A 106,148-nucleotide genomic window follows, 5' to 3' on the forward strand; every position below is an offset into this window, starting at 1 on the left:
AAAAAAAAAAAAAAAAAAAAAAAAAGAAGAAGAAGAAGAAGAAGAAGAAATTTATTATCAACAGAATTTTCAGCTGGGGGGCTATAGCTCAGTTGGTAGAGTACTTACTTACCCATCATGAACCAAGCCCTAGGCTTCATCTTTAGCACTGAATAAAGCAGGATGTGATGGAGCACATCATAATCCACAACTTGGGAAGCTGATGTTCAAGGGTAACTACTGGTTATTTAGTGAACTGGAAGCCAGACTAGACTACGTTAGGATCAAAAAGGGGGAGGGAGTCTGGATGGTAGTGGCGGTGAACGCCTTTATTCCTAACACTCAGGAGATAGAGGCAGGTGGATCTCTGTGAGTTCAAGTCCAGTCTAGTGTACAGAGCAAGTTCCAGGACAGCCAGAGCCACACAAAGAAACCTGTTTTGAAAACAAAACAAAACAAAACAAAACAGGTGTGATGGTGGCTCAGTGGTTAAGAACACTTACTACTCTCGAAGAGGACCAGGTTCAGTTCCTGGCACTCACAACTACCTATACTCCAGTTTCAGGGCATCCAATGCCCTCTTATAGTTCCCCTGGGCACCAGGCATACCTATGATGCATACACATAAATGAAGGCAAAATACCACTCACACACATAAAATAATTTCCAAAAATTTCCCTCAAGGACTCAGACTAGGATCAAAACATACAGACATTAACTAACCTAAGACCCTACTTAAAATTAGTCTCAAAGGTCCTTCATTTTCTTTTAACCTTATATAAATTTTTTCTCTCCAGTAAATATCTCCAAAAAAAATTATCTTTTTCAAGGAATTCTATGCTAATCAGAACTGAAAACACATATATTCTAAAAGTGCTAAATATGGAGAGACTGTCCATATTTCACTGTCCTGATAACCATTAACTGTACTAACAGTTGATAATATTCATTCATTTCCACACTGGCTTACTACACCTACCTAATGTTCACCATCACACATACACACTGCCTTGAAAATCCTAATTTTTGCTGGGCCAGTGGCACATGCTTTTAATTGCAACACTCAGGAGGCTGAGGCAGGTAGATCTGTGTTTGAGGCCAACCTGGTCTATATTAGTGAGTTTCAGAACAGCCAGGGCTACATATCAAGACCTTATCACAAGCAAAACAATCAAAAATTTTCCAAAAGACAACGGCTATATTTATAGTCTTTTACATGAGATAATAGGAAAAATTAGGTACCTAATATTACTATCACATGAAAAAATTAATCTTGCTTGAACTAATTTATAGGAATTAGGTTAGAGCTCTTTATAATATGTTCACAAAACAGTCTGCATTGCCTATAGCTGTAATTACATTATGGTTTTATCAATATCCATCTACTTACTAGACTGTAAATTTCCTTATGGCAGACATCTTTTCCTCTAGAATATCCTGGGGTCTACCATATGCCTGGTATACAACAGGCATGCAATAAAAATTTGTTGAATAATAAACAGTAGATGTCAAATCTGGGAGTGGTGGTGACGTATATATACAATAAATAAAGAGGTGAAAGTTAAGTTGTGACTGTTGCTAAATTCAAAGATATATAAAAGACTGAAAAGGCACAGAGAAAAATCATACTAATTAACATAGAAGTGAAATCACGTCAAATATCTGCTTGACAGACTTCTCTGACTTTCATGGAGGCTTATCATGAAAGGAGGCATCACTACCTCCCCCCACCAACTACGCAAGATCGACAAAGAGCGCAGTGGGGAGGGAGATACGTACTGGGTGAATGTCTGCTGAGCTCCAGCTCTGGTCTCTCCAAGCTGCTCTGAAAGTCAGGAGGCAGCAGGGAAGCCACTCCCTCAGGATGGATCATCTCGTCCTCCGACTCAGCTGAAGCTTCTGCAAAGTACACAGTGGGTCGGGGCAGGGAGGAGTGAAGGGCTCAGCAGGTAGGATATGTAGGAGTGAAGGACGGCAGGCAAAGTTATAGATACAGACACATATACCAAAAAAGAGCACTCAACAAAAAAACAAAAACAAATAAACCACCTCCCTAGCACTATGCTTTACCTCCTCTAAATGGCAGCATGACTTATTTCTAACTCCTCTTCTCCTCAAACTAAGCCTCTCTTTCCTTGACAAAGTCAAACTGTAACTCATCTGGCTTCACAAAACACTGAAAGCAAATGAGCAGCAGCCTCACTTGACTTATTCCTGGAATTAGTTAGATCCAGCTACTTGGTGTCAGAGATCAAAGCAAAAACCTTGTTAGCAGTGGCAAGGAGGGCTTACCTTCAAGTTCTGCAGCCTCTCGAGCTTCACGTTCTAGCCGCTGCCTCAGGAGCTCCTGCTGCTTCTCCAGATACTGCTTTATGAAACTGTTCTGGCTCATTTCCTCCCCAATCTGCGTAGAGGAAACAGGATAACAAAGTCTAAGGGAGGGCAGCTATTAGGTGATTAGGAAGATCTAAACGCAGGCAATGAACACCTGAGTCACAAAATTAGATGCAAAGCTAGCTGTTTTCCTAGTTTTAACCCCGCCACAGACTTTGTTTTATTTTGTTTTTGTCATGGATAAGTACACTAAAAATATATTTAGACAGTCAAAACATAAAAACCAACGTGAAGCTCCATAGCTTCCATGGTTATTCTACTGTTGAGAACTTTGGATCTGGTTAATTTAGCTACATAATGTTTTTATTTGGAAGCTTTTTATAATGAATTTTGATTTAATTAATAAAAGCTTTTTAAGTCTATTTTATGTGTATGGGTGTTTTTGCTGTTTGTGTATCTGTGCAGCACATGTGTGAAGTGGCCAAGGAGTTCAAAGGAGAGCATGAGGTGCCCTGGGACTGGATACAAACATTTAACTGAGCTGCCACATGAATACTGAGGATCAAACCTGGGTCATCTGGAAGAGCAGCCAGAACTCTCAGTGAACCACTGCTCTAGCCCACCTCCCCACGCCCCTTAAAAAAAAAAAAAAAGAATGATTTAAAAAATGCCTATCACAAATTTAAGCTTGATATGTTAAAATGTTTTAAAAATAATTATGGGTTGCTGGGCGTTGGTGGCACATGCCTTTAATCCCAGCACCTGGGAGGCAGAGGCAGGCGGATCTCTGTGAGTTCGAGGGCAGTCTGGTCTCCAGAGTGAGTACTAGGATAGACTCCAAAACTACACAGAGGAACCCTGTCTCGAAAAACCAAAAAATAGTAGTAGTAGTAGTAATAATAATAATAACAACAACAACAATAACAATAATAATAATAGGGGTTGGAGAGATGACTCAGTGGTGAGCACTGGCTGCTCTTCCAGAGGATTTGGGTTCAATTCCCAGCATCCACACGACAGCTCACAACTGTCTGTAACTTCAGTTCCAGGGGATCTGACACTCTCAAAAGGACACACATTCAGACAAAACACCAATGCAAGTAAAATAAAAATAAATTACTAAAAAATTTACTCATTAAAAAAATTAAAAATAAAGCCAGTCAGTGGTGGTGCATGTCTTTAATCCCAGCACTTGGGAGGCTCAGGCAGATGGATCTCTGTAAATTCAAGACCAGCCTGGTCTACAGAGGGCAGCCAAAGCTACTCATAGAAATCCTGTCTCAAAAAACAATAAGCAAACAAATAAATAAAATTTAAAAAATAATTATGAAATGTTTTACTAAAAGCAACAAAGGCAAACTACCTTCTAAAGAAACATGAATTAAAAAAAAGAAACATGAATTTAAATAATTTCTATAAACAACAAAATGTGAGTTTCTAAACATGTAAGACTTTTCTCTTCTAGTTAAAGATTAAAAAAAAAGATAACAGTCAAAGAAAGTATACCAGGGAAATGCCAAGACATGCTACAGAGCAAGTCTACTTCATGTATCTGCATCCAAGAAACACAAATCTTGGAAGGCTCTCCCTTTCTTTCTTTCTTTCTTTCTTTCTTTCTTTCTTTCTTTTTAGTTTTTTTGAGACAGGATGTCTCTGCGTAGCCCCGGCTGTCCTGTAACTCACTCCGTAGACCAGGCTGACTTCAAACTCAGATCCACCTGCCTCTACCTCCTGAGTGCTGGGAACAAGGGTAGAAGCCACCACTGCCCGGTTTGAAGGCTTTTTCTAAGCTGTTCTATATTAAAGATCAGAATAAACATTATGACAAGAAGAGGAACTACATTAATATTTTATTTATTTAAAATAATCAGTCCTAAGAGTGGTGTTTCTGCATAAATAAGTTAAAAAGAAGTAAAAATTCTAGGGACTATACTTCTTTTGGAAACAAGGTCTCACTACATAGTCCTGGCTGGCTTCAAACTTGAAATCCTTAGGCATAAGCACCCTCAGTTTGAGTAGTATAGGTGTGCTACCATAATGGATCCTGTTGTTGGCCTCTCCCAACTCCCACCCCGTGTGCGTGCGTGCGTGCGTGCGTGCCTGTGTGCTCGAGAATCACACTTAGTGTTCTACCAGTAAGTTATACCCTCAGCCTGAATTATGTCTTTTCACCTAAATTTTTATAAACTACACTTTAGACTAGGGGCTGATACCCGGAATTTACAAAGAAATGCAGAAATTAAACACCAAGGAAATAAAACTGCCCATCAACAAATGGCCAAATGGAATGAAAAACAAAACAGTTTTGTTTTGTTTTGTTTTGTTTTTCGAGACAGGGTTTCTCTGTGGCTTTGGAGGCTGTCCTGGAACTAGCTCTTGTAGACCAGGCTGGTCTCGAACTCACAGAGATCCACCTGCCTCTGCCTCCCGAGTGCTGGGATTAAAGGCGTGTGCCATCAATGCCCGGCTAACAAAACAGTTTTTAAAAGAAGAAATACAAATGGCTAATAACCATTTTAAAAGATGACAACAAATGTTGGAGAGAAACTCATTCACTGGTGGGGATGAAAATTAATTGTGGAAGTCAGTTTGGTGATTTTGATGCATATTTTTAATCCTACCACTACAGAGGCAAAGCAGGCCAATCTCTGTGAGTCCTAGGCCAGTCTGGTCTACACAGTGAGTTCCTGTCTCAAAATTTTGAGATAAATGCCAGGCTGGAGAGGTGGCTCAGCAGTTAGAAGCCAACTGTTGCCCTTTCAGAGGACCCAGGTTTGGTTCCTAGCAACAACACTGCAGCTCACAACCATTTGTAATTCCACTCCAGACCTGACCCTTCTCTTCTGACCTTTACAGGTACCAGGCATGGACATAGTGCACATGCATACATGCAGGCAAAACACTCATATAAACAAAATAAATATTCTTTTTTTGAGACAGGTCTCTCTGTGTAGCTTTGTAGACCAGGCTGGCCTTGAACTCACAGAGATCCTCCTGCCTCTGCCTCCTGAGTGCTGGGATTAAAGATGTGTGCCGCCACCACCTGGCCAAAATAAAAAAAAATTTCTAGAGTGAGTTCCAGGACAGTCAGGGCTGTTACACAGAGAAACCCTGTCTTGAAAAACCAATAAACAAACAAACAAACAAGCACACACACAAATAAATAAATCTCAAAACAAAATTTTAAAAGTAAATCTGAGAAGAAAAAAGTCTTAGTTTCTCCAAAAGATAAATCTCCACCAATCCAGGAGAACATTTTGTCATACAGCTCATAAGTTCAAATGCAGGACTAGAGAGATGGCTCAGCAGTTAAAAGCACTGGCTGCTCTTGCAGAGGACCTGGGTTCAAATCCTAGTACTTGGTGGCTCATAACCATCTGTTAACTACAGTTCCAAGTCTGTAACATCCTCTTCTGACCCCCAACCCCCTTAGAGCACCAGGCCTGGACATGGTATATACACACAAATGCATAACATACAAAATAAACACAAAAAAATTATAGTATTTAAATGAATAAAATTAAGAAACTAAGGAAAGGAATATACATTCAACACTTGAGACACTTGTAACTCCACTTCCATTAAAAGATAAACAAAACAGCTGGGTAGTAGTATCGAATGCCGTTAATCCCAGCACACAGGAGGCAAAGGCAGGAAGAACTCTGTGAGTTCGAAGACAGCCTGGTCTATAGAGCGAGTTCCAGGACAGCTAGGGCTGTTATACAGAGAAACCCTGTCTTGAACCCCCTCAATAAAAAATTAAATAAATAAAAATAAAAAGCAAACAAAAAAGATAAAATAACCCACAGAAAGGGAAATGCATATGGCTATATCTGCAGTCATACCACGATAGAGCTGAGGCTGGAGAACTGCCATAGCTTGAGGGCAGCCTAGGCTATAGTCTCGGCCTCAAAAACTCCAACCCAACCAAGAGTTTTTTTTGTTTTTGTTTTTTTTTTTTTTTTTTTTTGAGTAAAAAGAAGCCTTTAGCATGCCAAGCACTGTGGCCCATGCCTTTAATCCCAGCACTAGGGAGGCAGAGGCAGAGGCAAAGGCAAAGGAATTCTTTGCGAATTCCAGAGTAGCTAGGGCTATGTAGAGAGATCCTCCTGTTTCAAAACAAAACAAAATAATAATAATAAAAAGCAAGCCATCCTAGGGTTAATCCTTCCCCCTTTCTCTAACATTCCCACATCATTCTTTCTGTGCTTCAGTTTTCTCTTCATAAGTCCTCAAGTCCTTCTTACATGTCTATAGACCCCCACAAAAGCAAATCAATCCAATACTTCCCTATGTTTTCTTTTTTGGTTTTTCAAGACAGGGTTTTTCTCTGTGGCTTTGGAGGCTGTCCTGGAACTAGCTCTTGTAGACCAGGCTGGTCTCGAACTCAGAGATCCACCTGCCTCTGCCTCCCGAGTGCTGGGATTAAAGGCGTGCGCCACCAACGCCCGACTAAAATTTTTTTTTTTAAAGATTTATTCTTATTTATTTTATATGTATGACTGTTTTAACTGCATGGATATATGTGCATCATGTGTGTGCTTGGTGTTCAAAGCCAGAAGAGGATATGGGATGCCCTGGAACTGGAGTTAGGATGGCCATGAGGCACCATGTGGGTGCTGGGAACTGAACCTGGGTCCTCTAAAGAGCAATAGGTACTTTTAAGTACTGAGCCATTTCTTCAGCTTTCATAATGTGTGTATGTACATATACCTTTAAGTGTGTGTGTGTTTGTCTGCTCAGCCATGTCCTTGGAGACCAGAAGAGGGCATTGGATCCCTTGCAACTGGAGTTACAGATGTTTGGGAGGCATCCAATATAGTATGTGCTGGGATCTGAACTCCAGTTTGAATCACTGAGTGACAAGCACTCTTGACTACTGAGCTATCTCTCCAGCCCCTTAGGTAGTTTTTTATGCTTGTTATCCTCAGAAAGCTGACTAGATTATGGGATTTACAGGTTAATGAGGTATTAACAAGGGAACAGAAAGATTTTCCATAGTATCCTGGGACCTCATCTAGTCCTGGGCCAAGACACCGTTACATTTTTCTTTATGTGTATAACACACTAAATGAAGAGATTTTTAAAAGCTGAAAAACAACCTTAAAGACAATATGGTCTAGAAATTTATATCTTATTTTTAACTATAGAATAATATCTTCAAAATAAAACACATGTAGAAAGCTGGGGACAGGAGCACAAGCCTGTTACCCCAGCACTAAAAAAGCTGGCAGGAGTACTGCCCTGAGTCTAAAGACAGCATAGGTTACACTGTGAGCTCCAAGCCATCACAGCTATAAGGATTCTGTCTCAACCCTCAAAAACAAAACAACAAATAAGCCAAAACAAAACAATAACAACAAAGTGTTTTCTCCCAGCTATCCCAACAGAACAGGTATATAACGACTAGCTAAGTCCAACTACTTTTCTTATTACAGGTGAGACAACCAAGGCCTCCAAATATTAAGTTCCTTGTCCTAAATAACAAAAGTTTTAGGGATGTCTAACAGTAACTGTAAATAGTTAAGCAGCTAGCACTAATAAATTAAATTCTTTTAGAAAACTGTCAATAAAAGAGTTGTTGATAAAGAAGTATTTTATTCCACATTTACATTCAATGACTTTTCCCCAAACCAATGGCAAATAAGTGACTTCAAAGTCTTTGTGGTACACTTAATCAGAGCCATACCTTTTGGCACTCTCCACTGATATGGTTTTTTTACTCCAGGTTTTTATGCAAAATTAGTCTTGATGAGAATTCAACTGTCAGAGCTGGAAAAATAGCTAAGCAGTTAAGAGGACTGGCTGCTCTTGTAGAGGACCCAGGTTCAAGTCAGCACCCATATGGTAGCTCACAGCTGTCTATAACTCCAGTTCCGGAGGATTCAATATCCTCTTCAGGCCTCGTGGGCACCAGGCATGTACATGTACACACACACACACACACACACACACACACACACACACACACACTCACACACGCGCGCGCATGCACGATGCACAGATACATATGCAGCCAAATCAGCCATACACATAAAATAAAAATAATCTTTTAAAAAAAAAAGCAGCAACTGTCTAATATGAGAACACTTGCAGTAAAAGTAATTTAAGAAAATGCTGCTTTTGATAAGCATGGAAGACACAACACCAAGTCCTTCCATTTACCGTTTTCTTCAAATAGCACATTCTATCTAAACAAATCTTTTTTTCTTACCTGTGAATTTGGCTGGAATGCAGCATGGGGTGTTGAGTGTTTCTGTAAATTTTCTAGCATTAGAGCCTGGTATAAAGAAGAGCAAAAATCAGAAACCAGGAGGGGGGGGGACAAAAAGCAACCCAGATCTCTACCTTTCCAACAGCCTTTTCATTAAATTAAATTATTTAAATATACATTTACATCATACTCCTTTCATGGAGTATAAAAGCCCTTTACTAATACTGTTCTCATTCATCTTCATGAGACCCTTAATGGTAGCCATGGTTACTGCTCCCAAATATGTGAAATACAGGCACACAAAGAATCAGTGACCTGGCTGTGTCATAAAAATCAGCAAAAGTGACAGAATTGGTACCAGAATCCCTATTATTGTCAGCAATTTTGACTAGGAGTCACTCTCAAATCTGTTAATGGGGATGGGGGGTGGGGCACCACTTCAAACACTCAAACAAGCTTTAAATTACACGAAACCGTGAGGCTGCTGATTAGGATCTGACTATTGGTTAGTTATTCAGAACTGAAACTTAAGTGAACTGGCATAATTCTCAGCAGAGTGACATCCAGACTAATCAAATTATTAAAATTTCAAAGAGAAAACTGACCACGGACCTTGTAATCTATGGTTTGACTTAATCCGCACCCACCCACAAACTGTCAGCGTCGGGATAAGCAACGGTCTTGTCAGCTCAAACCCTGAACTAACCTAGTCCCCAATCCGCACTATCAGCCACGTACCCTAATGAACTCTAATTACACTGGTCCATCTCTCCTTCCCTCCATTTACATCAAACCGATACACAATATGTATACCTCAGGGCAGGCCCGTCCTCATCTACTCAAATTGACACGAAATCCCCAGCCTAAAGTGATCTGTCTCACCTCTCGCACTATAATATTCACCAAATTCTTATCCAGACTGCTTCTCGATTCCCTACAAATTAGACACCCGTCTTTCACCAAGTCCTTCTACAAGGTTCCCCTTCATCTAATCAAGCGGACATTTTTACCCTACCCCAAATGTATTATTGCAGAAAGAGGCACCAACCCTATCCGCCCAACTGTACCCCTAACTCGGACCCTGCCCTACTCGCCCCCTTAAGGCCAGCCACACCGGTGGTTGTAGAGGGATTTAACTCCTTCTGCAGCGCATGCGCCGAAAACACAGACACAAACAAGGAGGGGGTGGGGGAAGAAGGAAGGAGCTTAAGACACTCCGGGAGAGTAGCGCGCACCCTCCCATTTTGGGCTCGCGCCGCTGCCGTTAAGGCGGGAACCGGCGTTATCTCTGTTCCAGCGCAAGCCACTCCAACTACCGTGCGCGTGGATCTACAGGCTCGCGCTGGCGGCCTGAGAGCTCGCGCCGAGCCCGGACACTGCGCCTGCGCCGCGGCGGAGACTCGTCTCTACCGGGTCCGCTCCCCTCCGACACCTCGGCAACGCTGACTTCTCACCCCTTTGAGCCGCTTGACCAGAGCACTCTTCTGCCCGCTCTTGGCTAGGCCTCGCTGCTCCAGTGCGGCCTTCAGGTCGGTCACCCGCAGAGCCTGAAGAGGCTTCCCGTCCAGAGTCACCTCCTCCAGCTCCGCCATCTTGCGTGAGGTACTCGGGTCCGTCCCGACGGCTTCGGGCATCTTCGGTAATTTCCGCTAACGCCCTTCGAACGTACCGAATTGGCCCCGCCCACTGCCATAGTCTACCCCTCTCTTACTGCTCAGAATTCCCCGGGTTCCTCCGGAACTGTTCGGCCGTTTCCGTCTCCACATCGGTACCAATCAGCTCTTTCTATTTGCCCAGCCTCCGCCCCCCACTCCCTGTTTGCGTTCAGGATCGTTTGTTTTCGTCTTGCCGAGGCTTTGAATCGAATCTATTCGGAAGCCCTCGAATCGCGCATAACCATAATCGGAGATATTCGGGTATCTTCGGACCTGGGGCTGAGGCGCTGGGGCACTTGGGTGTTTGGGGCTGGTTTGAGACCGGAAGTGCGTGGGTTACTGGGTTGGCTCTGCCTAGGGTTTTCAGGAAACATGGAAGAGACTAAGGGAGTTGGAGCTGGAGCTGAAGGACTATTGTGATCTCTGGGCGCTCTTTGGGAGGACAGGGGAGGTAACAGGTAAAGAAGACCTTCCTTGGCCAGGTTTCCTTTTGGGGAGCCCCCCCTGCTTCCGTGGCGAAATCTCTGTGGTCCCCCATCCTCTACATCTGGCCGCTCGGGCTAAGGAGTACTTGGGGGCTTCAGACTCTTGCGGCTTCCAAACGTGGGAAAAAGTTGCTTTGTGTCTTTGATCCCAGGCAATAAATTTATTAAGTTTACGGTTGAGGCCATGTGGCAAGACCATGGCGGTGGTGAAAAATCCCTTTCCCTGAAAAAGAGAACTTTTAGGGAGGAACTTCTCCCTGGAAGGTCACTTTGAAAATGTCAGTCACCCTAAACCGGGGTTTGAACTGATCTTTAGGGATTCCTTTCTTTGTCGATACACATCTTCTTCCAACTTGGAGCAGAAGGAACAGAAGTAGAAATTTAGGTCATAGAGGGTTGAAGGTTTTCATTGTTAGAGGTACAAACTGTAGGACCCAAACACAAAAGTTGGCTGACACTTGATGCATGATGCAAAATCGATGGCACTTATAGGTATAAGCCAGTAAGGAAAACTGTTCAGAGACACACGTGCATCGTATCCCTTTTTAGGCTGCCTAAGTCAAGAAAGCAAAGGGACTGTTTTCAGAACCTTAAAAGTGTGACTTTGAGGCAAGGCCTTTACGTAGCCTACTCTGAAGTTTATTGGTGCTGTACAGAAAGAGGGTGCATAAAATAAAATTCTTAACAAATCTCAGAGGCTGTGTATATGATGCATAGAAGGCACTTGGTTTGGCCGGGCATTGGTGGCGCATGCCTTTAATCCCAACACTCGGGAGGCAGAGGCAGGTGGATCTCTGTGAGTTCGAGACCAGCCTGGTCTACAGGAGCTAGTTCCAGGACAGCCTCCAAAGCCACAGAGAAACCCTGTCTCCAAAAACAAAAAAGAAGGCACTTGGTTCATTTATGCTTCCCCCACACTATTGATAGCTTTGGAACAATTAACATTAGGCTGGTATCAGTTGCTTGTACCAACGTTTATAGAACTATACAGTTTGATTTTAGAGAGGATAAACATGGACCTAACCTGAAACAGAAGTAGGAGAGATAGAACAAGCATTTTTGTTTGTTTGTTTGGTTGGTTTTGTTTTGTTTTTTCAAAACAGGGTTTTTCTGTGTAGCCCTGGCTATCCTGGAAGTCACTCTGTAGACCAGGCTGGCCTGGAATTTGACCTGCCTGTGCCTCCCAAATACTGGGATTAAGGCTTGCTCCACCACTGCCCAGCTTTCTTTTATTATGATTTTTCTTTTAGATTTTATTATTTATTATGTATGCAGTAATCTGCCTGCAGGCCAGCAGAAGGCACCAGATCTCATTAAAGGTGGTTGTGAGCCACCATGTGGTTTCTGGGAATTGAACTCAGGACCTCTGGAAGAGCAGTCAGTGCTCTTAACTGCTGAACCATCTCTCTAGCTCCTGCCTTTATTATTTTTAACTCTGTATCTGTGTGTCTGTCTGTGGGTATGTGCATGCCCACATACCCAATGGACACTATAGGTAGTGCTCTGGAGAGCACTACATTTAAATGCTGAGCAGTCGTCTCTCCAGCCCCTCAATTGGTTGTTTTCAGATTATTTATATGGGTGACAGGGATGTAGCTCAACTGGTTGAATGCTCTTTTAGCATGACAGAAGCCCTGGATTCTATCCCTAGCACCACAGACACGGTGTGGTGGCACATCACAGTTCAAGGCCATCCTTAGCTGCATGTTCAGCTACATGAAAATTAGCTGGAATGTGATTTGAGGCCAGCAAGATTTATTCTAAGACTTGAGGTAACCCGTGGGAATGATTTCTCTCGACCCAGAAACCTCTGCCTCTAAATCATTCAAACCAAGAGGTTCCGGTGTTGTGTCTGAAATTGCCCTGGTCATCAAGGCTTTATGTACCTGAAGAGCCACCAAGCATCTGAAATTTGTCCCTTTAAAGAAACAGTATAGCAGTAGAGTTGACAAGTATGCTGAGGACAAACAGTAGGGCTAAATACGTGATTGGAGGTCCTGGAAGAGTGCTGAAGTTTTGCTACACATGCTTGAAAATGCTGGACTTAAAGTTCAGAAGTGAATTCTGTGGTTCTTGATAATATCCAGAGCAATGTACCCAAAGTATAGTCAGATGAACCCACATGTGAGCTTACCAGTCACACTGAAAAGATCCTCACTGGAAAGGAACTGTTCCTAAGCCATAAAAGGAGGTTACAAAGAATAAAAACATCTACAAGTAAGAGACAGTGGTTGGATAAGTTGTATGTGTGTTTTTTATTGTTTGTTTGTTTGATCCAGAGTCTCATGTAGTTTAGGCCGTCCTGGAACTTCCATGATCTTCCTGCCTCCTGCTGCTGTGCCTGGCATGTGCTTTTGTTCTTGTTGTTTTGAGATAGGGCCTCTGTTGGTTAAACTGGCCTGTAACTTACTATGTACCTATGTAGTCCACGCTGGCTTTTAATTCTTGGCATTCCCCGTCTCAGCTTTCTAAGTGCTGGTATTATAGGTGTGAGCCACCACACCTGGCTTTGGTCAATGGCATTGAAAAGGAAAGAAGGCTGGCAAATACCAAGTGAAGTTATTCTTGGGTGACTTTTTCTAAGATAATTGTATAAACATAAAAAATAAATGTTCTTGTTGCATGTGGTATGGCTATGTGCATTTGTAATCTCAGTATTCAAGATGCTGAGGCAGGAAGGATCAAATTTGTGGCCAGTCTGGGGCTATACATGTATAGTGAAGTCCTACCATAAGAAAGGGTCCTGTTGTTCGTTTTCCTCTAGATTGAATTGGTGGATATGGATTGGGTACAGTAGGGTTTGTTGCTTAGGAGGTTATGTTTAGGTTGCTCTCTGCCAAAGAGTGTATTAACAGAGTTTTGTTTGTTTCAGGATGCCACTGGAATCGTCTTCCTCATCAATGCCACCATCCTTCCCTTCTGTGTTGCCTTCAGTGCCAGACGATATTGCCAGTTCTTCCCCTCCTCCAATGTCTTACATCACTTCTCAGGAGATGAAGTGTATTCTTCACTGGTTTGCCAGTTGGTCGGGTCCCCAGCGGGAACGTTTTCTACAAGACCTGGTAGCTAAGGCAGTGCCTGGAAAGCTACAGCCACTGCTGGATGGTCTGGAGCAGCTCAGTGTGTCTGGGGCAAGCCGGCCACCTTGTATCTTCGAGTGTCAGCTACGTCTTTGGGATCAGTGGTTTCGAGGTTGGGCTGAGCAGGAGCGCAATGAATTTGTCAGACAGCTGGAGGTCAGTGAGCCAGATTTTGTGGCAAAGTTTTACCAAGCAGTGGCCGCCACTGCTGGTAAAGACTGATAGGCCTTCAGATCAAGAAGATAACTATGTGTGATCAAGCCAAAGACCATGACTCTAGTGAAGATTCAGTGCTAGTGTGTCATTTAAGATTGCCTGAACTGCAGGGGTAGTGGTGCATCTTTCTCCCCAGCACCAGGAGGCAGAGGCAGCCTGGTCTACATATCAAGTTCCAGGCCAGACAGTGCTACAGAGTGAGACCCCGCGTTAAAAAAAATTGCTTGAACTTGATGATGAGTGCCAGCACTGTTTTTATCTTAGCAGTATGCCATATGTCACTGGACTCTGTAAATGTGATCCACTTAAACAAATTGATTTTATCAGACACCTGCTTTATTTACAGGAGAAGTATAGTAACTTCTCATCTTGCCAGTGAATTTGTGTTAGTGGCCACACCCCTTTGGGCGTGGCTTCAGGTGTGTATGTGACCATAAGGTGGACAAGTGCAGGGTCTCTTTCTCTTGGTTGGCAGATTGCATCACAAGGGCAGAGACTGCTTCTTCTGGAACAGGAACATTGTAGCAGTTCTTTACTATTATCTGTGTAAGTAGTTCCCCAATAAAACACCCATTTATCATTATCTTGGGTCTAGTGAACTCATTATTACCCTGCCTTCTATTGGCGCCCTATGTGGGGTGCCATTTTGTTGCTGGTGTTTTTCTTTCCAGTCAGGTCCCACAACTGCTTCAGCCCCAAATGAACACACAAGCGATGCATATTTATTATTAAACTGTTGGCTGATAGCTAGGGCTTCTTATTGGCTAGCTCTGTCTTAATTATTAACCCATAACTTCTAATCTGTGTATTTCTACATGGCTTTATATTACCAGAGAACACCTGGCACATCCCATCCTCCCGATCTCTACATGGCATCTCCTCATGGTCTATCTCTGCCTACCTTTCCCAGAATTCTCCTTGTCGCCTAGTTCTGCCTATCTGCCTGCCTCTATTGGCCAAACAGTGTTTTATTCATCAACCAATAAGAGAGACATACATACAGAAGGACATCCCACCATCAGACACCTGCTTTATTTACAGGAGATGTCTAAATCTCAAGAATTTAATGACTTCTGCTGTAACTAAAAAGAACCAGTGTCTTATAAATCAAGGCTACTGCTAGTCCAGATGGCTGGTTTTACCACATTTCCCAAATCTAGCATAAAAGTGATGTCCCAACCATTGGACTTCCCAATGATGATTTAATAAATTAAGGAAAATCAAGAGAAGGAAATAATTGCTTAATCCTGAGCGCTGTTTGACTTCAAAGAGAAACGAAACTTAGATAAGTATCAAATAGCAAAATAGCAGTGACCTTTTTTAAAACGCGATACCCTTGGGGCTGGTAGTCAATGTTCCTATTTTGCCACTGGTCTACAACAGTCTGAAAATAAGTGATGCTTCACAAATTAATCTGTTGATTTGGCAGGGGGTGGGGGTGGTGGGGTACTAAAATAAAGAATAGTTCTTCACTATAAGACTCCACATTTTGTATATGGCAAAACTATTGAAAAGTTGATATCCTGGCAAAGAGGCATTCTAAAAGAAATAGAACAGAATTTACAATAAGTAGATTTTTCCCATCCAGTGGTCTTTATTTACTGATTTTATGTGTATGTGTGAGGGCCTGCGTGTATGTGTATGTACCATGTGCATGCCAGTGCCCACTGAGGTCAGAGCAGGGTGTTGGATGTCCTGGAACTAGAGTTACAGAAGGATGAGGGTGCTTTGATTTGAGCCTTGGTCTTCTACAAGAGCAATGAGTATTCTTGCTTAGTTTTTTGTTTTTGTTTTTGTTTATTTGAGACAGGGTTTCCCTGTGGCTTTGGAGGCTGTCCTGGAACTAGCTCTTGTAGACAAGACTAGTCTACAGGGTGAGTTCCAGGATACCTAGGGTCACACAGAGAAACCCTGTCTTGAAAAACCAAAAAGAAAAGGGGGAGGGGGAACTATACTAAGCAGTCAACCACATGGTGGCTCATAACCATCTATAATGGGATCTGATACCCTCTTCTAGCATGGAGGCATACATACAGATCGAGCACTCATACACATAAAACAAATAATTTTTTAAAAAATTAAGTAATTCTGGATGTGTATATATATATATATATATATATCTGTATATGGGTACTCATGCGCCACAGTGTACATACAGAAGTATAGGACAACCTGTAGGAGTTGGTTTTCTCTGTCCACTTTGTGGCTCCTTAGAAATCAAACCAGGGTAAATTACTTTACCTATTGAGCCATCTTGCTGGCTGGCGTCACACCTGTCTTATTTTAAACTGATCTCCTGTGCTATACATGTATCTCTCATGATGGTTAAGTAGTAGATGGTCCCACTTGGAGTGTAGCTCGTTTCTGGTAAGCCAAAGTTCCCAATGCACCCACCAGGATTAGCAACAATATGCAGAATCCGGTGGATAGAAGCTGGTCAGTCACAGAGATGCTATGGTCCATGGAAGTCAGCAACCTAGAACATGAAAGGCACTGTTTGTCCTGCAATAGTGCTCAGCCATTATGGAATGGAAACATGTTTGGATCAAGCAGTAGGGCAAACAAACCAGTAAAAGCCAATGTTGAACCCCAAACATGGGGATGAAACCAAGGCCCAAATCTTCAGCAGCTTCAAGTATGGAAAGGAGACCCAAGGTAATGGCAACTAGCTTGTGGGAAGACACAGTTTTGGTAGATAGATCTATAAGCACTGCTTAAGGGGTGTGATGACACACATTTACCATATAGCCCCAGTCTTCTGAGGCAGGAGGATCAGAAGTTCAAGATCATCCTCAGCTATATAGTAAGTTTGAGGCCAGCCTGATGCTAAATGAGACCTTGTCTCAAAAAAAAAAAAAAAAAAAAAAAAGCCAGCCATTGGTAGCGCACACCTTTAACCCCAGTACTCTGGAGGCAGAGGCAGGCGATCTCTGTGAGTTCGAGACCAGCCTGGTCTACAAGAGCTAGTTCCAGGACAGCCTCTAAATCCACAGAGAAACCCTGTCTTGAAAAAATAAAATAAAATAAAATAAAAAAACCCCAAGAAACCAAAAACCAAATAACCCACAAAAACACAAATAAGTAAACCCTACAACTGGAGAAGCAGAAGCAGATGGGTCTGTTGCATTCAAGGCTAGCCTGGTCTACAAAGTAAATTGTAGGCCAGCCAGGGCTACACCCCCTTCCCGTCCTGCTCCCCAAAACAACAAACACAACTGAATTCCCTAAGTTCTAGGGATGGGACCCTATTTTGTTTGTTTTGTTTTTTCCAGACAGGGTTTCTCTGTGTAACAACCCTGGCTGTCCCGGAACTCACTTTGTAGACCAAGCTGGCCTCGAACTCACAGAGATCCACCTCCTCTGCCTACCAAGTGCTGGAATTAAAGGCAGACCACCTGTCAAAATCATATTTGTTAGGCATGCATTTATGTGTACCTTTTTCTATACAAGGTTATGTTAGTGAAAAGGTGCCCAACATTACATTGGGCCCATCAGACAGTAATAGGAAGCGCACACCTTTAATCCCAGCACTTGGGAGGCAGAGGCATGTGGATCTCCGAGTTTGAGGCCAGCCTGGTCTCCAGAGTGAGTTCTGGGACAGCTAGAGCTGTTACACAGAGAAACCTATTTCAAAGAACCAAAAAAAAAAAAAAAAAAAAAAAGATTCTAGGTGCTGGAGAGATGGCTCAGAGGTTAAGAGCACTGTTCAATTCCCAGCAACCATGTGGTAGCTCACAACCAACTATAGTGGGATCTATGCCCTCTTCTGGCATAAAGTTGTACATGCAGATAGAGCACTCATATACAAAAAAAAAAAAAAAAAAAAAACCCAAGAAGACAAAAACAAACGTGATTTCAAATGTCTGACAAGCAGGGTGCAAAGCTTACTACTGGGGATGTGATCTTACTTGCTGTATTCTGTGGTAAAGATGGCTTTTCCATGGTGTACTTGGAGGGGTTTCTCCTGAAAACTCAGAGTCAGGTTCTGGTACAGTGTAGCAACGGAAGGCCCTTGGCAGCCTGGAGACTTCCACATACTCACAGTGAACATCAAATTTGTGGTGATGGATGGACTGTGGAAATAGCACCTGAACAAAAAGTGAGATCTTTTAACGGAGGAGGCGTGCTTGAAAGGGGGAGTCTAAAGAGTAAGTGTAGGTCCCAGGGTGAGATGAGCAGAGGGCACAGGAGAGCCTGAAAGAAAGCACTTGAGCATTCTCTATGGCCCATTGTCTACACAGGTAGAACTGTCCCCTTTACCTGCTAGTGCCACCTCTTGTCACCAGAGCCTGAAGAACTACCTCAGCCAGCTCTTCTCTCTCTTCTTTCCCCAGAGAGTGGCCTGGGGTCCCAGTTAATCCTAAAGACAGCTGGAATAGCAGGTCTTGGGTTGAAAAACTCATTTGTGGAGAAGTGACAGCACTGGTTCCTTTGTTACTCAGACACAGCCGGCCTTGGGGACAGTAGAGAAGACCATAGTATCCGGGTATCTACAAGGAAATAGCAGGATATAAGCTACAGCTTCAATTACTTGTTTAGGGCTGTCTTCTAAGGAAAATGGCACATTCTAGACCACAGTCATGGGCAAAGAAGACATTTAGGGAGGAAAAAAAAAGGTTGGTGAAGGGCTGTGGGCCGAGAGTGAAGCTCAGTGAATGCAATGCCCCAGATTTGATCCCCAGCATGGTAAGTAAATGCGTAAATAAAATAAATATTCAAAATTTCAAAAAACAAGCTGAACATTAGGCTTGGTGGTTCATGTCTGTAATCCTGGTATATGAGAAACTAAGGCAGGAGGACTGTCACAAGTTTGAGGTTAGCCTGGGTTGTATAGCTAGTTCTAGGCCAGCCTGGACTACAGAGTAAGACTTAAGCTGGACAGTAATACCAGTCAAGCATTTCCCAACTTTTCTGCCTGTGTGCTCTGACTACTCTTAAAATTCTCACCTGGGCCAGGTGGTGGTGGTGGGATTTCCAGGATGGAAACCCTGTCTCATAAAAACAAACAAACAAAAAGAAAAAAAAAAAAAACAAAACCTCACCTGAACAGCCTTTCCTGGAAGGCAGGGGATCCACGGTGATCCCTCCACTTGTACCTCGTATACTCCCTTGTGTGTGCATTGATGTAGATAGCAACGGCCTGTGGGACTTGTGGAGGGTTGGCTGACCTTGCCTTTGGAGAGCGCTTGGGAGGTAAGGTTGGCAAGGAAGCACCGGCTGTGAAGATGGTAAATCTCCCCATGGGGGTTCTCTGCTCTGGTGAGGAGTCCATTTTCCTCCTTCCAGCACTCACTCTAAAATGTAGGGGAAATGGTAGAATAATGTGATACTGTAGAGGCTGACCCCTCCTGGGCCTGCTCTTGCTCTTGCTCTTTTGTAGTCCACTCACCCCACTGGCTAAGGGTTTGTATATGCGGCAGCCTTCTAGCACAGGGTCTGAGGAGCAGCTTCCCTTGTCCAGGTGCAGGTAGTGGCAGCCCAGCCCACTGTGTGGCAGGGATAGTAGAGAGATGACACTGGGATCACTGACAGTTGTACAGTCCCCTACCCATTCAACACATACCTGCGGGTGCAGAAGAAGTCTGACGATCCATTCCCACATGTGCTCACCAGGCCAAATTCTGGGCCAGAGCCTGCTTGTGCAATAAGAAGAGAAAGCACTCAAGATGAAACCTCAGGTTGGGCATAGTGGCGTACAACTTTGATCCTAGCACTTGGGAGTAAGGGTCAGGAGGAACTGTGTGAGTTGGAGGCCAGCCTGGTCTACATAGTGAGTTCTGACAGCCAAGGGTACATAGCTAGACCCTGTCTTGGGGGAAAAAAAGATGAAACCCTAGACATCCCTGAGTACTAGCTTTGTTTACAGTTTGAATTACATCTTAGTAGCAAACTCCAAACTGTATCTTCTCACAAAGCTGACTTGGGGTATAAGTGTTGACCCACAGACCTTTCCTATTTCTTACCCTGACCCCACAATAGCTCCTCCGCAGCACTGTAGTTGACTTGATACCAGCCTGAATCTTCAAAGGCAGCCAGAGTTATCCGGTCAAGTCGAGTGTGCTGGGCACCATCAAAGGTAGCGGTCATTATAGAACCCTGGAGTAATCTGGACTCCCAGTGTGAAGACAAAGAGCCCTATTGGGTAAGGTAGCAAATAGTTGGTTGCTATTTGGCTACTCCCTGTTTGAGATGATTTGGCCATCATCCCAAGGTGTTATTCTCACCTCTTCTTCCAAAGGAACACCCAACACAGTCCCTGGTACACCCAAGTGTTTGGCTAAGCTGTGGCTAACGGTCGGAGTGGTGAGAAGCAGTTGTCCCCACTCATCTCGCCTTGTCACATGTTTCCTTGTAGAACAATTCTCTCTAGCTGGCTTTGAAAAGGGAAAACTTAGGAAGGGTGAAATAGAATCGGAAGGTGGTGAACTCCCTCTGGTTGACATAGGGAGCCCACCCCCTCATTTCTTCCATTTACCACTGAGTCCTGAGGGGCAATCCCGCCATTTCATGAAGAGCTGTCCAGAAAAACCCAGGACATGGAGCAGTTCATGTAGAGTAGCCTAAGAACAAACTGCTGCAGAGTAAGGAGCCTGGCTCTGTAGCAGAACTCTAGTCCCTCTGCATACCCAGCTCTCTGTAGAGCATAAGGCATCTCTGTTCCATCCTCGTTAGGTTCTTTCACTTTGTGGGAGACTGCCACTCCCAGCCACATCCCCCACCCATCATGCAGTGGTTACCTACCGTGACAATGTCACCATGGCTGAGGCTGGGACTGGTGAGATGTTGGGCACAGTAGACAATGGTGCCAGCGAGGGGCCTGTCTTCTGAGTCCAGCTGGCAGCAGGCAGCATAAGCTATGACAGAGGGCTGCAAACAGGCCGAGAGAAGGTATTGTAGAAAAGAAGAAAGTGAGGTAATACAGCTAGATGGAGTCTTCCTGAAAATTGAGGAAGCCAGGACTCTGTAGAGCTCTGCTGGGGTGGTGCCTATGGGTAGCCTGGAAGGTTCGTAGCCCTATACAATTCAAGCTTTATCAGCATACTCCATACTGGCCCCCAAAGAAGCCCAACTCAAAAAAACTGCTTCTATTTCCATACCCCTCCTTACAAACCTTCAGATTAAGAGAGACAGCAGGAGAAAGGGATGGGCTTTGAACCTCACCTCTTTGTGACACTTGGAAGTGTGGGCAACCCTCACATACAGGAGAAAATCAGTGTTTTGGACTCCAGGGCCATCTGGTTGGATTAGTTGGGGCAGACCATGCTCTGGCCACAAGGAATAACCACGAAGGTGGGCATCAGGCATCTGTCAGGAATGAAATCTAGTATAAGCCTAGCAGATAGATGCAAACTGGATGCTAGCAGGAAGGAGATATCTTTGGGCTATCTCAGTACCATCCAGGTAGCCAATTGGAATTGGATTCCTAGCTGAGTATGTATAAACCAGAGCAATTCATAGCATGTGTGAGGCCTGGGTTCAAATCGAGTTTTTTTTTTTTTTTTTTTTTTTTTTTTTTTTTTTTTTAAAAAAAAGGCTGGTGTGGGGGCAGTGCACGCCTTTAATCCCAGCACTCGGGAGGCAGAGGCAGGCGGATCTCTGTGAGTTCGAGACCAGCCTGGTCTACAAGAGCTAGTTCCAGGACAGCCTCCAAAGCCGCAGAGAAACCCTGTCTCGACAAAACAAAAAGAGCAGAGTTGTGCCCCTATCCACCCAGATCTCTGCTCTACTGTATTTGAGAAGCATGGGTGGAAAGGGACTAAGGGATGTCTCTTATTAATGAAGAACAAGACGAGAGGACAGTTTCACATAACCGAGACCAGTTCCTTTTATGTGCTGAGGTATTAGGTCTAAGTAGGTTAGAGAATTTCAGATCTCACCTTTGCCCCGAGGCAACTCTCTCCTTGGTACCCTGGGTTCAAGAGGCTACACCTGTTAAAAATACATGTAGAAGTGAGCTGGAGACATTTTCTAGGTGTCTTTGAAGAAGACGTTAACAATGACAAACTCACCTGTGGTAGTTTGGAGTGTCTGGATCTCCCCAGATGGCACGGCAGTATTGTGTAGGGTCTCGACTCAGAAGCAGAGGTCGTTGAGCTGGGATGACTTAAGGGAAGAGGACAATTGGCCTCATCATCTGAGTTCAATTCATTTTCTGTGATGGACTCTTTCTTTCTCTTAGACCTTTCTGCCCTCAGCCCTCTGTAGTAATTCCTGACCCCTCACTTACCTGCTAGGATACCCTGAATTCTTTGAGTGGTCTCTCTCAGTGCAGCCAGGGCTCGAGATGCCCCATCAGGAGCCCAAGCCTCGTTGGATAGAGGATCTCTTGTATAGTAGGTTTGGATTCTAAGGGGTTGAGGATCACGGGAGCTAGAGAGAGGAAGGACCGAGGAGCGAAAGTGTGTGGGCATTTGGGAGAGATGGGGCCTGAGAAGGCGCACAGACTTCTGGGTCTCATCATGCAGACATCTGCTTGTGGCCACCCCAAGGAGGAGTAGCAGCTGCATCTTTACTCTGTGTCTCTACAGCCTGCCCTGGGTCCTGTCCGTTGTGGCCAGTTCACTTATATTTGCCCTTTCTCTCCGTATTCTCTCTCCACACCCTCCACCATTCTTGCTTGTTCTTAGAAGAGTTGAAAGTTGTTAACTAAATCTCCTTTCTTACTAGGAGGTAGGATATGAACCACAAGGGCTGGAGCCACCTCCTCTCGGGGTGCCTGAGGTAGAGTGCTGGGGAGGAGTGTAATGCTGAGCCTTCAGTTTACTTTTCCAGAGAGAGGCTACCCCACATTCCTGTCCCCTACTCTGTCTTTCTCCATTGGAAGCCTTGAAGTCTCCCCTAAAACAACACAAAAAAGGGGGAGGCAATATAACAGATGAGGGGGCAGTAGTTTTTGTTTTTGTTTGGTTTTGTTGTTTTTCATGGATGCGATCCATCTCCTTGGAGGTGAGCAAACAGGTCCCGCACTTTACTGGGGCAGCCTCTAACTAAGCTGTGAGACTTTCAGGAATGCTCTGCACCTGTGTAGTACTATCATCCACAGGCGCACCACAAACACACTTGTGTTGACCGATATCTCCTTGGGGAGGCCCTGGGCTAGGCCTGTGAGACTTCACAGAAGCTACTCACTCATTGGCCCGTGATGGAAAGTCAACTTTGACGATGGACACAACAGAAGTTCAAAGATATTCTTTGGGAACCATGGGAGCCTCTATGTTTTCTCTGCCCCTACTGTGCTTTTCTGAACTGTTTCCCCTCCCTCCTCTGGCGGCTAACTCCCACCTTTCCTGTAGTTACTCTGGGAAGCCTTTCTTAACATCTCCAGCCTAAATTCCACACCCATCAGAGGTGGGAGGGAGCCCTTCCAGGAGGTCCCTGACCTTATAGCTCCCCACAAGACCTGCTTTTCTTGGAGTTAAGTGCAGGCTCAGGCTCTTCCAGCTCTCCCAAACTCCTAGAAGAAGCCTGCTTCCTGTCAGGTCTTCAGTGTAGGAATGAAGACCTAACTCTATTCTAACTTGTGACCCTCTTGCCTCTGCTTCCCAAGTGCTGAGATTATAGCCACGCACTGTCATGTCTGCTCCAGTAATTTACTTTGAAGGCAAGGGATAAAGTCACGTATGTTATAGCAGAATATCTAACTAATGACAGGCAAGGATTAGAGTCTATTCTGATTTTTATTTTGGGGGTGGGGACGGAATCTCACTGTGTAGCTTTGGCTGGCCTGAAACTATGCAAACCAGGTTAGTCTGGAGCTCACAGAGATCTACCTGCTTCTGCCTACTGAGTACTGGGGTACTGGGGTCAAAGGTGTGCACCATCACAGCATACATATACACATACATACATACACACACATGTATCTATGTCTCTCTAAAGAAGTCAGAATTTCCCTTTGTACTCCAGTCTCTGGCCTCCACAGGCCCTCATGTACAAGGAAATACGAGGGGAGCCTGCCGTCAGGATGTAAAATAAATAAATTAATTTTAAAAAGAATATATATTATACAAGCTGGGGGAAGGTCCTGTTTTCACCTTTACCAAAAGAAACACACACACACACTGAATTTAGAATTTAAAACTTTACTGTTATAAATTTTATAAAGGTGTATAAGCTGGATGGGGACTCTTGCTCTAAGACAAATATAGCTTTCTCCAGCGGTCTGAAGACCTTTCCCCCTGAAAAAAACTCCCCATAAGTAGTATTTGTGTGATGATGAGTTCATTGGGCCCCAGTCGCTCTCCAGGGGCCCACTAGGTTTCTCCTGACCCTTCTCGGCAGGCACTCCTATTCTTTGCTGCCCCCATGTGGTCATGCTGAGAGAGCCTGGCCCTGCCGGAGGAGGGGCTGTTCTTAACTTCACACAGGCTGTGGAGGCTGGAACTTGCCCCACGCTAGCAGAAGAAACACAGGGACACCTTATTTTTCCCTCCACTACGTGCCAGGACAGACATAGCCTACCATAGGAAGTGACAGCTAACTGAAGTGTATTTGTGTAGGACCTACTGTCAACCCCGCACAGCAAATGCCTGGAAGAAATACCTTGCCCCCTGCTTTGCTCCAGATCCAAGTTGGGGTTTTCTTTATTCCGCAGAGAGAAGAGAACATTCATTTGTACCTACTGTCTTCCAACAGCAATTCTTTCATCACATCTTTACAAACACTTTTTTTTTTTTTTTTAAGAACTCAGGTTCCTCCCAACCCCTCTATTGAAATTATTGAAATCCAGTGCTCGGGTCACTGAAATGCATTACTATGCCCAATTCTATCTTTTTACTTACTTGGTCTTTATTTTAAGCTCTATTTATTCTATGTGTATAAGTGGTTTGCCTTCATGTGCATATGTGCACCACATGTGTGCCTGGCACCAGATGCCCTAGAATTGAAGTTACAGGCGGCTGGCTGTGAACATCCTGTGAGTGTTAAGACCTGAACTCGGCTCCTCTCGCAAGAGGTGCAAGTGCTCTTAACCACCGAATCTCTCTCCATCGCCCCAGCTCACCTTGACTTTTGTGTGACTGTCCTTCTACCAGACTTCAGACAGAAATAGTCTTCATCTTCTCTTTGAAGATGTGTGAAGAAACTTTGAAGGAATGGTGGAGGTGAGGAAATGAAGATGAGGCCAGAGAAGGAGGTGAGGGGTTACACGAATGGCCATTGTCTTATCAAGCATGTTTCGTGTCCTGAAATTATTCCGAACATCTTGTACTCCTACGAGTCTCCCAGGAACCTTCGGAGAATTAGGAATCATTGTTCTTATCCCAATTTTACAATCGAGGCACAGTAAAACTGGGCAGTAAAATAGTCGTGTAGGATTTCAACCCTCATAGACTCCTCATCACACCGACTGAACGGTTTGGCTTCTCAAATTCACCCAGGGCTTTGGTGGCGCATGCCTTTAATCCCAGCACTCGGAGGCAGAGGTAGGCGGATCTCTGTCTACAGAGCGAGTGCCAGGATAGGCTCCAAAAGACCACGTGGCTAGAAAAAAAGGTAAAGAAGCCTGGTGGTGGCGGCTCACGCCTTTAATCCCAGCACTCGGGAGGCAGAGGCTTGGCAGATCTCGGTGAGTTCGAGGCCAGCCCGTCTACAGAGTGCCAGGACTGTTACGCACAGAAGTTACATTAGTAGGAAAAGAACTGGAGAGATGGAGGGGAAAGGTGGTGACAGAGAGAATGTGGATAAAGACAGGAGTGAGAATTTTTTTTTTTTTTTTTTTTTTTTTTTTTTTTTTTTTTTTTTTTTTGTTTTTCGAGTCAGGGTTTCTCTGTGTAGCTTTGGAGCCTATCCTGGCACTCGCTCTGGAGACCAGGCTGGTCTCGAACTCACAGATATCCGCCTGCCTCTGCCTCCCGAGTGCTGGGATTAAAGGCGGCTAGGAGTGAGAAATTGGAGAAGGGGGAGGGGGCATTACTCTGTGGAGACAAGAAGCTAGAGGATAACGAGAGAAAACAGGGAGGATAGCCTGAAGAGCAGAGTCACCACCAGCAGTGGCGGTAGTGGCGGTGGCGGTGCCGCTGGGATGACGTCACCGGGCGTTGCTCTGTCCAGCAAGCTCTTCTTTCAGATCCTTTGCCCTTTTGCTTCTAACATTCTTGTCCTCCCTTCCACTCAAGTGAGTTGGTCCCAGGGCTGTGCCCAGAGCCTTATCATCACTAGAAACTGAAACATCTATGAAATAACGGAATCCAAAAACCCCTCTCTGATATGATCTCCTTTCCTTATGGTTTGTTGCTAGGTTGGCTCACTGCAGCTGTAGGACAAGCTGGCTGGGGAACTGTGACCCTTCTTTAGTAAAGTCTCCTCTTCCCTGCCTTAGAGTGTAGACTCCACTGAAATTCTTTCCTGAACTTTCTTCAGCTCCCCTTCCCTGTCTATCCTTCCCACCCAACCTCCCCAGTTAAGCACCGACCTCGGATGGATACAGCATTTACCTGTATTTGTGTTTGAGCAGCTGAGGACCAACAGAGGAAATTGATCCTGAAGACACACTATTGTCACCCTAAAACTCTTATCATCAACGTCAACTGTATGCTTCAACTGTATGCTTCAGTTGTATGCTTCAACTGTGTGCTCCCAGAAATCTCAGCAATCAGCTCTCTTCCCTCCCTTAGCAAATGGGATTTTTGTTGTTGTTTATTTTATTTATTTATATATTTATTGAGACAGGTTTCCGTGAGTAGTCCTGGCTGTCCTGGAACTCACTCTGTAGACCAGGCTTCCTGGGTGCTGGGATTAAAGGCATGCCCACCGTTGCCTGAATGTGACTGGGATTTTATGCATTCAATCTGAAGCCTCTCCTGCATCTCAGCTACTTTTAGGAGCCTCTTCTTTCACAATGAAAAATAAAAGCTCCGAGACAGGAACACCCTCTGTCTGCTACAAGCCTTTTTATTATTTTAAGATGGGGTTTTGCTATGTAGCCAAGGCTGACAGGCTGTCCTCAAACTTACTATTGTCCTTTCTTAGCCTACTATGAGTGCTAGGATTGTAAGCCTGCTTTACCATGTCCTTTTTTGTTTGTTTGTTTGTTTGTTTGTTTTTGTTGTTGTTGTTTTTCGAGACAGGGTTTCTCTGTGGCTTTGGAGGCTATCCTGGAACTCACTCTGTAGACTAGGCTGGCCTCGAACTCACAGAGATCTGCCTGCCTCTGCCTCTGCCTCCTAAGTGCTGGGATTAAAGGCATGAGCCACCACCGCCCAGTTCAAACCTATTTTTAAAAATTGACACTATTTTTGGTGCTTTAAGACAGAGTCTCACTATGTATCATCCCTGGCCTTGAACTCACCATGTAGACTAGTCTGGCCTCAAGCTGATAGGATCTTCCTGCCTCTGCCTCTCAAATGCTGGACTTAAAGGTTTGTCACCATGTCCTACCCAACCCTAGTGTTTTAAATTTTTTGCTATAGGTTTTTAAAAAATAACATTTATTTTGGAGAGTTCGCTTAGCAATGAAGAGCACTTGCTGCTCTTTCAGAGGATCCGGGTTCAATTCCCAGCACCCACATGGTGGCTTACAACCATCCAGGACTACAGTCTGGGGAACTGATACTGTCTTCTGACCTCTTTGGGCAGCAGAAATGAATGTGGTGCACGTAAGCAAACATTTGTACATATAAAATACTATAAATACATCTAAAATAAAATTTAAAAAGTATTGTGTGTGTGTGTGTGTGTGTGTGTGTGTGTCCATTCATGCGGTGGTGTATACAGGGGTCTGTTCTCTCCCTTTGCCACTAGGTTCTAGGGGTCAAACTAGTGTCAGCTTTGACAGTAAGCACCTTCACCTACTGACTTCTCTTTTTACCTACTCCCTATTTCTATCTTAATCTGTTTCTACTTTTTCCCTTTCTAAGGGGGGGGGGTCTCTTCTTTTGGAAGGGCAATCTTCTTTCCATTATGCTCTGGATCCCTCCTGAGGGAGCTTGGGCACTCCAGCCCCAGCCCTGCTGGGCCTCATTTCAGGCATCCCTCTCCCTCCCAATCTAGCCTGTCCTATTCCAACCACAGACTGTGCCAGTGAAAGGTAAAGACTTGCTTAGGAACAATTGTCTCTATGTGGGAAACCCTGCTTTTTGCCAGACTTACCTCTTGAATTCTGCTTCTATGTTATTCTCGCAAACAAGCCTTTCCTGGCCCTCACATTTAAAGCAGATACCTTAATTGAAACTCACCACTGGTGCCAGGTGTGGTAGTACACCCTGCAATTCCAGGGCCGGACAGGCTGAGGTAGGAGGATTAAGAGTTCTAGTCCAGTCCAGGTGGTGGTGGGGCACACACCTTTAATCTCAGAATTTGGGAGGCAGAGGCAGGTGGATCTCTGAGTTCAAGGTCAGCTTGGTCAACAGAGTGGGTTCTAGGACAGCCAGGGCTACATAGAGAAACCCTCTCTTAGAAAACAAAAAACCAACATACCAACCAACCAACCAAACAAACAAAAGAGTCCATGCCCAGGCTGGACTACCATGGTGAGACCCTGTCTCACAACCAACAAAAATTATCACAAATCACCTCTATGTTAGCCACACAGCCGTGCCCCCAATCTAGAATCATGTATGTGTGGTACCATGCTTGTCTACCATCCTCATGAACGGTGAACTCTACGAGAGCGAAGACTACTCTCGTTTAGCCTGTGGTTCCTACAGTAAGTAAAGTGCCTGGTCAAGACTAAGTCTTCCATAAGCCTTTCTAGAGAAGATGATGCATGTGGTGAGAAGGGGTGAGGACAAAAGGCAGGAAAGGAAGTTGAGTGTGGTGGATTTTGCCTGAAATCTCAGCACTTAGGAGGCTGAGGCAGGAGAATTGCTTTGCATTCTAGGCTAGTCTGGGCTTCAGTTTAAGACCTTGTCTCAATAAACGAAAACAAAAACCAGAAAGCCAGGCTGCCAGTGGAACACCAAGGTACAGATAGGAGCCTCTGTGCTAGCCTGAGAAGGCTTCCAGACCCTGAGTGGGCTCCTAGGAGCACTTTCTCTTGGGGCCATGATACTTTGGAGGTTTGAAGGCAGGGTGGGTGGGTGGAGCTAGCCTTTATCTTGGAGTGCAGCCTGAGCTAGCCTCAGATGTTGACAGCTGGAGCTAGCAAGGGTTTTGCAAACCTTCCCAGTTGCAGAAGGCCAGCAGTCTGTGGGACAGGTGGGTGGGGCCTGAGCTTATCTCCCAAGTACAGTCCTAACCTCAGATGGTAACAAAAGGGGAGCTAGTGGGAGTTTTGCAAACCGTCCCGATTGCAGCAGTGCTTGGATGGCCTGGCCAGGGTGACCATGCCACTAGGTGTTGGGAGGAAGACAGGTTTTAAGTTTGAGCCTTTGGATGAAACTGAGCTTTCAGGGCACTGGGGTGGAGCCATGCTATATATGGCTTGCCTTGGCCCAAATCATGACCTTGCTTCTTTTTAGGACAAGTGAGAAGCTACAGCTCTGCGGGGGTGGAGGTGGGGGGAGTGGGGGGGTGTCTTTCCCTGCAAGCAAGGCCGTCCTTTGCCAGGTCACAGGATCCTTCCCCTGTTCCATCAAGTCACAGTTGATGGCCATTTTGACAAAGTCAAGTTGCCCCTTTTCCTTTGACACACCCATATTCTCTCCCCATGGAGAGAATTTCTCTCCTGTCATTGGTTTTCTGAGGCTAGACTGGGGAGGATTGTTGAGGTTAGACCACTTTCACTTTGGAGGAGGAGTTGGCCTGCTAGGGACTGTCCCAGGGGAGTACACAGGTCCTTAGCCGTGCTGTCTCATCCCTGTGTACGAGAGTCTTCTCACAGGCTTGGAGTAGGGCAAGGGGTGGAGGTGAAGAGGCCCCTTTCCACCACAACCCCAACGGGGGATCTTGCAACACTGGGATGGGGGCCCTGGGGGCCCGGGAGTGAGGCAATCTCTGAGGGTTGGGAGGTGTGCACCAAAGGGGGCAGCTTTCACAAGCGCTGCTGAGTGACCTTGGCAGACTCACCTTGGGCAGCTTCCTTCCTCGTGGTATCAGTATCTCCCCACAATCTTCCTTCTCACAGGCTTCCCTGTTGCCTGAGATCACGACTCAGTTTAGGACTCTTGTCCTTTACCTAAGTTCTGCTCAAAGAAGGCAAAGTGGCCCGGGATGGATGTGGCTGTGGGGATGGGGGTGGGGCGGGGACTTGATTTGCTGGTTTTTACAGGTTCTCAACCTTTAGTCCTGGAGCCTTTCCAAACTCTGGCAGGGATTGGCCAAGTGCCCCTCCCTCCACTTCTCCCACCATGCCCTTTCCCTATGGACAGCCCTGAGAGGTCATTCTCAGGTCAAAGATAAGCCAGTTAGACTCCCAGCTCAGGCATCAGGGCAGAGGGGGGACGGCAGGGGAGTCATCTGTAATTCCTCTCTGTAGAGGGGGTATTTTCTGGAGTACTAGAGTTGGTCCTTTCAGGTCATCCAACCTGCCTCACACTAGGTATGCATCCATCCATACTTAGCACCTGCCACTTGCATTGCTCTTTCCTTTGCCCATCAGCCTCCTTGAAAGTTTTTAGGTTTCAACTTAAATGTTACTTCCTCCAAGAGGTCTTTGACTTTCCTAGCTGAGACAATCAATATCTGTTTGTTAATTTGATTTCCCCCACAGACACATTCAATGGGATAACAAGAGTAAAAGGACTTCATAAAGGTGTTCCTGGAGAGTCTTGGAAAGCCACAGGGACAGCAGCTACCAGGGCTCAATAGCCTGAGAGTCATTGCCATCCTAGGGCCCTAAGGGCAGGGGAATGCTAAGAGAGGGGCCAGCAGAGAGGTTCTGCCTCCCTGTGCTGCTCTAGACCTCCTTCTTACCCCCATCCCCCTCACTTTTGGGAACCTGCAGATGAAGGAAGGCAGCCTCCTGAGAGCAGAACAGCCTTAGGACAGAGGATGGAAGGGTGGGTGAAAGGACCACAGAGACAGGAGACTTGCTTGTTTATCACCCTTTCCTTCCTATTCCTGGAGCCGAGACATCGTCTGTTTCTCAGCAGAGATGCTTGGCAGTATCCCTTGAATAAATTACTTTGGTTGAAGTCACTTAACATCAGATTGAGAGCCATCTGGAAGGGGCAAGATATTTCAGGATAGAATTGGACAGAAGGGAGTAGGGTGTGTTTGGCTGTTCCTTGTATCTAACTGGGATCTCACTGGGGGATGGCTCTTCTTCAGCTTCAGTGACAATTACAAGGACCCTCTGAGGAGTGACAGGTCACTGGGGGGATATGAGGAAACACAGCTCAGAGCCATGGGAAAGAAGCTCAGACAAAGCAGAGCTGCCAGTTAATGTCTTCAAAAGGAGTCCTGGGGTAGCTGGGGTGGCCTTAAGCCAAGTGGAGGGAACTGTGAGACTGAGCCACCAGCTGCATTCTGTGCAACCCCCCTTATGCATCCCAAGGGCTGAAGGCAAGGTGAGAGGATTTTCCCAGGTGCCATAGAGAGGGCACCTTTACCTCCTACTCAAGCTGCCTCCATCGGTCCCTTCCAGCCAAAGGTTCAAGTCTGATCACCCTGATCTGAGCTTGGCTGAGGACTCAAGGACACAGGGAAAAGAGAGGGTGCTGAGGCAGATGTGGGAAGAGTTTTGGCCACAGTTAGCCTGGTGCACACAGATACCCGGGATGTGTGATAGCTTGTACCACTGAGGTCTGAAGTGGAAAGAGAAACAGACCTGTGATGATCCATATACACCAGCCCCCACCCAAGCCCCCCAAACACACACACTGTAGCTCTTCAAACTAGTTTATTTAAGTTTATTTTATGTGCATTGGTGTGAAGGTATTAGATCTCCTGGAACTGGAGTTATAGACAGTTGTAAGCTGCCATGTGGGTACTGGGAATTGAACCCGGGTCCTCTGGAAGAACAGCCAGTGCTCTTAACCACTGAGCCATCTCTCCAGCCCCCACACTGTAGTTCTTATCCTGCCTAGTCTCTAACATTGTGGGGCAGTTCACTGTTACTTTTTCTTGTTTTTCAGTGCTCAGGATGGAACCCAGGTCTTGTAAATATTAGGCAAGCACGCTGCCAACTCTGCCCCAGCCCCAGCCCCCACAATTCTTTCTTGACTGTGGCACGTGTGGCACATCTGTGCTGTTTTCTCTGAGGGGAGAATGTGAAAGACGTACCCTGTGCTGAGGCAGCAAAGGACTGAGTGAGCTCTTATCCCCTTTGGCCCTCCCTGCTTTATCTACAAGATGTGGCTCACACTATCTTGCTTGTCTGAGGGCAAAGCTCGCACAGATGATCTCTTGAGGTCTCTCCTAGAACCTCTTGAGATCTGTGATTTCACGGAGCTAATTTTGATTCTGCCTTCACATCGTTGTGTGACTCCAGGCAGTCTCTTCCTTTCTCTGGGGCCCCAGGCTCCTCACCTGCAAAAAGAGAAGTTTGGAGGCGATCCGATGTCTTTTTGTCTCTAGCAAAACGGAATCAGAACAGATATGCACGCTCACCACATGTCAAACCCCATTTCTCTATGAAAATAACACACGGGATAGGTACCGAGATTCCTCTTGTGCAGATGGGGAAACCAAGGCACTGAAAGGAGAGGTAACTGGTTCAGGGTCAGACAGGCTACAAGTCAGAGATGCAAACCGAGACTCAATTATTATACAGTTTTGCTTCTTGGGCTGCAGTTCTATGGGAAAGAAAACACGTGGAATGCGGGGTTTTACATCCTAACTGACTTCTCCCCAGGTGTTCATCTTCTCCAGTGTTAGGGAGCCAGGGCCTAGGGGATGAGAAATAAAGATAGGAGTGGAGATGTGGAACAAGAGAAGAGAGACAGAGAGCTGGGTCAAGAGCTAAGGGACCACAAATATGGCAGAGTCATTAGAAAGTCACCTGGGAAAAGAGCTTCCAGGCCTTAAAGCAAGAAAGCGGGCCTAGGGTCAGTGGGCCTGGCACTGGTGCTGTGCAGTGTTGGGATCACCCTGAACCCCAGAATTCTTCAAGACAAGACAGTCTGCAGAGGCTGCTGCAGGCCCTGGCATGAGCAGTGGTGACACCAAGCAAGCTCGGCTGGAGAGAGTTGTGGGCAGCAATTACTAGGTTTATTTACTAGGTGTTCATGTGTACACGGATACAAGAACATGTGAACCTAGCCACATGTATTCCCTGCCCTCGGGGTCTTCCATGCGTGTATATGCACAGCCCTCCCACCAGGCCCAGGCCCGAGACCCAGTGAACAGCTCCAGCATCAAGTCACACTGCAGTTTATTCAGCAACAGAATCTTTATGGTCCCGACCTTCCCAGCTACTGGCTGCCATTGTCCATGATCCCTATTTTAGGCATCGTCTGTTCAGGACTCTGGGGACCGAGGAGGGTAGGAGTCCTTAGGGTCTGGTGTCCATAGTCTGCCAAGCAGGCTCAACTGCAGCCCCCTACACCCTTGATAAGGCTGGCAGCTTCAGGGATCTGGCGGAAGAGGTTGCGAAGGGTGTCTAGCTCCTGGGTGAGCTGCTCCACACGGCTGCGCAGGCGTTCGTTTTCAGCCATGTACTCCAGCACCTTCTGCTGTGTCTCCATAATGCGCCTCTTGGCCTTGTCCCGGCTCTTGCGTACTGCAATGTTGTTGCGTTCGCGTCGCAGCCGGTACTCCAGGCTATCTTTGTTCACTGCCTTCTTGCCCTTGTGTGAGGGCCCAGCTGGGGAAGGTGCCTTGAGTAGGGGGCTGCAGGGAGGGGCAGCAGCAGCCACAGGGGCCTGGAGGGCAAGTCAGAGGGACAGAGAAGTGAGGGTCCATCAGCAGGCAAAATAGGGGCTGAGCAGGAATCCCAGCAGCAAGGGCACACTTGGGGCTTCCAAGGAATAGAGGGCTCCCAGGCCGCTCCCATCTCCCAGTCATTGCCCTTTCTCTGTGAAAGACGGGAACCCAGATGCACTTGGTATTTGGTTTGAGATCAAAGCTGTCTTTCATGCTCTCATTTTCTCTTAGGACACTTTCCTTTGGTTTGTCTGTTTTAAGTCTCCTGTTCTACAATTCTACAATCAGCAGTATTTCCTCTTCCAGAAGCACACAGCCGAGAAGCAAGAGAAGGGGTATATGGACCGCAGATTAGGGCAGAGCAGCTACCACAAGGTCTTCAGGACACAGTGGAGCTCGGAATTCACGGAGTGGGGAAGCGAGGCCGTGGAGTGGGCCGTTTTCACAGAGGAGCACCAAACATAGACTTGTTGGGTAAGCCCCATGTCAGAGTTCCCTCATCCAACCAACCATCTTGCTCCAACCCGGGGAGGAACCAAGGGAGAGCTGTCTTGGTCTTACCTTGAGGACGCGTAGAGGCTGGCCAGGTGCTGCCAGGGTCGGGGGAAGGTGCACTGCTGTCTGCCCACAGTGTGCCACTTGGTACTGCAGGGGATTGTAGCCGCCTCGGCTGGTACCTCGGCTGCCCTCTGGCCCACGGGGCTCCTCCTTCACGGCCACAGCCCTGGGGTCGTAGCTCCCTGGGTTACCGTAAATGCCAGGCCCCAAAGCCTTCCTATCTGGGCCAAACGTATGTGAGGGATAAGCAAATGGCCGAGGGTCAGCCGGCAGGTAGTGGGGGAACGAAGGGGTTCCTGGGCCCTTAAGGTTTCGGGCTTCAGGTGCTGGCTTCATGGCAAAGAGGTCAGAAAGTAGCTGCTCTTCCCCAGACTCGATGTAGGCAGATAGGTCGATGGAGGCCTCATGCTCACACATGTCCCCCAGCTCCCCGGGCCCAGCTCGACCCCCTGAGAACTCGAGTGGCTGCTGGCCACCCCGAGGCTCACACTCATAGTAGGTCCCGTGGGACATAGCCGTCCCGCCCCTTTGGCTCCCCGCCCCTGGGTCCTGTGCTGGGGCACTCCTTGGGATGAACGCTCAGCCTGCCCTCTCTTGATCTCCCCCGGCCCTAGAGTTGCCCTAGGTCTGACCTCTCTGGTCTTTTCTGTCCCCCACTCCTACGTGGCTTCTCTCCTCCTCCTCTGCTTCCTTTTCCTTCTGTAGTCAGAGCCTCTCCTTTCTTCCCTTTTCCCCTCTCTCCTTGGTGTGAGTCAGGGAGGGGCAGGGCACACCCCAGAGGGAGGGGTGCTTAGCAGTTAGGGCGCTCTTTGGTGAGGCCCCAGCCACAGTCCAGAAGTTGCTGTTTGGGAAAATGTCCCCTCTTGTCCTATTAGGTTAAGGGATTCCAACCCCTTGTCCAGGGTAGCTCCTCTGAGTGTCTGTCTTCCTCCAGCTTCCAGAAAGATCTGTGCAGAGTAGGGCACCAAGCCAGAGCCAGTAGAGAAAGCACTCCTCCAGTGCCAACTTGGTCTAAACTCCTCCCTTGAGCCATCTTCCTCCCTGTCCCCCCAAGTCCTGAACTCCACCTCCCCGGGGGGTAAGTCAGTTCCTTGTATAGCCCCACCTCCCACAGCATTCTCCCCAGTGTAGGCATCATTGTTTGAGGGTTTTGGGAAGTAGTAATAGATTCTAGGACCAAGCCTCCCCTGGCCCTAGCACAGGGCACACTCATTTGCTAGTTTTGAGACAGGGTCTCACTATGTAGTTCAGGCTGGCCTTGAACTCGCAGAGGTCTGCCCGCCTTTGCCTCCAGAGTGCAGCTTTATTAAGGGTCTTTGGCTTGGTCTTTGTACAGGGCTTGTTCACATGCTTCCCATCCTGGCTACCTCTAGCAGCCTGCCACAGTTTGCCTGGACATAGCTGAGGTTTCTGGTCAAGACATGGGCCCTGAACCTCACAGGCTGCTGCCCCAGAACAGACAGACAAGATCCATGGAGGCCCCAGTTGCTCCACCTTCACTGAAAGAGGCTCAGGCTGACCCCACCCCACACTGGCTAGAGGCTCTGCCTCCTACTTCCTGTGCTCTGGTGTGCATGCAGGCTCTGGAGCTCACTGTAGCTTCGTTTGCTGTCTTTCCTTCTGCATGACTGTTTTCTGACCTCTAGTGTGTCCACTTCCTCTTGTAAGCTTGAGAAGTCTTCTCTCTTGTCCTCACCTCTTCTTGGGGATGTCTCTGCGACCATAGGAGAAGCCTGTAGTTGCCTGACTGTTCTTCATTGTCCACTAATCCCCAAATTTCACTTTTCTTTTCCTTTTGGGAATGCCCTGCTCCCTAGTCAGAGGTATCTGTTGTGGTTCTGGTTTTCTAGAGCCCTTCAAGCAGGGCTCCAGGTTTAGTGGCAAGAAAACACGTAGAAATGAGAAATGTGTTTCCTTCCTTCCTTTCTCTCTTTTTTTCCTTTCTTTCTCCCCCCCCCTTTTTTTTGAGACAGGGTTTCTCTGTGTAGCCCTGGCTATCCTGGAACTTGCTCTGTAGACCAGGCTGGCCTCAAACTCAGAGATCCACCTGTCTCTGCCTCCCGAGTGCTGGGATTAAAGGTGTGTGCCCCCACTGCCTGACTCCTTTTTATTTGTTTAGGCTGAGGCTCCCTGTTTGCCTAGGCTGGCCTTGAACTCTCAGTCTTCCTGCTTCAGCCTCCCTAGAGCTGAGTTGACAGGTGTGACATCATACCTTCTTGTCTCTTTTATTACTAACATGTTCTGGGGAGAGGGACAGATTCTTTTTTCCTTTTCTTTTTCTTTTCTTTTTTTTCCAAGACAGGGTTTCTCTGTAGGTTTGGAGACTGTCCTGGAAATCACAGGACACATTTCTTTTTTAAATGTCTTTATTTTTTAAATTGTAGGGGTGTGTGTGCACGCACGTGTGTGCGTGTGCATGTGGGTATGTGCACACTTCGAGGTTTCCAGAAGATATCAGAAAGATATCTGGCTTCTCAAGTCAGAGATGTTAGATCTTCTGGCACTAAATTACAGGCTTCTGTGAGGCACCCAATATGGGTGCTTGGAGCCAAACTCAGGTCATCCGGAAGAGCAGTGAGTGCTCTTAACCACTGAGCCACCTCTCCTACCCTAAGAACCGAGTATTTTCTAAGCTGAGTATTCCAAGGGCCAGGTAACTATGAGGGGGTCACAGCAGGGGTAAGCTTGGATAGCATACATATGTCATTGAACACTAAAATAAAACTGCAAATGTAACTTGCCCACAAGTCAGACATTGTATCCTTGATAGAAACCTCCATGACATCTTCTCTAATGCCACAATTTGCCCCACATGTTCTGAGCACAGCCTGAATTATGGCCAAATATGCTTCCTCCAAAAGCCCTGGAGGAGCAGGATGAGAGCCACCCGTATCCTAGAAGCAGAGCACCAGAAGGGGGGGGGGGAGGCAATTTCTGCTTTTCATTCTACAGGTCCCTGACAAATAGATATCAAAGCTAAGAGATTTCAGTTTGGTGACCTGTCGTTATTGGCCACTAGGTGACGGTATTGGTTCCTAAATGAATACGTCCTAAATAGTTCGGCACTGCAATGGTTTGGAACCAGGTGGACAGCAGGGGGCAGCCTTTCTTAACCCTGACGCCAGCCCTGAAAGCTCAGCTCTGGGAAGCACCACGAGGAGGCTTAGGACTGGAGACTCGCAGTCAGGTAGCAATGGGGTGGGGAGGGCTAGGGGATTGGTGCCAGGACCTGACTCAAAGAGAAAATCTGTCCCTCTCCTTGACTGTGGAATAACGATAATGGGTTGGCCTGGTGTCATCTGATAAATTAATGCTTTTTTTCCATCGATGGAGCGTGCACTTTTTCATGCTGACCATTTTGCTGTGAGCCAAGTGGGAGAGGCAAAGCAGTATTTTTATCCTAATTTCATCGACAAGGAAAATAAGGAGAGGCTGAGCTATACACTAGCAGGAGGATGTTTTGTTGATCTCTGAAAGGGCTGCAGGCTTGTTCTTGAAATGGCCCTGGGGACAGAGGGATGGAGTAGGTGTTTATGAGTCAGGGAATCTTCCGCCTAGCTGGCTGCCACCAGTGGCGGGGGGAGGGGCGGCGGGGGGAGCTTCAAGGAAGCGCTGAACTCCCTCCGGGAGGTGTACAGATACAGCCAGCAGGAAATGAGGAGGTCTGCAGCTTGTGTCCCAGTGAAATTAGTGATGCAGGTGTCTGGACTGAAGGAGCTGGCGCTGCCTGCAGGCTGATAGCAGCGTTTCCTAGTAACTGAGGCATAAGTACCAGGGGTCCAGATAGGGTAGCCGGAGAAGGGGGTTGGGAAAGCAGGGAGTGAGGCGGGAAGGCAATGCCACTAAAGACTGGGAGGTCCTTACTGGGGGAAGGGGCGCTTCCAAGCTCAGCGGGATCATTTTCCTGTTGCTACCGCAGTTGCTACCTGTTTGCATTAACTAAAACAATGGGTGTATGTTATCTCAGTGACTCGTGACGGGAGTCTCTCCTGGACTGCCTCCGAGGCTTCCCCATAGGGCTGAGGATAAGCATGACTGTGAAGTCTCAAAGGAAAACCGGCTCAAATCTGGTCTCTGTCACCCACCAGCTCTCTGACCCTAGTCAAGCTACTTAATCGTTCTGTAAAATGGCAGTAGTAATGCCTGCCTCACGAGATTGTTTAAACTTTGAAAGTGATAACGTGTGTAAAGCCACGGACTCGGTGGATGCTGTCTCCTTCCTTTCTCCTGACCTCTCCACTGCTTTTACTCATGTCTCTAGAGCACTCACTCCTGCTGCCTTGGTGGTTACATTGACAAGCATTTTAAAAATCTGGGTTTTAAATAGCAGAAAACCCATGCGGGTGTGGTGGTGCATGCTTCTAATTCTAGCATTTGGAGAGGCAGAAGCAGGTGGATCTCTATGAATTTGAGGCCAGCCTGAAGTGAATTTCAGGTCAGTCCAGGGTACAATAGAGAGAAAACCCGGTCTCGAAAAACCAAAACAACAACAATAACAAAACCAAATAAATTTGTATTTCTTTAAGATTTATTTATTATTATTTTGGGGGAGGGGAGGTTGAGATAGGGGTTTTCTGTGCAGCCTTAGCTGTCTTGGAGTTCACTCTGTAGACCAGGCTAACCTCGAACTTTTTTACTTTTTAGACTTTTAAACTTGATCTCATGTATCTAGGTGTTTAGCCTGCATGTATGTATGTGTACCATGTGTGTGCCTGGTGCCCATGAAAGTCAGAAGAGGGGGGTCTGATCCCTTGGAACTGGAGGTAGGGGTGGTTGAGTAACCACATGGGTGCTGAAAACTGAACCTAGGTTCTCTGCAAGAGCTCTTAACCACCGAGGCACGTCTCTGTCCCACATTCATTTTAGAGGACAACTTGTAGGAGTCAGTTCTCTCCTTCTGCCCATGTGAATTTCAGGGAGTAAATGTCAATTGTCAGGCTTGGTGGTAAGCACCTTTATCATTGGAGTCATTCACTGGCTCTAGTTTTACCTTTTCTTTTTTTTTAAACAGGAACTCATGTAGCCTCGGCTTGCCTCAAGTTCACTATGCCGCTGAAAATGACTTTGAACTCATCGATCCTCCTGCCTCTCTCTTCCAAGTGGGATTACAAGCATGTGCCACCGTGCTTATCACCATCGTGACAACCTTTTTTCTTTTTCAGAGACAGGGTTTCTCTGTGTAGCCCTGGCTGTTCTGAAACTCACTCTGTAGACCAGGCTAGCCACAAACTCGTGGAGATCGACCTGCCTCTGCCTCCCGAGTGCTGGAATTAAAGGTGTGGGCCACCACTGCCCAGCTTTGACAACCTTTTAAATTTTATTTTTCCAAACTGGCATTTTGAGCACAAAAGCACCAGGTAGTGTACAGGCTCTGGAAATAGTTTTGCCAGACCCTGCCTGGGGTATCTCATGGTCCAGACTGGGAGCCCCACAGGGAGGGGGTCTTAATGTGCAGTGGATGGACAGAGAGATGGGTCAGCTACATTGATGTTTGTGTGACACATTCATGCCCACTACTCTCAGAGGCCAGAAGATGCTAGATCTCCTAGAACAGGAACTATAGACAATTTTAAGTTGTCATATGTGAGCTGGGAATTGAACTTTCTTTTTTTAAATGTTTTATTTATTTATTATATATAATACATTTTGCTTCCATGTATATCTGCACACCAGAAGAGGGCACCAGATCTCATAACAGATGGTTGTGAGCCACCATGTGGTTGCTGGAAATTGAACTCAGGACCTCTGGAAAAGCAGTCAGTGCTCTTAACCTCTGAGCCATCTCTCCAGCCCCATGGGAATTGAACTTTCATCTTCTGGAAGAGCAACTGGTGCTTTTAACTGCTGAGCCATTTCTCCAGCCTGGACTTTAAACTTTTGATTCAGTTTCCAAATGCTAGGATTCAGCCACCATGCCTTTCCTTCCTTCCTTCCTTCCTTCCTTCCTTCCTTCCTTCCTTCCATTCTTTCTGTTCTTTTTTTCTTTCCCGTGGTGGTACCTGGGATTGAACCCAGGGCCTCATTCATGCTTGGCAAACATTTTACCAATTGGCCTACATCCCTAGCTCCATTTTGCTCTTTGAGAATAGGCTGAGATACTTTGTTTTAATCCTTTCTATCATGGTGACCATGGTAAATTAAAAAGCTGTGTGAGAGAGAAAGACGCCTCTGAGAACAAGCTTCCAGACTGCCTGGAGTAAGGATAACCACAAGCTGGAGTGTTGATACCACACTAAGTCTTGTCGTGGAGGTGCCTGTGCCTCAGTTTCCCAGATGGTGAAGGGCAGTATCTTGCTGTTCACTCTCCTCCTCCCCACAGGTCCTTGCTCTGCCAGCAGAGCTGGCTCTGGAGTGAAGGTGCCCCAGGAGAGGTCGGAGGGACAGAAGCAAGGACTAGGTACACTCCCATCAACTTTTCAAAACACCAAGAGATCCCCAGCTGTCCTGGAACTTGCTACAGTGATCAGCCAGCCTTTGCCTATTGAGTGCTGGGATTAGAAGCACTTAACTCAAGTTAGATCCCTGAGATCCACATGGTGGAAAGAGAGAACTAACTCCTGCAAGTTGTTTGCGGACCTCCACACATGTACGTACACACACACACACACACACACACACACACACACACACACACACACAGTGTGCGAGCGCATGCGCGTGCACGCGCAAATTCCCAAGTAAGCACATAAGGTGATCTTAACTCCTCCTTTTGCCTAGTCCTGGCCCAGTAGTCATCGTTATCTTTCTCCCAGCAATTATGCTCGATGGTGCTTCTGCTTAGCTGGGTGAAAAATCCTCATCTTCCAACAGGCTCCCTGGACCCTCTGGGGCTCTCTCCACAGTGCACAAAGCTTTTACTGCCCATTTGGGGTATCACCGCCATCTTGCCTGGTGCTGTTCCCTGTACTATATCTCGATGATGGAGAGTGACGACCTCTACTTCCTACTTTGTCTCAGAATTTCAGGATGGTGCACGAGTGGGAACTCAGCAACCTGTCAAGACTCCACAGAGGTAGTTATCAGAGGGTACAGGTTCTGTGTCCCTGGCCCAGCTCAAAGGTATGGCAATCAAGGCTTTTAGGAACTGGAGGAACCTGGCAACCAAAGACTTCTGGATGAAGTAAAAATGTCCACTGACTCTGATTCAGAAGTCATCTGATTTTTTTCTTTTTCCGTTTTCTTTTAAGGATTTATTTATTTTATTATGTATACAGTGTTCTGTCTGCATGTATGTGTGTGCATCAGAAGAGGGCACCAGATTTCATTATAGATGGTTGTGAGTCACCATGCGCTTGTTGGGAATTGAACTCAGAACCTCTGGAAGAACAGCCAGTGCTCTTAACCTCTGAGCCATCTCTCTAGCTCCACCCCCTTTTTTTTCTTTTTTGATACAGGTTTTCTCTGTGTAGTTCTGGCTGTCCTGGAACTCGATCTGTAGACAAGGCTGGCCTGGAACTCAGAGATCCACCTGCTGCTGCCTCCTGAGTGCTGGGACCAAAGGCGTGGGCTAATACCGCCTGGTGGTCAACTGATTATTAACATGATCACTTCATTTCCATTTAAAATTTTATTACTTGAAAAGAAAACACTCCACAGCACAAACCAATAAAACTTAAAACCTAAATGAGCTCAGTGACAGATTATTAAGGTTCTAGCTCTGCCCCCCAAACCTATACATTAAAAAATCCAAAAGAAATAGAAATGCCAGCTTCAAAAATATTTATCCAAAAAGTAAGGCATCACTTTAAAAAAAGATAATAATTCAAGGAGGGGGAGTGAGAGGCTGGCGGAATGAGAAGGAAGGGATTGAGGGGTGGTCCCTGGTCCTGAACTACAGCCTGAACAGTACTCTGAAGGGCCATAATTCAGCCCAAACCCAGTCTCTCACCCGTTAAGAGTTAGGCGAGCTAGGTGAGAAGTTAGGACACGGGCCAGGCAAAGGCCCCGGGGTTTTCCAGTTTGAGTAGATGGAATGGGGGTCGGAGTCCTGCTTTGCGATTAAAGGAAAGGATCCTGTCCTAGCAGAGCAGGTGTGGGGCTGCCAGGACAAGGCAAACACTGTTACTTCCGGGGAGCACGTCAGCAGCTCTCATGGAAGGGGCTTTTCTGAGGTCTCCAAAGGGAGAGCCATTCTGTCACTGTCCTTCCATCTTGTCCCAAATGGGATAGAAGGATGGTGGTGGGATCATTTGAGTTGGGAGATGGGAGAGGAACTAGCCTTCAGACATCCCCCCAACATGGTCTCCCCAGGGTGAGGGTGAGCACCTCTGGGTAGGGGGAAGCACTCTTCCTTCCAGGGAAGGCATTTAATACTAGGACTGTCCTGAAGGGTAGAACTAGAGAGCATTTTTAGGCTCAGTTCTTGGGGGGTGGGGGAGATGACTTAAGGCTGGTTTGACTCTTAATTTCAGGCCTGAAGGGCTTGGCTTCCAGCGTGGTCCTTGAGCCAAGGTCCAGGGGAGAAAAAGGGTGAGGGTGGCCGGCAGTGCTTGTGGGCGGGAAGAGCTGCTGGGATCGTGAGAGAGCCACTGCTCTCTCACACAGGAGGGGAAGTGTAGCTGAGTCGTTTTGCCCTTTAAAGAGAGATAGATGTCTGTTAGACTGAACTTAAGAAGTCTTTCTGGCTTCAGGGAGCTTTGGCACCACAGGGGGACAGGAAGCAGGAGCAGGGCAGGGCTTGGTGTCAGCAGTCTGAGCCTTCCCCTATGTATTCCACAAGCTTGTCTTAGAGCTGGGGATAGGGTGGTCCTCCTTCTTGGTCCTTAGCTCAGTGAGGAGGAGGCATCCTGAAAGGGAAGTTTCTGGGCAGGGGCCTACGCTGGGCAGTGGAGTGGTAGTGGTACAGGGTGGAGAAGTGAACCCTCTGCCTTTTGGATCCCTAGTGAGTGAAGAGGCATTTGAATCTCTCCAGTGAGTGGTGACACTTGTGTTTGATTTGTCTTCTCCAACCAACTCACTGTGGCTGCTACCTCCTTCCCAACCTGGGCTCAGAACTAGGGAGAAGACACAGTAGTGAGCCCATGTTTCTTAGAGGCACCTAAAGAGCATGGGTCCAGGAGGGAGGGTCTTGTAGGGAACCCACGGCACCTTCAGTCTCCTCTAATCCTTGGAGTGTGTGCAGGCCCGGGTACACTGACCTTGACCGTGGGCCTTGGGGCTGGAAGCAGTTCTTTGGGTACTGTGTGTCACCATGGACACCCAGGTCTTGCCCCTGCCTGACAGAAGTCTAGGTGTAGGTGTGTGTGTGTGTGTGTGTGTGTGTGTGTGTGTGTGTGTGTGTGTGTGTGTGTGTGTGTGTTGGGGACCTAGGCAGGGATGCAGGGCAGAAAGGATGAAGGAGGGAGTGGTCAGGTAAAGGGATGGCAGTCCTCAGGGCTACGGCTGTTCCTCAGAGTCCTGGTCCTTGACAGGAGTAGGCTGGAAGATGGGCTTCTGCTGTTCCTCCTCCATGTCATCGATTGCTTCCTCTGCCCCTGAGTCCCCTTCCACCTGGGGATACACGACCACACACATCTTCTGGCTCACTAGGGTTATTGCTTCTGTGGGAGGGACCAATATAGAAACAAGGTCATTGCTTGGTAAGCTGCTGAACCCATAGTCAGATCACCTCTGGCCAGCTCTTTCACCTCAGCTTCTACCTCAGGATAGCCAGTGACTTTTGGAGAATGGCTTGCCCATGTCCTGCATTTTCTGATGGCTACCTCTCATTTACCAAGACTCTAGCCTTCCACTGACTCCCCTGCCCCCATTCCAGGTTCTCTACCGGTCACCAGTAAGCCTGTAGTGGAACTGATAGATGGCTGGTAGGCTGCCCCAGGTCTGTCTGGGGATGCCAGCTGGTCTTTGGAAGACATCTATCATTCCTGGCCCTGAATCAGGAGCCCTGTGGACTCAAGTGAAGGTAAACCTTGACTTTCTGATTCTGGTAGGGCTCTTCTGATTCTGCTGTGTATCTTCCCAAGAGGCCCTCTCTCTAGCCATCACTTACCAATGACGTCATTGAAACACTTGGGTTTGTGTTGCCAGTAGACACCCAGGAAATAGACAGGTACTCCTGTCAGCATGATAGCCAGGCCAATGCCGCACACCACTGGCTCTGACCACAGGCTGAAGATCAGCAGGAAGGCCCAGAACAGCAAGTAGATGATGGGAAACAGCAGACTGATCTGTGGGACAGAGGTACTGTGATACATGTGGCTCCTAGTGTCCCTCAGGATGAGGGTGCCCTCTCTCTTCTTCATTCTCATTCTTGAGGGCAATGGCTGTGCTTCACTCAGCTCTGTGTCCCAGACTTTAGGCTCTTATAGACGCTATATCAGCAGATGTTGATGAAATAGGGCAGCGGGATAGGGAAGTAAGGCTATTTATTGTTCAGGTCCCTCCCAGGTGAGCTCAGATAAGACCTCATGACTCAATATAAGTGTCTGTGGCAGCCAGAGAAGCTCAGGGGATTGAGAAGCTGGTCAGGATGGTAGTGTCCATTTGCAGAGGTCTCCAGGAAGGGGAGAGGCAGGAAGCAAATGACCTGGATCTGCTTTGGCTTTTATCTTCACACCCACTTCCAGACCAGGTCTCATCTGGATTCACCACTGCAATGCTCATCCCCTCACACTAGGATCAGCCTCAATTTATTTCACTCAAGCCATGGGAGAAGAGAAAGCTGCTTAGTCCCAGGAAGCCAACAGGGCACAAGGTAGCCTAGAACCTGGACTGCATTTTGTCCAGAAGGAAACACTGGCTCCACAGGTGCATGTAAGCCGTACCTTTGACGGTCTTCCTGATCTAGGGGCAGCTGCTCAAGCTGCCTACCTCCCTGTGTGCTCCTCTCAGAATGGGGAGATGACTTCATCTACCTCTCCATTCCTCTAGGAGGTTTTCTAGGAGCGGGAGGAAAGTGGCAGTGAAAACATCAGAGAGATCCAGAGACCACCTTCTTTCTCAGACAGAAGAATCTTCTAGAAGTATCCTGTTTTTAGAACAGGATTCTCAAATAGCTCCAGGTTCTATTCAGTTACCAAAGAACTCTGCACTCCAGTATGCCTTGTTTTGAGCAGTCTCAGAACAGACAATATCAGGTTTTTTTTGTTTTTGTTTTTGTTTTTGGTTTGTTTTCAGTAGCAACCACTAAGTTCACTGAGTCTCCTACTGTGTGTGTAGTCTTGGGAGTTTGAAAAGCAAGGACTATAGACATAGACTGGAAAGCTTCAAGAAAGAGGAGGTGCTTGAGAGCTAGTTGGATATCGGTTAGAATTTAAACAAGCAGGCAGAGGAGACTCACTTTGGAACAGACACATAGTGTAGTGAACCCTGATACTGGAGGAAGAGGGCAGGCAAGAGAACCCTAAAAAGCACCCAGAGTGTAAGATTTAAGAGTGGAGAAAGGAAATAGCTGTCCTATTCACACATGACCAAGAGCCGCAATGATTCGAAGCCCTGCATTGCACTAGAGGCAGTGGAAAAGGGAAGGGAGTCCTCTCACCTTGATGGGCCGAGGGATGTCAGGCTTCTTCCAGCGAAGGACTATCTGTCCCGCAACCGTAACCCCGTAGAACAGGTAGTTGATAAAGCCCACGTAGTTGATGAGTGTGTACATGTCACTGGTGACCAGCATCAGCAGTGTGGAGATGCACTGGAGAAAAATGAGAGTGAAGGAAAGAGACTGGGTTAGAGGATGATCTACCCTTCCAGGCCAGGCGTGCTGTTTATAGTGGACATCCCAAGAGGGGGACTTCACAGCCACCTAGAGTAGCCAAGGATGGACTATACCTTTATTGCCAGGAACTTCTCTCTGCCTTTTTTTTTTTTTTTTGAGATAAGGTCTCTCTATGTAGCCCTGGCTGTCCTAGAACTTGCTATGTAAACCAGGCTGGCCTCAAATTCAGAGATCTGCTTGCCTCTGCCTCCTGGGTGCTGGGATTGCAGTCCATCACTTCTGACTAAGAACGTCTTTCTTATTACAGGGATAAAATCAAAGTATGTAACCACTGTTATGGAGTGGGGGAGTAACCATTCAGAATGGGTGCCCAGATTGGCTATGCTGGTGTGACTAGGCTCTGGGCCACCCTCATCTCACCATATTCACTTCCGATTATGGCTCAAACTAATCAGTTTCTTTTTGTTCTTTTGACCCCTTAGGGAGATCATTAGCTGATAAGTAAGGCTTTATTCTTATTATTGTCACTTTCTCTTGGCTGAGTAATCTAATTTACTCTTCTCTTTAGCCAGGCGATGGTGGAGTACACCTTTAATCCCAGCACTGGAGAGAAGGCAGGCGGATCTCTATAAGATCTGAGGACAACCTGGTCTACAGAGTGACTGGACAGCCAGGGCTACACAGAGAAACCATGTCTTGAAAAACCTAGGGGAAGAGGAGATTAAACAGTAACATATAGTAACAATAGCCAAATAGCATTCTACAAATACAAACTCATTTAAATCTATAAGATCCCTATGAGGTTTTCTCAATGGAAGTGGCTTTCCAACTTCAAAGTCACCTCTGTGTCTCTCTTGGAATGCACTATTGAGGAGAGGCACTATGCATGCCTCTGAGCACCAGTTTCTCCATACCTGACAGCAGATAAGGCCTCAGATACAGTCAGCCTTAGTGTCCAAGCAGCTGTGAGAAACATCCACTACTAATTATGCACTAGAAGCCACCCTGGATAATCTGTGAAGGCCAATGAGGCTTAGTTCTCCCGTTGGATCTGATGGTAACTGGATTTTAGTGGGTGAACAGGTCATATTCTCACTGTACCTGCCTTGTAGTCATAGAACTGCAACTCACAGCTGAGAAAAAGCCATGTGACTCACGGAAAATACTGTCCTCCGTCTCTTTCTGCAACTGTCCTAACAAGATGACCTTCATTCTGTATCTGCACATTCTGGAATTCTCACAGTGAGCTCCATTACCTTGACTACTGACCACCTCCCTTGGGGATCAAAGTAAATTTGTTTTTATTGTTTTGAGACTGGGTCTCTCTTCTTAGCCCTGGTTGGCCTGGGACTTGTTACAGAGCTGGCTTCAAATTCAGGAAATCTGCCTGCCTCTGCCTCCCGAGTGATGGGATTAATGGTGTGAGCCACCATGTCTGGCTCAAAGTAATTTGTAATGTTTTATCCCAGGATTTAAAAGGAAAATAAAATTAATTCAAAAAATCTATTGAGGACAAGTCTTTGCTTCTTCCTTTAACTCTCTAGAGTCGTGATTCTCAACCTTCCTAGTACTGTGACCCTTTAATACAGTTCCTCATGTTGGGGTGACGCCTAATGATAAAATTATTTTCGTTGTTACTTCATAACTGTAATTTTGCTACTGTTATGAATTGCAATGTAAATATCTGATATGCAACCCCGTGGGGGTCGTGACCCACAGGTTGAGAATTGCTACTGTAAATGATTCTGTGCTTTTTTGACTCCATTTCCTTTCCCCACCTTCAATTTATGAGTTTTCCTCTGTCTGTAACTTTTCTTTTCACATGTGCCCTGAACTAGATTTATTTTGATGGCATTTTCCAAGAGGCAGGGAGTGGTAGTGGTGAGCATGTGCTGTGACTAGCTGAAGGAGAAGCCTCAACACTGTACCCTTGTAGCAGGTGCCAGTAAGGCCAATAACAGAGACATGCGTTCGTGAGGCTGTGGTATCCCATGTCTTTTTAGTCTGACTCAATAGGACAGGAGACTGAAATCGAGCCAGCCTGAGAGTTGTGGGTGTTTTAGCCTGGGATCGTTTCTAATTATATCTCTTGACATTCACAGAGCATTGGCGGCACGTGCAGGCTTAGCTGGGGTTTACTGAAATGCAGAGCTCCACCAGAAGGGGGACAGGTGTGTGTGTGTGTGTGTGTGTGTGTGTGTGTGTGTGTGTGTGTGCGCGCCCATGTGCGGGCAGAGAGTGTGAATCTCAGTCATGACTAGGCATAAAGCGAGGGGAAGGATCTGTGGGAGGCCAGCAGTGGCAGGGGACCTTACTGTGAAGAGCAGTGCTGGGATTGGGGTGCAGCGTTTCACGTGGATCATGGCCAACACGCTGGGAAGGTGGCCTTCTCTGGCTCCAGCAAAGAACAGCCTGGCAAGGAGAAAAGTAGGTCAGCCTGGGATAGCCTGGGAACCACTAAGCCTAGGCTCTCTCATCCATGCCCACCTTTGGCCCACACAGTGGCATCCTCCACCAGCCAGGACTTGCCTTTGTGCCACGCTTTCCAGCCCACTAGTCACAGGACCTATGTTCACAAATGCAGGCACAGGCAGACCAGAGGCAGCCAGTGGGCAGGTGGACGGATATTAGGCATGTCAACACTGAGAGTATGATCTGGCCGGCTCAGGGCAATGCACAGTCATTCCGAATCATTCCCATGTTTCAACGCTACAGCTTGAACAGCTTCCCTGCCCTTATTATTTCATTTTTGGTTCTTTGAGACACATTCTCATGCCGTCTATGTGACCCTGAACTTCCCCGTAGCAAAGACAGGCTTAGAATTCCTCCCGCCTCCATTTCCTGAATACCGGCATTAGGCCTGTCCCTTTGCCTGGCTATGCTTCTCCTTTACATGAGAGCCTTCTGACGCTCAAGGGCTACTGATTCCCTTGCACACAGCTCTGAGCTAGCTGTGTAACCAGTTCGAGAGTAACCAGATCGAGTGCTAGGATAGGCTCCAAAGCTACACAGAGAAACCCTGTCTCGAAAAAACAAAACAAACAAACAAACAAACAAACAAAAATCCTTGTGAGGATGGAGAGGGGCCATGGGCTGCAAAAGGACAGGTGGGACCTGGGAGAGTCAGTAAAAGTCTGGGGTTATCTTCTTTGGTGTCTATAACCATCACAACTTATCAATCACACTTAAAGTTTGTGCATTTTACTGTATATACATAGCACTTAAAATTTGTACCCTTAGAACTACTCATTCTATTCCCAAGAAGCCTTCTTTAGAAAAACAAAAATTGAGAGGTACTGAAAGGTACGTACACAAAAAGGCTCTGGCAGTGAGCCAAACAGCAAATGACCTCCATGCTTAAAATCATGAGAGTGGCTAAAGAAATTAGGATATATGTGTAATTGTGAAGTAAAGAAAAATCATGTCTTTTAAAGAATTTTCTTTATTTTTGTTTCATGTGCATGGGTATTTGTCTGAATGTGTGTCTGTGCACCATGTGCAGGCAGTGTTGGTGGAGGCCAGAGGAAGGAGGCAGATCGTTACAGATGGTTGAGCCGCCGTGTGGGTGCTGGGAGTTGAATCTGGGCCATCTCTTTAGCCCTCAAAATCATGTTTCTGAAGAAAATGATTCTGTGACAGCATGCTCACAATATAACATCAAACAAAAATACAGTCTACAAAACTGTGATCCTGAGCCGAGGGTAGTGACATATGCCTTTGAACCCAGCACATCAAGCCTGAGAGGGAGGATTTCCAGTTTGAGGTTAGCCTTATATGATGAGACCCTGTCTCACAAACGGGGAGGAGGCTAGAGGGCTGGCTCATTGGTTAAGAGCACTTGTTGCTCTTGCAGAGGAACTTAGTTCAATTCCCAGCATCCACATGGTGGCTCACAACCACTTACAATTCCAGTTTCAGGGGGACCTGACACCCTTTTCTGATTCTGTGGGTGCTAGGCATGCACACGGTGCTCAGACATAATGTGCAGTCAAAGGGCATACATATTAAAAAGCAATAATCTAATTATTAATTAAAAGTAATAATCTAAAAATAGGGGGTGGTTATACGCCTTTAGGAGGGGAAGGAGATAGTGGGGACAACAGAGACATAGAGATAGACACAGAGAGCATAACATTAAAGCGGCCCCTTCCTTCCTTCTTTCCTTTCTCTTTATGCTTCTTCCAAACAAAACAACCCACCACTGCCAGCAGTCCTTTACATATTAGCATTCATAATTTGTTTTCTTTAAAAGTTTTGATTTCACTTATTTACTTTGTTTGTTTGTTTGTGTCTATGGCACACTTGTGGAGGTCAAATGACAACTTGTAGGAGTCAGTTCTCCCCTTCTACCCCTGAATTGGGTTCCTGAGGGTCAAACTCAGGTCATTAGGCTTGGAAGTATTGCCTTTACCTGTGGAGCCATCTACTTTTACTTTTCTCTAGGTGGTCCCCAGTGGATGAGAGGAAGGTGACAGACAGTGTGACAGTGCACAGGCTGTTGCTGTTTGTAGCCCAGGCTGGCCTGGAAGTCTTGGACTCTTGATTTAGCCTTCTGAGGTCTGACATCAGAGGTATGTGCCCCCATACCTGGTACAGACTGGGGATTCTAAGAGAGCTGCCACTCCATGCTTTGTATACAGGGAAGAATGGTGCTAACAGCAGCTGCTCAGAGGAGCGGGAGCTGACTGTGACTCCAAGGACCCACAAGCAGGTGTCACCATGAACTATTCAGGCCAGCTTCCCTAATTTCATGCAGACACATGCAGCCCCTCCCTCCCTTCTTCCATGCTATGGTCTTTTCCAGCCAGCCCAGTGTCATGCACTAGATTGAGCCTAGGGGACTCTGTAGGCTTCATCATGCACATATCCAGGCTCTCATTCATATCCTCCTCCCATACAACCAGGACCAAGTGTAACTGTCCAGGTCCAACAGCCCCATGTCAGGTTCACAAGCTAGGAGACAAAGGAGAGTATGATGGCTCTAAGTAACACACACACACACACACACACCACACACACACACACACACACACACTGCTTGCTCAGCAAGGACCATCTAAATTCAAACTAAGACATAGAAGGATGAAAGAGTGGAGGGAAGTAAGGATGAGAGAAGAAAGTAGTATTTGAGCAGAGGTGGCCTGGGAAGGGAGGCCGTTCCTCTGGCGTCTCCTGCATGCACACACGACTATGCTCATGCACGCAGACCACTGTGTGGCATGCCTGAGGGACAAACCCCAAACTAAAGCGACTGTAGCCAGCCACTCTCCTCCAACAGATCCCAGGGAGCCTCCTGGGTCACTGCTCTTCCACTGCTCGCCCTCTGCTAGGGCCTCCAGGTGGCCACGGCTCCTGTGTTACATGCACACGAGGTTGCTAGGGGTGAGTGTGCGTCCTCCTCTTTATTGCTCTGGATCCTGAAAACATGGAAGTCTCTGTCATCTCACAGGAACTTCTCTGTGATGCGACAGGTGGCTTGGGAAACAGCTGAGCCCAGACTTGTCTTTTGAATAGGATTGTGCTCCTAGGGCACAGAAAACCTACGGGCCACACAAATAGTAACCCTTTGACAGCCATTCTAGAGATGGCAGGAAGGGACATAAAAGAGGGGCCTGATCCCTGGATAGACAGAAGGAAGCCTCCAGAGCCCACTTACATTTCTGGCTTCCCAATTCTGGGTTGTGGTTGTGGCTACTGGATCTCTCACTGACAAAAGTTTCCTTTCTGCTCTTCCCTATCCAATCTGTGACAGCCTCTGCCTCTTGAGTAGGGAGTAGTCCTACATCCCAGGGATCTCATCCCAGGCGGAGTCTGGCTCCAGACATCCATGAGAGGCCAGATCCAGAGGCTTCAAGTATAAGAACCCTTCCAGGTCCCTTTCAAAATAGGGTTTCTTCTGGACAGTAGTTGACAAGGGGGGAAGCAGATTCTAGGAATGTAGTCAAGATACAATCCTGCTGCCAAAACAAGGCGGCTGCCACCTGCGCACTGCAGATTGTAGGTCACCCTGCGAACAGTAGACCCTCCCCTAAGCACACACACTGACATGCAATACTCCTGCAAAGCTACCACCGAGGAGGTTGCATAGACCCCTGCTGAAGACAAATTCATCAAATACACACAAGCAATGGAGGCAGAAAAGTGGCCCGGGAAGGGCCAGGGAAAACACTCACCGGGAGGAGGTGAAGAGCGAGCCGTTGACTCCTCCGAATGTGGACAGGGCAACGGAAATGGGCATGATCCAAGCCATGACCCCTAGAAGCTTCTCTCCAAAAGTCTGGGGAAGAAGACAAGACGTGAATTACGAGAAAGAGACCTATTCCAGCTTGCTCCTCACTTCCGGTGTGCCTGTCTCCCATCTACCCTGCTGATCCTCTCTGAGAACCCGGGTCCAGACTACCATGCTGCAGGGGCAGCTACACATCAGGAACACGTGCTGTGGGCTAATTAACTCAGAGGGCCAGGGTATGGTGGTGATAACAGCAATGAACACTTATCCTTCATTACAAATGGGGAAACTGAGTCCCTTAGTGATCTACAGCTTACCTCAGATCATACACTGGGGCAATGGAGGGGTCAAGATTGGAGGCCAGGTGCTGTAAGTCTAGCCTGTGTACACTACAGAGTTCTCTGTACATGGAGGTACACAGACTTAAGGGTCAGATTCGAATTCAAATCCCAATACCACCTTGAACAGGCTTGCGTGTGTGTGTGTGTGTGTGTGTGTGTGTGTGTGTGTGTGTGTGGTTGTGTGTGTGTGTGCTAGGGATCAAGCACAGGATCTCACTTGTACTAGGCAAGTACTCTACCACTGAACTATTCTCTCTTGGCCCTGAGTTTGTTATTCTTGAGCCTTGGTTTTCTATCTACAGAACAGGAATGAACCCAAGTTAGAGTTTCTAAAGTCACAGAGGCAGGTTCTGTTGGTAGGAAAATAAAGACTGGCTAGTTTCTCTAGCTGACAAGGGCATGGTTCTGAAATTGTCGATGGGCCCTCATGTACATATACATGTGTACATAAAGTTTAGGGGACCACCTTTTCTGGAGTCTCTGAGCCAGGCTTATAGTATGAGCCAGGGAGGTGATATCTAGAACAGATGTCCTGTTGCGCATGGGAGGCTGCAGGATTTAAGAGTAGATGGCCACAGGAGATGGCAGGGCATCTTTATTTTCAAAGATGAGACGAGAGATGGCAGTGTTTGGTTTGAAGCTAGGTGAAGATATAGCATGGCTCCTAGGCCTACCTCAGATATTAGGGCTTTGTGATCTCTTTGCCCAAAGAGCATAAGTCACTCTGATTTCTGAATTATTTGCTGGTGTGTGTGTGTGTGTGTGTGTGTGTGTGTGTGTGTGTGTGTGTGTGTGTGATGCTGGGGATGGAACACAGGGCCTTGCTTATTCTGGCAAGCACTGAGAACATCAGAGAAAGAAGGACAGAGAATCAGTGTGTCTTGTGCAAGCATATGTCTCTGTGAAGAGCGGTCTGTCTTCTTACATAACCTGAATGCTTAGAGTGCCCTAGAGCAGGAGTCAGTGAACTTGTTCTGCAAAACATTAGATATTTCAACACCAAAAGCCATATAGACTCTGTGGCAACTTCTCAGGTAGCCATGGTAGCTGTTTTGGAACTAACCCAGCCATTGGTTTGCTCCCAGGCTCTTGAAGGACACGTGTAAATTTGACCCTGAGGAGGTGGATGACTTTCAATTCTATAAGGCACTGGATCAGGGAAAAGCAAGTGGGCTAAGTTGGCAGGTCAATATCAGTGTCCTGGGTCTGGGACCCAGAGTGATTTCTTACCACAGCGACTGCATTTGAGGCCAGCAGCTCCTGGGGGGACATTGCAGTGACATACGCGACATTGGCAAAGACATACACAAATGTGACCAGTGGGATGGAGATGAAGATGGCTCTGGGAAGGTTCCTGTAGAGGGAGAGGAGGTGAGAGGGAAGCCCATACCAGGGATGTGTTCTGCTAGGGGACCTCATGAGCCTAGACTTGCAGCTTCTTGGCCCTTCCTCTCTCTGGGAGGCAGGTTTGACTCGGGTGGGGCAGGATTACTTAGAGGAAATGGAACAGCTTAGACTACTTATCTCTTCTTGACTTAGATCTGGACCATGCATGCTTTCTGCTGCTTTAAGACATAAGGTTGGGCCTGGCCCCCAACAGCTACAACTCCGAGACTTCTGGGGCAGCTCCTCCTCTACAGCCACCACGCCAGCCTGCACAGCTTTCTGTTTTTCTTCTTTTTTGGTTTTCCAAGACACAGTTTCTCTGTGTAGCCCTGGTTGTCCTGGAACTCACTATAGACTAGGCTGGCCTGGAACTCACAGATTTGCCTGCCTCTGCCTCCTAAGTGTGTGCCACCACTGACCAGGCCAGCTTTGCGATTTTTTGCTTGCCTTAGGAAAGTCAGCGAACCCTTTCTCTTCTCTTAGCAAGGCAGACAGTAAATGGTTCAAATTCCTGGGAAATGAACTGCTCCTTCATGGAAGGGCAGGACAGGTCCAGGACAGGGGCAAGAGATGGATCTATGTTCCCTTTCCCCAGGATGGGCACTGTGTGGCCTAAGGTGACTGGAAGAGCTGGCCTCTCCACTCACTTGTAAGGGTCCACAAGCTCCTCAGTCACGTAATTAAGGAAGTTCCAGCCTCCGTAGGCAAAGGAGCCCTGCAGGAAAGCCAGAGCGATGAGGCCGATGTCAGGTTCTTGGAAGTTCTCAAATGCATTCTTTGGCTCCAGCCAAAAGAACTCTCCTGTGGGCACAACAGGCAGGAGGCTGCTCAGAAAGGTGAGCTCAGGCTAGCCCCTGGCCACCCCTCCCCTGTGGTGATATACCCACTCCTTGTCTGTTCTTCAGCAAGCCGCTGTGTGAGAGAGGAGAGGTAAGAGGAGTGGGAAAATCCAGGTCCAGGACTTCTCGGACCCTGGCACCTCAGAACCACGAGTCCAAACAAGGGTTCAGGTTCAAAGCACATTTCAGAATGTCCTTTTTATTTTTATTTTATTTAGCCCTGGCTGTCCTGGAACTCACTCTGTACACCAGGCTGGCCTTGAACTCACAAATATACCTCTGCTTCAGCCTCCTGAGTGCTGGGATTAAAGGTGTGTGCCGCCATGCCTGGCAGAATGGCTGGGAAGTTCATGTGACTAGGGAGGCTAGCATCAACGATAGTCTTCTTGACTACTTTCCCTGATATATATTTGCGTTTTTATGAAGAAAGCATAAGGAACAGCCGACACTCAAACGTAAGCTCACACAGAGCTCTAGTGTCCTGTCAGCTGGAGCACATTTTGCTTGTTTTGCCTATAGCCCCTCATTTGCTACGGGATATCTGGTCTCCATCGGGGTCCTTCCGTGAGGAGCCTTTAAGCAGCCTTCCCAGTATTTACAGTGCTCAGAGACTGTGGACGCTGGGGGCTGGGCTGGAGAAATGGCTCCCGAACTTCAGAGCACTTGCTGCACCTGCACAGGACTCAGGGTTGATTCCCAACAGCCAACTCCAGTCTCAGATGATCCAATGCCCTCTTCCGGTTTTAAGGGCACTACACATATACGTGTGCAGGCAAAACACTCATACATATAAAATAAAATATTTTTTTTTTTTTTAGTTTTTTGTTTGTTTTTTCTGGGCTGAAGACATAGCTTTGTAGTAGAGTGTTCCCAGCATATGCAAAACCCTAGGTTTAAGTACACACACACACACACACACACACACACACACACACACACACACACACCACATATCTCCACAGCTGCTGACTAAAAAGGCTGAGAGAAAGCAGAGTATTGGCTGTGTTATTTAGACATCTGTAACCCAGCATTAGGACAGGAAACCAGGAGAAAGAATTGAGATCAGGTTAGGAAGGATTCATTATCTTTGAAAAGATAGGACAATGTTTCCTAAGCCTAGATTGCTGAAAACAATACCCCCTTCCCCCATGGGCTCATCAGGCTGATGAAAACCATCAAGGGCAGTATCTTGCACAAACTATTGTCTGCAGGGTCTCCGCTCTGCCTTCAGAGCTTGTGGGCAGACAGGAGGTGCTCCTGTTTGTCATTTTATTCTCTCCAAGAGGCAGTGACGCTGTGCAGAGCCCAGCAGCGCTGTGGGTCCCATGGAAACCAAATACAGATCAAATCCAATGGGGAATGTTGGCAGAGGCCTCAAGAATGTAGAGCTCTTTCCCCAGAGATTATGAGTAATATTGAAATACATAAAATTCTCCCCTTCTGTTCCTCATTTTAAAATATTAACAGAGTACAACAGAACATGTAAGGAACGTCTTCCCTGGGGCTGTGATAAAATAGCAACTGAGTTCAGAGATCTGGGGCCCTTGCTTAGCTGTATTAGTCGACAGGCAAGTGTGGATCTTTGCAAGATGGCGTATGGGAGTGGAGGTGGGCAGCCCTAACCCTGAGGAAAGCAGTTTTTCATCTTCTTTGTCGAGGAAATGGACAACAGAAGTCAGTCTAACACACAACCGGGAAATCTCAGGATGTGTCCAGGCAAGGATTGGGTGAAGAGTTGTGTGGAGTCCTGTGGTTCCCACGACATTTACCTTTGCATATCTGCACAACACCCATGATAATGATCAGGGCCAGGGCCAGGAGCTTCCCAGCTGTGAAGATGTCTTGAACCCGGGTGGCCCATCGGACACTGGAGCAGTTGACCCATGTGAGCAGCACTGTAATGACAACACCAGATAGGCCCTCAGAGGCTACAGGACACAGTGCTCTTGTCTCCCAATCTCACACCCACAGCCCCAGTGACCAGAAACTTTGACTGGGTTAATAGGTTACAATGAGGATTACATGCTCCAAATTAGAGCTTGGTCAGAGCGTTCATTCCCCGTCCCGGGCTAGAAGCCAGCTAGGCAGGGATGTGTGGGCACTGACTCAGGGGAGACTTACTCATGACCAGGGTACAGGGTGGACTCAGCAGTCCAGTTATCATCTGTTCATGGGGAATCCTGAGCTGCTAGTATAATCTTGGATATTTCCTTACTGAACTTGGTTCTGGGGCAGCAGAGGGTTAGGGACTCTTGTTACTTAGGTTTATTAAAGTATAAAATTCACCTTAAAGCAACAAGCAACACCAACAAAATTTGTGCCCTCCTGACTCAGCCTCCTCTTGAAGTGTCTGAATTACAGGTTTGTGTCACCACATCCACCTCAAAATTCACCTTCTTCCTCTTTTACTTATTTTTTGTGTGTAAGGGGGTGGTTTCGAGACAGGGTTTCTCTGTGTAGTCTTGGAACTCACTCTGTAGACCAGGCTGGTCTCGAACTCACAGAGATCCACCTGCCTCTGCCTCTCCAGTGCTGGGATTAAAGGTGTGTGCCACCACTGCCCGGCCCATAATCTCTTAATATGGGAAAATAATGTGCTTCCGGCCTTGGCTTCTCATGAAGATCAGGAGATCACACTTATCTGGGGACCTGAGGGGCTGGGGGTGGGTATCCATCATTTGGAGAGAGGGAGTATGGAATGGTTTCTCTAATCTCCCAACTCATCTCCCTCACACCTGAAAGAGAGTCCACAGGAAAGCCAAACATTCTTTCAGACGCAGGTGGCACATATTCCTTATCCTGGCAGCTGTGACCCTGAGGCAGCATTGCAAGCTGATCAGCCTAGGCTACTTGGTGAGACCATACTTCACAACAACAACAAAACATTTGCCTCTAAATCCTTTTATTATTTTTATCTTAATTTATCTATGCGTATCTAAATGTGTGTATGCTACCAGTGTGTGGGTGTCCTTGGAGACCAGATGAGGCCATTAGGTTTCTTAGAGTGAGCTTGAGGTGGTCGTGACCTACTCAGTGGTGGTTGGGAACTAAACTTGGGTCCTCTGGAAGAGAAGCAAGTGCCCATAACTGCTGAGTCAGCTCTTTAGACCCTACACCTTGTTTAGTTATTAGAAAACAAAAACAGCAACTTTATTTTAGCCAGATGTGGTGGCACATGCCTTTAGTCCCAACATCTGGGAGGCAGGGGCAGGGGCAGGGGCAGGGGCAGGGGCAGGGGCAGGGCAGGGGCAGGGGCAGGGGCAGGGGCAGAGGAATCGCTTTGAGTTCAAGGCCAGCAGGTCTGCATAGCCTTTTCCAGACCAGCCAGCACTACATAGTGAGACCTTGTCTAAAAAACACCTTTATTTTTATTACTATTGTACATGTGGAGGGGGTCACATGTCATGGTGCCATGTGAGGGGTTCAGAAGGCGACTTTGAGGAGTTGGTTCTCTCTGTCTACCTCCACATGAGCGGTGAGGATTGAGCTCATGTCACTGGGTTTGTGGGGCAAAAGCCCTTCTGCAGAACCACCCCTTGAGCAGCCTCAGGATGCATCTAAGTCTCCAGGTAGAGTTTTTGTTGCTTGTGAGTAACTGGGGCTAGGATTCTGGTCATACAGTAAGTGCACATTTCATTTTAGAAGAAATTGTTGTGTGTTTCCAGTGATGAATGTCAGCAAGTTCTCAAGTGCCTGTCTGCCAGCTGTTTGTCTATGTTCTTTGGTGGCATGGGGTGGGAGGTGTCAGGAGTCACAGTGCTTTGAACAATGTTGAACCTGATAGGTTAGCCAAGTGCAAAGAGGCCAAATGCTAGGCAAGTGGGCTCTCTGCTTTACCCCTGCTCTGTCTAGGCAACTCTCAGGAGCTATGGCTTGCAAAGGAATGTTTTTGTTCTGTTTTGAAGACAGGGTTTCTCTGTGTAGCCTTGGATGTCTTAGAACTCGCTCTGTAGACCAGGCTGGCCTTGAACTCAGAAAATTGCCTGCCTCTGCCTCCAGAGGGCTGGGATTAAAGATGTATATACAACTGTGCCTGGCAAAAGCATGATTCTTAATTTCCAGACTATTGCAAAGTACTTGAGAACAAAGGAAGAAAATACCCTCCTGGCTCGCCTTTTCTGGAAATAGTGGTCAGGTACTCTCTAGTGTTTGAAACTTACATGCAACACTGTAAAAGCAAAGGGCCACTTCTGTCTTTCATGCCTCCCAAGGGTTCTGACTTTGCTCAAATGCTAAATGACAGCAATATCTTATCCTCAAGTGGACTCCTATTTTCCAAGTGTTTCCCAACCCTGCTAGGTCCTGGGGGCATGTCAACAAAGCAGGAAGGTCCTGCATTACCAGCTATCTGTGATCTTCTCCACCGCATTGTTTGGAGTTGGCAAGCTCCTCGCACCTTTCCAGACCTACCTGTTCCATGAAGCTTTGTGATTTTATTGATTCCTAACAACAGGCCTGCAAGGTAAACTGTATCAGTCACATTTTATAGACAAGGCACAAAGTTTGTCCTTCCTGGATCGAACAGTCCTACACCATTTTGCTTTATATCTCATCGTAGTACCTATTCATATTAAAGTTATCGGAGGCAGGGGGACTGCTCTGAGTTCAAGGCTACCCTAAAGTACATATCTAATACTGGGCTAGCCAGGGCTGCAGTTAAAATTCTGTCTTAAAAAATTATGGGGCTGGAGAGATAGATGGCTCAGAGGTGAAGAGCACTGACTGCTCTTCCAGAGGACCTGAGTTCAATTCCCAGCAACCACATGGTGGTTCACAACCATCTGTTATGAGATCTGGTGCCTTCTTCTGGTGTGCAGATATACATGGAAGCAGAATGTTGTATACATAATAAATAAATAAAATCTTAAAAAAATTATATATATGGCCAGACAGTGGTGGTGCATGCCTTTAATCCCAGCCTTCAGGAGGCAGAGGCGGTGGATCTCTGTGAGTTTGAGGCCAGGCTGGTCTACAGAGTGAGTGCCAGGACAGGCTCCAAAGCTACAGAGAAGCCCTGTCTCAAAAAACCTGTCTCAAAAAACTGAATATATATATTCAGTTTCTTTTTATCTTTTTCACGTCTTTAACTCCCAAACATCTCATCGGTGCAATAGCAGATGCACAACAAATATTTAATAAAGGAAGAAAATGCCATGATCCATTAGTTCTCTAATCTCCGAATTCCATGTGCATACCATTCTCTCCTGTTCCCTTAGAATTTCATTAATCGGGCAGACAATCCTTAATTGTTTTCATAGAGTTGAAAGAGTAACGGGAAGTCTGACTTTTGAGAGTAGGAACTCTTGATTCCTCATGCAAGAGCTATTAGCCAGTCTATTAGCCACAGCAGAAGAATCAAAACATGTTCCTGGAGGAAGGATTTTAAGTCCCTGAACAGGGAGCACATTTTGTAAATACTAGAATGTTCCAGATGGACAGAGATCTTGATAAATACACATTTGGTTATCTTACTCAATTCAGTAAGGATTTCAGGGTCACGTGCCTGGTGATAATCCAACCCAAATCACTCTAAACAACTTGACCGTGACCTCATCTTCTCCCCAGGGCCCTGAGATATGCTGGGTACAAGGCCAGGTGTCCCATACCCAGAAATCCAGGCAGCAACAGCAGTGATGACTAAAGGGTGAAGGAGACCGACTTATAAAAAGAAGACTAGAAAACAAAACCCACGTGGCTTAGGAATGGGTAAGGATTACAAAGTAAGGGCTTGTGTCTTGACCCCTCAACTTCCCCAGACCAAAACCATCTTCCACCAAGGGAAGGCGAAGACAGGGTGGAGAGATGACAAGAAAGTACTTGAGGAAAAGCAGAGCTGGGCAAACTCACAGGAGTTTGCTAATCAAGAAGGAGAATCCCTCCCTGACTCCCTATGTGCTGGGACAGAAAACATAAAATCCTCTTTACAAGACTCAGGGTGACTGAGGTGACCAAAGGACAGGTGTTTTGTCATGTAGTCTTGTTGTTAATGTCTTCTTTTACTGCCAGTCTTCACAAGAACTCAGGGCCTTGACTAATATTTAACTTTTCAGTGTCAAAGAGATGTTTCAGAAGTAAGACAACTGCTGAGGAGTTGGGTTGGGCAGATTGCCTGTGCCCCCTAATCTCTTAGAACAATGCTGCAGGTCCAAGGCTTACCCTTCACCCTGCAGTTGGGCCATCACAGCACGTGACTGAGAGGAGAGAGGGGACTTTGAGTCTCCTGGTACAGCAGAACAGCTTCCTTCACAGCAGCTGAAACTTGAGCCTCCAACCAGAGAGGAAAGGTCAGAGAGTGAAGGCAATACTTGCTGGGTGTTTGCCAAGGCCTTGCTGCATAGGAGGCCTGGTGCTGCCCATCTGCTACCCAGCACCCCTTTCTGCTGCCAGCGACTATGTTCTCTCTGTTTCTGTGCAGCTAGACCCCGACTTCTGCACACCTGGAATCTAGTGACTTCAGGAAAGCCACATGTAGATGGGACCAGTGATTCTAAAGCTTGAAATGGAATGGTTTCTATCCACCCATCACCTATCTACACAGGGTCTACCAGGGCCAGGAACGCTGGTAATGTGAGTGAGCTGAGAGACAATTAAAAGCTAGACATTGTGGTGCAAGCCTGTAATCCCAGCACTCAGGAGGCTGAGGCTGGAGGGCTGACATGAGTTTGAGGCCAGCCATGGCTGCTTAATGAGTTTCAGGCCAGCCTGAACAATAGAGATTTTGTCTTAACTACTTCCATCAACACCCGCCCCCAAATCTGAAGCAAAACAGAAAGGGTGAGCACAAAACAATGTGTTGAGAGCAGAGCCAGCATGGGAGTCAGCCAGTGTCCATACTGGATCTCAGCCAGCCCAGGGCATCCTGCGGAAGGGGGTCCCAGCAATGTGAGCTTTACAGCTTTAGTCTAGCTAGGAAAAATAATGGAAAATTCTAGTTCTTGTTAATGGTAACCTATTCCAAGTGGTCACTGGTCTCTGGAGCTCTGTGGAATTCCAAGCTTATCTGATTCTCTTGGGTATTTCTTTCTTCCTTCCTTCCTCCCTCCCTCCCTCCCTTCCTTCCTCCCTTCCTTCCTTCCTTCCTTCCTCCCTTCCTTCCTTCCTTCTTTTCTTTTCCTGAGTTAAAAAAAATAGGAAAGGTAAAAGATGAAAAGACCACTGAGAAGACCTACTGAGTTGGTAAGTCTTGAGTTCAAGGCCAGCTTGTGTGACTTAATAAAATCCTGTCTGAGAGGGAGAAAGGAAGAAGGAGGTGGGGGGAGGGAGAGAGGGAGTCCCCAGGGCAGTGGTTCTCAACCTTCCTAATGCTTCAGTCTTTTAATACAGTTCCTCATGTTGTGGTGACCCTCAACCATAAAATAATTTTCATTACTACTTCATAACTAATTTTGCTGCTGCTATGAATTGTAATGTAATTATCTGATATGCAGGGTATCTGATATGTAAATGTTGAGAACCACTGCTTTAGGGGATATAGCTCAGTGAAAGAGTGCTTGGCTAGCAGCATTCATGAGGTCCTAGGTTCAGTTCCCAGTGCTGGTAAGAAAAACAAACCAAAACCAGAAACCACCCATCTTGTTCCCAGCAGAGAAAGCATGCTCATCCTCACCTCAGACTCAACCTTCACACTTTGATCCTTAGGTAGCACAGAAGTCTCTCCTGTGCATTGAAGAGGTAGCATCAGGCTTCTCTTAGAAAGTCAGAAATAATGGCCATCCAAAAGATGCCAACATTCTAATCCTTAGGATTTGTAAATACTGAAAATGAACTTTGTAAATGTGATTCAGTCAAGGATCTGGAGGCAAGGAACTTATTTTGGATTAACTGAATAAGCCCAAATGTAATTATAAGAGTCCTAACAAGAGGGAGACAAGAGCCTTAAAAAAAGAGTTGATGATGAGCCGGGCGTTGGTGGCGCACGCCTTTAATCCCAGCACTCGGGAGGCAGAGGCAGGAGGATCTTTGTGAGATCGAGGCCAGCCTGGTCTCCAGAGTGAGTGCCAGGATAGGCTCCAAAGCTACACAGAGAAACCCTGTCTCGAAAAACCAAAAACAAACAAAAAACAAAAAAAAAAAAAAAAAAAAAAAGAGTTGGTGATGGAAAATGGGGGTGTGGGGGAAGGATGAATTAGCAGAAAGGGAGGGAAGGAGAGAGAGTTTAAGATGCTGTTGCTGACTCTGATGACAAAAGGGTCCATGAGCCAAGGAATACAGGAGGACCCTGGAAACTAGAAAAACTCCTTAGAGTCTCTAGGGACACACGGCCTCGTTGACACTAGAGTTTAGGAATTCTGACTTTTAAGACCATAAGACAACAAGTTGTATTGTGGGATACTTGTACACTCTGTAAAAGTGTATTGCTGTGGTTGGTGTGATTAAAAGCTAGACAGCCAATGGCGAGGCAGGAGGTATAGGAAGGATTTCCCTGGAGAGAAAGGAAGAGGAAGAGTAATCTAGAGACCAGGAGACATGGAGAGGAGACAGAAGGTGCAAGATGAAAGAGAGGTAATGGCACATGGCAGAACATAGATTTTAAAATATGGGTTAATTTAAGTTATAAAAGCTAGTCGAGACAAGGCCAAGCTTTCATAACTAATAATATGTCTCCAGGTCATTATTTGCAGGCTGGTGGCCGAAGAAAAACTGCTACTACAAAGTTGTGCAGTTTTAAGCCACTGAGATTGTGGTAATTTGACACAGCAGCAGTAAAAAAGGAACACAGGGACACGGTGCAGAAACAGCAGAAAAGAGACCTGGCTTCCAAGAGAAAAGAGACTGGGTGGAGCTGGGGGTGTGGCTTGGTGGTGGAGTATGCACTTACCACGTGCCCTGGGTCAAACCCCAGCACCAAAACAGAAACACTATAGGGAGCAGCAGGAACAGGAGGGCTCTCTAGAAGTGGGTGAGTGAAGGTGAGGTCAGCAGGGTGCTAAGGCAGTTGGTACACTTTCATACTGCAAGATGACATTTCAACTCTTCTAGTTGCCCAACCAAGCTGGGATCCCACAACTAGGGCAACACCCTCTGATCTTCCTCTATGGGTAACTGTCCTGGCATGGACAACAGTGGCTTCCCTCTTCTTTTATCGAAACCTACAGCAGCACAGGAAACAATAGTTCTTCTCCATCTAATCCCATGGGCTCCTCCAAATCTCTCCATATTCCACATAGCTTCAGGTTCACATGGACAACCCCACCCCCAAACAAAGCAAAAACAAAGACCACAGGTCCAACTTCTAGCAAGGCAAGTGGGTGCTGGGTGCCAAGATGTTCACAGGCATGATCCCCTCGTTCTTCATCCCCTTGCTTGCCTGTTTGGAGAGTGGTTTCATATACCCTTGGCTGGCCGCCAACTCCATAAGTACTTATGGATGAATTTGAACTACAGACCCTCCTGGGATATTCCAAGTGCTGGGATTACAAGTGTGCATCTCCATGCCTGGCTCGTCCCCATTGTTTTGTTGGTCTCCTTATTTTATTAACCTGAAGCTGTCATCAAAGGCCATGAGAGGAGTTAAGAGGGAAAGCCAAGAGGCTGAGGCTAGAGATCAACGGTACAGTGGTGCTCTGCTCGAGAGAAGCCCTGGATTCAGTCCCCAGTGCTGAGGAAAACAAACACCCAAGAGATGATCTCAGGAGTTCTGTGACTGATTTCGTTCCTCAAGTCAGAGCTAGAAAGAGGTCATACTGTGTACTGTGTTGTTGTAGACACTAGGCACAGTTTGAGGGGACCCATTCTGTGATTTCCCTAGGCTGAATTCCGTAGGTGGAAGGACACATGAGATTGTGGACAGACCAGGAGCATGGTGGGGATGGAGTCATTTGTGATTATAAATTATAGGTAAAAGAGGCAATTTAAAATTCACCTCTTGAGACCATTTGAAATAAAACACCACTGGTCAGTAGTATAAACAAATCTTCATTTAGAATGTCCTAAAAATGGATTGGGGAGTTGTGGCATTGCTTGGGATTCCTCAGAACATGGAGTCAGGGCTATGTCTGCCACTCTCACTCCTGGTCAGAGGAAGACCGGGTGAGTTTTGAGTGGCAGTTGAGGGCACAACTGGTAAGCAGAACTCAGAATGGCTAGTGTAAGGAGTGAAGTGGTCAGGAGTGGGAGGGTATTAGGAACTCAAGAAGGAGATAGAAACGCTTCCTCAGAGGGTAGGACTTCATACCTTGAAGTACTCACAGCCACTGTACCCTCTCTGTGTCTAGAAACAGTCCATTGCATCCTATGAAGTTATCTTGTAATCTGCGTGTTACTGTCTAAAGCTTTAGATGGTTAATTTAAAAAATGTTTACAAGCATAAGCTCAAAAAGAGAACACGAGCCAAACTTGGTGGTACAGGTGTGTAATCCCAGCTGATGGGAGACTGAGGCAAAAGGATGCAAGTACAAAGCCTGCATGGACTATAAAAATGGGTTCAAGGCCAGCTTGGGCAACTTGGTAAAACCCTATCTCAAAAAAGGAAAGAGAGCTACAGCTATAATTCACAGCAGAGCATTTGCCTCCCATACACAAATTCCCAGGTCCAATCCCCACTGAAAATGAAGGTTGGTGCAAAGTGATTTTTCTCAGGGTCATGTTGGCAGAGCAACCAGAGGGCAGCTTAAGTAGCCAGGAAAGGGGATGGAACAGGAAGCTGTGTGCTGCCTGAGATGGGTATGAGGAATCTAACCCACGTGCCATCTCTCCAGCCCAATATGGTGGGTTTTAAAGAGGTTGTATCAGGTCAATGAGATGGATCAATGGTTAAAGGCACACACACATATACTTGTTTCTTTAAAAAAGAGGTCATATCACACAGCAGGCCATACCATGCACTATTGCCCTGTGTTCTTCCTGTTTCTCCTCAATTTCCAATTGGTTTCTTCTTTTTTCATAATAGTCCTTTATAAATCTGGGGTCCTCTAACCCAAACTGTCTAGAAATATGGGACCAGAGACCTTGGGATGGAGCAGGAACTGTGGGGCTAGTAAACATTAGACTGGGCCAGAAGCCAAGATGGTCAGCTGTGTCTCAGCCTCCAGAAATGGAAAAACAATGAAGCAAATGGCTAGTTCTTATGCTTCCAGCTGCTAAGAGGGAATGCCCTACAGAAAGCTGCTGACCTCCTCAGGGTCTGTAGGGAAGCCATCCATTGACACACAACCATTAGTGACCCCGGCAGGCAGAAGCCACTGAGATCCCGGAGCATGTTTTGAGACATGTGAAGTTTTGAGACAGGGTTTCGTTGGGTAACCTTGGCTGTCCTGGAACTAACTCTGTAGACCAGGCCTCGAAATCACAGAGATTCGCCTGCCTCTGCCTCCCAAGTGCTGAGATTAAAGGGGTGCGCCACCACTGCCTGGCCTAAGTGAAGTTTTTTATACTTAGTGATCATTTCAAAATGGAGACACACAATTGGTGGCTAAAGCTGGTTTGGCTCTCTTCTCTTCTGCCACTCCTGTCCCCAGAGGCCGATCTCTCCTTCGATTGCCCCCCCTTTCCCACTCATTCCCCTCCCCCAAAAAAACAAACCTGAATCCAAGCTCTGTCACATGGTGTCTTGAGAGCCAATTTTTAAAATTACAACACAGGCCATCCTCACCCAGTACTAAGAAACTATTTTCAAGTGCACCATGCCTCTGGATGTGGGACTCTGTCTTCTTGTTGAGCAAAGGGTCAGTTTGCACCATTCTCAGGGAAGCCTCAAGCAATTTATCTTCATCCTGCCAAACCAGCTGCTGGCCCTGAAGCCCTCCATTCTGGCTGACAGGTGAAAACTGGGATGAAGCTATTTGGAGAGAGGGCTAGATTGCCTGTGAGATAAATGAACCAGGTACTTAGCCAAAGCTTTATCCTGGGGGTAGAGATGTAGGCCTGTGCCCTACTCCCCAGATGCATATTTCCAGTCTCTGGAGAATGACCTTAAGGGACCCGAACCTTGTTTTATATGAGTATATAAGACCCCAGCTATTTAGTGGCAAAAGCATGATGGAATGGCTCCTCCAGTCCTTTGGCCAAAGCCCAGCCTTGGTCTTTCATTATCTACTAATCATCCCTTTCCCGTCACTCACCTCCTCGGCTCCTGTTGGAGACAGTCGCACTTGGAACTGAGTCTGTCACCCAAAGATACTGGCCTGGCCCCAATCCAGGTGGCACCCTGAGCAGCAGGAAGTAGCATGCTGACACACAAGAGTGGCAAAGCAGGGGACAACCAGGCTGATCCACCTTTGCTATGGGTGACTTGAATTTCTGACCTCACTCGAGCACAGTCCCACATTCCCTGAGCTTGGGAAACCCCATTTACATTTGTGTGTGCATGAGATAGGGTCTCACATAGCCTAGGCTGGCTCTGAACTGCTTGCTGGTCTTCCTGTCTGCACTTCTCAAGTGCAGAGATTACAGGTGTGCCCCACCACAGCTGGTCTCTCTCTCTCTTTCTACATATGCACATATGTGTGAGGGAATATGCATACCCATGAGGGCCAGGGGTCAACATCAGACAGATGTCTTTATTGTTTCTCACCTGTTTTTTGGTGTAGAGTCTCTCACTGAAATTGGAGCTCACTAATTGGCTAGATTGGCCAGCTAGGCAAGCCCCCAGATCTTTGCCTCTGGTTTTTTACATGAGCACTGTGGTGATGGGAACTCACCCATCGTGCTTATGCAGCAAGCGCTTTACTCCCTGAGCCATCTTCCTAGCCCTATGTGATGTTTTTTTTTGTTTGTTTGTTTTTTGTAATTTTTTTTGTTTTTTGTTTTTTTTGTTTGTTTGTTTGTTTTGCTGCAAACTGCAAGAGGCTTTATTGTAATTTAACGAGCTAATCCCATGTTAGCTCGGGTCTTTCACCCACCCGCCATGGCGGATGGCTAGCAAAAGATGGTTTGAAGCCGCTGCGTACAGATCTTTATAGGGCAGCATAAGGGGAGTGTCTAGGGGTACGCACAGGCTCACGATTGGTGTGCTTCCAGGCTTGGAGGGCTATGATGTTTGTTTTTTTAAGATAAGAATATTCCTATGTAGTTCAGGTTGGACTCAAAACTCACTTCAGTCTCAAGAGTTCCACTGTTTTAGTAATGTGCCATTATGCCTGGCTTCATTTGAATTTTTTTTCAAGACAGGGTTTCTCTGTGTAGTTTTGTAGACCAGCTTGGCCTTGAACTCACGGAGATCCGCCTGCCTCTGCCTCCCGAGAGCTGGGATTATAAAGGCTTGCGCCACCACCGCCCGCCTCATTTGGATTTCTTAACAGGACAGGGCTGGAGGCATCTTGGAAAAACTTATTTGTGTTTAACATTGCCAGAAGTAGGCTTCTTCTCCTGATCTTTTTAGGGAAGTGAAAACAGTGTGTAGAAGAGGGAGAGGAGATGACAGAGTGTAATGGTACATACCTGTAATCCCAGCACTTAGGAGGCGAGGAGGCAGGGACAGAGGCAAATCTGAGGCCAGCCCATTTTATACTGAGTTCTAGGGTCATTATAATTTTATAAAGAGACCTTGTCTTAAGAAAGAAAAAGAAAGGAAGGAGGGCAGGAAGGCAGGAAGAGAGGTGGTGGAAGATGTGTGGATGGATGTACCAGAGTCGATAAAGAAGAGATCATATGAGAAAAGGAGTAGGAAGCAAAGGGGGAGAAATGTAAATGAGACAGAAAAGGTGGTAGAGAGGAGCAGAAGGGAGAGAAAGTAAAGGCCAGGACAGAGAAAAGAAAGACGCAAGGCAATAATAAGCAGACAGCTGCTGGAAAAGGGAAGCAGTGATGCCACTTTGTAGAAACCAGAACACCCTGTTCCTTTCCAGAACTTCAAAATAAGCACCTTTCAGGGATGGAGCATCCAGCCATCTGAACTAGCTATAAATTCCATCTGACCAGGGTGAGCGGGGTGCCAGAAAGGTCAGTGTCATGGTCTCACTTTAGGCTGGGGCATGCACTTCTCTGCCATGCTCTGGCCAACAACCCCTGCTTCTGTGGCTTTGGGGCCACAGCAGAAGGACAAGGTGTCTGTGTGCACAGCCCTGCAGGGTGCCCATGAGGCTGCTGGGGCACTGGCCCAGTGGCTGGAGAGGGTGTGACCACACTCGGCTCTGTGATAGGCTAGACAAGGGTTCCTTGGCCGCTTCCACCACTCAGAGGAGGAACTGGGCACGTGTTTCTAATCGTGGAAACACTGGGCATGTCTAACCTCATCCGTTTCCAGATCTAGGAGGTAACTGGTGCTGGTTGCCAAAAGGCACTGATAGGCAAAGAAAACAGTGCTTTGAGCTCTAAGGCACACAACCTGAGGCTGAGATAAGGTCCGGTTCTACCCAGAAAGCTGCAGGACTGAGAGACTAGTCTTCCTCAAAGAGGTTTAAGTGGATGCATTGGCTCAGGGTAGGAGTAGAAGCCAGGGAATTGGCTTCCAAGAACTACCCCAGTATCTTCCCCAGTGAAACATTTTTCTTTTCTTCTCTCTGTGTCTCTGTCTCTGTGTCTGTCTCTGTGTCTGTGTCTGTGTCTGTGTCTGTGTCTGTCTCTGTCTCTGTCTCTGTCTCTGTCTCTCTCTCTCAAGGCAGGTCTCATGGAGCTGAAGCAGGCCTCAAACTCACTGTGTGGCTGAGCCTGGCTGGGAACTCCTGATTCTCCCTCCTCTGCCTCCCCAGTGTTGGGAACACAAGTGTGTGCCAGCACCCAGAGACAGTTCTCATATGGGGTGAGGCACCACATCATAAAGCCTTCAGGCACCCTGCTTACCTACAACAAACGTTGGCATTGTTGAACATGTGATACAACATGACTGCAGGAAGTTATAGATGTAAATAACCCGACAGCTGAAGACAAAGCATCAAAACAGAGCCACGACATCCCAACAATCAAAGCGGCCTTTCTTCATAAATGTCGCTTTGATCCTGAGAACCGCTATGAAGTAGACAGTGGTGGGTTGGTTTTGAAATAGATCTTGCCCACCATAGTGGAGTATATGTTCCTTCCCCAGTCTCTTTCATCTTGATGCACTGATAATTTAATAGGAAGAGGCTCTCTAAGCATTTCCTCCCTGCTTCAAGGACAAGCCCTCAGTGGAGGAGGGTGGCTAGCTGACAACCGGCCAGCATTTCTGGAGATCATGCCTGGCACAGCTTCTCTGGGACACTTTGAGCTCCTGCTGTGCCACCTCCTCATCTCTTCCCCTTTGCTCATGTCCTTTTCTCTCAAGTGCCAGATGCTAGACCTGGAGTTTCTGCTGAATCACCATTCAGTACTTTGTTTAGCCAAGAAGTCTGAACATCTCGCTCAGCGTTTTCTGAGAGCCGAGTACTTCTTTCTTCAGTGCTGGCTAAACATGGCTCTGAGCTGGGCGGGGTAGTAGAGAAAGCAGGAACAACACACCATGCCACACTATGCCACCCACAGAACCTCATTTTAATCCTATACCTTACTTTCCAACTGTGTCTGAAGTTTCTTGTCTAATTTCTCAATTCTCAGGGTGATGCCTTGGACACAGAGCAAGGTTGATGGCTGCTTCTTCTGGGTTTAAACTGCTCACCAGGGTTTGACTGGCTCTTTATCGTGTTCATCATGTTGGGGAAGTGGGGGTGGGTTCCAGGAGATCTGGTAGGTTCTCAGATTGAACCATCCTGTAAGTTCCCCACACGGTTCAGCCAACTGTGAGAGCGGCTAGCATGCAAACTTGTTAAAACGAATCTTGCCCCTTGCATTCAGTAGCAGTAGGGCCTCACTCTCATAATCCCATAAGCCCCCTGAGTTCATGGTCTCTGGCAAGTGATGTAAATCTGGCATATAACACTAATCCTGAAAAGTTCACCCGACTACTAGCAGATGATTTCATAAATTACAGCCCTGAGTTCCCCTGGGAAAACTAGGCGATCTCTGACAGTGGCAACAGAAGGGTAGAGGAGAATCTGAGCTTCTGCGTTAGCACAAGTAAGGGGTATGTTCCTGGTGGAAGCTCAACTCCTGGAAGACTTGCTTCAGGAACCCTTGAGGTTCGTCCTTATTTCCCCAAACAGGGTGGAAACAGTCCTGGAAACAAGCTCTTCACTCCTCAGTGTTCAGGGTGGTTGCTTTAGCAAACCCTGGTCCAAGAGTGAAAATAAAGCTAGGAGAGAAAAAGGAGGAGGCCTGGGTCAGACAGTCAAGCATAGTGAAACTAGAAAAAGGTTCTCAGGAGGCCAGTGGAGAGCCAAAGCCTAGCCCTGAGGACAGGCAGGACACAAACCAGTGTCTCTATGTGTCTGAAACCAATGTGTCTTTAGGGAACATGGCTACCAAATTCTCTGTGATATATGCTGTTCCTTACTATGATATATAAGATATAAAGCCCTGAGCTATTAGTTGTTCTTTTTATTGGAGATCAAGCCTGAGTCCCTGCTAGACACATATGGTGAGTATGACTGAGACACCTTCATTTTCAGGGCAACAGGAAACAGAAACACCTCCGAGGCCTGATAGGAAAGGCTGGTGAAATGGCACTAAGATGTGAATATTTACTCTGGCTTTGAAGTCAAAGTCCAAAGGCACAGAGGATGTCTTCCTCTAGTCCTAGTGATGACTCTTAAGAGTGAGGGGTGGCAGGAACAGCAGCCAACCGCCCACAGCAGGGAGAAAAACACAAAAATAAGATCTAATGCCAGCCTTGATACACTTACATATATCCCCCTGAAAAGAAAAATGTGCCCTCTTTGACTCTTTCACCCAATCCTGACAATTATTTTTGTATTTTTTTAGACAGGGTCTCACCATATAGTCCTGGCTAGCCTGGAACTAGTGGTGCACACCTGGTAGGCCCTGAACTCACAGAGATCAGCCCACTTCTGCCTCCTAAGTGCTGGTATTGAAGGCATGTACCACCACGCTCAGCAAATACATAACTTCTTGCTCCACTCATCCCTGAGTCACCCCACAGACATTTCTAACCTAGATTCCTGTAACTACAGTGCAATCAGTTTCCTTGCCCCTGGCCTTTCTCCCAATGGCCACCCATTCTTCCCTGTGCAACAGAGGCCTCCGAATGCAGCTCTGATAGTATTACTCCTGTGTTTTGAAATCCTTCAGTGCTTTCTACTACCTAGGGGTAAAGCTGATCTCTTCACGATGCAGGGGGCACTTTTGTTGTATTTTTTTGTTTCATTTTTTTTTGACAGAGTCTCTCTATGTAGCCCTGGATGTCCTGGATCTGCCTCCTGAGTACTGGGACTAAAGGTGTGCACCACCAAGCTTGGTCTTCAGTTATATTTCTTACTGTTTATTCTACAATGTGGTTACATTAAACAACCTATATGTAGTCCCATCAAAAGGACCATGTTTGAGAACATGCCCTAGCCCATTCAGTTTTCCAATCTGCATTGGACATTGCCTGGTTATCTTCAAATGGTCTGTTTTAGAGTCTCACTTTGTAGCTCAGGTTAGACTAGAGGTCACTATGTTGTCCAGGCTGGCTTCAAACTTGTGGCAATTCTCCTGTCTTAGCCTATGAATGCTAGGCTTGCATGTGCATATCACGATGCCTGGCAAAATGAAGTTTTCTTTTTCTGTTTCTATATCCTGCCCATTGAGAACAGTGTGCGTTGTGTTATAGGTATTTAGTAACTGTTGGACAGTGTATCCTCCCTAGCACTTCCCAAGAGCGAAGTATTTTCTGAGTTACTAAAGCTTTCTTTCTTTCTTCACTTTGACCTGGTGCTGGGGACCAAACCAAGAGCTTTGTGTCTGATAGGAAAGTGTTCTACACTGAGCCACATCCCTACCCCTGGCTACACTGCTTCAGAGCAGTCATTTTAGCAGAATCCTGAACTAGCCATTGGAGGCAGAATTCCAAGCAGAAACCTGCTCAGCATGGATCAGGACTCTGGGAGGACCTGGAAAGCAGAGGCAGAGAGAACACATTTCAACTGCTTGTCCGTCACCCAGCACGGGGCAGGGCTACCTTACACACTTCATTCTGACTTAGAAGGCACACCAGATTCTTACTCTTCACTGGTAAAAAGGTCAACATACCAGTTGCTTCCACCTCTAAACTGTCCTGCTTCTCATAGCACAGCAGCCTTGTGAGACCAGTGTTTGTTCAGGCCACCACCACCTTCTCAGCCTGGACAAATGCTTGGTCTGTTTCTGTTTCAAGTTTCACTGTCTTCTACCATCCCAGTGTGAACTTTATCACACGTTATTCCTCCACAAATCATGTGTTACTGCTCAATGCCTTTAGGATTTCCCCATATATAATCTGTTCTTCTTTGCTTAATTTAAGACATCCTTTAAGCTCTGCTTTTGTCTACTGGCCAGAGAAGTCTTCTGGGACAAGGGAAAGGCAAGAAGGAAGTGCCACAGGCAATCTGAGCAATGTTTAATGTTTGGGGATGAGAAGTTTGAGTCTAGAGAACATGAAGGCTCAAGAGAAGATGTGTGGAGATCAGGGGATTTAGAGGCTGCTGAAGCTTCTGTGTCAAGGGATTGATTTGCAGGAGGCTTGCAAAACAGGGCAGCCGGAGCCTCTGCAGGGGGATTGAGTGCAACCCAGGGCTAGAAGAAATGCCTGAAGTTCTTTCCCTTCCAAACAACTCAAGGGATGGGGAGATATCTTCAGCCTTAGAACAGCAGAGAGAGAGAACCCAAGATAAGAAAAATTTCCCCTCTGCTATGCAGGCACGGTGCTCCCTCCTGCTGCTTGCTCCTTTCTCCAAAGAGTGAGAAAGAAGGAATTTCTGGAGGGCAAGATCTACAAGAAGTCTATGTGAGTGACACACTGCCATTAAAATACCGGGCACTGACTTTAGTCCCAAAAGAAAAGGAATGGAGCCAGGGACTATCTTAAATGCTTGCCTATCTCGGAGAGAAGAAAGAGGCAGAAACCTGACTGGGAAACATGATTCTTACAGGAGGGCTAGGGTGTGGCTTGGTGGTAGAAAACTTGTCCAGCATGCCTTTAAGACCTGGGGTTCATCCCCAGCACACCTCCAACCTCTGGCCAAGACACAGATGACAGACTACGAAAGGGCATCCCTTCCGCAGCACCCACTGTGTCACTGCAGCCACTGTGTTTATAACAGTTGTTAAATGAAAGTTACAGGAGGCCATGTTTGCACTAAGGCCCCAACACACCGGGCTGAACCTCAAAATGAAGTCATCCGTGCTTCAGTAAACTTTACCCGACCTTCTGGGGCTCAGGATTAGAGAGATGACAGCTACAATTTCCAAAAGTGTCACATTCAATCAGTATGACAAATTCCCTCTGCTCTAACCCATATACAAAGAAATAATCTGAAATGACTTGATGTTAGCTAATCAACTGCTCTCTTGTGACCGTGTCTCCCTTGCCTTAATTTACAAGGACAGTAGCTTTGAAATTTCTGATCTGCTCTTTTGGCTTTTGTTTCTGCTTTCTTTAAGCCCTTCTCTGTCTATAAAACCTTATTTGCTAGGACATTAGAAAGTTTACTCTTTTCCAGAGTTAAAAAAAATATGCTTATGCGTGTATGTGTGCTGCATGTTTCTATGTTCATGTGCATGAGAGTTTCAGGAGGTCAGAAGAGGTTGTTTGATCCCCTGGAGCTAGAGTTATATAGATGGTTGTGAATCACCAAAGTTACGTGGTTGCTGGGAAGTGAACTCTGGTCATCTCCAAGAGCAGCAAGCTGTTCTTAAGCAGCAAGCAGCTTAACTGCTGAGCCATCTCTCCAGACCCCCAAATGCTAACTCTATTTTGTGGAAAGAATTTTTTTCCTGATTATAGAAGAAAGATCAAACTTAACTGGGATCTTTTAAGTCGGGCATGGTAATGTAGTAGGTATTTGGGAGGCTTGAAGGCAGGAGAATTGCTTGTGTCGTAGATCAGTTAGAGATGTCTCAAACAAACAAAACAAGAAAGTCTCTAAACTAAATCTGTTTAATTTTGTCCTTTGACTGGAGAAAGTCATGTAATAGCCAGAAGATGGGATCACAATGAGGCAGCAGCCCTCAATAGATGGATTAGAACCGTAAGAGTATCTGCCCACCATTGCCCAGAAGCACGGTGCCAGGACAGCCTGAGGGCAAAGGTGAGGTGCATCACTTAGACTCTTTATTTCAGTGTTCTCCTGAAGACCACAGCCATTTGCTTTTGAGATAATCAGAAGAAAGAAATCACAAGAGCAGGCTGGTGAAAACCTAGTTTCAACACTTCCCAGCCTCCTCTTCCACCCCAGCTCCCACTGATATGCTTGCTCTGGAGACCAGAGAGAAAGGCTTTTCATCAAATTAAAATGTAAAATGCTTTCTTTTATTACTGCCTGGTGACCAGGGATATTCTGCTGACTCAGCAGCGAGTAATCAGCTTTGACCTAAATAATAGACTAACACACAGCGCTGCAGTGGTTGCACAAGCAGGTCCAAATCTGAAGTTCCCTCTTTTCCTCTTGTCCTCTTCCCCCCACCCACCCCCTCCAGGCTCTGGGCAGGCAAGCCAGTTACATCAGGTTCTTTCTGCCTCTCCACCTCCTTCTGGCCTGTCCCAACTTCATTTCTCTTCAGATAGCTTCCAAAAATGATCCCACCACAGCACTAGCTCTGGCCTCTCCTCCTCCCAGCAAACACTAGCCCCAGGCTTTGCCACACCCCCTCTCCTTGTTGGATCCTTAATTACAGACCAGTGACTGCTCCACCAAGGGTGGCCTTTTTTAAAAACCTCTTATGACTCAGTAGGTCCAGTCAATCATCAGTCAACGAGACAGCGAAAAGCAAAGTTTCCTGCGTAAATGTTGTCCCTCCACCCTATGCTCTCTGTACTGGCTGATTTTGTGTGTTAACTTGAGACAAGCTAGAGTCATCAGAGGAAGGAGCCTCAGCTGAGGAAATACCTCCATGAGATCCAGCTGTAAGGTATTTTCTCATTTAGTGATGAGTGAGTGGGTGGTGCCATCCTTGGGCTGTTGGTCCTGGGTTCTATAAGAAAGCAGGCTAAGAAAGCCATGGGGAGCAAGCCAGTAAGCAGCATGACCTCTGCATCAGCTCCTGCCTCCAGGATCCTGCCCTGTTTGAGTTCCTGTCCTGTCTTCCTTCAGTGATGAGCAGCAATGATGAAGTAAACGCTGATTAAACCCTTTCCCCCCCAACTTGCTTTTTGGTTATGGTGTTTCATCTCAGCAATAGAAATCCCGATAAGATACTTTCTGCTGCTTCTCTCAAAAGTATGTTGAAGCTGGGTGACTTCCTGCATCCATATCCAAAGTACACTGAGGCTAATTCACATAGCTGGCTCATCCAGCACCTAAGAGGATGGGCTACAGTAGACGACGACGGTGGCAGTGGTGGGAAGAAGAAGTACCGGAATAAAAGATGGCACCCTCACCCACGGTAAACTTAACCTTCAGGAACCTGAGGCAGGAGAATGACATGTTCAAAGCTAGGCTACATAGTAAATTCGAGGGTGGCTTGGGTTACATGGTAGAGCCCTGTCACAGGTCAGAGAGTAGAGTTGATCAGATACAACAAGGCAAAAGCCACAAAATTCAAGGTTTTGAGGCCAGCCTGGTCAATACAGTGAGTTTCAGGTAGCCTGATCTATAAATTGAGTTTCAGGCCAGCCTGGGCTACATGCTACATAGCAAAATCTTGTCTCAGAAGCTCCCTTGCCCCAAAGATGCCAGCATTGTGAATCCTGGTGTCAACATACCATTTTCAACACAGGCTACCCTGAGAGACTATTTGAAGCAGGCTATAAGGTAGGTTTTTAATAAAGTACTAGTGCCTGAGGCAGGAAGACGGCCACAAGTTTGAGGTCAGCCTGGCCTACATAGCAAATTCAAAGCTAACTTGGGTTGTACAGTGAGACCCCCCCCCACATCTTCCAAAACAAAACGACATTCAACAAACCAGAAAACAGAACCTCTGTACATAGGCTTAAAGCATCTGGGGCCTGTCCTCCACCTCTGTTGGTCCTCTAACAGAAGTAGGAGGGATAAATGATTTGGGTTTAAGATTTTTCTGCTGGAATAATATCTAGACATATGTCTCAAGTACAGTGAAAAGTTACTATTCCCAGAGGACAAGACTGTCTCCTTTCAGTTGGAGGCAGTTTCCTTGCAGCTCCACTCAAGAGGCAGAGGAGGGCCAGACTTTATTAGATTTTTGACAGCAGGAAAGGGAGACAAAAAGTGTCCCCAATTCTCCTTGACTTGTCTGGGCAGTGTCCAGGGAGGGCAGGTGTGGGATGCACTGTATGCAGTCTGCCTCTCTGGAGCTGGCTAGAGAAGAGCTCATCTCACCATCCGGAAGGGCGGGGACCATTCTGGACTGGGCAGGGTGAGTGTGCGTGTGCGCACAGACCTCACAACTCTAGAGTCATTGTGCAAAGTGGCAACCCATGGCAGGTCTGTGGTAAAGGAACTGCATACTGTGGCCCTGGCTCTTCTCCTAGGGGAGGGACCACACAGTCTCGGAGCTCTGGATTTCTAGTAGCAGGTCAGAGGAGCCCTCTTGTCTGAGACTTCAGTAGCATCAGCAGAAAGGAGGAAGCTGCCTGTGTGCACAAGACACCGACACAGCAGCAGCTGGCACTCATGTGCTTCCTTCTTCCTCTCACACTGCCCCCGGCTCCGGAGCCAGCTATGAAGCAAGTCTTAGTAAACCTAACACCCATATACCCCAACTCCTCTTCAGGCTGACTTGAGGCGCAGAAAGATCTGTGCTCCTAACAGTCACCCTCCTGATGGATGAATGCACAGGGCTGGTGTCTATGATCCAGTCTCACAAGGAGCAGACAGCAACTTGGCCAAGAAATCAGAATGTGTGGAGTAGCAGAGCTGAGGGTGCTAGAAGCCTGAATCTGGGGCATGCACTCCTAGACCAAACATGTGACTATTGCCCCCCAAACAAGGGATTTGGCCTCACACTTCACCCTGCCTAGGTGTAGGGTCTGTGTCAGGGCCAATCTCCACTGCCAAACAAAGGCCTCTTTCTAAGGTCTCAGATGCCTGTCCTGGGAGATCATCTGTAGTGGTGGGTCCCCACTACCCCATCACATCAACAAGACAGAAGGACAATGGGTGGACCTGGATACAAATAGCAGCGCCAGCCCCTTCACTGTTAGAAGATGTGTAGGGAAGACAGGCCCCCAAGCCAACCCTTTGAGTGCAGCCTCTGAAACAGACAAGCAGTGGCTTGAGGAGTCAGTGTTTGAGTAAAGACACGGGGTATGGCAGCCCACCGAGATCACTGCCATCAGAGCCTAGAGCTGGGAACACCTACAAGTTGGCTCCGCAAAACCTTTCTCTCAAGGGTCTGCTGATTCCACCTTGCAGGCATCTTCCCATCCTGAGTTTTCACTGCAGCCAATCAAATCTTAACCCATCTATAGGGCTTTACCTCTGCATAAACAATGAAACAACTCACTCAAGGCAGGCATGGTGGTGCACATCTTTAATCCTGGCACTCAGGAGGCAGTGGAAGGCAGATCCCTCTGAGTTCGAGACCAGCCTGGCCTACATATCAAGCTCTAGGATTGCCATGACTACACAGAGAAACCCTGTCTCAAAAAACAAACAAACAACAACAACAACAACAAAAAAAAAACCATCCAGGGCATGGACAAGGGATAAATTCTCCTCTAACACACAGTTCACAATGTGTGTGAGCTGGCTATTTCTAAATTGTTACAACAGTCGGCAGTGGGGGCGAGGCTATCAGGGTCTTCTCAGCAGCCAAAGAAGCCAGCACCACTGTGCTGGAAGGTCAAGGACTCAAAAGCTCTCCTGGGACTCCGTATAGGGTTTACCTCCTAAAAAGTCACTTGCCTGGCCCTTGGTCCCGTGATCTATTCTGGGAAAACGATAATATGGGTTGGTCATGAGGCTCCAATCAGAAACCAGAGAGCAGAGGCAAAAGAGCTAATGTGAAGCATCCTGGCATCTAAAGCGGCTGCATCTCCAAGGAGTTATTCCTACTTCTTGTTTGTGATAGGCTTTCACGATGTAGCCAAGGCTGGCATCCAGCTCAACATCCTCCTACCTTTGCCTTCCAAGTTCTGGGATTACAGGCATGTGCCACCATACTTGGCTTTCTATGCAACACCAGGTAACTCTATGGAGAGAGAATCCATGCATCCAAAACACATTCATATGGAATGGAAAGTAGTGTGTGTGTGGGGGGGGTCTGAAAAGGAAGAAAGGAAAGAGAAACCGTGACATGAAGATCATCAGGAAGACTGAAAGAGACTGAAGTGAGGTCCAGATGGCACTTACACAAGCAGATGGCAGCCAGGAGTCGCAGACCAGACTCTGGGGGGAAGCAGGTAGGGAAGAGTGGCTGCAGCACATAGTTGGAGAAGGTGAGGGCGATGACAGCTTGGTTGGTGGGGTAGATCACCAGCACAGCAATCCACAGCCTCAGGAACCTGAATGAAGGAAGACCAGGAAAATCATTGGCGGTATGGCAGGGAGCCAGCGTCATCAGCAGAAAATTCAGGTCAGGGGCAGGGATCGGGGAAGTCTTGAGCAAATGAGCAAACACCAGTGGGGTAAAGGAACATTTCCCCTTTTGTTTCCAGAGACACTGAAGAAGCTAGCTCCTGCCCCACCGCAAATGAGACCCTTTGTAATGCCAATGACAGCAAAGACCTGTATACATTTCAGCTAGCGCTGATACACATCCCGGTGTCTGGGCTTTCTCCTTTCTCCTTTAATCCTCTCTGCAACACCAGCCCTCTACATTCGAGGGTTGAAAAATTAAATGTGCAACCCCAGAAGCAACCCCAGAATTTGGATAACAAGAACACCCTAAAGGCGTGGCTTTACATAAGTGACTGCCAGGGAGGTATCAAGTAGGAATTTGCAGGGGAAGGGCATTGCACACGTTTTGGCCCTTTGGTGATGGATGAGTTGCTCAGTCAGGGTTAGAGAAGCCAAGAAAATGCAAGATCAGGGCTTGACTCTGGAAGGAGGCCATCATCCTTGGCAATGTGAGGAGGGGGATGCTTCGTCTCAGGATGTTCTGACTGGGTACGTGTGTTCTAGCCGAGGAAGTCACCCTCATGTGTCAGAGCCCAGGGCTTTCTTTTTGTGATTGCTTTTCCTACAATTCTGTGGTCAGTGTTGTCATCTACTTTGTTTATTAAATATTGCCCGTCAAACTCAATGTGGCTCATCTACTGGCTCCACCATTGGCAATACACATGGAAGACTAGAAACTCCTGTCCTTAGCCTCTTTTGCTCTGACTCTCAATCTGCGGCCCATGGGCCACGTTTCCCAGGATAGCTATGAGTGTGACATAAATACATTGTTACATGAAGTCATATTGGTATGTCAAAAGGTTGGACATCCATGTCGGACCATTCAGATTTGCTCACCCAGCAAGTCCTCCGAAGATGTCCTTGACATAGGAGTAATCACCTCCAGATTTAGGGATGGTGACACCCAGCTCAGCATAGCAGAGGGCTCCCACAGCTGTGATGACACCCGTCACGATCCAGACGATGATTGCAAGGCCCACAGAGCCAGCGTTCTCCAGCACACCCTTTGGTGAGACAAAGATCCCAGAGCCGATGATGTTCCCTGCACAAGGCACAAAGACTTGGTGAGGTCAGGACAGATGGCATTTGCAGGGCCATCTCATCTCTGGTGATTCTGAAGCATCTTTGAGATGGGGGTATGTCATCCAGCAATGATTCTCACTAGGGTCTTATCTCTGATCTGGTTCTAAAACATCACCAAGATCTCCACGATCTCTAGGCAGGTGTGTCCAGTAACAATTCTTCCTAGAGTAGGGTAAAGGGCCGAGAACTGACACGCATTCCCTAGAAAACTCTCACAGGGTCAGATAACATCCTGGTATTTTCAGCAGAGGAAAACAAGTCTCAGAGAAGCAAATGAGTTCTGTGAGGCCATGGAGTAGTGACTGTTGGAGCAAGTGCTGAGTCTCAGGACGCTCTCTCTGCATGGGTACACAGGTTCTAGCTAAGGTGACAGGCTCTTAGAATTGGCTAAAAAGACAGGAGTGGAAACACACCCTGCTCAGAGACTGTCTGCCCACTAGAAAGCTTCAAAAAATGAGCCAAAGGCTAAATTCTTTTGGACAGATTGTGACCACACTCTGATGACTTGTAACTATGGGCTGGGTATAGTGATCCCTACTTGGAATCCCAACACTTGGGAAGCTGAGGCATGAGGATCAGGTGTTCAAGGTTAACCCGGGCTTTATAGTGAGACCCTGGTTTAAAACCAAACAAAACATTTATGAGTGGAGACAACAGCCCCTAGAAACTGGTTTCTACATGGACACAGCAGCCCCACCCCTGTTGGAGAACATGAAATGGACCTATGAAACAGTCACAGTTGTCTAGCCGTGGCTTCTGAGAGAACAGTACGTGCAAAACCTCAGCACTATATTCTAGAGGCCTCCCTCTCTGTGGTGTCATATGACCCTCAGAAACACCTTGTAGAATTCAGGGAGAGGAATTTCTCTCCACTTTACTGACCAAGAGACTGTGGGGTTAAGTGGCTTTCTCTAAATTCCTCAGCTACTGATGGGTAAAATTGGATCTTGAAAGCTGTCTCCTGACGCTTAATCTGGTGTTCTTTTTACTAATCCACTTTTGCATGCTCAGGGTTGGAGTCCTCTCAGAGAGAGAGGCCAGCAGCAAGCACAGAAAGGGGACTCCTGGGTCATGCACATGGGACAGGGTGGGAGGAAAGTACGGACAGTCCCGATACACATCTTTCTAAACTGGTTTCATCCATATCTACACTGAAGGAGAAACGAAATCCCTTTGCAAGCTCCCTTCTCATGCACTTTCTAGCTCCCTACTCAATGCCTGAGGAAGAAGCAGAGACTAGCTAGATCCAGGTGGGAAAGGCAGAGCTGGAGAGCTGGCCTCAGCCTGTGGGCTTGACAGTGTTCCAGGAGGCCACCTTTCTTTGGTGATTTGGAACCAGTGAGACAAAAAGTGTAAAGTCTGGGCTGGAGAGTTGGCCTCAGTGGCTAAAAACACATATTACTCTTGCAGAAGACCTGGGTTCAATTCCTAGCACCCACATGGGGCTTGCAACCACCTGTAACTCTGGTCCCAAGGAATCCGAAACCCTCCTCTGATTTTTGAGGGCACTAGTTATAAATGTGGAGCACATACATACATGCAGGCAAAACAATCCTACACATAAGATACTAAAATAAATCTTTTTAAAAACACATTATTTCTTTCTTGTTTTGTTTTTCAAGCCAGGGCTTCTCTGTGTAGCCCAGGCTGCTCTGTAGAACAGGCTAGCCTGGAACTCATAGAGATCAGCCTGTCTCTGCCTCCTGAGTGCTAGGATTAAAGACATGCACCACCGTCCGGTAAATAATTTTTGTCAAACTGTAAGGTTCTTTGTTTTACTTTCTAAAACCAGGTAGAACTCAACCTCAATTCAGTTCTAAGGCATTCACTTCTAAGTCAAGATTCAAATGTATTTTCTTTTGAGATGAGGTTGTGCAATACAGTTAGTTAGCTAGCCTGGAACTCCGGTATGTAAACTATTAGACTAGACTCTCCTTGAAATTGCACCAAGCCAACTGTCTCTGCTTTCTAAAGTTGAGCGCTAGGATTACAAGTATGCAACACTATGCCTGGTCCCCAAAATCCAATTTCCAGTCAGGGCCAGGAATACAGTTATGAATTAAAGAGGAAGAAAAGAATATTCACAATCCAATCCTTGATTCCTCTCAAATGTAAAATCTGATGTTACTTTTCAAACTGAAAAAATGTAGTGTGAAGTATTTAGGATTCTGGGGCAGGATATGTATTATGTATTTATGTATGTTTGTATGTATATTTAATATGTATGGATGTTTTACCTTTATGCAAGTCTGTGACCACATGCATGCCTGGTGTCTACAGAGGTCAGAAGAAGGTATCTGATCCCTTGAAACTAGAGTTACAGATGGCTGTGAGCCACCATGTGGGTGCTGGGAATTTAATCCAGGTCTTCTAGAAGAGCAGCCAGTGCTCTTAACGTCTGAGCCATCTCTCCAGCCCCTCAGGCTGGAGGCAGAATTTTGAGTTTGAGGTCAGCCTGGACAAAATAATCAAATTTTTAAAAAGCCCACCAAAAAAAAAAATAAAACAAACAAACAAAAAAACCCAAACAAAACAAAAAAGCCCAAATAAAACTAAAATAAATGTTTATTTTATTTTATTTTTAAAATCAGAATGGCCAGGGTGGTAGCACACATCTTTAATCCCAGCATTCAAGAGACTGAAGCAGGCAGATCTCTGTGAGTTTGAGGCCAACCTGGTCTCTGTGGCAAATTCCAGGCTAGCCCAGGCTATAAGTGAGACCCTGTTCCGAAATTAAAAAAAAGCCACAGATAGAAACACATTCTCTGTGTTGGGGGAGGTGGGGGCAGGAGGAGGGGAGGGAGGGGGAACTGTGATTGGTATGTAAAATGAATAAATTTAAAATGAAAAGAAACACATTTTCTTTCAAACACATTTTCCTTTAGAGATATTCACAGAAATAAAACAGCCCCTCAACATCAAGATCAAATATCAGGCCACGAAGAGGCACACAAAAGGGGCTCTTATAGATAGATATCTTTCTTTTCCTTCCTTTCTTACACACTGTCCTTTGATAGGACAAGAAGACATCTTTGTCACACATATCCTCTATGAACTGCTGTCTTGGTGGAGACTAAAAGGCCTTCACCCAGTATTCTAGGTCCGAGGGCTTGGTCATCTTGTCAAGTGATCTTTCAAGCTGGGCAGCATGGCTGGTTCACAGTAATAATCCCAGCACTCAGTAGGATGAGGCAGGAGAACCGCCTTGAGTCTGAGACCAGTTCTTGAACTACAGTGTCTCAAAAAAATATTATTTACCTACCAAAGATAAATGTTCTGCTATTCCCTGGAAGACAGGAAGCCCCGGGAAACAAGAACACTGGAGTCAGAGTTGCTGAAAGCGGCCAGAAAATTCCTTGCCTATCTGGGAATTATCAAAAGACTGATCTAAAGGGCATTTCATGGCCATCTAAGAAGAGAGAAACAGAACTTAGCCCATGAAACCAGCTCCAGGGCTAGAAAAACAACAGTGAGAGAAAAACAAGGGTTGACTTTGGTCTTAAAGCAGTGAAAATGGAAGAGGAAATAGCTAGGCATTTCTTGGAGCTGGGAATGGCAGTTTCGGTGGGAAGGTGGGGCGTCCTGTTAAAAGTTCTGCCTGCTCAGGAATGAAGAGTCAATGTCCACTAAGGGTTCTGGGCAAACAAACAGCCATAAGGATCAACCCAGGATTGTGACTAGTTCTGCAGCCTCTGGGACACTGTCATAGAGTACACATGTCACAGAGTCCCCTGGGAGATGAGGTACACAGCACTAACTAATCTTTGAGGGGTCCGTGGACTAATTATTTCTTGGAAGAAACAAGGGAGGTGTCATTATCCCCATTTTATACTTGAAAAAACAGAGACCCAGGAATGTGTTGTGGGATATTTGTACACTGTGTAGAGATGTATTTCTGTGACTGGTGTAACAAGAAGCTGAATGGTCAATAGCTGGGTAGGAGGTATAGGTGGGATTTCTGAGGAGAGAAAGGAAGAGGAAGAGGAATCTAGGCGCACAGGAGATGCCAGGAAACAGGAGAGGAAGCAGGAGGTACAGGACAGAAGAGAGGTAATGCCATGTGATAAAACATAGATTAATATAAGTGGGTTAATTTAGGTTATAAGAGCTAGTTAGGAACAAGCCTAAGCTATAGGCACAGCTTTCATAACTAATAAGAAGTGGTCAGGTCATTATTTGGGAGCTGGCTGGCGGCACAGAAAGACTTGTTACAGAAAGGTATCACAGCTGACCTAGAAGTGTCTGCATTGGAGGATGCATCTCCTGCCCCTGCTTTAAGACATGGTGAAAATAAAAGACTTTCCCACATACACAGGCCTGTCCTTACATGCTCCATTGAGCAGCCGATGGGAGGCAGACTGGACTTACTCCCCTTACTGCAGTCCTATCATCTGCAGTGGTGGCTGAAGCACATTGCGATGGGTACCTTGATTCTCAGAACAGCTTTCTTAAAATTCTAATCTCTGGTCTGCCCTGGGCAATCATTCCTATTTACTTTTGTGAAAACTGAGACTCAGAGAGAGAAATCCACTTGGTCAAAGTCACATGCTGTGTAAGCAGCTCGGGCTGGTGGAGAAGCTGAGTCGTTGGATTTCAGGCCTAGGGTGTCCTCCAGACTCCATGCTGCTCCTCCTCCTCTGTCAACAGCACTACACAGTGCAGCCCCATGGCCTTCAGTGCCCTGTGCAAAGGAGGTTCCCAGACAGAACTAGGAAAGAGCCTTTCTAACTTGGTTAGAGTCTTTCTTCACATAGAGAAAGGAAGTTGACTTCTGTGGTTTTTTTTTTTTTTTCCTCCCTTGTTTTACTCTTAGGACCCATTGTCTAGAACAGTGGTTCTCAACCTTCCTAATGCTGTGACCCTTTAATACAGTTCCTCATATTGTGGTGACCCCCCAACCATAAAATTACTTTCATTGCTACTTCATAACTGTAATGTTGCTACTGTTATGAATCATAATCTAAATATCTATGTTTTCCAGTGGTCTTAGGCAATCCTGTGACAGAGTCATTTGACCCCCAAAGGAGTCTTGACCCACAGAACTGCTGGTCTAGAAGGTCATTAAAAAATGTGATGCATACTAGACATAGTAGTGCACGCCTTTGATCCCAGCACTTGGGAGGCAGGGGCAGGCAGGTCTCTGTGAGTTCAAAGCCAGCCTGGTCTACAAAGTGAGTTCCAGGACAGCCAGGGCTGTTACAAAGAGAAATCCTGTCTGGAAAAACCAAAACCAAAACCAAAACCAAACCAAACCAAACAAACAAACAAACAAAGAATGCGATGCACACCTGTCTGGTAGTGCCAACGTGCCTGAGGTCAGGGTCTTAATCCTGCTTTCCACCCACACTGATTAACACAACAATCATCAGATCCTTAGTGAAAGCTGGAGGATGCCTGGGCAGTGAGGCTTAGCTTGACTTGTTCTGTCAAAGAAAAGCCATGCAAACTGTTTCATTAAGAAAGAGGCCAAGTCGTATCAGTGGGCAAGTCTTCATAGGAAATCTGCCAGAACTGAGAATATCCACATTTTCTGTGAATAATCACTAACTCCCCCTTCCGTGTGCCAACACCCATGTGACCCCCATTATGGCATTACTCACACCCAGGCTTGTTCACACTAGAATGCCGTAGCCCTCAAAGAATTTCCTATGGAGAGAAATTACAGACTTGTAATGCCCAGCAGACTTAGATCCAAAGACCTTACTCATGCTAGACTTCAAGTCTGGCCACAGCTTCCTGCGGGGTATTGGAGGCTGAGGCCATTGCTATGATTGCAGAGAAAGCTGAAGTGAATTTGTACTTCTCCGATGGGTGGGGAGGAGAACATGAGCACTTTAGGATCTGGGCAATGGTGTGGAAGCAGGGTCACGCTTTGGTCCTTAAACACACTATGTGAGCTCCATACACACTTTCCCCTCAGGACCATACAGACAGCTTCTGTTGGGGTGGGAGCAGGCTAAGACCCCGACACATACCCTGTTTGATTGTATACTGAAGATTAGAGATGCAGATGGTATCCATGACTGCAGTTCTGGATTCCTTACTACAGTGGATTAGAGGAACCAGAGCCCTCACCACTCCAGTTTTTTAAGACTCATTTCCTTCACGTTCACAATGGGAGTAATGACTCTTGCTCAATCTGCTCTGCTGTGGGGATCAAGGCAGCTTACATCTCTGTAAGACACTCTCTAATCTGTGAAATGCTAAAATAAAATAATTACTTGTATTTTCAGCAGTAGAGACAGAGTCCGGCCAGAGTTGAATGTACTAGAATGGCTTTGGGGGCTTGGCTACCAAACAGCACTGTACAGCCAAGACTATGAAGCATCCTCTGATTCATTTGTCTGCTTGTCCAGGTATAATTTTTAGGTGCTGCAGGGGGGCGGGCAGCAGGTAATTGCATCTCTAGAAGTATTTATTGATCGCCCACTCTCTACATGCTTGTTTTGAAAGGTAATTGGGAAGTACTTGTTCATACATGGTCTTTTAATGAAATAGACGGAGCCAATCACCGCCCACCAGTTACTGAAAGACAAGCATTGTGGCCCCGGGGGCTACAGAGCTGAGCCCTCTCTGGTTTCTATCAGGGACCCTCGTGCTACCTCCAGCATCTCTGCCTTCCTTGGTGGGGCTTCAACCAGGGACAATTTTGCTCCTACCTCTAGGGGACAACTGGTAATGTCTGGAGTCACTTCTAGTCTTCACACTGGAGTAAGGGTACTCCTGACACTTCAGGTATAAAGACTAAGGGTGTTGCTAAGGATCCCACAATGACCAGAGAACCTTCCATAACAAAGGAAGACCTGGCCCAAGAGGCAACAATGGCAAGGTTGAAAAACTCTGATCTTTCCTCAAACTTGAAACTTACAAACAAACAAACAAAAAACAACAAAATGTATTACCTTAGCAATTTAAATATTTTAAATGATGTTTATTTATCTACCTATTCTCTGTGTGTTTGTACAGAGCGGTGCATTTGCTGTGGTGCACACTTTCAGGAGGTGAGTCTTCCCTTCCAACATGTGAGTTTGGGAATCGAACTCGGGTTGTCAGACTCGGAGGCAGGTGCTTTTACCCACTAGCGTACCCTGCCAGCCTTATCTTTACTATTTTCTTTGAGACAGAGTCTTATGTAGCCTAAGCCTTGAGTTTAATTTGTGGCCAAGGATGACCTTAAGTTCCCATTCTCCTGTCTCCACTTCTTTTTTTGTTTTTTTGCTTCATGGTCTCACTACGTAGCCCTGGCTGTCCTGGAACTTGCTCTGTAGACCAGGCTGGCCTCAGATTTACAGAGATCCACCTGCCTCTGCCTCCGGAAGTACTGGGATCAAATGTGTGTGCCACCACGCCTGGTCTGACTCCCCTCCTTAAACACTGATATTACAGTGTGTGTCACCACGATCTTAACTACCTGCAGCTCAGCAGAATCAAATAATTTCTCCCCAGTGGTGGAGGTCAAGTCTACAGCCTTGTGCATACTGGGCTAGGCTCTACCACAGAGCTCTCAATCTCCCATTGTTTTCTCTTTTGTTTTGTTTTGTTTTGTTTTTTGACCGACTGACTACTTAAAACAAATGCTCTAAGTCCATATGACATGTTAAAACTGTGGGAAACTGAAAATGAGATTCAATTTCTGCCCTGAAGAACTGAATGGAGCCCGGGTATGGTGGCACGTGCTTTAATCCCAGCACCCAGGAGGCAGAGGTGGGTGGATCTCTGAGTTCAAAGCCAGTCTGGTCTATAAAGTGAGTTTCAGGACAGCCAGAGATATACAGAGAAACCCTGTCTTGCCCCACCCCCTGCCCCGAGAGAGGGGTGGAGAGAATTGAATGAAGAGGCCAAGTGTGGTGGCCCACACTTTATGAGTTTGAGGTCAGCCTCGTCCACATAGTGAGTTCCAGGTGAGCCAAGGCTACATAGTAAAATCCTATCTCAAAGCAAAAAGGATCGAATGAAGACATTCAGGTGAAAATAGACCACATCAGGTTGACCAGAAATTGCGTTACTGTGATTATAATGATACATTAGAATAGATAGCCACTCAGGAAAAGCTGAGGCAGAAGGAACTCAAGTGCCAGGCCAGCCTTCATGGACTGAAGAGGACAAGACTCAAAACAAACAAAAATCCAAAAGCATGGAGCTAGAGATATGGCTCAGAGATATGGCTAGAGATAAGAGCACTTGTTCTTGCAGAAAACACAGGTTCAAGTCTCAGCACCCACCTGTAGGCAATACATTATTTTAAAAACGATTGTTTTAAAAAAGAAAAGGAGGGGGCTGGAGAGATGGCTCAGAGGTTAAGAGCATTGTTTGCTCTAGCAAAGGTCCTGAATTCAATTCCCAGCAACCACATGGTGGCTCACAACCATCTATAATGAGACCTGGTGCCCTCTTCTGGCATATAGGCAGAACACCGTATACATAATAAATAAAAATAAATCTAAAAAAGAAAAAAGAAAAAAAGAAAAAGGGAAGAAAAGCTTCATGAAGAAAAGAGAATGGCAGCCACACCCACACCTCTGTGGAAGCCATTCAAATCCACAAAGAAAAACAGAAAGGCAAGTGACTGGCTGCTGAGTAGCTAGAGCCTGAGTTGAGCCGGCCCAGACTAGTGACACCCACATTTCTGAATGGGGTATGTGGGTTGGGAGTGAGAATTGAAGTAGGGTTATAGAAGAGGAGCCCAAAGAGAGAGGAAAACCTTTCACTGAACACAGACCAGAGGACAGGTTTGTTTTAGTACTCTACAAGGAACCTCCACTCTGCCAGGCTTGGTGGCACACACAAGTAAACCCAACATGTGGGGAGGGAGTAGAGGTAGGAGGATCAGTTCAGGGACAACTTTGGCTACTTAGTAAATTCAAGGTAGCCTAGGCACAATCAACAAAACAAAAGATGGAAGGGAACTTTCACTTTGCAGTCACATAAACTGGTAGCATATTAAAATTATAAATGGCGGGGCTGAGGCTGTAGCTCAGTTGGTAGAAGTGCTTTTCTAGCAAACACAAAATTTTAAGTTTGATTTCCAGCACTTCATAAACCAGGCATGGTAGTGCCTGCCTGTAATCCCAGCCCTGGGGATGCAGAGGCAGGAGGATCAGAGCTACATAGTATATTTGAGGCCAGCCTGGAATACACGAGGCCCTGTTTCATGGCCCACATCTCTTAGATATAAAAAAGATTACAAAAATTGTGCATAGGGGTAGAAGAGGTGGCTTGGTGGGTAAAATACTTGCCAGGAAAACATGAGGACCTGGGTTCAAATCCCTAGAACCTATGTAAAGTCACGTGTCTGTAGTAATCTTAGTGCTGAGACAGACGGTGGAGACAAGAAAATGCTCGGGAGTTTGAAGGGCCAGCTAGCCTGGTATATACAGTGACAAACAACAGAGAGACACTGTTGAGAAAGGTGAAAAGCAGGATTGACATCCAAGATTGTCCTCTGACCCCCACACATGTATTATGGCATGTACATGCCCACAGTCACACTCATGAATGCACTTGTGGATGCACACACACACACACACACACACACACACACACACACACACACACACACATACACACACACACACATGTACACACACACACATATACAAACACAGACACACACACACACAGACACACACGTACACACACATACATACACACAAACATGTACATACACACATGTACACACACCACACCCCGCCCACACATCATGCTTCCCTTAAGACTGTCTCTGAAGCTTGTCCTTTTCCTCTGTATCTCTAATGGTCTTTGATCTCTGAAACACACTCAGCCAATTTTTGGTTTAAGCTTTCCAGAGTGTGGGGCCAAAGACTTTTAAAACTTTCTTTAAAATATTTTAATTTTGAGACAGGGTCTTGCTATGTAGTCCAGGCTGGCCTTACTTCTGTGGCAGTCTTACCGCATGGCCTCCCAAGGGCTAGGATTACAGGTGTGTGCTGCCACGCCTGGCTCCCAAATGCCTCCTTAAAGCAGCCTGAATTCTTGTATTATTTCTTGCTAACCACACCCCCAGACCTGCCTTCCATCCATGTGCAAGCAAGCACCTTTCCAGACACAGAGATGAGAACGGCACACTCTGACTGCAGCACCAGCTTTATCAGTGTGCAGCTCTGCCTGAGGACTGATACATCTTCAGGCATACTAGTGATGTCACCGCTGCTGATGCTGAGGATATTTAGAGCAAACCAATGGGAAAACCAATGAGCATGACAAAGGATGAGGGATGGGGTGATCGATAAAGCTTTTCAACTCAAACTTCATCCGTTCTATAAATAGCACAGCTCAGAATAGACTTGTGAGATTATTGTGCTTCTTAGAAATGAAATTCACCCATGCTCACCCGTGCTCAGCACAAGGCCTAATATGCTCACTCACCATTAAAGCCCTGGCAGCCCCCACCCTCACCCATCTACGGCTAGCTATAGCCTGCATGTTGCTATTCTCAGGTGTCCAGGGAGATGGGTGTGATGAAGACAGTTTTCTGTTGGCATGTTCTGGGATGCCAATAAGGCTTGGCAGGGAAATGAAAATTAGAGAAGGCATCCAGTGGCTACACTCAGTGGGAAAGCCCTTGTCTAGGGCGGAGCAGGTCCTGGGTTCAAGCCCTGGAATTGGGAGGGAAATTGGAAAAGAGCAGTTTCTAGGCCCCCCAGGCTCCCAAATGGTCCTTGTTTTCCATAGATGAGAATCTTTTCCCAGAACAGCTTGCTCCTGGCTGTATTTTGAGATCTGGCCCATCACCCACAGTAACAACTAGAAAACATGAAAAACAAAAACAACAACAGAAATTCCTGAAGCTTTTTTTTGTTGTTTTTTTGCTTTTGTTTTGTTTTGTTTTGTTTTGGTTAGGCTGGGAACAGTCTGCTGGTTTAGCTCTCCAAGGAAAGCGGAAAACCTCGGTAGCCTGGCAACTTGAGAGGGCCCGATCCTAAATCCCACTTCTGCACTCCCTGATGCAGGCATTTGATTCGCTCAGTGTTTGCACTCCTTCTATCTCACCAATGCTGAAATGAAAGGAGCTCTGAGGTCTGTTACTTAGTGTTTTTGTTTTGTTGTTCTTGAGACAGGGTCTTGTTAATAGTTCTGAGTGTTCTGAAATGTGATCCAGGCTGGCTTTGAAGTGTATCAATCCTCCTGCTTCTACCTCCCAAGTGTGGGACTACAGGCTGCACCATCAATCCTGGCTGAGACACTTTTAAAAATCTTTCCTGGGTACTGATTTCCTTTCCTAGACTGTATTTCCTGCTAGTCACTCATTCTGCATAACTCCACCCTTACAGGGAACATATTTGAGCCAGATAGTTGCAAGTTCAAACAAATTGCCCTTGAGCTCTCTAGTTCCTGGAGGCAGGAAGCATGCAACAGGATGCCTGGTCCCAGCCATCTTGTACTGCATGCTGGGAGCATGTCTGCAGTGCTCCAGGGCCCGGGTGGGAATCAGTCTGTCTATCAGCTGGTCATTCACCTACTCGCAACTTCTACAATGTCTACACCGGTACTAACTGTGCACAGTTACTTAGTTCTTACCAGGCACTCGTCCGCGGTGAGCAGTGCATGCTCACTGGCTGCTAGCTCCTCATTATTGCACTGTTGGCTATACCTTTTCCTACTCACCAAGACGTGTTTGTTTTGAAATGTTTTTGAACTGGCTTCTGTCCCAGATTCTCTTTGAGAACAATGACAGTTTTAACATATTTTCATCCAGAATGAACCAAATCTTAATACTCCCATGGCTTTTTTTTTTTCCTTTTTCTTTCTTTTTTTTCTTTTTGAAGTGGAACATAAACTGAAGAACACGTTTCAGACTCCCTCCCTCCAGTCAACATTCAACAAATGGTTCTGGGATCAGACACGAATTTCTGGCAGGGAGGGGGCCATTCCAGCCTCTCTCTCTGACACACACACACACACACACACACACACACACACACACACACACACACACACACACACACACACACACACACACACACACACACACACACACACACACACACACACACACACACACACACACACACACACACACACACACACACACACACACACACACACACACACACACACCACACACACACACACACACACACACCACACACACACACACACACTTTCTTTCTTGCTCTTCCCTTCCCCTAGCTAGTTTCACTTATATTATTCAGGCTGGCCTTGAATTTGGGACTCTCCTGCCTCAGCCTTCCAAGTACTGGGATAGCAGGTGTGAATCACCACACTTGGCTCAGATATCCTTATTTTGAAAAGATTTCCAGTGTCATACACTCGTGGTTTCTCCAGATTCCCTTCCCGGTGCAGTCCCCTCCATGGCCCACTCCACCACCACTGACATGCACCGACTTTCCTACCCTCTGTCTGGGTATATTAGAAATGGCTCTGGACTCGGACCATTCGGTTACCAGCTGTGTGGCCCTCAGCAAATTACCTGCTAGCTCCATGACTAATTTCTACATTTAAAACAGCTATAACATATACATCCATGAGATTGTTGACAGGATTAAATAAGATAATATCTTGTTATTTATCTTACTAAATGCCACAGGAACTGGCATTTAGTAAGACCTCAATAAATACCATTTTGTTCTAACTGGGTATGGTGGCACATAACTTTAATCCCAGCCTTTAGCAGGCTGAGAAAGGAACTCTAGGCCAACCTGCACTACATATCCTGCTTAAAAAACAAGTAAACAAACACATAAAAGCCAGATATGTGTTTTGCAACTATAATCTCAGCACTTGGGAGGCTGAAGTAGTAGGATTGCCACTAGTTTGAGGCCAGTCTGGGCTATACAGAGGGTCACAAGGCCATCCTGAGTTAGAGAGTACCTGTTGCAAAAACAAACAAACAAACAAACAAACAAACTATTAGCATGGTGGCACATGCTTAAAGTTTGAGGTTACCCTGGGTCACCTAGTGAGTTCTAGGTCAGCTAGACATACAGAGCAGAACTTTGTCCCCTCCAAACAAAGCAGAGGCTGGAGTGATGGCTTAGCACTTTAAGAGTGCACATTGCTCTTTCAACGGACCAGAATTCTATTCCTAGCATCCATGTTGGGTGGCTCACAACTGTAACTCCAGCTCCAAGGGGCCTGATACCCTCTTCTGTCTGGCTCTGCAGTCATTGGCTCTCACATGCACATGCCCACACACAGATATACGTGTGTGTGTGTGTGTGTGTGTGTGTGTGTGTGTGTGTGTGTGTGTGTGTAAAACAAATCAACCAACTAATTAAAACAAAATAGCCTTCTGTGAGTTCGAGGCTAGCCTGGTCTACAGAGTAAGTTCTAGGACAGCCAAGGCTACACAGAGAAATCCTGTCTCCAAAAAACAAAACAAAACAAAACACAACACAATTTCCACTACCACCAAACACAAACAAGCACGCACACAAACAAACACTAGCCAGCTGTAGTTGTGCATGCCTGTAACCCCAGAACTTGGGGGCTAAGGCAGAAGCACTGTTTGAGTTAGATCGGCTATGTGGCAAATTTAAAGACAGTCTCAGTTGCAAAATAAGAACCAATGACTAAAAAAGAAAAGAAAACTGAAAAACTGGTTTGTTTGTTTGTTTGTTTGTTTGTAATTGTGTTGAGAGTTGGTGATGCAGCTAGACCTAAATCCACCATTGTCATAGAGCAAATATGCTGAAAACATTACAAACACTTTAGGCTCTGTTGCTGGCTTGTTTGATTTAAGGTCTAATTTCCAGCGCTTCCAGCAAAGTACCTGGATACACGACTAGTATAAAGCTACTATGCATTCGGCAACTCGGGAGAAACACCTCGAGAATGGCTAGGAAGGACTATGGCTTACAAGGGAGTGAATGAGAACATGATCTGTGTTGGCCAGCTGAGCATCCTCGGTGTTCCTGTAACTGCAGCAGAAGCATTGCCTGCCTCCATGCCTCCTCAGCTGCCACCCATCTCCCCTTACACTAGAACTTTCCTTGACAGAAATGCAGAAATGATCATTTTATCTATAAAAACAAGGACTGCTGCTGAGATTTTCAAGGAAAATGCCCACTTAATGTATAATCATAGAAATAGGCTGGCACTGTGAGGGAATCGTGCTTGTCACCAAGCCTGATGACCCAGGTTCAAGCTCCAGGAGGACTCAGAGTAGAATTAGAGAAATCGCTTTCTTCAGGTTGTTCCCAACCTGCATACACATGAGTAGTACACACACACACACACACACACACACACACACACACACACACACACACGCTCGCGTACCCTGTAATGAGAAAATACAAAGAATAGATAATAATGCTTAAGCGTTTGAGGCTAGAATCTTGGCTCCAAAAATTTTCATTGTCTGACCTTTGGCAAATTGCTTATCCTTCTGAGCCTTCATTTCCTTATCTGTAAGAAAAGATAGCACGTGCTGGGCACACAGAGGTTACTGTGAGGGACGAGCAGATAATGAGTGCCTGGCATAGAACACGTAGTTAATAATGGCCATCAATGGGAACTTTGGTATCATCAGTAAGTGGGTTTTCCTGTTCTCACATCTTTTTGAGTTTAGGGGGAGTTGTACCTAAAGGCAATGGCCTGGCAGTTATGGCCAGGGTAGTATGCAGCTCACTGTTAGATCTCTCGCCATTAATGAGCCTCTAGATTCCACCCCCAGGACCAACACCTTTGGCAACAACAAGAAAAACTGAAAAATAACCATTATCCAGGTTGGTGAAATTAGTCCCAGCTTAACAATTTTCCAAGTTAGGCTTCCAGCGGTCTTTTAGGTAAATGCCTATTGTCTGCCTTTTTTTTTTTTTGAGATAGAATCCTGATGTATCCCTAGACTGCCCTTGAACCCAAGATCCTTTGCCTTAACCTCTGGAGTGCTGAGATTACTGTCATATGCCGTCACGTCTGGTTTAGAGAAATGCTTTTGGGTTGGGGGACTGGGGAGTGAACCTAGGCCTTGTGCGTGCTAAGCCACGATACACTGCTGAGACAGCCTGGAAGTGTTTCCTCTCAGCTACCTGAGTCAGTTAACCCCAAGGCATCAGAGTGATCGTTCTTTACTAGGCCCCTCTGCTGTACTGAGGGCTCAGAGATGCATAGGACTTCTCTCCTCTCCTGTCCTCTGGTCCCCCTCAGCTATACCTATCCCCAACCTCTCAGCAATCCTTCCTCAGCTTCCCAAGAGACCGGGTCACAGGCTAAGTAAGCCGTTACATCTCAGTCTCCCTCCGTTCCGTCCTTCTTCCTTCCAACTGAGTCTGGGCAAACACTCCAAGCATATGGTCTACAGCCAAGCTGTGCCGCTAAGTCAAAATTTTTGCTCAAGGAAACAACTGTGTCAAAATTCCTTTATTTACAAAATCTCCAAGGATCGCCTTCACTACTCCGTCTTCTCCCACATCCGCCAAGAGTCTCCTTAAATGGGCTGTTGCTGAGACCCTCCCTCCTCTTGTGGTTCCCACAATTCACCTATCTTTACCCCAGCTGCCATACAACTAAGCCATACGGTGAATTGTCAGTTCGCTGTTTAATGTGCAGGGATCTCACCGCTCTGAGCAGACCATAAATAACTTCAGAGCAGGAGTCTTCTGTTGGTTCACCTCACATCCCATCATAACTGCCATTTGTTTTGTTAAACAAAAACAAAAAACAACCCCCTCCCCTAGAAAAAACCCCCAAACAAACCTGTTTTAGATTTACTCATTTTTGTGTGTATAAGTTTTTCCTGCCTTCATGATGCCCATGAGGGTCAGAAAGGGGTGTTAAATGTCCTGGAACTGGAGTTATAGATGGTTGTGAGCCACCATGTGGGTGCTGGGAACTGAACTTGGATCCTCTTGGAAGTGCAACAAATGCTCTTAACCACTGAGCCATCTTCCCAGCCCTTCCTGGTCTTTTCAAATCACTTTAATTATCTTTCTTCCACCAGGGTTAATACTGAGCACTGGATTGCATGGAATGGAAAAGACAATCTCTGGTGTTTGCGCTTGGCCTTGAAAACAACTGAGTTGTTATCGCCCACTTGGAAACCCATTTGGAAGAGGACAAGCCACCTTCTCCTCACTTGAGGGACATAGAAAAGATTTTGTCCCATGCCACCCTTATGAACAAAGCTCTTCCTCAGCTTATCTTGAGTAAAAGTAAAATGACTCTAACCCTCTGGAAAAATATCCTGATTTCCCTATAATTACCTAGAGCCTTTAGGTTAGATTTTCATTCTTCTTACTGTAATGTCACCATGAGGAGCTCTTTTTCTCTCTCACTGAGGTGTCACCTGTGGGCAGATCAGTAGTGACATCCACCCTGAAACTGTACTTATTATACCTGAACCTGCTCGTTAGGAAAAAAATACTGAAAAAAAAGACTTAAAAATATTAAAAAAAAAAAAAGACAGCTGGGTGGTGGTGGCACACGCCTTTAGTCCCAGCACTCAGGAGGGAGAGGCAGGCCGATCTCTGAGTTGGAGACTAGTTCCAGGACAGGGTGCAAAGCGACAGAGAAACCCTGCCTCGAAAAAAAAAATGAAAAAACAAATACAAACAAACCCACAAAAAAACACCCCAAACCTTACTATATAGGAAAATATCCTTCATCCATGAAAACCTGTATATACTGGGGGATGGGTGAGCAAAGCAGAGTCTGGAAGAAAAAGGTTTGAGAGTGTATGTGTGCACATCTGTGTATGAATCAGACACTTCCCAAGGGGGGTAAGGGGAATGATAATCCTATCAGTCAAATTGATGAAAGAAGTAAAGGCTCTGGCCTATTTATAGACCTTAAATTGGCATGTGCTATACAGATTGAGTACCAGGTGAATTAGTTTTTTATTTTTTTTTATTTTTCAGGGCTATTCAGATAAAGCAAAGTAAAAGGAAATATAATGAGAAAAAAATAATAAACTATAACAAGAAAAAATGACTATTGTTTTGTGGAATTGTTCCCTCACAACATTGTTTTTTCTAACAGTCAATGCTGAGAGTAATTAGATAACATTCCGTCTTGCAAAGGGCTTGGAGAAAACACAGTCACTGAAGTCTGGGTGGAGAGGTGAAGAGGATTATCTAAATGCTGTACTGATTTTATTTGACTTCAAGGATGTTCTCCAGTGTCACTCTTGCTCTGGTGCCAAAATGTCCCTGAGCCGTTCGTGGAACCGTGCAGTCCAGAGAAACTAGCTCATGGGTGGCAAGACACAGTACACCTTTCCACAGGGACTCCAGAGAGATAACAGAGGCATGAGAGCACCTCTCCCTGGGAAGGAGCCCTCTGCCAAAGACAGCAGACTACAGGCCCCTCTTCCAAGGAAGGCAGTGATGAGCCACTGCCCAGTGCTCACCTCCAGGGCTTCCTTTCAAAGAGAAGTGTACTGTGTAGGCATGGAATTGTCTCTGGAAGCCCTTGCCTTGCACAAGCGCTGTTGGGAAAGCAGACCTATATTGGCACTCCCAGGATAGGATCACTCAGGCTCAGGCTCCTCTATTGAAGAGCGTCCAAGCCAGAACACACATTTCCCTCAATTCCTCCTCTACCCCACACTCTAGTTACTCACAATCCCCTCCAAGAACCTTACAGAGTTGTGAGTGTTAACACACAGGTGCCCCCCACTAGGCAACCAGAGAAGCCTCAAACACCATTCAGAGCAGAACATAGTCAAATCAGGCAGTTCTCCCTTCCATATTTTCCTTGTCTATGAGACAGGAAGAACAGCCCTGTCGAATCTGTTTCACAAGTGCTGCGTTGGATGGACCTTCCTATAAAGAATCAGAGCAGTACTATTACTGGTTTTGCTCTTTTTGTATTACATACCGCAGAGCTTCATAACGTAAGATAACAAAATGCTAAATAGGCTCCAAAAGCGGGTCCACAGCCTGCTGAGGGTGGCTGAGTAAAATAAAAGCTAGTTAAAAATCCATGTTGAGCAGTCTGAATTAGGATCTCCTGGATCAAAGCTGCCTAGTGAAGAGCCGGAAAGAATTTGTTACACTTTTAACAAATTCTCAGGCAATGCTGGGGACACAGGGCCAGCCTGGTTCCTGAACTCTATTTGTTCTATTCTGAGGAAAAGAACAGCTCTGCCGGGCTTGGCTGATGGGATGAGTGGCAGACATCACTTTACCATAGCTCTTAGATTTGACTAGTGCAAGTGGGTGACAACATGGGTCTTAGGCAAAGCAAAGCTGCTTAAGAGGCTATGGAGGGGTTAAGGTCCCACGGAGGACCCCTGGAGAGGGATGGGGTGGCACTGGGGGCGTAAAGGACCTGGACTCACCTACAATGATACCACAGGCGCTGACCAATCCGATCTCTTTCTTCAGGGCTACTCCGCCCCCTCCCGAGCCAGCCTCGGCCTCAGGGCTGGAGTCGGGTCTGCCACCCTGCTGGTTCTTGGCAGTGTTGTTTCGGTGTCGGGCCCCCTTTTCCATCTTTGCCCGTAGGGTTTGGATCTCCAAAAGCTAAAAAGGAGCTGTCTCTTTTTAAACGCGCGCGCGTGTAAATATATAGATACGTGGGAAAACAAGAGTTTCCAATTAAAAACGCCCGTTTCAAAAAGCAGAGAGCGCTCCTGGCCTCTAAGGGTGGCAGCGAATGAGAGGGAGCTGTAAATATTCCCACTCTGTACCGACACGTGTCACTCCTGCTACCAGAAAGGGCAGTGTTTTTTCAAAAGGGAGGCGAAGAGCACATATATATATATTTAAATACAAAAATAGAACTGTACCAGCGACTCCAGCTGGATTTCTCCGGAAAGGGGTTTATCTTCAGAAGCCCAGGATGGCTCGCTCGGCTCGGTGTACCGGGCGAGCGGGCGGGCGGCAGCTCGGGATTCTCTGAAGCCTTGCTCCTAATACACAGATCGTCTTCACCTTCCCTCAGTCTTCCTTTCACGATGAGGGTAAAAGTAGTTCTCGTTGGACGAGGACGGAGGAGGCGCCGTGCTCAGGTACTTTCCTCTGGCTCGTCGGCTGCGGATCGGATTTCCACCTGCCGTGGCTGTCCCTTCTCGCCGCTCTCCCGTCTGAGCTCAAGCCGCAGGCTGCTGCTCCATCGCTCGGCGCCGCGGCTGCGCTCGCTCGCGAATGTGCTTCCCTTTCGGCAGCGGCGTTTATTTGCGGACCGAGGCTCCGCCCCCACCTCCTAGTTCTCCCATCCTCAGCCGCATCCCCCAGCTTCTATTTAAATATTAGTAACCCCACCACCACCACCACCACCACCACACACACACACACACACACACACACACACACACACACATGCAAAGACCACGGAGCAAAAGGTTTAAAACATTTCTATCTTTCTCCTTCTAGCGGAAGCGAAGGGAAGGGTCGGCCGCAGGGAGAAGTCTCTGGCCAAGGCTGCGTCTCAGGTCGCACAGCGTTTGTGAGCTCTCTGCCCGCACCGTTTTGCAGGCGTTTAGTGCCTTCAGAAATAAACTGGCCCCTGTACTGAAATGTTGAGGTGTGGGTCATTTGAGGACAAGGTCGAGAAGGCTGTAAGGATATCATCATCAAGCTGTTTCCTGAAATTGGGGGCGGGGGCTGGTAGGGGCAGCATGGAAGGACTTAAGGCTGTAGAGTTTCTTTTTAGGGACTGTCGTGAAAGGTAAATAAAACCTTCAAGAAGATGCAGTAGTTGCAACGTTCACCTGAAAGACGATAAGGAGGACTCTGATATGGTCCCATAACTCCTAATATTTAACCCACCTATAGATTACTTGAACTTCAGATGGGAGAATTGCGAGCCTCTCACTGATCATGGAGCAGATTTGCCGATATGAAGAGATGAGTATCCTTTAAATAGGTTGCGCTTCCGCCTCCCTGAAGAATTCAATTCAAAACTGTTGCTTTACCTCAAGAATAGTGTCTACTTCTAACCGTAAAGTACTTTAGGAAAACAACATGAAACAATACTGCATGCATCGCTGAAAAACTAAAAGTTTTTTTAAACATATACTATACAAAATGAATTGATTTTAAAAAATAAGTCTAAAAAATAAAATTCCAAAGGGCTTGGTGGTTCACGCACCTTTAATACCTGCACTTGGGATGTAGAGGCAGGAAGATCTGTCTGAGCTCAGGGCCAGCCCAGGCCTGCATATTGAGCAGAGCTACACCGTGAGATTCTGTTTCAATAAGACAACCAAACCAAATTCCCCAATCGACAGAAATTTGGCTTTCTTTTTTGGAAAATGTTCTAAAACATTTGGGATTTTTAGGAAGACTAAAAACCCCCTTTTAAATGGGGTTGGCTAGGCTATCTAGAAGAGCTTTTCCCGACGGGGTAAAGTCCAGTCAACAGTCTCCTTTCCCATCTGCCCCTTGATCACCCAACTCAGCAAGTATCAAGAGGTTTCAAAGGTTAAGATCTCAACCCCTCTCCTTTTGTTGGTTTAAGATATAGCAGATTGAAAGCCTCAGCAAAAAAAGGGGGGGAGTGTGTGAATCATTTTCAACAAAAAGAATAGACAAGGTTTGGAATATATAGCACAAAACTCCACAGGAGTGAGGAATGAGCCAGGGAGAAATGAAGAGAATGTGAATTGCCTCTGGCCTTTCTTGACAAGTTTAGAAAGCATTAAACAATCCAATTTGAAGACTTCTGCTCAGATTTCAACATCAAGGGATAAAATCTTTCTGCCCTTCAAATGTGAGTTCTTTCCATAATGTTTTGTAGTTTCGGTTTAAATGGTGTAGGCTTAGTATGGGGTTAACAACAAGCACGTGATGAGTTTGAGATTGCTCCCGAAGGGAGTACAAATGAACAGCCATGTGTAAGCTTCAGTCCTCTGGATTTATAAACTTGGAAGATAAAGCAAATTATAAGTGCAAACAGATTTTGGGGGTATACAGTGTGGCACCAAAGGAGAAAGGGAGGCTTGCTAAAAAAAACAAAAACAAAAACAAACAACTAATATTTATTTGGCATTTGGAATTTATGAGTGGCTTGCAACTATTTATTGATAGCAAAATATGAAAGTTAGAAAAGGAACCTCCTTCCTTCAAAGGGACCTTAAATATCTCTAGGCTGTTAACATTTTGTGGCATAAATGTTGCATGTGTCAAAATTAGTTCATGCAACTAATATTGATCACAAGAAGGAAGGAAAAGTCTTGGTGTAATTTATTGAGAAAAAATTATGAAAAAATTAATTGAAATTCCTCATATTTTGACCACTTAGTCTATAGCTTTTTTGTTTGTTTGCTTTGTTTTTCAAGACAGGGTTTCTCTGTGTAGCTTTGGAGCCTATCCTGGCACTCGCTCTGGAAACCAGGCTGGCCTCAACTCACAGAGATCCTCCTGCCTCTGCCTCCTGACAAAGTGCTGTGCTGGCTGACAAAGCCAGTTTTGTTTTGTTTGTTTGTGTTTATTTTAGACAGGATCTTGATGATGCTGGCCTAGAACTTGCTATGTAGACCAAGATGGCCCTGATACTCACAGAGATCTGCCTGCAGGGATTGAAGAAGCATGCCACCAAGCCCAATCAAACCCAGTTATTCTTACATATTTTTTTTTAATTTTTGTGCTGCTGAAGATCAAATAGAGAGCCTTGTTAGTCAAGGCTCTTACACTGAGCTAACCCTTTCCCATTTTAAGGATTTTAAAATATTAGTCCAAGGCTCAAAAAAGTGTCTTATTAGAAGTCAAAAAGCAAACACTGGATCTGCTCGTGGGCAAGCAGGTTGTCACTGGTTTACACCAAGCTTTCTCAAGACACTGTAACTACTTGTCAGTGTTTCAATTGCTTTCACTTGGAGAGAAGCAAGACATGATAATGCTCTTCTCATGTTTGGTGGTGGTGGTTTGAGACGGGCTCATTATGTAGCCCAGGCTGACCTCTGGGTCTTCTGGTCTCATCAGGGTCCTGTGTGTTTTTGAGTTAATGTCAAACTGATTTCTTTTTTTTAAAGAGACCCACTTTATTGTCAGCACTTCAAAACCTGTTCAGTGAGAATCACGGGCCTAATCTGGACCCCTGACAAGTACCACTCTCTTTATGCACACCTCTTTTTGAATATTTCTCAAGCACTTACTTTATAAGTCCTATTTCCAGTATCTGAGAGACAGTTCTCACCATTTTGCTTGCTGAAAATAAGGAGAAACTGACCCCTTTAAAATGTGGTTGGAAGTGTCAGCTTCTTACAAACACTTAGAAAGAGAAAGGCTGTGTGTGGCTGACACCTACAGCATGAGAAGGGAAATGACATGGAGACATGCTACTGCAACAGTTAAACAAACACACTCATAGTCTGATTGTTCCTTTGGGAAACAACTGGTAAAAAGTGTTAGCACAAAAGAACAGAGTATAGAACTAAGCCATTCTATTTCTGGTCTTTTTTTTTTTCTGGACCTAACAGCACTTTATTCTTGCTCTTTGTCATGGAACTGTGAAGTCTGAGGTCACTAATGAGGGACCTGACTGCTTCTTTTTAGGCAGATCATGGCCCATGCTGTGCACTCTTCTTATACAGAGCTGTCCAAAGCCAGAAGGAAGCCTTCTTCTAAGTAGAGCTCACAGACTGGGCATGCAAGCTCATGCTTGCAATGCAACACACAGGAGGCTGAAACAGAAAAACCGTTGAGTTCAGGACACTCTGGGTTACAGCGTGAAACTTTCTCACAATAAACAAATAATTATGCAAATAGATAAAACCAAACCTATAACTAGGCATGGTGGAACATGGGTACCTTGGCACTAGAAAAGCTAAGTCAGGGGGATCCAGACAGCCTAGGCTACAATAATGTTTGTCAAGTCTGGGATGCACATCAAAACCCTGTCTCTAAAAATCAAACAAACAAGCAAAAAGCCCCACGGGACTGCAGAGATAATTCAAAAGTTAACAGCACTTACTGCCTTTGCAAAGATCACAGGCTGTTCCCAGCTCACACTTGGCAGCTCACAACCATCTGTAACTCCACTTCCAGTGATACAATGCCCTCTTCTGGCCTCCAGGAGTACTGCATACACAGGCAAAACACTCATACAGATAGAATTAAAAAAAGATATTTTTTAAAGCATATAAGTCTTCCCAGGTGTGGTGTACACTCAGGAAGTACAGTGGGAGGAACAGGATTTTCCAGGCCAGGTATGGGCTACATGGCGAATCCTGTTCCTAAAGACAAGGACTTAATGTGTAATTAATTCAGATATAGAGCATTTGCCTGCCATGCACAAAACCCTGAATTTGATCTCCAGAACCACAAATCAAAACAAAGTAATTACAATTATATGACTCTTTATCTTGGGCAAATATAATAAAAACCAACTGAGGTAGAAGTCTCTATACATAAATCCTCAGGACTAGAGTCACCTAAATCCTTAGAAAGGAGAACATTAGACAGGGCCAGCACGGCAGTCGAGATATGGCCTGCAGCAGGGAGTGTGATTGTGTTTCTTTCCCACCAGAGCTGGGAAATACTTGGAATCCAGCCAAGTGCACCAGACAGAGGGATAATTTTCTGGAATTTTTTGTCTCTGGTGTCAGAGCAAGGGTTCATCTTCTCCAGGAGAGTATGAATTAATTACCCATCGTAACAACACACAGGATTCTCCAGCCACATCCTCAGGACCGCTTAAGCTTCGGAAGATACAACTTCCTTTGAACATGGCGTCGTGTCCAGGAAGCAGACGGTGACTGCAAAGGTCCTACCTAAGTAACAGAAACCGCTTCTTTCTAACCGGCTTTTGCCTTTTCTTTTAAAATCTTTTTTCTTTAATTTTCACCTGTTTTCCCTCAGTAAGTAACACGAGTTTCCTAGAACTTCTGCCTCAGAAAGTTACCATCTGGTCAACTATAGGCTTTAATTTTTTTTTCCAAGACAGGGTTTCTTTGTGTATCTCTGGCTGTCTTAAAACTCACTCTGTAGTCCAGGCTGGCCTCAAACACAGAGATTTTCCTGCTTCTGCCTCCCAGGTTCGATGACACTGCCCATCTTAAATCTTATGTTTTTATTAATTCATTTCTGTATGAGGTTTTGTTTTTTTTTTTTTTTTGAGACAGGGTTTCTCTGTGGCTTTGGAGGCTGTCCTAGAACTAGCTCTTGTAGACCAGGCTGGCCTCGAAATCACAGAGATCTGCCTGCCTCTGCCTCTCGAGTGCTGGGATCAAAGGTGTGCGCGACCACCGTCTGGCTCTGTATGTGTTTTAAACATTTTTTCCATTTGTTTATTTAGTGTGTGTGTGTGTGTGTGTGTGTGTGTGTGTGTTTTGCGGGGGGTGATGCACATGTGATATAGTGCAGGTCAGAAGACAACATGCAAGAGTCCGTTATTTTCTTCCACCATATGGGTTTCCGGGGATCAAGCTCAGGTTGTCCCGCTTGTTGGAAAGTCCCTTTACTGACTCAGTTTTGCCTGCCGGTGTGTCTGTTCACCACAGGCATGCAGTGCCCTTGGAGGCCAGGTAAGGGCATTGTATCCCCTGAAAGTGCAGTTACAGATGGCTGTGAGTGGCCTTGGGAGAGCTGGGAACAGAGCCTGTATCATGTGAGTGCTGAGACTTTAACTTGGGTCCTCTGGGAAATCAGTAAGTGCTCTTAACCTCTGAACCATCTCTCCAAGCCAAGACTCGTGTTTTAAGGTAAGTTTAAGGAGGAGGTAAATTCCTCGAGAGCAAAGGCTCTCTTCTCTATTGAAATGGAGCTACTGAGAATGGTGCTTCAGATTCAAAAAATATGATTGACTTAATGAGCTGATAAATGGTCCTACCCATTAATAAATGAATAAAACAATTCCCAACTCACTGGTTGGCGTGTGAACTAAGTAAGTATAGGCAGAGCCTGGATATGGGCCGGACTGTGCAAAGAGGAGGTGATACAGTGTGGAGCTCAGACCTCAAGTGGACGCTCAAATCTACCCAGAAGTCTCCCCGCCATCATAGTCTCTTCTCTTCAAAATAACACCTCCTGTCCCAAATCTCTTCGGTTGACAACAGAAGATAGAAATAGGCAAAAGAGAACTTCTAGCCTTCCTGCCAAGTCTGTTCATCTGCTGCAGCTTTGCCCTCACACTCAGCCCTCCCTCCCAGTGAGATGGACGAACTCCTATGTACCCCAATCACAAGTGTCCTAGCTTCCACGCCCCAGCTTCCCTTTCAAGGTCTTGGCCCTTGGATGATTCCTCTCAATTATACTTCCTCAGTTTCCCACTCTAAACTGGGTTATTTCTATCAGCGTACAAGAAATATATATGAGGCAGGTGAGACAGATGGCTCAATGGGCAGAGGTGTTTGGACTCAATCCTGAGGACTGAAGTTCAATCCCTAGATCCCACAAGGTGGCGGGAGAAAACCAACTCCTGAGTGGTGTTCTTTGAACTCCACACAAGCTCTGTGGTACATGCATACCTGTCTTCTGTGTCTCTGTGTCTCTGTCTCTGTGTCTCTGTCTCTCTGTCTCTGTGTCTCTCTGTCTCTGTCTCTCTCTGTCTCTCTCTGTCTCTCTGTCTCTCTCTCTCTCTCTCTCTCTCTCTCACACACACACACACACACACACACAAATAACATTTTTGACGGAATGGGAAGATGTCTCAGTGGATAAAACACTTGTCATGTAAGTGTGAGAACTGGCATTCAGATCCCCAGAACCCACAGTAGAAGCTAGGCAGGTGTTGCAGTCCCCTGAGAGTTGGGACAGGGGCAGAGACAAGAGATCCTGCGGTCATGCTGGCTAGCTAGACTAGCTGGAATTCAAACTCCTGGTTCAGCAGGAGACCCTACCCCAAAGTGGAGCACCACAATTGAAAAAGATACTAGACATCAAGTGTGGGTCTCTCACTTACATGCACACATACAAATGTGCGTGTATAGCTGTATGCACACGTGTACCCACATACATGCAACACATAGACATAGATACATACTCACACCCATGGGGGGAATTAACAAAACAAATGAACCAGACAAACAAAAACCCAGTTAGTGGAGTGGCACACACGTAATCCCAGCACTCTGGAGGCTAAGA

At 46.4% G+C, this 106,148-nt stretch overlaps 5 protein-coding genes across 8 annotated transcripts in view; 1 reads left to right on the forward strand and 4 right to left on the reverse strand.

Moving 5' to 3' along the window:
- Acin1 (apoptotic chromatin condensation inducer 1) overlaps positions 1–10,308 on the reverse strand; it is a 45,080-nt gene extending 34,772 nt beyond the window's left edge. The window contains 4 exon segments of the mRNA XM_027390626.2: positions 1,759–1,878; positions 2,272–2,383; positions 8,528–8,593; positions 9,982–10,308. Coding sequence (XP_027246427.1) covers positions 1,759–1,878; positions 2,272–2,383; positions 8,528–8,593; positions 9,982–10,293 — 610 coding nt within the window. The 5' untranslated portion in view covers positions 10,294–10,308.
- Positions 10,309–10,314: 6 nt separating this feature from the next.
- On the forward strand, positions 10,315–14,546 carry C1H14orf119 (chromosome 1 C14orf119 homolog). Of its 3 annotated transcripts, none has more exons than XM_035453308.1 (3): positions 10,315–10,443; positions 13,540–13,903; positions 14,439–14,546. In XM_035453308.1, the coding sequence occupies exons 2-3, from the start codon at positions 13,541–13,543 to the stop codon at positions 14,511–14,513; spliced, it is 438 nt and encodes a 145-aa protein (XP_035309199.1). In that variant the 5' UTR covers positions 10,315–10,443; position 13,540; the 3' UTR covers positions 14,514–14,546. The 3 variants fall into 3 exon arrangements, with proteins under 3 accessions (XP_035309199.1, XP_035309198.1, XP_027246428.1); XM_035453307.1 differs by lacking the exon at positions 10,315–10,443 and adding an exon at positions 10,491–10,640; XM_027390627.2 differs by lacking the exon at positions 10,315–10,443 and adding an exon at positions 10,492–10,640 and having other exon boundaries at positions 13,540–14,546.
- A 1,742-nt stretch (positions 14,547–16,288) lies between these two features.
- On the reverse strand, positions 16,289–23,538 carry Lmln2 (leishmanolysin like peptidase 2). Its single transcript, XM_035453096.1, has 15 exons — positions 23,533–23,538; positions 22,191–22,485; positions 21,973–22,066; positions 21,841–21,892; positions 21,125–21,268; positions 20,705–20,830; positions 20,439–20,523; positions 20,188–20,333; positions 19,927–20,098; positions 19,527–19,596; positions 19,353–19,449; positions 19,006–19,257; positions 18,224–18,453; positions 17,872–18,051; positions 16,289–16,439 (listed from the first exon to the last, which is right to left on the reverse strand). Exons 1-15 carry the CDS (start codon positions 23,536–23,538, stop codon positions 16,289–16,291), a joined length of 2,100 nt encoding a protein of 699 aa, XP_035308987.1.
- Positions 23,539–33,138: 9,600 nt separating this feature from the next.
- Cebpe (CCAAT enhancer binding protein epsilon) lies at positions 33,139–35,267 on the reverse strand. Its single transcript, XM_027390625.2, has 2 exons — positions 34,208–35,267; positions 33,139–33,645 (listed from the first exon to the last, which is right to left on the reverse strand). The coding sequence occupies exons 1-2, from the start codon at positions 34,715–34,717 to the stop codon at positions 33,310–33,312; spliced, it is 846 nt and encodes a 281-aa protein (XP_027246426.1). The 5' UTR covers positions 34,718–35,267; the 3' UTR covers positions 33,139–33,309.
- An 8,242-nt stretch (positions 35,268–43,509) lies between these two features.
- On the reverse strand, positions 43,510–98,615 carry Slc7a8 (solute carrier family 7 member 8). Of its 2 annotated transcripts, XM_027390622.2 has the most exons (11): positions 98,462–98,615; positions 79,951–80,155; positions 78,847–78,998; positions 56,422–56,547; positions 54,461–54,614; positions 53,658–53,781; positions 52,031–52,134; positions 48,173–48,269; positions 45,684–45,833; positions 44,193–44,370; positions 43,510–43,743 (listed from the first exon to the last, which is right to left on the reverse strand). In XM_027390622.2, the coding sequence occupies exons 1-11, from the start codon at positions 98,613–98,615 to the stop codon at positions 43,580–43,582; spliced, it is 1,608 nt and encodes a 535-aa protein (XP_027246423.1). In that variant the 3' UTR covers positions 43,510–43,579. The 2 variants fall into 2 exon arrangements, with proteins under 2 accessions (XP_027246423.1, XP_027246424.1); XM_027390623.2 differs by lacking the exons at positions 54,461–54,614; positions 78,847–78,998; positions 79,951–80,155; positions 98,462–98,615 and having other exon boundaries at positions 56,422–56,537.
- Positions 98,616–106,148: the final 7,533 nt, after the last annotated feature.

Source organism: Cricetulus griseus (genome assembly GCF_003668045.3).
Source record: "Cricetulus griseus strain 17A/GY chromosome 1 unlocalized genomic scaffold, alternate assembly CriGri-PICRH-1.0 chr1_1, whole genome shotgun sequence".
In the NCBI taxonomy this organism is placed as follows: Eukaryota; Metazoa; Chordata; class Mammalia; order Rodentia; family Cricetidae; genus Cricetulus; species Cricetulus griseus.

What these genes read in the sequence shown, in the direction of transcription:
- C1H14orf119 (XM_035453308.1), top strand. Translation starts at nt 13,541, where the DNA reads ATGCCACTGGAATCGTCTTCCTCATCAATGCCACCATCCTTCCCTTCT. An exon ending in AATTTGTCAGACAGCTGGAG is followed by an intron (nt 13,904 to 14,438) that starts GTCAGTGAGCCA and finishes CTTGGTTGGCAG; the next exon opens with ATTGCATCACAAGGGCAGAG.
- Lmln2 (XM_035453096.1), bottom strand. An exon ending in GTGTTCCTTTGGAAGAAGAG is followed by an intron (nt 20,099 to 20,187) that starts GTGAGAATAACA and finishes CTTACCCAATAG; the next exon opens with GGCTCTTTGTCTTCACACTG. An exon ending in GACTTCTTCTGCACCCGCAG is followed by an intron (nt 19,450 to 19,526) that starts GTATGTGTTGAA and finishes CCTGCCACACAG; the next exon opens with TGGGCTGGGCTGCCACTACC.
- Cebpe (XM_027390625.2), bottom strand. Translation starts at nt 34,717, where the DNA reads ATGTCCCACGGGACCTACTATGAGTGTGAGCCTCGGGGTGGCCAGCAG. An exon ending in AGCCTCTACGCGTCCTCAAG is followed by an intron (nt 33,646 to 34,207) that starts GTAAGACCAAGA and finishes CTTGCCCTCCAG; the next exon opens with GCCCCTGTGGCTGCTGCTGC.
- Slc7a8 (XM_027390622.2), bottom strand. Translation starts at nt 98,615, where the DNA reads ATGGAAAAGGGGGCCCGACACCGAAACAACACTGCCAAGAACCAGCAG. An exon ending in GAGCTTGTGGACCCTTACAA is followed by an intron (nt 53,782 to 54,460) that starts GTGAGTGGAGAG and finishes CTCCCTCTACAG; the next exon opens with GAACCTTCCCAGAGCCATCT. An exon ending in TCCCAGCACTGCTCTTCACA is followed by an intron (nt 45,834 to 48,172) that starts GTAAGGTCCCCT and finishes ATTTTTCTCCAG; the next exon opens with TGCATCTCCACACTGCTGAT.